This window comes from Leptosomus discolor, chromosome 4, assembly GCF_034619465.1.
Source record: "Leptosomus discolor isolate bLepDis1 chromosome 4, bLepDis1.hap2, whole genome shotgun sequence".
Taxonomy (NCBI): Eukaryota; Metazoa; Chordata; class Aves; order Leptosomiformes; family Leptosomidae; genus Leptosomus; species Leptosomus discolor.
This window is the reverse complement of record NC_141394.1, coordinates 75,142,052-75,286,230: the sequence shown is the minus strand read 5'-3', so window position 1 is coordinate 75,286,230 and position 144,179 is coordinate 75,142,052. Positions and strand designations below refer to the sequence as shown.

Genomic DNA, 144,179 nt, shown 5'->3' with positions numbered 1-144,179 from the left:
TCAAAGCTTAGTCAAGATGGAAAACATAGGAGGATGCTTCTCTCCAATTCTGAGAGAATTCTGGGCAAATACTTGGTAGAGACTTAAGTGTCCTCAGAGATGAGAAAACACACTTGGTTCAGGGTCCACAGCTTTTCACATCACCAGTTAAAAAATGTTCACAGAGATCAATAAAATACCTATCTTCTGAAATAAATGACTAAATAAAAGTCAGCATTGTGATACAGCACTTGAATCCACACATCTTTTCAGCTTTAGGGTTCCTTTGGGAAACTCTGTTATGCGATGACCAGCAAAATCAACTGACATTTTTTCCTTTACCTGTAATATGCCTATTAGCTATAAAGGGTAATATGTGCTGTTCTGTTCATGGCCTTATGGACTGAAATTGGAGGTGAAAGTTGTTTTGGGCTAAAGGAGTATATGGCTGATGTATTGCTTCCATTTATTATTTGATTTCATTCTATTGCGTGTTTCCTTATGGCACAGTCAATAGGTCTGTAATCATGGGGAACAAGATAGAAAGGGTAGGGCAAGTATTGTATTTCCTGCCTTGGCTGGTGCATAAATTTTATTGGAACTTATTTTGAATCACAACTTTAAGATAAGGACACAGCATGAAGGATTAGAGATATGGCGTTCTGGGCTGAAACCTCCAGTTACTTTTAATTTGTATGTAAGCAACACAAAGAGTTAATACACTGTCCGCTTTTTTATAGCTGAAATATTTGAGCTTTTGTTTAAAAAAAAAATGGGAAATGATACAGTGGTGCTTAAAAAAATTGTTTTTCCAGCTCCTTTGGTACAACAATTGTTTGATATAAACTTGCATGACACTGTGAGCTTCCTCTCCGCTAATAGCCCAAATGTTCTTTTTCCAGCAGGAGGAAAATGCCTGCATCCAGGGTGAGATCACACTGGCTGCCCCAGAATGAGGAGCCCCACTATAGTGCCAAGGCAGGGCTCGGCAAGCACACTGAGTGCATGCAGAGTTTGGCACGTACAGAGGATGGAGGGAGGGATACGTGCATGCAGGGGGGTCTTTTTTAAAGGAAAAGCCATGTACAGTGTGGCCCGTAAGGGAAAAGAGGACGTGATGTAGAAAATAGACTGCAGCTGTTTGCTTCTAAAGGAGAACAGGGTGCATTTTTCTGGCCCAAAAAGCCCTGAGTGCCTGAGTGAAGACGGAGGAGTTTGTACCAAAACAGCTGAGATGTGGGTAGAAGTTTCATCCAGCTGAGGGCATGGAGAATCACAGAATCCCAGAATCCCAGAATCTCAGAATGGTAGGGGTTGGAAGGGACCTCTGGAGATCATCTAGTCCAATCCCCCTGCTAAAGCAGGCTCACCTAGAGCAGGTTACACAGGACTGCATCCAGGCAGGTTTTGAATATCTCCAGGGCAGGAGATGCCACAACCTCCCTGGGCAGCCCGTTCCAGTCCTCTGTCATCCTCAGAGTGAAGTTTTTCCTCATGTTCAGGCGGAACATCCTGTGCTCCAGTTTGTGCCTATTGACCCTTGTCCTGTCACTGGGCACCACTGAGAAGAGCCTGGCCCCCTCCTCTTGACACCCGCCCTTTAGATATTTATAAGCGTTGATACGGTCCCCTCTCAGTCTTCTCTTCTCCAGGCTGAAGAGCTCCAGGTCTCTCAGCCTTTCCTCGTTGAAGAGATGCTCCAGTCCCCTCATCATCTTAGTAGCCCTCTGCTGGACTCTCTCCAGTAGTTCCCTGTCCCTCTTGAACTGGAGAGCCCAGAACTGAGCACAGCACTCCAGATGTGGCCTTACCAGGGCAGAGTAGAGGGGGAGGACAACCTCCCTCGACCTGCTGGCCACAGTCGTATTAATGAACCCCAGGATAGAGAGAAGGGGTGACCTCCACCTGAGAGCATGGCAGGTGGCTGGGGACAGAATCAGCAAGAGGCTCTGGGACCAGCATCCCTGTTCCACTCCCAAGAAACACCATTCCCCTTGCAGGGACAGACACCCTGAGATGTGGACATCCTGTCTCTGGCACTGGGGCTGGGCAAGGCAGAGAGCAGTAGGTTCTCAGAGACCAGAGGGCCAGAGCCATGCTTTGATCAAGGTATCTCTGATGACTTTTGGGAATTAAGCCTGAGGAAATGAAAGAAAACTTTCAGTTCAACCACATGGCTCTTGAAATAATAGAAACCACTTGAGAAGATGCAGGTTAGGACAGGTCTGGAGATTTCAGAGGTTTTCAGTAAAATCTTCAACTGCTTCTTGAGGTAGCTTGTTGAAGTGAAGATCTTGCCAGGCTCTTACTCATAACAAGAGTTGAAAGATCCCAGAAAAAGGTCTTGCCTAGAAAAACAGGTTGCATAGAGTCAGGTCATCCAACATCTTCACAGTTTCAACTGCCTGATGAGGGGTGAAGTCCATGACTAAGTCCCAGCTGTACCCTTTACACATGCAACACCACATGTGTGCAATAAAAATGCAAAATGGGCCCAGACCCAAATGGACCCTGAGACTCTTCAAGCCCTTTGATCCAGGAGTGCAAGTGCAGATGGAAATGTATGTCCCTTACGATGGGCCTCCACAGGCAGGGTCCTCCTCTGTCTGCTGTCAAGGGGACACTGGCAAGGACCTTGCCTGCAAGGTCCCTTTCCCCGCCTCAGATACCTCCTAGCAACCCTGCAGCAGCTCCTTTTTCAAGACCAAGGTCCACAGCTCTGAGCTCCTTCTGGTATCAGTCCCTCCATCTGGGGTCTTCAGAGACCCTCTTTGGCAGGGCCAATGCTCCCTGCCTACCCCCACAGAGCAAGAACAGGCACACAAGCAGTTATCATGCTCAGCAAATGCCCTGCAACACCCTGACTTGCCTTCAGCTAACGACTCCCTAGATTTCTCACTGTGGGCATTATCCAAAACCACAGACATTTGATATTCATACCCTTTGTCTTAGACCTTTTGCTTCAGTAGCCCTTGGTGGGCCTGTCCAAGCAGATGGAATGGTGTAGATATTGCAACAGTAAAATGGAGGAAAGTGGTGAAGCTCTTCTACACCAGATGTGCAGCAGTTAATTTGGAATGGCAAGAAGCCCACAGTGGCCAGTTCCTGTGTCCTGTCCAACAGGCGATGACATTCTCTGATTGCAAACATGATCCTACACACCTCAAAGACAATTTTAGTCACTGACTAAATTGTATAAATCAGCTTTCATAAAAGATAAAATCTTCCCTTGTATTTTTTTCCATTGCTCAATTAACTATTGTTTCGCTCAGCATGTTTTAATCATAAGTAAGTTCATTAATAGACGTGCTCTTTAGAGTCGTGTGGGACTCTGTGATATGATGGCATTAATCTTTCTGAATAACAACATTAATATCATTTGCCCCTTAAAGGCATGCACTATGTCCCCCAGGCAATTATAAAACTTTTTTTTTTGTGGTACTGAATGAGCTCATCCAGCTAAAATGACTACAATGCATGTCTGCATAATATTGCCCTTAGTTGCATCCTATTTGTTTATACTACTTGTCAGCCACTATTAGAACTTGTTTGTGAGCATATTTGTCCTTTTGCTGTAAAGCCAGCAGCTTGGCTGGCTGCTCTCCACCTGGGTCTCAGGAGAACTGTCCTACAGAAGGGTCATGAAAGAAGAAGGAGATCTAGAAATCCCTAAACTGGGAGCTTTTTGACAATTCTCTTCAAAGTAATCTAGAAGTTGTTTTACAACTAAAGCCTGATCCTGTTAGAAGGACTCCCACTGAATTCAGTAGGTTTGGGGATGTTGCTGAACCTTCTGGCACCCGACCAGCCTTACTGAAACAAAATTCCCGGTTTCTAGGTGAACAGGCTCTTTTCTCTCCAGAGCTGGGAAAGGTGAAACTGCAGCATCTCCCCACAGTGAGAGGCTGGGCCACATCTATTAAAGATTTCCAGCACTGGACATATTTGAATACACATCTTTATGTTCTCCCTACAGCCAGTTACATCTTCCCAGCCTGGATTCAAGATTCAAACTTCCAAAGAATTTGGGTTTGTTTCTTATTCGTGCTACTTCCTCATCAGTAAAACAGAGGCACTGCTGCTCTTTATAAAGCAAGCTGAGAATATAGATAAAAATTTCTATGCAGAGGTGAGATATCTTAATTTTTTCATGAGTGTACTGGAAAGCTGCTGTGTGCTCTGAGCAGAGCAGCAAAGTTTGCGGGTTTGCTTTGTTTATTCTGTCCATACTTGGATGGGAAGAGGCATAGGCAATAGATGAAAGCAGTTCATATAATAAAACTGGGTTTGGATGAAACTCGGCAGTATATTATTGTTTCATTTTAGCACTCCTGAAATAGTAAGGCCTTGTCAAATTCAGTCCCAGGGGAGAAGATCAGGCAGATTTCAGTTTCAACATGTGCCACATAGTTGCACTTTGCCATATTTCCTCACATTATGACATATATGTGTGGAGGAAGAAGGGAAGAATTTCCCCTTTTCTAAGCTGTAAAATGTCTTTCAACACCTCTGTTCTTTACTGCAGCAACAATATATCATTACTGGTCACAGACCGAGGCAATTACACAACTACAGCCACTCTATCTGCAAATACGGCGATCCAGAATGTGGATCCAGCTCAAATTTAAGCTGGAGGATTGAATGTTTCCTTGTTAAATTCCCACTTGTATCTCAAAAAAAACCCAACAAAACCCAACCGATTCCTTTTTGCTACCTCTTTCACTTCCAGCTATGCACAAATTCCTGAATATACGGCCAGAGCCTTATCCTATAGGACTTTTGGCCAGGGGGTTGACTGGTGCTCCCACAGGCAAGATGCACTTTGAGGTTGCAAGTTACATGAAGAAAAGAAAAAGAGAAGTGTTTCACTAACAAGGAACTTTGCTGACCCTTGAGAACAAGGAGGAGTGGTCAGATGTTATCCACTACCTAAGGACAGTGCTATTTGCAGCTTTGGTTGTCAGACCTATCTGATGGGGAAGGTGTGGGAGAGGAAGGGGAAGCTGCGCTCAAAGATGTTTGACGTTACCTGGAGTCTGAGATCAGGGGAAGAAGCATTGATCATAATTTCACCCATTCCTGGCTCAGTCCGGTAGGAGCAGAGGACACAATCACCCTACCACACATGGATGCTTCTTCTCCTAGAGGCCAGAATCTGGATTTCAGCAGCAAGCGGGCTCCTGGGAGCAGAGCATCCCAACAGCCCCTGCAATGTGAGAACCAGTAATGTCTCCAGGTGTTCCTGCTGCCTAGTATAACTATGTGGGATGAAGAGATGCAGCTGCCTGAGGTCAGCCCAGCATACAAAGTCAGGGTGTCCTACTAACCAAAAATGAGCACACAGGGACCTGGATGGTCCTCCCAGCTGTGCCACAACGTCCCTTCTGACATCAGGAAAACTTCTGTGCCACAAATGCCCCCTCTGTAAAGAGGGAATAACATTTCCTTTCTCCCATGCCTGGACCGCCTGGGCTAGTCAACCGTTTGGACAGGGATTTCTTCTGGCTGCAGCTTTGCAGATAAGAGCTCACAGTGGGAGCCCTGATCCCAGCCAGGGCCTCCAGGCACAACAATAATACGAACGATTAGCAGTGGTGAGCGGTCAGGGCAGGCAGCAACCCTGCCTCTTGTCTAGCTCTCACCATGCGCATCAGAGCTCCTAAATATCTCTCCTAGTGATATTTAGAGAGCAGCCAGAGCCATGGATGCTGCTGACCTAACAAAAGGAGGGTGAGGCAGGTTTTCATCATGCCTCCTTGCTTCCACGTGGGCACACAAGTTTAGGAATATTGGAGAAATAATTCATCAGCTGCATCTCAGGCACAGGCCAGAGGAAACTCTCTCCTGACTGCAGACCTGTTGTAGAGGAAGCTGCCTCTTGGCTCTCAAACAACATATCTGGTTCAAACCTAATTCAGTGCCTTTGTCCAAAACTTCCTGCCAAAGTTCGGATCTCTCTGCATATCCCACTCCTCTGCCTGCTCCTGCCTCCCGCTCCCTCTCCCTCCATCTTCCTTCCCACAGCCGTGGGAACAGACTTCATCACTTGAGAAAAATGCCCTGCTCATACCCCCTGCTGTTGCTTGAAGCAGACAAAAAAAATTAAAGTCTTTTGAGCAGAGAATCCTTGTCAGGACAAGAAATAATCCTGACCTCAGTGAGGATGGCATGTACCGCCAGAGAGGTGGTTTAGGCTGTGTGTGCTGCAACCAGCTGTCTGTGCGACTACAATACAGTGTGGAGTATATGGAATATAATTTCCCTTTCCATTTACATTTAATACAATGGCTTTGGACCACACATTATTAAAAAACATAAAGTCTAGGCACTTGGCTTTCACTAATGGCTTGTTACTCTTCTAACACTGTCTCTTCAGTGCAGAATGACAGAGTGATTTGTGTCTCTCCCAAAGACTCCCCTAGCCTTCTTCCCTACCCTGCCTGAAATTTGCTACATTTTAAAAATAATAACACCTCCAAACAACAGTGGGAGGACTGGACTCACATGGGTGGTCTCTCATAATGAAGATAGAGTATCTGGGAACAATATTTTAAAGCATTTTGCTTCTAATTGAGCTTTTCCAGCGTTTGGGATAATTATTTCTACCAATTAGCCCAGTGGTATTGTTAGCTGGAGGCAACCGGTCCGTCTTCAGGCCTCTGACAGAGGTTTACAGTATGCACAATGGTGCATAGTCCAGTTTATGAGAAAAAAATTGCCCCTCTGCTCCCAAAACTGTAGGAAAGGACTCCATTGTGAGACAAATGTTTCCCATGGAAATTGTCCTGAGAAGCCTCATAAGGGTCCATGTTTCAGATAAAAGCAAGTAGGCGGAGATTTTAAAATAAAACTCAAGAAGGAAGGGGTTGTGCCTGAAGGGGAGAGACAGTGGCACAGGAGAGGGGACACAGCGGTCAGACTTGACAAGGCACAGGATAGCTTTGGTCCTCGTACCCTGCAGTGTCCCAGAGCAGATGCTAAGCCCCATGACTCTGGGACTGAGCCTACCCCTAATGATGAAAAAACAGGTCAAGATTTAACCACAGTAAATTCATTCGGAGTAAATTTTAAGCCTTTGTTTACAACGTAAGAGCTGGACACTTCTTTTTCCTAATAAATGAGTGCCGAAAGATGATGCAGTCGCATTAAGTGCCAGAGCAGTGGCCTTGGGCACAAGCCTGTAGTGGCTTTGCCTTACATCAGCCCTGAGCTGGAAACTTTTTAGCAGTCTGCAGAAGGAAGCTGTTAATGCTGAGGAGAGAGGGCTGGCAAGAATTCAGTGCAAAGACCCTGCAGCAAAAATATATAATTGCTATAAAGGTAAAGACTAGTGAGGAGTAATGTATGAGCTGGTAGAAAATAGGCACAACACTCGGGAATTTTAAGCCAAGTCTTGCGGGACAAAAAATCTCTGCCTGGGCAAAATTCAGTTAATAAAAGCAGACGAATTTTTCGAGTCAAAGATGAATGAGGCCTTTACACAGCCAAAAATGCAAATGACCTGGTGATGATGGCCATATAAATATGAATTCTTACCTATATTTAAAAAAAAAAATAAATTGCCCAAGTTTTTAAAGAAAGTAGGGAGATAAGTGCTTCCCCTATAGAAATTTTGCAATGAAATCCTTTTCATTAGAAAAAGCTCATTCCTGGAAAAAGAAGTAATTTGTGGAAGCAGAAGAGCATCAAGAGAGATGCCTCTGCGTTCAAGATAGAGCTCATGGGCTGCTCCATGGTAGCAGAAGTATGATTTACCCTGGGACACCTATGACCTGCTGAAACCCCTTGTTTTAGGTACACTTATCCATTGCTATTTCATGTCAACATTAAAAGACCACCACAGTACCTGTACAAGGCAGAGCTGCTGCCTCTCTGGAGCAGTCTCAGCATGGGATGGAGCCACAAAAGTGCTCAGAGGCTAGTTGCAGACATTGCCAGAGCTGCCTGATGGGTACTAATGTTTTGCCAATTTAGGATCTGCCCCTAAATATGCAACTACAATCAAATAAAACTTACAGCAACTTCTATTACTAGTGTAGGAAAAGTATAAGAGAAAACTCAGCAAAACTTGTTGTGAAATCAAGCCATGAGAGATTTTTGCAAATGGGAAACTAACTCTTAATGCTCCTACAGCAGGAAAGTAGGTACAGTACAGTGGAACGGGATTTTGAGGATAAACCCTGTAAAGAAAACTCATTTTATGAGCTTTCAGATGTGTGTTTGTCCTTATCTTCTTCCCTTTCCTTCCCTGCCCAATAAATTCTCCCTATACTGGGAAGGTGTCTGAATTACTGTTAGCAGTTTCAGTGCTTTAGGAAAGAAGCAGAGAATCTAAAAGCCCCAAACAACCATTTTAGTGTGTGCTAGATGCCTTGGCAGTAATTCCTTTACACAGCAAATATCTCCATACAGAGCCAGGAAGACTGAAACTTCAGTGGAGTCACTCATATGATGACCGGGGAGGTACAGCACAGAGTTTAAGACTGATGTCCCTGAGGATTACAGAGCCAATTCATGAAAATATCAGAAATACAAGTCATCCTCACCCGCTGCCTTTACCATTACACCTCTTTCTTTATTAAACTTTTTATAATACATATAAATAAATATCTTTAAGGAGTGTACCTCTATTTGACAGTGCTTTTCCGTGGATGCAGTGGATCCAGTTTTTCCAAGGACTCAAAGTCATGTGGGTTGAAATCAGATAATCCATCTGCCTAGACCGTTCCCAACAGCTGTCCTTCTGTCTGAGCTGTTTGCTAAATCTGCAGTTTTGGTGACTCTGCAATACACTTTGTTACCGTTCATTTCATCTGAAATGGGAGAAAATAAAGGTGAGCATCTTTAAGGCAGAACTGGATGCAAAGGAGGTTCCCCAACTTGAAAAAATATTGTTTCATCTTTCACATTGTCATTTATTCTGTGTATTTCAGACCATCAGTATCTAGTGTTTGGATTTCAGTTTAACTATCTCAGATGGGTTTGTACTGGCTTTTACAAAAGATAAGCAATCTCTATTATGGATCCAGGTAGGAAAGGGTTTTTACTGAGATCACACCGTAATAAATTGCCTGGTGTCTGTTCTAGCAGAGTTTTAGTAACCTTAAAAGATGAAAAAAAAAAAAAAAAGATAAAATCCCTACTACAAAATCTTGAAGCAATTCCTTAAAAAGAGAGGTCTATCTCAGATTATAAGAAAGTCCCACCGTGATTTGCCACAAGCTCCTACATGGCGGCTTAAAATAGTGAATCGGGCAGTAGTCAACAGGGACACCCTGGATCAGACCTAATATACATCCATGCAAGACATTTTTTAGTATGTAAGCCAGCATCAGATGCTTTAGAGAAAATTCGTGCAGCTGTGGGATGATCTGCCTGCCAGGACAATTTCATCCTAAATCTTTATACTTAAACACTTAAACCCTGAAGAATGAGGTCTGATAATATTTCCAAGTCTCTAGTTTTGTTAGCTTTAAAGTTATAGTTCTCTCTGCACTTGCTATCAACATAAAAAGTCCAATTCCTACTTGAACCTTGCTAAATCCTTAGCTTCAAAGAGGCTTGGGTTCAACAGTCTATCTAGACTTTGTCAATAAAGGTAAGGAGAAAGAAAAAACTTTGCAAGTGCCTTAGATATCAGAACCAGCTCCAGGAGAACATAACACTAGGAAAGATAAAGAAGTATAACTTCAAAAGGTCAGAGAGCAAAAGTCTGAAACAGCTGAAGAAAAGCCATCTCTCACCCCAGAGATTTAAGATAACTGGCAGAAGAAGAAAATAATTTTGAAAGATATCTGCTTCTGCCACGCAAAAACAGGTTTTCATTGGTAAATATGCTAACCCCAAGCTGTTTAATATCACTTTTGCAACAGATGTTGGCTACATTTGCACTTAGGAACTCCAGGAAATGGTTGAGGTGGATGCAAAAAGTCATGAAGGTAGGTACTTGGAAATACTTTATAAAGCTCTGTAGCTTTCCTGCAGGCAGTGGATCTCTGCCAGTTGCACAAGATGAAGATCTGGTCTATTCATTAAAGGTTTCAGATCTTCAAGAAAAGAGGTAGGCATGTGTTCAGAGTTGGGCTCCCTGACCTAAAAACCCAAGGAGAGAGTAGCAGAATGGAGCAGCACATCCGAAAATCCCCCAGATAACTATAGGTCATAGCTCAGACATGCACTGACAATCACATTTAGTTCTTTCAAAGAAGGTGCTCATATTTCTAGAGGGTATGCTGGGAAAGGGATCTTAATTTTGCACGTCTTTTTAGGAGGCAAAGAAGGGCACAGCTAATGAGATATGGGAGCCCTGCTTCTGCTAAAGATGTGAAATCAATCTTGGATGTCTGGGTAAAGAAGAAACTGGTCTAAGGTAGTTAAAACTTAGTATCAAGTAATTATATTTTTAGATACAGACAATGATTCATTTCCCATTCTACACAGACATTTCTGGGCAAAAACATGGAATAAGACCAAAAGAGACCACCCCAAGTCAGGGCAATGGCCCACCTAGTCCTATCCTCACCAGGATCAGTGCCTTAGGGAAAGGAAATACAGCATATATAGGTCAAGTATTTCCATGATGTACCCTCCCAAAGTGCAGTCATCCAGGGATTTACCAAGCTGGAGGACATTGCATTTAATCGGTGTTCATTGTCTCTTCCTCCTTGAAAATGTCTTTTTGAACTCATTTATAATTTTGGCCTCCACATCATCCCTAGCAATGATTTCCACAATTCCACTGGGTGAAAAATTAGTGCTTTGGTGTAATTTATTTTTAAACTTGATAGTCTGACTGGGCACCCTTGACTTTTTGGGTTGTATTCACCTTCTCCACACTCCTCAGGATTTTATCTGTCTTCACTGCACTGCCACTTCACGTCTAAGCTGAAGGGTCACAGCCTATGAACAAAACTTGCTCCGTTCTTCTCTGTCCTTTTTGCCTTTCTTTCTGCCAGCTCTCCTACATCTTTCTGAACATGAGGATGACTAGGATTATACTTCATATCCAAAATAGAAAAGGACCCAGCATTGTGTATATATTCTCTCTTTTCCCCAAAAAAGTGCATTTTAAAACAAGATACTACAAGCTTTGTCAAGATCTCTGTAAAGCCTCATTGATTTTATTGTTTCTTCTCCTGCACTCTCCACACTAAACCAGTTTGGCAGGACTATATCTTTAGATCCTATAGACTTGGCTCTTTTTCCAATAAGCTTCAAGTCAAAGCCCTTGCTTACTTTAGCAGGACCTTTTGCTTTTGCACTATATAATTGTTAATCCAAAACATCCCGCCTGAACAATGCTGAGCAGTTTAAAATTAAAATACATCAAAATGTGGAAATTTATACAAGTCACCCCAAATATAGTTGGCCTGCCCTTTTCCTCCTGATACAATTTAGTGTTGCAGTGAATATTTGGTGTGTCTCTGGATAATCCCATGCGCTGGTAAGTGTGCACGCTCTTATCTTGGGCTCCGTAGCAGGCATCAGAAGCTAAAGCTCCCAGGAAATCAGCTCTCAGGAGTCACCACTGGAGCAGGATTAGCCAGGAAAGGTATTGCAGAGGCACAGATTTCACAACATTTCTTCACTCACCATAACCGAAGATTGCGCTGGCTCTGAGTTAGTTCATTCATAGCCCACCTCATTTCTCCTTGCTTTATTTCTTTAGGTTTCCAGGTGTAAAGTTTCATGTTGTGCGTGCTACCCACAACCTTGCTGCCTCGTGCCGATCCACCTACCCTTCCTCCCTGCCCACATCCTGCTGGGAGTCACACGGGTTGTTCTGGGCAGGTTACTATTTTGCAGTTGTGTTGGGAGGCACTGAGGAAGGACCTGGCCACCTTTCTAGGAGATGTTCCCAAACAGGGGACAGAACAATGTCCTTTGCCAGAGACCTTATATCTGGTGTAGAGTGGTGAAGATGATTCACAAAACCAAAGGTTTGAAGTGCCGACAGTTTTCACATGGCAGAAAGGATGAACTACATTTGTCCTGGTTCCTTTTATGTGCCCTGTCCCAGGGACTGTGGGGTGAATCCTGGGAGATACTTAGAAAAAACTCACTATTCAGAATAATAATTATGATTTAATGTCTGGATATTTAGCAACAAGTAGAGTTGCCATGTCCAACGCATTTGGCAACTGGCAACCTTCAATTCGTGCAGGATTGGACCTGTTTAATCCATTAATCCTAATAACGTGATGAAGCTGCCAGGTTTTATCGTCCTTATTTTGCAGAAGGGAAGAGCTCAGGCAGCAAAGCTAGTGACTTGTCTTTTGCCACAGAGATGTTTTCTCCTTTAGCTCCTCTTACTGGTGCCAAAGATCCCACCTTTTCTAAAATAAAAAACTTAACTGGAAATCAACTGAAAGAAGGGCTGCCTTTGGATCAGTCTGAGTTCAGGAAAGGGGGATTTAGACTGCAGGCTGCCCTGGGATGCCTTTCGCTGCACCTCTCATGTGACAGTTTTCACACTCACACCCTTGTTTCATGTCTTTCAGGCAGATTTGGCTCTCTCCAAATAATTCCTGGATTAAAAGTGCAGGCTCATGCTCATCCAGTGCTAAACATCTCCTGTTCCTGCTGCAGGAAGAATGAAGCATGCTCAGCTCAATAAACTTCTTAATAACTTAGCATTATCCAAAAACAGGCCAGGTGTGATGAGAACCAGCATTTCCTGAAGCTAAACATGTGCGTGCTACAGAACGTCTGTCTTTATAACATCCAGTGCTGCAGGGGCTTGGTTTTTTTTTAAAGAAAACTTGTATTTTAAGAAAATGATAGATCAAGATCAATAACAAAGCATTAAACATGGTTCATGGTAACAAGAAACCAATGGAAGTTTATAACCAATCAATCCACTTAACTCTGCCAAAGCAATAAACCACCACAGGGGTTATAAATTGTTGAGCTGAGTTTGCAGTTTTAAAATGTCATCCAAAATCAATTGCCTCCACCCCCTCCAATTAGACCATTAGTTGTCAACAACTTAGTTAAATAATAAGCCAGCGGTTCACATTTGCTTGGGAGAAGAGTCAAGCTTGAGCTGTTTCCCTGGCTACTTAAGCTGAATTCATGTCTGTTATCATTAACATGAATGCGGGTAGGAAAGCAAAAAATCATGCTGGAAATTAAATCAAGTCCTCCTCCCACTGCCTGAAGCACATAAATCTTCTAAGTTAATGGATCCACAGAATAGGTCTGATTGACTTCAGTGGGGGTCAGGGATGCGTGAGCAATGTGGGGTCAAGCCCCATGTACCACTGACCTTTCTGAGGAGGTGTGTGTTATTGCAGCCTCCACCAAATCTGCTGCCCAGTGCCCATCTAATATCATTAGTATCTATCTACACACACCACCAATGACCCCTGCAGACCCTCTGCTTTGCTTCATCTCTATGTGAGCTGCAGTGGGAGGAGCTGTGCTGTTAAGAAGGCCCAAAATTGTGTGAAACTCAGCTCCTGCCCTTGGCCTTTTGGGTCAGTGGTCACGGGGCATCAGTGTGGAGATGGCTCCTACCTGAGTTCAGCTCCATCCTTTCTCTCCATGGGACAGAGTTAGAGACACCGCATGGAAATGGGAAGATGAGACTTGTGAAATATGGCCCAGCAGAAGAGGAAAAGAGTATTTGGGGTACACCAACTCTGGGACAGTGGGTCAGTAACAAGCATGGCTCACACCAGAGAGTGCCTAGTGTCATGGGGACCTCCCTGATGGGCTAACGCCAACGCTACACTGTTTTGGTACAGATTAGCACATACTTGGCATCCCAGTGCAGTCGTGGTGGTGTATTGGCCACTGTTAGTGAGGATGGACACTGGCAACAGCCTGTGTTTCTTCCAGTGCAATTAGCAAGAGTCAGGATCTTAGCAGAGGTCAAACTTTAAAAATTAAAAGCAATAAATAAATACAACCAGGAAGCCTGACAGAATTTATTCTCTTCTCACACCAATTTTATGCTGCTGACTCTCCAGGGATGTCAGTGACATATTTCCTGGGTTTGCAACAACATCAGCAACTACATCAAGCATTTTACACTCACTGTCTCTTGCATTTGACAGCACTGTTGCTCAAAACAGAGGCCATGGGCCTGCTTCCTTCATGATTTGTACTCCTTTAGCTGAGTACAAGGTGCTAGATGATCAGGTTGCTGTTTTCAGATACGCAGAGCACCCAGTGATGCAATTCAAACAGCAGTGGTACACCTGGATAGCAAGAAATTAGGCTGGGAACAGAAACATAGGAATCAAGAAAGCTTATTTAAAGCCATTCTTGACTACAGTCTTCCTGAGCTAGTTTACTTCGTCTCCCAGTAACATCTCCACCAGTTTTCAAGAGATAACTCTGCCATGGTGGAGCTGCCCTTTTGGTAAACTCATTCAAGAGTATCATGAAGACAGCCACTCTGTAAAGAAACATAGGAAGAGCTGAATTTGATGACTAGAACGCTGTGTCACATGAATATTTGTATCTATTTTTTAGCACTTTTGTCTATTTTTTCAAGACAGGACAAAATCAATGCCACAGCATAGCTACCTTCAGCCAGAGATTTGAAAGCAGGGACCAGCAGATCCATCAGCAGCCTTTTTCCTTGCTCTTGCCACCACGTTACATCTGCAAAAAACAAGTGGGTATAAAACCATCACATTAACAGTATTCAAAGCCCAGCCCTACCCTTGCACCGCTCTTTCCTCTGAAGCACATCCTGTCCTCCTGTGTGCAGTTATTTATATTTCTTCATGCTGTCCTTTCTGGCAGACTGTTCTACTTAACACCCTCCCGAGAGGAGAATTCCCAGCAGGACCTCTCTGCAGCAGCACTGCTTTTAACCTACCGTTATAATGACCATAATTTAGTGCCATTGTATTTCTACCCACCCCCCTTAATGTTAAATATTAACCTTGGGCCCACTATTGACTGCTGAAGGCATCTGCTGCAATCATATACGAAATATTGGGCATTATTTGGCTCTTCAGGAGATGAAGGCATACAGAGGTCCATGCTGTGTTGTTTCAGGGAAGAGCAAAACATGTCTGTGCAGAGGCAGTTTTAAAATCAGCCTTTAAATTGGGCTTTCGTAACTTCTGCTTCTAAAGGTTGGTTCAGTAAACCACTAAATCTTTTCCACAGCCCTAGGATTCAGAAAGCACAGAGTTTTCCTTGATGATCAACCTTGTTAGCGCCAAGGACCTATTCTTTTGGAGCCCTCATTGTGTGGCAAGAAGAAAGAAAAAATGAGTTCTTGGAAGTAAAGACCCTCCTTCTGTTCAGGTTTGAATAAGAAAGGGTCACTGTCCCTGAAGGCTTGCCTCTCTCTTTTCCTTTTCTTAGACCACATAAATAGAAGAGTAACACCAGCCCATAAGCCGAATACATCAGGTTCTGATCAGTACACCAAAGCTTTTGCACCACATGAAACTCTTATATGCTGTCACACTCACAGGGTGTCACATACACGTTAATCCTACGTGTGGGATTGAATGTGCAGATTCTTGTCTTTCTGTGGTGCGTATCTCCTGTTGCATAATCCCAGAACAGCACTCTGCCTTTGGAATGAAAATGTGAGAATGTTTTGAACTTTTTTTAACCTGTAAATAGGAGGCTTGTGGTAGGATTAGTAGGTACTGATGGAAGAAGTACTGGGAAGCAGGAATACTAAAACTCATCTCCTTTTCCTTTGTCTTCAAAGGCCACAAGTCTCCTTCTCCCTTGAGTCTTCTCACCCAAACTTACCAGCAAAATCCCTCCCACCAAGTCATTCATGACTTTCAGTCTTCTTGTACTTTTTCAGTGTCTTCAAACACCTACCATGCATAAAAGCAAGATATATCTAATGGAACCATCCTACTCTGCTCCCTCATACAGCTCAGAGTACCAGACTAGAAGCACGCCACAAGAAGGTCCTTCACTTGAGTGCAGCCAGCACTTGCACATGGGCACAATTTTCCCTATTAATTGCACTTTGGGACATATACAAACCTAGTCATGGTCCTGTTTGCAGACACATAACAAACACAAACCGTTCACAGTCAAAAGAGACAAAATCTCATTGGTCCCTGATGTAACATGGGATGCCAATTACCCTATTTTCTCTACACAGAGCCTTAAGTTTGTTGCATTTACCCAAAGCCATGTGTGAAGCTGTGACAGAGCCCCTGGATAAGCTCAGGTGCCCTTGGTTCCCACCCAGACCTACTTCAGACAAACACTTCTCAGGGATGGCACTGCACTACTACACCCAGACCTGTACACGTTGAGATGTGAGGCTGCATTGTCTGCCTCTTTGAGCCACCCACCCTCTTACAGAACAATGCGAGATCAGTTGGACAGTATTTGCTCCTCAGCAAATCCAACTGGCTGTTTATTATCACCGCATGGATCTCCAGGTATATTTTGATTGGTTTTTGTTCCAAAGCCTTTCCTGGTAAGCATTGAGGCTGACTGCTGTATATAACCCCAAGTCCACATTTCTCTCTTCTTTGAGGACAGAGGTTATATCTGCACCTCAAAGCTGCCTGCTTTTCTTTGTAACCCTCTGGTGAATATATTCAGTTTGGCCATTTTCTCCCTTGTCTGTTCTTTTCCTCCCTTGTCTGTTCTTTTCTGTCTTGTCTCTTGCCATCACACTGAAGTGCTTCTTTTTGTTGGAGAAAACTGAAGCAAAAAGGCATTAAATATGATGGCCTTCTCTAGGTCGTCTGTACCTCTTCTGTTCCTCATTAGGTAATGGGCTTCTGCCTGCTGCTGTCTTCCTCTTACTTTACTGTATTTATAGCACCTTTCTCCTTGTTTCCTAACACTCCTCAGTGGTTGTAATTCATTTAGCACAGCAACCTTTCTGCCCTACATGCTTATTTTATTTCTTGATCTCATCCTCAGTAATGTGACCTCATTCTACTTTTTAAAACTATTCTTCTGGGACTCTCCTATCCTTAACCTACCCTCTTGCTATCTGCAGTGGGTAGAGGTGGGTCTTCTACCACGACCTATGTAGCCTGGCCCAAGTGCTTACTGCCCACGAAGGGTGCTGCAGCTCCTCACCTCTGGCCATGCTGAGCAAATCTGCCAAGATGAAGGAGGGATCTCACTCAAACAGCAAGTCTTTATCAACTCTATTTACTCCCAACCCTTCCAGCACCCACAGACAGGGGCAATGTCCCATATGAGGGTTATGTTAGATTAAATCCTTTTATCTGCATCCCATGTGGCTGACATTGAAAGGATGCAGGTCTGCCTTGCTCTGCTCCTCCTCCCGGCTGCAAGCAGGAACCAACACTTCCCAAAGCCACCTCTGTAAAGTCTGCAGTGCATTAACATGACACTGTCAAAAGTAAAGCTGTAAAAAATGTTTGTAACTTTAAAATATATACCTCCTTTGGCAAAAACCTCTGATGTAAAAAGCAAAAGCAATCACTATCCCACAGTAAGGATAACTTGAACAGAGGTGCTGGGAGCTTTATATGTGTTTGGTCTGCCCTGCTAGTCCCTGTGCATGCTGCAGAAGAGGGATGTCTAAGCAAGATTGGTTCACCCATATTTGACTTCCCAAAGACATGAGGGGGTTGTGACCTTAATCTGTTCCCTCCATGACGCTCAGCCACACAGCTTGCACGCTGAAGTCCCTGAAGCACCATGCTCTACCCAGTAGCAGGCTGAAATGCCGCCTGAGTGACAGTGGCCTCTGGCCCCACTTCATGTAACCTCACCAGAGGTGGCCCTAGAAACCACTGGTAAGGGAGCAATAAAAAAAAAACCAAAATGCAGACAAAGAGTTGATCACAGCCCCAGTCTGGGTAGGACACCAAAAAGAGCTGATGGCAACCTTCCAGGAAGGACACCAAAGATTTCCTCTGTCCAGTTTGGGCTTGGTGAAAACAAGAGTGATTCTGCTAAGTTTTGACTCAGTCTCACCAGGTAGTTTCACCCTTAGTGCAAGACATCAAATAATTTGCAAGATGCTTGCAATTGCATTGACACACGCTGGCTCCACTGGCCAAGAATGTTTTTTGGGAAATACCTTAATCCCAGTGTGTGCCTCCTCAAAATCTTTCCTCTCCAAGGCTGCAAGGACCTGGCACTCAGAAGCTGAAGAAAGGGAAAGCTGTTGTGATTTCCGAACCTGCACCCCAGGGTGTTTTATTTCAGTGCACCTGGAGGCAAACAGCTCCAGAGAGTGTCACCTCCTTCATTAGAGACCAGAATTAATAAAAGGCTGAGAACAGAAACCAACAACACTTAGGAGCCCCTCTTACAAACTTCCTAGATTAAAACCTGATTTTAAAATATTTTAAAGGTGCATTTTTAACATCTGTAACACTCACTTACATATATGTCTGACTACTGTGGTGTACCAAAGCATCAGTTAAAATATCACAGAAGTGCCCTCCTACTGACGTGTCCCTAAAAGATCTCAAACATCTTTTTATCCAGGAAATGTTGCTTGATTGGGTTTTTTTATGCCTTAATTCTTTAAATTCAGGTAAACTCCAAGGAGAGCTGGTTTATTTTCCAGCCCGCAGATGATCCAGGCCCTCATTGCTGCCTATGTCACCCCATGCGACCTCGGGCAAACCAGCCTGGCCCCACCAGCTCCCATATCAGGTTGTGTGAATGCAATCTAAATTCAGCAAGCAGCCCTAATTAATGCCCCTTCTGTTTATTTGACTCACCGAAGATATGCGTCGACCTAAGTAGTAAATCTCATCGTTGCATAGGAACTACAAGCATCAGTTCAATTCCAAAGGTGTCCTGGATAGAGCCTGTGATACCTAATCCTGTGGGGAAAACACGTATTGAGCGTCAAGTTAAAGCAACAGCAGCTCTGCAACAAATGGCAACTTCCTCCTGGAAGAGTCAAAATGGCTGTAACTGCTGATGCTTTTAAATGTACTTTCGGAGTATTAATAAAGACGATTTAAAATAGTTCCTTTCACTCCAGTTCCTGCTTTAACTCACACCCAACTGCTAAACATACTGTGGCTGTTCCTGCTAATAATCTCTCCAACAAATCACAGCCATGCATAGGTTTCCTTTCAGTTTTTCCAATTTACTCTTTAATGGGAGACAAATGTGTCTTATTTGCTGACTGCTTCATGAGTCTTAAAGAATTTCTAGGCATGCAATGGGATGGTGCTTATTAGAGCTGCTTGCAAATTGTTTCATTTGCTTAATCCTGTGCTCATAGGATATTCACTGGCATCTAGATGCTGCACTGGCTGGTGCAACACTAACCTGTAAATCAGTATATTATATTAAAAAAATAGAAACTTCAGTGGGAGTATTCCCATTTACACTTGACAAGTGTCAGAAACCAACATATCAAACCGACAAGATGTACACATAAACAGTGGCTTTACTTGTGTAGTTGTAGGATAGCTATTGCTGTCTGGCTTCCCATCATTAAGCCTTCTTTAGAAATACACCAAGCACCTGATCCTGGTAGCTTCAGGTCTGTTTAATTTCATGTACCTAGGGTTTCCTATTGATTATACAGAGGGAGTCTTTGTTTTGATAGCCATGCAAAGGAAATATGCCTCTTTGTGGAATTGTGCATGTCTTTTGGAATTGGATTTTTTTTAATTTTTTTTTTTAGGGTGACAACTCCATCAGGAAGCACTTTTAGGCACGGTCTTCCTGACTTAAATATTTATACTATCACCTGCCTTTCCATCTGCTCTCAGCCACTGGGCCAGAGGTGGGAAGTGTGGAATAAAGGCTGGGGACAAGGAGAAATGCAGCGGGGAAAGAAGCTTAGAGGGGAGCCCTGGGGCAAGGGTACTTGGGGCATAAGGACGGCTGGAGGAGATGAAGGAGAGCACGGGATGGAGTCATGGGCGTGGGGATTTGTAAAAATATAGCTTAGAAGATATTATTTTGGCTAGAACGTGAGCAGGTTTTCACTGGCAAATCCATTGGTGTCCATCACTTCCTTCACAGAGGGGTTTGTGGTGTGCTGGGTTTCTTGTGAGCTGCGGGTACGTGGCTACAGACACTGCAAAGCGCCTTCGGCAACAAAGAGCCAGATGCGGTGAGTTTGATCAGTCAGATGGAGTTTGGGGGAATAAAACGCCCCAAAATAGGCGGTCATTGGAATAGAAACAAAAAGAGAAATTGTACATTGACCCTGAACTCATCTGACCGAAAAAAGGAATAAATCCCTCATTTTTCCACATAAAAAACTATGCAGTTTTCTAGAGACTAAGAGGCCTTAGATCTTACTGCTTTGTCTTTCTTACTGCTAGTAAGGCATTCAGCCTTAAGAAAACCATTAAGAATATGTTTTCTCAGGGTATCACAGGCTTTTTACTATTCAATAGCAGGGGAAAAAATGAATTCATATTATTCTGTTGGTTTCACAAACTGAGAGAGAGGACTTAAGGGTTTTCCTCTCAGAAAAGTTTTACTTTGCAAGTCTCAACTGTATCAAAATTAGCCACATTACTGCAGAATAACCCCGTCAGTGTTTAGCGTGTTTTTGAAATATACAGGCACGCCAGAAGAAAACCAGCAGTATGAAATTAGTGCACCAAGAGAAAAAAGGCAAGGATCTGATCTGATCCTCTGCGGCTGGCTGCCGGCAAGCCTGCAGTGTGTGTGCTCTCCGCTTTACTCCCAGTGCCCTTGATTTCTCAGGCTGTTTTGAAAGACAAAAAGAAAGTTGGTAATCATACACCGACAGATGGTTCCTTGGTTAGTTACTCTTTATTTAGAGGGAAGCAACTGCGATTCATGAGCTTTTTCTTCTTTTTTTTTTTTTTTTTATAGCCACATCATGGTGAACTTTCAACTCCAAATCTATTTCTAAGAAGTATTGTGTGGCAAATGTCTATTAATAACAAACCTTAGGCTGACTGGAAGTTTCCTTTTTCAACATTCATATTCCATTCTTCGAGATGTTTTCACCCAATTTTTTTTCACTTTTCAGTGACAGAGCTGTCTAAAAAGTTTTCCAGTGAATGCCATATTAAATATATTGCCTATAGTTGGAACTTAGATGTCTCTTTCTTATTTCTGTATTTGCCTTCTTTACCTTAATTGCAAATTAATAGCTAAAGAGCTGCTTGGTTTTTGTGTTGATCTTAAACATTTTTTATTAATTATTTGGGGGCAAATACTATGCTGGTAGCACCTCCCTCCACATATCAGAGTCCAGCTGTATCTATGAATAGTCCTTTTCAATGAACCCTATACGGACTTAAAGTTAAGAATGTCTCTAAACAACTTTGCTAGATGGAAGCCTTAATCAAAAATTGGGAATGATTGGCTTAAAGTTGAAGAGTGGCTCTCTACGATAAGTAGAGAAATCTTGTGTTACAGTCCCATTTGTGACTAGGGGTTCATTTTCCTTTTTGCCCTTTTGGGTTGATGTAGGAATTCATTGCACATCTTAGATCCAAATGAACAGCAATTTCTCAAGATTCCCTAATGAAGGCAAAATCCCTCAAGAAAAACACAATGAGAGACTCTTTGGGAGCTTCTGTTTCATGTTTCCTACCTGAGCAGACATCATTACAGGCCTGCACCAGAATTAGTGAGTGCAAATAAGCTTGCACATGAAGCAGTGTCCAAGTTTTCTTTTACAGACATGGGAGAGACTTTCATTGATATTTTTTTCCCAGCAGCACACATTCTGCATATCGGAACTATTCACTTTTTCAGATATTAAAGTGGGTTGAAGAAAAGCTGATTACTGTCTTGACCTTCTAAAAACACATTTTTAAAAAAATATTTTAGATCTGAAAAACAGAAGAGGACTATCTCTATACTTAAGTACCATAAAGAACTTAATGTAACCATGCTTATTAATTTTTAAAGAATTCCTGTGAATTTTGCGAGGGAAAATTTCAGGGAACTCAAATGGTCAATTTAATATCTTTAATTCTAAAAGAAACTGATCCGAGTCTGCTCCAAATTATTTTATACTTGGACCTGAGGTTTTGCATTAGTCCATTTTAAATCTGTAAAATTCAGATCTACCTCAAAACCAGTCCATAGCTGAAAGGATCAGAGCCAAATTCAATACCATTTCCAGGTCACTCAGTAAAGTGCAAAGTTCAGGTTGTTGGAAATTCTTCACTTTTTCTCAGGTTATTACCACTACCAAATATCTGCCTCAAGGTTAACTGTATAACAGGGAAAATGAGAGGAAGAGTCTCTTTTTCACAGGGGTCTTATGGATATACCACATTGCTGGCCTTCTAGCCAAAAAGTGTGTATATTGGTTTCCTGTGAGGAATGCTGTTAGCAGAAGGGACTGCTCACATGAACAACTCACTCCCCTGCAAACCATTGTCTTCCTCATTTCCCTTTGGCAAAAAACTCTCTTCTTATTGATAAAACTCAGTAGATACTTGGGCATTTATTCTATTGTTTTATTCTGAGTTCACCTGCCTGGACTTGAGCTTGCTGGACTTGTGCTGCTGAAAGGCATTGGGAGAACACCATGTTTTCACATGGAGAAAGAAGATGCCACAATGAGGTGCAATGGGACGTCCCTTAGACAAACCTGTCCAAAGGCCTGGGCCAAGTATTTCAAGGATGTATTTTGTGCATGTCCTCCTTGCAGGAGAGTTCAAGGTGGCCAGGACTGTTGACCTTCTCCAACTCCTTGTAGTGAGAAATGGGGACATCCCCAGCACTCAGCCCAGCCAACTGGCCCTGCAGGCACCTGCCACCCTCTCCCTGACTCTGCGGATCCCCTGGCTGCCCTCCTCTTCTTCGGCACTGACCTGAAACCCCCATGGGTCATGCCGTGGGCAATAAGATTAAGACGAGGATTTGTAAAGATGATGCCTTTTTAGACAGCTTAATAGGCCAGATGCTCAGCTGAGGATCAGGCCATCTGTCCACTCAAACTCTACCTGTACCAAACAGGTTATTGCTAGCAGAACTGTTAAGAGAGAGGAGGAGACAATCTGAGACTGCAAACCCAAAACCCAGCTACACAGGAATGCAGAAGGACCTCCTGACACTAAGCACGTGGAAGAGAAAATGGGAGATGATGTTCATGGCTGAAATAAGCACTAGTAAGAGGGGGACAAACCCAGCTGCACACACAGCAAAGGACTTCTTTGCTTTTTCAGCAGATATAAAGGAGCCCAAGAGTCAGGAAAAAACATAATTATGCTAACTTTAAAATGCTTTGCACTGCCAGAGTGGCGTGAACTGAGCCCCCCCACAAATGAGAGTCAGGCCCAGTCTCCAAAGCCAGCTGCTCCTTTAGTGCAGTGATCTGTCTCCATACTCACTGATAAGCAGTCTATGCCCCGTGACTTATAATAAAAGGGAACGATGGTCCCTGAACAAACCCAGGGAAGAGGTATTGATTTGCAAATAGTTTAAAAGAATATTCAAGGGTCATGAGCTGACCCTTTTTCAGCGCTGACATTTTATATCAGGGAGGATCCTATTGAGATGGGAATTCATATCCTAGACATTGTTTTGTCTTGTTTCATAAATAAGTTGAATAGCTTAATTGATTGACACCCACTGCATTTTCCCAGCTTCCTCAGGCTCAAAAGTACACTGTTGTTTTCTGCCATAAATAATATGAACATTCAATCAGCCGCCAGGCACAAAAAGGAACAGAAAATTCTTCATACAATAGCTGCAATCTGGCATACGAGGCACTGCAGGTCTAAAAAGGAGAGCAGTATTTGATATCACCAGGTATTCATTTTCTCCCTGTGGCAACAATAGCATTTTCCTACTCAAATGACCTAAATCCTAAAGAAGAAATACTCAGGGGCCCCTGCAGGGAGGAGGACCAGTTTGTCTTGGGGTTTATGTGTGTCCAGGGCTTAGGAAACTGGTTTGCAATCCTGTGAACATGATATAGGGAAGGACATGCTGGACCACCAAAACCAGTCCCTTGGAGGTGCTGGTACAGTACCCCTTCATCCCTCCTGGACTCTGATCCAACTCCATCTCAACCCAAGTGACATTACTGGCCCACAGGCTCCCCATTTGTCCCCAGATCTCTCTCCTCTGATGGTTACAAACCCCCTCCTAATTTCCAGTCCATGTTTATTCGTGACTAATTGAGATTGATCTGTTCTCATGGCAGGTTTATTCTTTTACTTAAAGAGTTCTTTTCCTCCCTGTATATTTAGGCCTCTGATGGATTTAATGTTCATTTCTCCTCCCCAGCCTTGATTTCACTAAGGGAAATAAGCAAGCCACACACTTTGAATCTCTTCTTTTTAAGACAATTTAATGGTCTTGACAGAAATTCTTGTGAATTTTGATGAGCTCTTGGCCAACACTTTCAAAAAAACAGGTGCAAAAATGAGTTTGAAAATGTTGAGGACTTCCTCTTGAGGAAGAAAGGTGTGGGTGGAAGCCTTACCTTCAGTTGCCCAAGCTGGAAAACTTCTAACCTCCCTGTGCTTTTATTTCCTCATCTGTAAAACAGAAAGGACAAAGGGGAGTAATTAAGGTTTCTAAAGTGCTCTGAGATCTTCAAGTGAAAGGTTCAATATTAAATGCAAAGCACGCTTGTCTGTTGTTCTTTTTACTTCTTAAGGACTGCAAACCCTCGAGAGAGGACACAGCCAGACCAAAGCCAAGGAAAGGCTTCCCCATTGATTACAGTGGGAAACTTTCATGCAAAAAGTTTCATAAAGGGTGACAGACATCAGTTGCTAAAACAGAGCAATAAAAACTGGGAGAGAAAGAATACTGACTGAAACTATTGCAAGGCCAGTTGCTAAGATCAGCAGTTCTTCTTTAGAAGCAGCAGCAAACAGTTAAATTTATTTTTCTTGCTTTGCTTCAGAAGAAAGCTCTCCAAGGACGACCACCATACGTATCCTCATCTGTAATTAATAAATGTTTGGAAGGACACTTTCCCACTCAATATATGAAATTATAGATGATCCCTTAATTCCCCAGACATTTGCAAGCCTTGTCTTGTCAGAATTGAATTTACTACAGCTGATTACCCTGAGAATGCACTGACCTTCTTAGCTCCTGCTGTGGTCTTTATTTTTTCCATGGCAGATAATATGGGGACCAGAAACTGGGGACTTGGTAGTAGGGATTATGTGATACTAATGAGACAAAGCTTATTGTTGATGTTAACTGTTATTACCACTAAAAAAAGTGCACAACTCCAGACAGATGGACTTCACTTAGTTATATCAGGAGGGAGCGAATGCATTTTGACAGTAGCAGCATCTATTTAAAATCTGGATCACATCTGGTGCCTCTCTGAAGCAGACCATATCTGATCAATCAGAATTATGGCTCTTCAGTCTCCAGACAAGTTAGAAGAAATTCATTATCTGTTTTGAAGCCTGCTTCTCTTTCATCTATTAAAAAATGAAATAAGATTTATTGTCACTGGATCCATTTAGCTACTGAAAGACAAAAAAAAAAAAGGACAGTAATTAAACTAACTAGCAGGCTTCACATCTGAAGACATGATTAATTCTTTGGAACAGTGCACATGTAGGTACTTGGCTCAAGCTAGGCTTCAGTCAACAGTTTCTTAGCTGATGAAATAGCCTAGGACTTATCTCCATTTCTGGTTATTTCATAAACTCTTGGAAACACCCACATGAATTTGTCCAAACTCTGTCAGAGGTCAGTATTTCTCTTTCAGGCACACGTAGCCCCTGTGCTGGGTATGCTGCTTGGGAGATACCACCTTGAGCACAGCAATGTCTCCACAGGGCCTCCTGCTCCCAAGGATGTCCCCTGTCTCCCATGTATCCCCTTCTGGACCAGCAGTTTTGAATACTGAAAATAGACACTGAAATTCTGGAATTCTTCCATGTGAGGTCTGCTGAACCCAAGAAGGTGGTGAGAGCCTGGGTTTATGAATAACTAAAAGCAGAATGCAAATGGATGTGTCCTGTTCTGGATCACAAGAATTTCTTAATACAATTTTTCTGATTACAGAGAGAGTTTTTTCTTGCCTTTGCTGATGAGCACAGAAGTCACACCAACCGTGACTTTGCCTCTGAAGTTCTTGCCATTGCTTCCCTCTTTACTGTGTATTTTCTTTGAGGTCTGCAACAGCACAATTTAGAAAGTAGCCTTCTAGAAGCAATGAACATTTACTTCCTTCATTCACAACTTTTAAAAGAAAACTTGAATGAAAAGATAAGGCATTTTATAAGTATTATAACTAAAGCTGGTGAGAGAAAAAATGGAATTTGGGGGATGGGGAAACACAGAGTTTAGGTTCAAAACAAGAACCTTTGAAGAACAATTTAAAATGCTCATCAACATTTGTGAAATATTCCTTAAAATTAATTGTCAAATTGCTATTTTTTATTTGTGCTAATGAAACACAGAGAAAACATCTTATTTTGTGAGTAGGGTGGCAGCAGTGACTGTAATCTTCCAGAGAAGCATCAGGTGGACGAAGGAGAGCAAGGCTGGCATTAATTTCTTCTGTAGCAGTGATGGCTCAGGAGCAAATGATTTTGACCTCTTATGGATCATGTCCAGATGGGTAAAGTACAAAATGAGGTTATAATAGCTGCCTGCCCCAAATTGCTAAACCACTCTCAAAATTAGGTAGGGTGCCTCCAAAGCCATTTATCTACCATGGGTGCAGGAGTGTCATGGGAAACTTGACTCTGGATGATATATATCAAGATCTCCTGGTAGCAGTACTAACTTCTCTGGAATTCCTACAAATCATGGATGACAACTTTCTAACCGAGAAGTAAAAGTTAGTGGTAACTAAGGTGGAAGTCATTATGTTTGATTCCTGTCTAAGACAGTTAAAAACACATGGTGTTTCAAGGCAACCAGTTTCACAAAGCTGAATGTACAGCCAGCTGTAAGGAAGGACTGAAGACTAAATGTGATGCCTGTAATGAATAGTTTAAAATTATTTAGCTAGATGTAAAGAGAACCAAATAACAACAAAACCAAACTGAAACTGTAGGTAAGAAAGCATGGTTCAAAAAACAATCTAGGATAGAAAAGGACACAAAATAAGCAATAATAAAGATGAATCGTTGGTTGTTTAGAAGACAAATGTTGCAAACACTGAAAATACATCCTGGAGCTACATAAAATTAATAAGGAAGCAAAGGGATGCAAGGAAATACATACGGCCAAAGAAAAAGACAGTAAGAAGCAGATGTTTGAGTCCATTGGGACCGAGAGTAACTCTACCAGTATTATAAGCCCATGAATATTAAGGCCATCAGAATAGCCAGTAACAATGCAGAAAGTCAGAAGTATTTAACAAATACATCCATTCCCTGCCCAGCAGAAAACCAGATGTTGTGTTCATATCATAAGGAAATGGTGAATATTTTCCACCCTAGCCGTAATCAGAACTGAAGTAAACACTCACTACTAAAGTAACTTTTTAGTATCAGTACAACAAGATCCTTGCACCAGGATTACTAAAAGAGCAGGTTAGGAAGCTCCTCTGGATGTTGATTTTGGTAATTCAGGTGCAGGTGTGGCAGAAATTTGAGAGAAAGCAAATATCATGGCAGTGTTTGGACACAGTAAAGGAAATGATCGAATAAATATAAGTCTTGACGCTTACTGAGGGTAGTAATAACAGAAAATCTGATACAAGATTTAACTGGTGAAGGATTCAAGCAGGTACTCCTAATAAGAACATTTTGCAAGAATTTATGGAAAACACAGCTTCTAAAAGTTGCTAATATAATCACTGCAAAAGACGGAGACAGGTAGGACACATCACCTCCAGAAAAGATATAAAATATTTGCTTTATCCCCCAGGTAAGAAATATTTGGGGGTTAGGAAAATGTGACATAAAATGCACTTACGTTTCTCAAAAAAAAATGTTTGAAATGAAGAAGGATGGAGGAAGTCCTAAATAGGGCTAGTACAATTTGATATAGTTTTTCACTGAAAATTACCAGCTGTAATCTGATTTTTTTTTTACTTAGTTGCGGTGATGCAGCAATAGGGGTTTTTTTTAGGATAATGTTCTAGCAACGGTATAAAGCTTTGAAGCAGTGCAATCCAGAACAGTTGCAGAACTCACAGCTGGTATGAGATACTCTTCTCCCCTCTATTTTTACGTACACTTCAGTAATTAACCTCTGATATAAAGAAATAAAGTATTTGTGAAAGAAGTAGAAGAAAATCAAACAGCCAACTTCATTTAATTTCTATCCAAGTCAGAAACTGGCATGAAGCATGATCTCTCTAGGTAACAGAAACATTTTTTTTTAATCTGTCATTTCTCACTGAAATAAGGCACATCAAATTCCTTGAGGTGAAGAGATAAATTCCCTTTTTGTCCCACACTTTCCAAAATAATCCCCGCACTTGCACACCGCTCCCAGGTGGAGCACGCTACGGCAGGTTATCGGGTTCAGGGAATGACTGGAGTTTATGCTGCTGGTTGCTTTGTGCAGTTATTTCTCCATTTTCCGACAGCCCTTTTACCACATGGAGACAAAACTCACTTTCAATTTCCAAACCATCACACCTGCTTTAAAATTGTCCATAACCTGAGGGGTGGGACTGAAATCCCAGATTAGGACACAGGAGCATAACGAGGTGTCCAAATTCCTGCTCAGGTCAGCGAAAACGTAGTCAACACACTCGGTGAGATCTGGGGAGCCATTCGACTGAAGAAGACACTCTGATCAGAAGATTAAATCTCATACAACTTCCCTTTAACACCTAATTTTTCAGAGAAATGGATCCAATGTTTTGCAGCAGGAAAACAGAGCTCTCTTTTCCAAGGAAATGTTTTGAGATACATTTCTCTCTGTAATAAAATTTCTCCTCAGAACACTGCTCACTGCTTTAATGCAAATATTCTTTCAAAGACCTCATTGTTTGTCAGCTTTATGGAAACTTCTCTGCTTCACAGCTCTATCCTCTCAATGCATGATGTCTGAAGAGAGCAGTGACTCCCAGATTTTTGCAAACGCCATGCCTGTTTTCAAGAATAAGTACAAACTAAAGATTTGCACTGAATTCTCTCTGCTTTTTGTCCTCTTTGAGAATTTATTCTTCCTCACTTCTGGATATGCCTGCTGACTCTTCTGAAGGAAGGAAAATGACAGCATTCTCCCAAACGCTGTGTGTGCCCTTCCAGCTCCAGTTGGGAAATAATACTACATCCAAGCCAGGCTTGCAGTGGGTACAAATCCCTTGTACCAAGACTGTCCTCCCCAGACAGCCAATCTAGAGCCGTCTCTGGCAGCAGAGAGCTAAGAAATTACAAGCAATTTTGCTCAGGTCACCCTAAGCAATAACGCTCTGTGCAAACACCCCACACACACACCCCCCGGCTTGCAGGAACAGGGTGGGAGGTGCACAGTATAAGAATGCCTAAGGTATGAAGACACATTTGCATCACATCTCTGATAATCAAGGTATGCTGTCAAGCAACTGTTTGTAGGTATCCAGTTATCGCATCATGATTTGCAATATTCCAGAACATAATATAAAAAAAGACCCCAAACTGAGACAATACCCTGCAGCACCACCTCTGATGATAGAAACATATTTTCCACACCTGCCAACTTCACACCCAAACCAACATCTGTTTAATAAACACTAGGGTGAGAAAAAAAATACTGACTCTGGAGTTTCATCGACAATTAGAGAAAACCTGTTAGTGTGTCAACAATCAGCTATTTCTGCTGGACGACTGTCACACACAGCCAAATGTGACGTGTTTCTTAGCTGGTCTCATTTGGAACAAGGTCACAATATGGGTGTATGCTAATTTTAAAAAGCATCAGATAGCCTGATTTACGGATTGCATTAAAAGGAATCTCATGGTGGAACTCAGACACAAGTTTATCTTGCTCATACATACGGTATAAGCACATTTTCATCCTAGTTTGAGTTTTGATTTGAAAGATAATTACATTTAGTTAGACAAGATGAGGAGATTTTTAAGTGTATTGGCAGTCTTTTTGCTTTGCAAGCCATGCCAGTTGCCAGTTATTAGCACCTTACAATCTTCTGATCTTCACACCTGACATTTTTCTTCGAAGCCTTTTATATTTCAGATCCTTTAGGCATCCTTGAGAGCACCACCTAATCTTCCCATTTGAACATCTTTCACTCACCTTCCACACAAGCCAAACATTACATTGCTTGTGGACTTACTTAGCAATACAGCCTTGCAAGATCCCAAGACACTTGTATCACAATGTCTGATGACGTAAATACTCCCTGGAAGAAAAAATAAAATACTTTTTTTTTCCCCACTGAAATATTGCATTTAATTTTTTTTCAAAAAAATTATTAAAACCAAAACTTTAACAGTTTTTATGGCATTTATCAAAAGGAAACAAACCCCAACTATATTAAAGAAAGACACCGAGCTGGACTGAGAATGTTACAAAGCATTATAGACCTAATGCCTAAAACCAAGTCAAAATTCAGGATTTTGGCAGGAGGCAAGGCTCCTCCAGGTGAATTTCAGCAACCTGAGAACTTTAAGAAACCTGGCCCAAACCCTTCAACAGCTAAATCAGCCTACAAAAGAGGAGCCCCTTCCCTCAGTCCTTCACTGCAGTCCCGTCTGCCGTTAGCTGAGGTCATGTCCTGCTCAGTCCCAGCACCGCCGGGAGGTGCTCCCCCTTTCAAAGCCAGCCAAATCCATTTGCGTCACATGCACTGCCTCCCTGGGACCGTCCCTTTTCTGCGCCTGTGCCCATTTGGCAAGCCCCTGGGCCCTTCCCCCAGGACGTGCTCCTATCACCGCCGTCTGCACACACACAGATTGCAGCCTGAGCACCATTTTGGCACTTCAAACGCACAACACCTGTTTCGAAGGTTAACAGATAGTGACAAGTATAATCACAGCCTCTGCTCAAGTTTTAGCCTGCAAGCCAGCCAATTATGCTATTATTTTTGATAGTTATTTCTCCCCCTACACACACACACCCCAATCACTTTGCAAGGCAGCTCCACAGGCAGCTGCAACATGCTCCATTTCGGAAAGACGGTCATGTTTTCTTTGTCTCCTTCCTGGTGGCCAACAGCTCTCAATGTCACTCCCCACTGCGCCAAGGCACTGCACTGTGGTGCTGCTCCTTGACAGACGCATGTCACGAGGATGTTCCAGCAGCTTTGTCCACCTTATGTTCATCGGGGCCACCACACAAGGTGAGGTTACCTCTGGAGCTCCATCCTCACATTTCGCCTATGTGGGCTCTGAGGTCCATAGCCAAGAGAAGTCACGAGCTGCCCCGGTCATGGTTGCATGCTGCAGGACTGGGATTGGAGCGGGGTTCACTGGCAGGGCAGGAGGAGGAGGCTCATATATCCTTCTTTAAAGGTTCCCACGACCAGAAAGTTCCTCCTAATCTCAGTGCAGGGGGCTTTCATTTGTCAATGAGTGTGCTTTGACAGAGGTCTTCTCCCCAGGCAGCCTGGGCTAGTCTCTTGTGCAGGGAGGAAGATAGGGAAAAGAGCCTTGAAATGTGAGTGTAGTAACATCCCCAGCTCCTTCCAATGCCTATAATACACACTTTAGTGTTCAGTCCTACAGCCCCAGTGGGGATACAGTTCCTGGCCATTGCAGTATGCAGAAAAACACAGGCCTAAACTTTCATGTTTTCAGCATTATGCTTCCAAACCCTTCTGTCCAGAAGCTCCTTAGGATTTTTCAGTGCACTATTTTGATTTCATCTTAGCACAGAAAGGAGAGACCAAACTTTTTCCTTCCATCCCTGGAAGAGAGTCCGGCAGCACTAAGAGTATTCGAAGTCCATTTCTATTACAAACCCTGCTGACCTGGGCTAAGCAGCATGGACACTGACTGAGAGTTCTTTCTTCAGGGTGCTTGACACACTCTGCAATTGAACCCTGAGGGCAGAAAACAAACATTGAGTCTGGTGGATGTAATCTGCAAAGGCAGGGGGAAAAAGCCAGGTTGTTGCTTCCCAAAACAGGGGCACTCAATTTTTTGAAAAGACTTTTTTTTCCAATTAAGCTGGAAAAAAGGCAGCTGTAAATACTTATTTAAGGGGTCATTAACTCTGCCGCCCAAAATAAAGCATACAATGCAAACATAACAGCATTGAAAAGAACTGTGATGAGCTGACAGAGCCTGCAGCACTCCTCCCAGTGAAACCTGTTGCTCATTTCCATTGGAGCCAGTCTTCTGTAGGGCTACACAAAGTGGATGGCTTTGTCCCTGTCCCGGCAATGGGGACACCAGCCATGTTCAGCAGGTTTGCAGCATCAGAAGGCGGTGACAGGGACAGCACTGGCATCTTTGTGGTGGAAAGTCGAAGGTGCAAGATTCAACTAGAAGACATGGTCTTATGATGTGCCAGCATAAGAAAACACACAGGGCTATTTCCTTTGAGGTGGGAAGGATGGAGAGGGCAGAAGGTTTTTCTCTTTTCTGGCTTCCCAGCTGCCTACCAGGACCTGTAAATGTGCATGACACTCTCCTAGTTTTGGGGAAGGGAATATCATTTCCCCTGTAACTTTCTGGCAAAATACTGTTTTGGGAAATCCACAATTTCCCTACAGACAGGAAGCTGATGGCAGTACAGTTTCCAGTGGGCTCCCTTACTTGCTTTGAGTTAAGAAAGTTCATAGGGGACGTAATCATGGGGGGACCTGGCGTTGTCAGATGCCAAAATCTTGTGCCAGCATCCCCTGACCTAAGTTTGCCCTAGGGCAGCTTGGAGGCATCACATCCCAGAAAACAAATGGTGGGGTTTGGCTTGGGTGGTGCTGAGATGATGAACAGCCGGTGACAACAAGCCCAGATCCCATCCACCCTGTGCAAGGAGAGGGCTGAGAGAGAGCAAGGAGAAGAGGAAACGTGGGACTGGCTCCTGTGCATTGCAGAGCAGCCTCGTGGTACCTGGAGGTATCAGATTAAAGGGATGGCAGATCAGCCCAACAAGATGCATCTCTTACCTAGACCATGGGGTGGAATTGTGGGTCACAGCACATACCCAAAAATGCAGGTGATGGTGGCCTGACAGGGAGGTTCACACCAGTTCATGGTTCACCTGCTCCCAGTGTGGGACTGAGACCCCTCCACATCTGGAGCACATAAAGGTTGTTGTGGACACTAACAAACCAGAATGGCTCAACAAAACCATTCACAGAAGGGAATAGGTCACTTAAATGGTGCTTGCCCAGGCTATGCAGCAGTGATGCTCTGTTTGGAGGCCAACAGCCTTACTGGGGGGAGCAGTAGGAGGTGATGAGTTAGATGCCAAGTTCTCATCAGCCTTTTCCTACCATAACACTGCTGCTAAATTTAAACAAAATCTGTTCCCATCCATTCTGCATGCCATGCTCTTCCCTGTCACACAAGGCGACCTGAACCTGATATACCCTCCAGGCATATATATATTTATTTATTTGCAGCCTGTTCACCTGGTGACCACTCATCCCTCCAGAACATCCTATGACCTCAGGGGCAGCTGGGATGCCAGGGGGACCTAGCCATCACTGCATGGGAAAGGACAGAAAAACGCAATAAAGCTGCTGTTGTGGTGCATCCAGAGTCCCCAGGAAGCATAAGGATCTGCATGGTGTCCAGCTCTCACGTTATATAGGGCAATGTACCCTCTCCACTAAAAATAAGGGTTGAGTTTGTGCCAAAGCTGTTCCCAAAGACAGGCTAACTTCACAAACACATTTTTTTCTGAGACCAGATCACCTTGGCAAATGCTCTCCCTTTCTCTGAGAGAGGAGAGATGGAGGAAATGCCTGTTCAGAGCTCCTGTGTCCTCAGCTGCACAACAGGTCAGTAAAGAGCAATGAAACACCCCATCAACTGAGCCTGTGCTATTAAATTCAAACCGGTGATGCCACACAAGTTTTCCCCGTATCATATAATCAAATAGAACTGAAATTTCCATTCCTTTTCAACTGCACTAATACCGTTGGAATGACGTGTAGGGTAACACCAGGAAAGTTACTGCTGTAAAGTAATAAGCACCTGGGGTTTAGTTTGCATACTGCATGGATTGGGGGTTATTATCCATTTAATATAGCTCTTTCGTCATGTATTAGAAGCAGAGCTTCTGAGCTTTTGAGAAGCTATTGTTCGCACACTGCTTGTAACTAACACTGTTAGTTAAAACATTCTGTAGTATATTGCTAATAGGATACCAGAAAAACCCAAAACAGAAACGCCACCATTAGCAAAAAAACATAGGTCATGTCCTCAGCAGAAGGAAGAGACAAAACACACCTATATTCCACACTGGCATCCAGTTTTGTCATCCGTCGATTTGTCAAAGCCAAAATATCGTCATGATCACAGCATTTCTGAATGAAATCCAAGATGGGTGGGTGGGAAAATGCCAGGCCCTATAAATTTTTTCTTTAAAAAATTCTGAAAAGAAATAATAATTCACAAAACCTTTGTCACTGGGGAAAAAAAAAGAAAACAAAAACAAACAACCACCAATTCTAACTACATATGACCCTTTCAAAGCAGTTTTTGTGATTACCACCCAGAAGAGACCTCGGCTATGACTTGGGTTTCCCAGTGTTTAATTAATTAAAGTAGTAATACATAACCAGAATTTGCTGGTTTTGCCATGGTCAGTTATGGTCTGACTTGGAAGCTGTGGCCAAACTACCAGGACTTTCTTGTATCCAGTCCTGTGATGCTGGGTTTTGTTGTTGTTTTTTTTTAAGTAATCCTATATAGACTGGGTGTACTCTCTAAACAAAGCCAAGGCTGTGAGTACCCAGCACTACTGAGCACAATCCCCCTGATGTGCCCAACAGCTCTCAAACACACATCTGGCCCAATCCTTTCTCCATAGGTGACTCCATCTCAGGATTCATCTGGTTTAGCTGGTTACATTTAAAAAGAGAGAAGAGAGGAAATTTCCTTTTTTAATTCGTTTTCTTTAGAGTCTAGCTAGTCTCATAAACAAGAAGAGGGTGCGGGGGGGGGCTGGGATTTAAAAAATCTCCTCCTGCATGGTATTTGAAATTTGAAAATCAGAAGGTGAGACTTTGGCACTACACAGGCAAATGTGCACAGTCATCGCTTTGATAGCTGGACCCAACTTCTTCTGCATTTCTCTTAGCAGGTTCATGCTGAACCACTCTTCATGAACCTAGAAATGATCTAGAGCAGCTATACAAGGCACATGACTGAAGCCTTCGCTCGAGAATCATCTGGAGGAAGGCTCAGTTTTCTGATTCAATACTTGGTTTTGCCACAGAGGGTAAATGATTTCTGTTACACAGACTGGGAGACAGCTCTGCTTGTGATAAGTTATTTGGGGCGGTAGATAAATAAAGCCACCTACACCACTTATGAATAACAAAAAACAGTGGACAACAGGGAGAACCTCCTTGGGCTTCCAGTAGAGGGTCATAGCTGAGCTTAGAGCAGAGACCAGTTCCCTGACACGTGGCGCAGAGCACTCCCTCACCACTGAGTCATTCCCCATCACCAGGAAAGCTGAATCCACCTCTGGTGACCTCTCAGCAGACAAGCTGACCCCAGCACGGCAAGCAACAGAGAGATAGCATCCACTTTCTTGACTCATTCCTGCACAGCACTTCACATCTTGAGCATCACAGAGCCACAGTGTGGGGGACACCAGACTTGTACTGGGGTAGAGCATCTTCCCCAGTCCTCAACCATGACTCTGCATTCGGCCCTGCCAGGCCTGCCCATAGCCATCCACCGCAAGGACATCGTGTATACGCTCATTTTAAATATAGAGAGGTGATCCACTCCTCCACCACTGTGCAGCTAACTGATGCTTAGCCAAGTAGATTGATCTGAGTGTCATAAATGGGATGTAGTAAGCATTTAAGTAGATCATTGACAAAAATAGAAAATCAGAAGGACCTGGGAGCTATTTTGGTCCAGCCTTTGACTGTAAATGGTGTGGCTGATAGCTGAGACCACTGGCTCCATTACAAGTAAAAGTCCCATCTAGAGTAAACAGATGAAGGACTCAGACCAGCTCCTGTTTTTAAATCTTTATAAGTCTTTTCCGATGTGAAATACTCTTAACAAGGTCCACATTGCTTTATCCCGAGGTCCCTTACAAGGGAACTAATTAACGCCTACTGTCCCCAAATACCTTCTCTCTTTCATGTGTATCTGATTATTGCTGTACACAAATGTTTGCAGATTCAGAACACGAATATCCATATAAGAAAATGCAACCCATATCTCCTCGTAATATCAGAGGACCTGGTTTCTAGTAGATAAGACTGCTGCACTAAACCATATTTTGGAATGCAATATCCAGCCACTGATCTCTGACACTATTTGCCTGCCGCTATAGCACTTGAGAAATGTTAATGGTCTTTTTTTTTTTTTCCAACTAACACCTGTGAGAGGGAGGGAAGTAGTATTATCCCTGTTTTACAGAGGATCACTGTTAGCAGAAACAAGTTAAGGTCAAGGTTATCTGAAATGTCTACAACCCAGACAGAAATAGTTCTTCTGGGTCCTACTGAAGGTATCAAAAAAGGCAAGAAAGTTGGCCAAGATTCTTGCAAGCTAAACTTCCCCTGACAGTAGAAGAATGCTTAATCCAGAAAGAAAAACACCATCACAAATCCCTGTGGGTGAAAGCTGAAATAAAGGACTGAAATAGACTGTATTTTTCCCAGCTGTGAGGATAACCTTACCATGATCTCCCCAAAATGGTATCCTTCAGTCCTTCATTCAAGAATAGATACCTTTTTCAAGCTCATTTGGAAGCTATGAGCTTGACGCAAAATGATATCTTACGGTCTGAATCATGTAGGAGGTCAGACTGAAAGATCATTATAATCCCTTCCAGCATTAAAGTCTATGACAGATTAGTGTGTTTCATATGGACAGTTCTTGCTCTGAGCAGATGCTGAATTATTTCAGCATTTAAGTGTCTTGCTACTGGCTCTGATAGGATTCACTGCTCCTACCATGCTGCCTTCCAGCTCTTCATCTTCAAGAGAATGCCCTGCTGGTAAGGGCTGACACGAGCTTTGTTTTCCAGTCACCATTTTGTTATAACAAGCACTGGATCCAAAAACGGACTGACAATCCAAGATAAGACAGTAGCAGAATATTAATTTACAGCCTCTTTCTCAAGATAGACACATCCCAGAAACACCAACCCAACCCATGGAGGAAATGCTTGAAAAACACTTCCTGTACTGTTTTATTCACATTGCTCCAACATGCCAAGGATTCCCAAGTACACGTGCCTGGAAAATTTCCAAACAATACTTGGGATGCCAGAATTGTGCTTTAGTAGATGACACCTCCTAATATATCACCTTGGACTGAAGTCCCTTGAGAAGAAATGTACTATTAGAGTCCAGCCTAACTGCAAAATCATGGAATAATTTGGGTTGGAAGGGACCTCTGGAGACCCCTGCTCCAACCCCTGCTCAAAATACGGTCATCTTTAGAGCTGTCTGCTCCAATTTTGAGTATCTTCAAGGACAGAGTGTCCCCAAACTCAAACAACTGGAAGAAGAGTGACAAACAAACTTTTCTTGCTGGTGGTACAGGGTAGAGCACAGGACAGTAATAAAGGGTAGCAGAAAAGGTTCCCAAGTTGCATCTCAGGAGGGTTAAACTGGCAACTTTGGGACCTGTAACTGGAGAGAATGTAGAAACTCTGCCCTTGGAGGTTTTCAAGAGTTGGCCAAAGGCTGAGCTGGCCTGATTTACTGTTGGCAACAGCCCTGCTTTAGTAAGTTGGACTAAAGACCTCCTGAGACCCCTTTCAACCAGTGTGTCTATGATTCTGTAAATAGATAGATCAATGGATCCACCAATCAATAGAAATCAACATAGCTTTTGAAAAGGTAAGTCATACCTCAAAAATCTCTTCAATATTTTCGAAGGATTGCCAGACACAAGGGCTAGAGCAGTTTGGTTGATTCACTGCACTCAGGTTTCGAAAAGCATTGACAGCTGGTGAAGGCTCTAAAGAAAGTATTGTCATGGATTATCATATAGACATATCAGGTTAAAATATAGGAAGTTAAAAGTAGGCATAAATAATGATACGTATTTTTGTATGTATACACATTCTGACATATGTACTAGAAGAAGAATTTCTGTAAAGTTTCCCCAACACCTTGTAACTTTAACTTGTGCTGGAATTTCAGCTGTTTAGTGTACTCCTAGTGATCTGGAAAGGGAATGAGCCACAAAATGACCAATGATCAAGTACTAAAAGTTATCAAGGATTTTCAGATCTAAGCCCGAATGTGAGTAATTGTGGGAGGATCTCATGACACTGAGTAACCAGGCAATGAAAGCACAGCTAAAAGTTGGTGTCAATAAGACAGCATGTGGGAGACATCATCTTCACCATACATGGGAAAAGGACTGAAGTAATTGAGAATAATTGTCTGAAGATTCAAGCTCAGTAGCTTTGAAAAAGAGTGATAGGATTTATCAGAAAAAGGCAGAGAACAAAATTAAAATTCCATTGCGCACCCTCAAATTTTGGAAATTTTAGGCAGTCCTGGCCAATATTTCTCAATAGCAAGACTACAGGAGGGCAACGCTGATCAGACACCTTGAGTGGCATTTGTATGCAAAGAGACTGTATCAGCTCTTCAGCTTGAAAAGAACTGATGGAGTGATGGGTCCCCAGATGCAAAGACACCAGTAACAGGCTGCTCCATTTGTAGGTTTAATTTCCCCCAGCCCTGGCTTAGGTTCCTTGCAAAAAGCATAACTATGCGCAGTTCATACCAGTCCAGTCAAATGCTACCCATAATGTGTGCAGAGGACAGACAAATTAGCAGCCTGAAGCCCTTTAGGTATTTCATTCATATAAATTACATATATGTGACAAGGTCTACCAGAAACCCCCCACTTCAGTCTGCAGAGGTAGACTGAGAGAAGGAAAGAAAGCAAGAAATGGACCTCTGTCTCACAGGTGCTCAGGTGCGATAAGAATAAATGAGAAACGGTTCAGAACAATCTGCATCTTTCACACCCGCAGGCCCCGTGATGGGACTGTAACAACCACATAGTCTTTGAGTGGCATCAGGAATGGCAAGGATTCCAGTTCAATGCTGTTACTATTTACTTATAAATAGTATCGGTGGGTGGAAACTCCTATTTCCAGTTTTGTAAGGGGACAAATCACTCTAGAAGTCTCTGCTCTTTCCAGAAATATCAGCATCAGGGGACGTGACAGGTTCAACAGCCTGGAGGACAAGGTCTGAGCACCAAGAGCAGTGGACAGGGCACTATATTGCATGGGCCAAACTGGGGCTGGTACACAAAACCTGACTCTCTTGTTACTGTTCCCAGGTAATAAGCCCGATGAAAGGAAAGCAGCCTGCCCTTCAGATCAAAAAGAGCTTTCCCCAGGTCTAGGCCACATGTTGCCATAAGAGGCAGGGACCTGAACTGACGGATGTTTTTTGTGACAGCTGAACAAATTCGTATTTTGTGGACAGTCCTTTCTAGAAAGACTTTCATACAAAGTGCTAAATACACTGGAAGATTCATGATGTAGGACATTAAGAGCAAGGATGCCAATCCGATCAAGTTAGTAGCTCCCACCCATACTCAAGCCCAGCTTTCCAGACACTATGTACAGACCCTTGAGCTCTTGGTATGATGAGCATCATCCAAATGGATTTGGGCTTCTCCTTCCAGTATAATCAATGTGTAAGTCACAGACTGGAGCTCCTTGGCAGCAGTATTTTGACTTCAGCATCTTACAGAGTACTGAAGGACAGTTATAGAGCCCTGCAAAACCAAGCAATGCCACTTTTGAGTTTCAGTTGTGCCTGACAGGTTTCAGAAACCAAAACCCAACCCCACAAAGCTTTGCAAACAGTGTGTGTGACAGGAAAGTTGGCCGGCACCCAAGCCATCCTGACAGGGGAAACGGGCACAGCTGTTTCTGAAAACACCTACTCAGTTCACCCATGCACTGAGCAGTTTTACAAGTTAGTCATTAACCACCTCACCCCCGCTGAGGTGCACACACTATAATAAGCCTCACGATGTGGCTGTGTACAGCCAAGTGCCTTGCAGACGCGTAACAGATCCAAACCCTGAAGCACACCCTTTGGGGTCTTGGGGACGAGTGCAAGGAAGGAACCTCAGAAGGAAACTGCTGTGATGGTTTCAATAGCACTTTAGCTGACGAAGAGGAGTTGGGATCCTCTGTAGGTGCAGCCCCAAGTGAGGAAGGGAGTTACAGAAAGTCAGCTGAGGCATTACAGTGCCTGAAAACAGCTGCTAGAAGTTGTATTGTGCAGTAGCACTCATTGGCAGGAGCTCAGGTGGGACATGAGAAATGAGAGCTCCTCCTCCACTTGGAAAAGAATCAAACCTTCATGTTGCTTGGAAGGCATCTTAAACACAAGGGTACTGGCAGTACTGGGTCAAGGGATGTCCTGCTGAAGTTGGCCCAACAGACAACCACACAGAAAAGACTCGTGGGGTTAGAAAGATGCCAGGAGGAGAGAAACGAGTCCTGATAATTTGGGCATTCAGCAGAGACCTGGCTTCTACTTGCTATAGTCGGGTATCCTTATCACTACTTGTCTCGAGGACAAACTCTGCATTGCACCAGTCATTTCCTCATCTGTTCATTTTTTCAGTGCCCCGTTAAAACTTGAAGGGCCAGGAATAGATCACACAGAAGAGGACCAGCGTTTGTTGTTTGATTTTGAAGAGATCTCCTTTGAGAGAGCTGCTTTCTGCCATGGACCCCCTGGCACATTGTCCTCTCAGAGCAGGATGAGCCTTGTTAGCACAAAGGAGGGTTTCCCTACCACCTTCTGGCACTCAGGGAGGCTGCCAGCAACCATGGTAGGGAGGCTGCAGTGAAAAGCTGGAGAGAACATTTGATAAACAAAGGTTTCCCTCCCCTTCACAGCAGTGACATTAAGGAAGGAAACATAACAAAAAGTGACACAAGGCTGAGATAACACCCTGCACACTGTCTAATCCTCTGGTAGGGTTGCCTCAGCTCTTCCAGGCTGAAAAGCCTGGGAAAGAGAATGTGCCCCAGCCGCAGAGCACAAGGTTCTTGTCCCTTGCTAGCATCTTTAGGACCCTCCACCTCTAATTAATTTCTACTAAACTTGCTGTGGTAAAGTCTTGAGCATTGTGGTACCACCTCTGTACCCTGAGGCCCTCTTCCAGGCAGCAGCTGTGGTTGTACCTACTTTCCTGTCTTACACACAGTAATTTTGGAAGCGTGTCAGCTGCAATCAGGGAGCAGGTCCGGTAGGTGGCATTTCCTCGGCTGGAAACAGGGTCTGTCCATGGCCATAGAGCTCACTGAGGACTGTCACTCACTCTTGAAGGAAGGAGTTTTACTTCCATCTGGCAGCTCTCACTGCAACAAATCAAGAGACGCATTGTTAGTTTTAAGACAAAAGGGGAGGGGAAGAACAAAAGATCAGAGCAGGACTGACTTCTGTCTTGTCCTCCCCGTGGCACTTTCCTGTTTATGAAAATTTGCTGAGGGCTACAGATGAGCCTCAAGTACAACCTCTGCTCCAGACAGCCTCGAGCACTTGGGAGGAGGAAATGACTCCAAACTTGGCAACCGAGGCCCGTCTTTGCCTGCACATCCTGCCACACGCTGGAGAGCAGAAAGCAAAACGTCTCGGAGGAGGCACGCGGAGCGCTGCTTTTTGTCACAGCCCTCAAAGCGAAGGCAAATGCACACTGAAAAAACCACAGCACTTAAAAGGATGCAGGGAACCCCCAGGTCCAGCAGAGTCACAGATGTCGTGGAGCCAACAGCACACCTAGAAATGAGGCTGTTTTGCCATGGGATCACACAGGGTTTCTCATGAAAGTAACTCAAAGGGAATGAAGATCTCACACCTCGAGGCTGCTGAATTTGTTCATCGTGCTCACATGTGAATGCTTTCAGCCTACAAACCTCAGGCATGCTGCCAAATAGTTACAGGAAGACTTTTCCCTGTCCAGATTGCATTTTCAAGGAGGTAGCATTCGTTGCAGCACTCGCAGAGCCCTTTTTCCTGCAGTAAAGGCATGCATCTAGGGTTCTGGGTTTAGATATTTTTTTTAATAGGAGCCAACCTTGATTTGCAAACACAAGAGCCACTCTGCCCTCAAAACAGGCAAATCTGCACACATGCAGACTTTGGACCACGTGCAGAAATCTGGCAGCTCTACAAGGAGATCCACATGTTAGCCAAATCACTTGTCAGTGGTGTCTCCCTCCCCTCCAGGCCTGGCACAATGAAGACCCTCAGGGAACATGGTCACCCATCATTCAGCACAGATGATGCCAGCCCAACCAGACAACCAGATCCGCATCCTCACCCTGCCAGCAGCACTGCCAAGACCCACATCCTTGCCCCACCAGAGCACTGCTCCATGCAAGACATAGGGCTCAAGTAACATTTCCCTCCTCGGGCTGGAATGTGTCTCTCCATGGAGTAAGGTGTCACGGCACCATCTTCCAGCAAGGAGCCCCTCTTGGGGCAGCTCTGCTGTCTCCTATCACTGTAACCCCAGACAACAGGCAGAGCCAGTGGGGAAACAGCCACAACTATCATCAGCGCCCCATGGAGGATTTGTCTGGGCTGCCCACCTGGCAGGCAAAGGCCAAGAGCCCCTGGAGCGGCGAGGACCTGGCCCACCAAGACTTATGTCTTTCTTCCCTCTCTCTCGGGGTACGGGAGGAAATCTGGGAGAAAGTGCAAAGCTGCACTTCTCTACAGGGGCAGGCTGGGATCTGATACACCAGTGGTGCTGCAAAGGATGATGCAGAGAGAACTTGCACCTGTGCGCCAGTGCTCTTGGCAGCGATCTTGGGTTGATGAACAAAAGGGCAGATATCTTGGGTGGGGAGAAAAAGGTAAAAAAAGCTTTTGCACAAAGGGAACAGGAATGGGCCACGGCACAGATCCCATCTCCCTACTTACCAGCAGAGCTGCTGCTGCTGCAGGAGCCTGGAAAGTCAAGACCCTGAGGGGGTCCATGCTCCCACAGCTTCAGCAACAACTGTCGCCCATGAGAGAAGCAAAGGCTTTTCCCCAGGTGAAGCTGAGGGAGCCTTAGCCTGCCCAAGACCCTTCTGATAAAAACAACCGTGCCTGGGAAAAGCCCTTCTGAGGCCCCTAGTGTAAACTGTGAACACACAAGCCAACCCCGTGGTACAACAACGAGTGCATGGGTGAGCAAGCACAGTTCAAAGGCACTCTGTCAACCAGCAAGGCAATGTTTTCCTCCTGACTGTTGGCCCTGCAAATGCAGGCTGTGGTCTGAACCCCCCTTCCCACGTCCAGCATCAGCACATGGTCTCAGTGCAGTGCCCCTTGGGCTGTAGCTGTGGCTTAGGGAGGCTGCAGTCCTCTAGCACCAGACTACCTCTACTGGCATGGGGACACCCTGGCTGTCGGAAAGAAAGGAGACAACCTAGCTCTCCAATTCCCAGATGAAATCTCCAGGGCAGGCAGTAAACAACCCACAGCAAACAGAGCAAAAGGAACCAGAGAGACAGTAAGGCAATAGAGCTATTTTCAGATGGCTGGAGTACTTTGCAAGCCAGAAATGATTTAAGCAAAAATGGCCCCAGGTTTGTGTATGGGCAAGGCACAAACAGCCTTTTTCTTGGCCAAAACCCAGCATCTTCTACAAAGCTAAGAGAAAAAATTAGAGGAGATCCTGCAGGGTGCAAGTGCTATGTGCCTAAAGTATCCTGCAAAAGTAGGAGACCATCCTTGCTGGCACCACTGGTACATGAAAGTCCTATCAAAGTGGGACAGAGTTATAGTTGCACTGCACGAAAGACATCCTTCACAGAATCACACAGAACCACAGAATGGTAGGAGTTGGAAGGGACCTCTGGAGATCATCTGGCCCAACTCCCCTGCCAGAGCAGGTTTGCCTAGAGCAGGTTGTACAGGGCTGCATCCAGGCAGCTTTTGAATATCTCCAGGGAAGGAGATGCCACAACCTCCCTGGGCAGCCTGTTCCAGTGCTCTGTCACCCTCAGAGTGAAGAAGTTTTTCCTCATGTTCAGGTGGAACTTCCTGTGCTCCAGTTTGTGCCCATTGCCCCTTGTCCTGTCACTGGGCACCACTGAGAAGAGCCTGGCCCCATCCTCTTGACACCCACCCTTTAGATATTTGTAAGTGTTGATAAGGTCCCCTCTCAGTCTTCTTTTCTCCAGGCTAAAGAGCCCCAGGTCCCTCAGCCTCTTCTCATAGGGGAGATGCTCCAATCCCCTAATCATCTTCATAGCCCTCCACTGGACTCTCTCCAGTAGCTCCTTGTCCTTCTTGAACTGGGGGGCCCAGAAGTGGACACAGTATTCCAGGTGTGGCCTCACCAGGGCAGAGTAGAGTGGGAGGACAACCTCCCTCAACCTGCTGGCCACACTCTTCTTAATGCAACCCAGGATGCCGTTGGCCTTCTTGGCCACAAGGGCACAATGCTGGCATCTTTACCCTAAACTGTTTAATTCCTCATTTAATTTAACCTCTTCCACAGCCCCGGGAAGTCCAAGGGCTGTTGCCTTGCAGGGCTCTTCCCCTCCACAGCCTCCCCACAATCAGGTCCCTCTCTGGCTGGAGGAGCAGCCTCCAGAGCAGCTGTGTGCAGGGGACCTCCTGGTCCCTCGCATGGGCAGGGAAGCTCCCCTGGCACAGCTGGACTCTTGCAGTTGTCCTCCAAGGCAAAGCCCCTAAATGTCCCCCTAAGGGCAGATCAGTGCCAAAGGACACTCTTGAGCCGGGGTGACACGTCCCACACAGGCAGTGGCCTCTGCCCCTGCCAATGCACTACAGGTGGCCACAGCAACTGCGAGCTGTCCTGAAACTGGAGCCTTTACAACTAGTTAGATAACAGATATGGTCCATTAGTTTGGCAGGCCGACAGGCCCCCGTGCCAAAAAGCCCATCTCTACTCAAAAGAGACACTGTTAACAGTAACTCAAGAGGATGCAACAGAAGAAAATAAACAACAGTTGAGGCAGTTGGTGTAATTGGCCAGCAGATGAAAATAAATTTATGCCAGTTTGTGAATACGGCTGCTGAGCATGATTCAGTGAGTAAATCGTGTGGCACAGAGCACAGGGCAGCCAGGAATAAAATTAGGTAGGAGACAAAGGCCAGACTGCCTCTTGGAGAATATTAACCCCCCCCAACCACCCAGCTTTTCCCATTTCTGCCTGTTTCACTCACATGTGTCCCCTGACGTCACTAATGTATAGGTTTCCCAGCCAGCCATAATGTTTTTCAGGAGGGACATATGCCTGAGTCACTGCTAGAACAAATACCCGAACCCCCCAAAATCTGAGTAGAATTAAGGAAAGAAAATGTTCAGCAGAAAATCCCAACTATTTCAAGTGCTCTTTGAGCACCACACATGAATAACAAAGAGTGAGCCTGCCATTTATTCCTTTGCGGATCACTTTTAAGATCAGCTTTTGTTCTGTGCTTTTTAGAGCAGCTCAAGTCCAATGGACAAAAATTCCATTCCCAGGAACGGACAAGAAAGAACTGGGAGCCCTGGGCTGCCCATTTCACCTTTACTTTTTTATTCTATACTATAAATGTTCAGCGTGGTCTTAACAGACTGAGCCAGCGTCTTCCTTTATGCAGTGGGGCTTACAGCTTGGAAACTGGGATTCTGCAGGGCAGAAAGGAGGACAGCAGCTACAGATGATGTGCATCACCTAGAGAAAAAGGGACTTCAGCCAGGGTGGATGGGACCCTGCCAAACATGAACATAACCTTTGCTTTGGAGATGCTGCTTCTGGATCTTACAGGCAGCAGCAAAAATACCTCCCCTTTTCACATGCTGACCTGGATACGTATAAGGCAGTTTAGACACCTGGTCATCTCCTGGTTTAGCTGCAAACCACTTGCTCTTATCAGTGTTCTCTGTGAAACACCGGCCTACCTTTTTTGCAGGGAAGCTCCAGTTCTTGCTCATACAAAGGTGGTTTCAAAGGCAGCACAGCCCCAATGCTCATGTTCTCTCCCACCTTCACGGAGACATCCCAGCTTGTTGCCAGCTCAAAGTCCACCCTCTGCAGAGAGCTGGGGGTCTTCTTCCTACAGAGAAGGCACTGAACAAGCTTCTAGCAAGAGCTGGTTTTCTTGCCTTTTTCCTCAAACTGATGGGCTGCTGGTTTCCCCCCTCAAATCCTGATTTATTCACCCTGTCTTTTTCAAAGCAGTCAGCTAAATCACAGTGCAAAGCAATGAGGTCACTATAAACTCTGCAGAAGATGTTATCACTGCTATCCTACGATCCTTCAGTCTTTGCTTTGACTGCCTTGTTTCCTGAGCCACATGTGAAGATACTGCCTCTCAGCAAAATACAGACGTGAGAAGTCTCAAGGGGTATGCCTCAGATAACAAAGACGCTAGCATTTCCTTGATAATTATAACTAAGAACTAGAATTTTTACTTTTTTTTTTTTTAATTATAGAAGAAATATTTGGGCCAGATGTTCAGATTAGTTCAAATCCCATTTAGGCACAGCACATAAATGGCCTGTTTTTTTCCCCTACAACTTAGAGGCTCTTCAAAAAATCAGGTCACAAAAATGACAGCAGGAGCTGCTGAAAACAGAGACATTCTACCAAACCTTGCCCCAAACAGCTTCCCGCACCAAAAGTGTCACTTCTCTTTACAGCCTCCCACGGAGCTTGGGAAGTAACATCACACTGGTAGCATCAGACAGCTGGAGAAGAAGGGGACCACTGAAGTTAGTGTTGCTATAGATATAGGTGGCGTATTTAAGCAGATATGTTTTCATGCTCTAATAGAATGCACAGATTCACCAAAACTGAGGCCAGGAGGATCCGCAGTAGGCATTTAGCCTGGCCTCGTATGTCCAGTACAGAAACCGTTTCCTTCTTTGAATATGACAAATGCATCTGTAGTGTGACCACAAAGTCTCCTGGACGCAAGGCATTTTAGGGCAAGGTTAATTAATTAACAAAGAATTGTGTTTCATGCACATTTGAAACCACAGCGTTCCTTTAGGAAAGCTGTTTGTGGGCACCTGTGGTTGTGCACAGATACACAGAGGCACTCGCTGCTGTGTCGGCTGACGGTGGTAAGGAAACTAACGTGTATCTTTGCACCTGCAAAGCCACTCATCCAAAGGCCTCCAGCTGCCTTGCAAATACTAATTGATGACTCGCATCCTGGGGATGTAGGTAAATATCAACTCCCCTCTTTTACAGACAGGTCAACTGTTGCATAATCTCAGTCAATGTCATTCAGAAACTAAAACCAAAAGGTCATTTTTTGTTTTAAGGACTATGTCCCTTTCCCTGAGTTGTGTTAACATTACTTCATGTTATGTAACCATTTTTCCTGGTATTTTACATCTATCCTAAATTCTGCTGGCTTCTATGGCTGTCTGTTCTGCAACCACAGATAAGTGTTCTGCTTTTTTATTAGAGATCTGCCTTATCTGTAGGCTTTCATCACATGTTGGAGTCCCCAACAGCTCCCATCCCTACAGAGCACCACCCAAGACCTATGCAAAGGTACTGGAGGGAACTGTTTGGATCCAAACCTTGAGAAGATACCACTGGGGCAAGCTGTGAACCAGACACTCAGATGTCTAATGACTGTCCAGACATATCTGAAACCCAGAAATCCTACATCGAGCCCACAGTGGAAGGCACATGTGCCCAAATAACAACTGGCAAGTCTAAGCCATCACTTGAGGTTCATGTTCAGTGTTTGGCACACAATTTGCCCTTTTATTTGGAGAAATGTCATTGACCAGAGGATTTTTAACTCCCCAGGCCTCCCTGGGGTGGTGGGTGTGTTAAACCATACCTCGTAAATAGGGAGAGAAGAGGTGTGATCTCAGGACAGATGGTTACTGGAGAGCCACACAACTGCAGGGGCCCATACCTCAGCTGTGGGGCAATTTCTGCTCTTATGGTTGGGATCTTCTGCTGTTGCTTAGTTATTAGAGTGTGCAATGCCAGCCAGCTTTAGAATAGCCTTGTTTGCAGCAGGTGTAGCTCCAGATTTCGTATCTCTGAGTTCATCTTTTGTTTGCTTTTCTCTTGTTGGCCAAATCTCTGGTAGAGCTCTGCTCAGGGTGACAACACCAAGTTACAAAGGCTGGGTAGATAAGAGCAGGAAATTAATTTCTCTAACGTATAAAAATTCAGCACCAAGATACTGGGGTCAAGCAGAAAATGAGACTTCTTTTCATCCTTCCATATTTTATTTTTTTTTAAACAGAGTGATACAAGAGTGCTATTCTTGTCACAGCTGCAATGTAGCTGGTGACAAGTGATGCTAGAGGCTGTTACTTGACTCTCCCCCCCTCCCCCCACTGCTCCAGTGTCCCATGGAGTATGTCCTGGCAAAAAGAACTACCTTTGACAAGACTGTGACAAACTATGTCGCCCAGGAAGACCACCATGGGAGTAGCCAGAAACCAGTTTTGGCACCAGCCCAGGGAGACCCATGGTCTGCCATAATCCAACCATCCATCTCCTTCATTGTCTTGTTCCTCTTCAACCCGGGACAGGGCAGGCTTCACATTGCCTCTACCCCCACATTGCATGAGGTATCCTTTAAAATAACTAGGCAAGACACCATGCAGTCTTTACAAACACATCTTCTCAGTATTCGTTGTGGAAGTACCATATCCATCCCACCATAGCAGGGGAGCATGCATTCTGACCCATATCTACAAATCCAATAGCTATGCTGGTGTTTGAGACCAAAATATCACCTTCTGGACAAGTTACCTTGAGCTTCAAACTGATTCCTCTCCTATGAGGACAACATGATGAGTCTGTCCCAGATCTTCCTCCTAACCCAGTGATGTTGGAGGACTTGACCTAGGAACGATTGCAGTTCAGCACGGGTTAAAAAGATGAAGAGTTAATAGCATTTACCAAAGGTGCTCTCCTTGCCCAGCAGCAGTTGAAGTCATACAGCAACTCCTAGGTTCCCCAAAGGACCATTTTACTCTCAGACAGGCTCATAAAACTTTTTTTCTTACTCTTTTTGCAGCACAGAAGGGGAAACACTAGCCTTGATGACTGAAAACTTTGTTTCCTGGAGTAAAAGCTGGCAATACTGAGGAGAAACATAAGCTCAAGAAGGAACTGTGCTCAAACGAATGCCCTATTGTGAGATAAGTTTTTCTTTTAGCAATGAATCAACATAATAATCCATCTGTAACACTAGATGCGTCTGCCTGTACTACAGCAAAAGGCCATCTGCCCATCTGCATATATGTTCAAAATGCTGCTGGGACAACCACGATGGTCTCTTAATGAAAGGCACTCAGCAATTAGTACTTAAGTGAAATCATGCCCGGGTGGTTTTGAACCCTCATTTGTCCTTCCCACTCCAATGCAACAAGTGTCTGTAACTTTTTTCTCTTTGTTTTTATTCCAGCAATTTCTTTTGAAAGCTGGTGGGGAGGGGTGAACATGTTCTGATTCCTGCAACAGCAGGAGCTGAGTTAAGTGGTAATCAACATATGTCCGGTGTAAGCTGTGCGGCCGCGAATTAGAGGGGCAAACTGCTCATCGTTTCCAAAATACCCACCTGCTCGGGGGCCAGGCTGCAGCAAAGCCATCCACTACGTGGCTCCATCTGTCTGATAAACAGGCTGCAGATTTGCTGAAAGCTGAATCATTTTGCCTCTATTTACTTCCTTTCTTTCCCTCTCTTCTCCCCCTTCCTCTTCTAATTGGAGCTCGTTTGAAAGGTGCAGACACCCACAAAAACAATGCAGCACAATGAGGCCAGCGCTGACGTTCGTTAAACTGCTTCAACCGAAATCCGTGCCCGGCTGAGGCTGAGCAGGCATAAAGGGGACAGACCTTGCCAGCCTCCCAGCCGGAGCGGGAAAATTAAAATAAATTAACCAGGCTATAAAATGGTGCAGAAAACCCACTTGGTGTGCCTTGTGTACAGTTATAAAAAGTAGCTGCAATCAAGATGCACGGGGTGTTTTAGCACATGGGTCCTGCTGTGAAAACCAGGTAAGAGAAGATGTCTGATGTTAAAAGCCCCGAAGACCAGCTCTGCAGGACCACGCAGCAGAGGGGCAACACAGGAAAGAGACCAGAGCATCCTTGCATCCACCCCAAGCTCCACTGCAAGCTCTCTCACCAGTTTTAAGGCTAGACCCAACGATTAAATCAAACACAGGACTTGAGCACAGACACCAGAGTGTACCAGAAAGTAATGGAAATTGTGTGTACTGGTATGGTAGTGTCTGAGTGGGCGTAATCAGGAAAGTACGGCTTCTTGGATGAAGTTTTCCCTTGCCATCCACAGCCCAGGATCATCCTGGCAGTCCCGCTGTCAGTAAAATAAGGATATTTCTATCATGCTGCAAAAAATGATGGCCAGGAGGCCGAACTGCTTCCAGCCTAGAAAGCACAGACTGCTGCATGGAGTGTCTAGGCCAGGACATGTTATGGCCATGAATTTCCTTCATCTAATCGCTTAACCTTATTAGGGAAATGCTGGATTTCTCCATTAATCGGACCTTCCATTTCACTTACAAAGGAGAGGAAAAAAAGAACTAATTGTGATGCTAAATACATTTTACTAAAAACATTCAACAACTTCTGTCACACAGTAATGACATTCTAGGAGGCACATTATTTTCCCAGTAGCCTGGACCATCTCCGTAGGAATCAGTTACACTTTTAGATGGACTACTTGCAAAAGGCATTAAAATTAGACAGCAAGAGCTATTTGCAAGAATTAACATCAATAGAAGCACTAATTTTCTGGTGAAAGAGTGAGAAATGGGGAATGAGTCAGGTTTCAAGCACCTGACAAGTCAAAAAGGGTCTTTCTGGGGAAAACACCTCCTCCCCTCCAGATGACGATGAGATTTTTCTTCATGTTTTGCGGCCACCTCATTGGGCTGCTCCCCAGCAGGGCATAGAGAGGATCTGAAAGATGCATAGATTTATTGAAGCATTTAGTATGGGAAGACTATGGGAGAGTAACATTCACCACACACCTAAGAGTAGTGCTACTCGCAGCTGATACTCCTGCCAAGTGCAGTAAATTCCTCAGTGGCTTGCACTGCTCAAACCTGGTCCAATGTTCTAAAGGGTCACTCTCTTCCATTCGTTTTATCCACAATCCACTCTTTTGCCTTGGCTCTGGAAACCCATCTACCAACCTGCCCATCCAAGACTACCTTCCTCCTGCACAAACATCCCACCACGACGAGCAGCTTCCCCTCAGCCCCTTGTGAACCCCCACTGCCTGTCGGTCCCTCCCGGCTCCCCTCCCTCCAGACAATGCAGTTAAACATTCGAGAGCCCGACAATTTACATGACTAATTGCAGTTCAAAATTTGCAAGGGTGGATTTCAACACTGCCTGTAATCCCAGCCACTGAAACGGTGTTCAGCCTTCAGCTGAATGAGTTGCCAATCATTTTTCCAGCCCTGCTCTTACCTCTGCCCAAAAGAAGGATGCAGGGAATCCATGAGACCAATGCTCTGGCTGCACCAAGGGCAGAGCATCCCTGCATCCCACCCTTGGGTCACCCATAGCACCGTGCATTGGGGTTTTGATGGCAGCAGAGGCTCATGGTGTGCTTTCCAGGAACAGCTTTTACAGGAGCCATGTGTTTCGCAACCACGCAGGTGCGATGGCAAGGTGAGAGGTGCCGGTGCAGCGCATCCACCCACAGCAAGCAGCTTCAGGGAACTTCTGACATTGGCTTCAAGGGGGAGTGCTCACAGGCACCAGTGTGTGTCTGGCAAAGGGTGGGAAACTCAACCAACATCTCCGCGACAACGGACGGGGAGCCAGCAATCCCACAGCAGCGCCAAAGCCCAGCAGAAGGAGTTAAAGAGAGATCAGCACGACTGCTGGGTTGCAGGCACTGCTCTTGCAGGTGCCTGTGCCAGCACGCAGCAGCACGTTGCTCTCGCACGGTCTCTTGCCGCAGCACGCTGTGCTTCTCCCTGCCCCTTGTTTCATAGGGGTCACTCCTGCTGCCCTCCCATCTCTTAGCTTTGCTCTGGGAAGAGGTAAGGAGGACGGAAGGGGCAGATGCCCTTCATAAAAGGTCCATGGGGCATCCCAACTCTGTTTCAGCCCAGCCCAGAGCCATCAGTCGCTGACCCAGCAATGCTGTAGGATGCCAGACCGCAGCTCTGCCACAGCCCTCCCCACCATGGGCACCATGGAGCCAAGACAGACACGCAGGCTGATGTCCCATCTCATCACTAGAGAGGTGCCCGATGCCTGGCGCTGCCCCACTCTCTGGCTGGGGGCACCCAGACCTTGCTCCCAATGTGTGTCTCCAAACTCGAGATCCCATTTCATAGCCCACGAGTGGGATGCAGCTGCCCCATGCTGGAAACCCCTATAGCCCCCGCGGCAGCTGGGCTGAAAGCCAGTTGGCATTGGCTACATCACAACCTGCCCAGTTCTTTTCCAAACATGGTGCAAACCCGGAGCTTTCCACCCCATTGCAGAACAAATCTGACACCAGGCAATAAGGACAAGCAGGTACAGCACCTCACAAACCCCAGCACATTGTCAGAGGAATAAAAATGGGGGCCACCACACGGGACCAGCCAGCCTGCTGTGGCAGAGCCAGGATGCTTGTCGAAACATCACATTTGTTTTATAGCTCCATGTTCAGTTTCAGACAGAACCTTCCTCATTGCAATAAAGAGACGAGGGCGGGAGGGAGTAGGAGCAGGGCCATGGGCAGGGGGAGTTTCCCAGAGTGCTTTACAAAGACCATTTGTACTGACCTTGGGGATCCAGCGTTCCCCCCACCCCCTTAAACAACTTGGAGCCTTTGTGGATGCCTCACCATGGGGCTGAAGGTAAAGTTTCAGCTGGCAAATAGCAAGCCCCATCCCGAAGCACGGCAGGTACACCCAACAGCCCGGCTAACGAGCAAGCCCGTGTTACAAAGCCCAGCTTACTGCTTCGGCCGGTGGCCCAGCTGCCTTCCCGTGCCCCCCTCTCCATTTGCATAACTATCCATGGGGCGAGCGGGGCAGCCCCGCAGCCGAACAGCTGGCTGTTCGCAAAATGGATTATAGCACCCTTTTGTCCCCACGTCTGGCTCGCTCCGCTTGCATATTCAAGCTTTTCCCCCTACCCAGACATCTCCCGTGCTGGGGAGCCGAAGCAGCACTCGAGGTGCTCCCGGCTGCGCCCCTCTCCAGCAATTCAGTTTGTTCGGGTATACAAGCAGCCGGGTGAAGAAAATGAAAACAGATTAATCGGGGCAGAGCCCTTGCTTATAGGGAAGTTGAAAGGAGGGTATGGAAATGAGGTTGGATGTTACCATTTGTAAGCGGATTTAGGAACAGGTGTAACTCTGAATACTCTACTGTGTGAAAATGCAGCATTAGACAAATTAACTAGCAAAAAAACCCCAACCCTTTAAGAGTCACTCCTTTTCCTGTCTGAGAGCCTCTAGGGTCACCGCTACCATTCTGAACAGCTCTTACTATGCAAGATACACACGGCTTCAGGAGTTCAAGGTCTAGGTAACTTTGTGCACGCACAAACATCATCACAAGTAAGGGCTACAGCGCCGACCTCTTCCTTGCTGTAGCTACCTAGCCATGAGCCACAGCTCTGACACTTCCAGAAACCCCTTCAGACAGTGTCTCAAACCCTCACCTGGCATGAAGTAGCTGTAAGATGAAGCAAGGAAGAGCAAAGAGGAAAAAAAAACCCAACAAAAATAAAAAGAGAAGGCAGCTGGGGAAGCTGAACATCACCCCAGCCCACAGCCAAGTGCTCTGCAAATATGTTCTCACTCCATGTTGCTGCGCAGAGGAGTTCAGCCAAGTCTGTTTTGGAAAGTGGGACACAAGGTTGGAGTACTTGACAGCATAGCCCTCACTTTAAATGCACATCATCACCCACATCAGCTTACCTGAATCAGGACACCACAGCTCTTTGTCCAATCTGAGACATCATAAAACATTTAATCTTACAGTTTGGGTTTTAAAGAGTTTAAGAAGTGAAATGCTGCTTTAAGGAAGTTTTAAACTTCTCTCCATTGAGTTCATGCAATACTTCCCTGGCTCAAGTCACTCGCGGCATAGGTCTCTAAGCTGCTTTACAATAGCAGAAAAACCATAAAAGTGGTACTGCTGGATAGGTTCAAGAAGGTGCAGATAGCAAAACCACCCTCATTTTCAGCTGGTAAATACCAGCTTTTGGCACACCAATGACTATTGTGCTGACCAGATGGTGGTGGGAGCAGTAACTTGGATGATGCTAATTACACACAAACTCCAAAACAACTGATGTCAAAACTCACTTTGAAAATACACCAGAATCGGCTGCTCAGCATATGGCAGCAATGCTCCTCCAAAACTGTATTTTGGGTGTGTTAAACAACTAACAAGCTCCACCAAGGGGTCCAAGGATAAGCAGCCACAGCAGCTTTCCTTTATAACGCTGAGGAAAAGGTACAGAGACATGGTGGAAGTGGCAGCCCACAGCTCCCGGACCAGGCCCTTTGCAGGGTGTGCACTCCCAACATGTGCCACCAACCCAGTCAGCTCCCCTCGTCTAGGGATGGCCTTGAAGGAAACATCCCAGGTGATCTGCTGAGCAGCACTGGATGATATCTAACGAGAGGAGGAGCCCTGCTGTGAAAGCCCGCTGTGCAAGCACACAGATCTATGCTGCGGAACTTTTAAAAATGATCACTGTACTAGTTTGCAAAATAAACACAGCGAACTGATTGACAAAACTTATTCTGACATCTGCCAACCACCACCGAGAACTTTCCAACGAACCCATGTGTTTTCAGAGGTTCTGCAGGGGCTAGCTTTACACTAACAGATAGCCAGCATCTTTACCTGCAACTGGAAAGGGCAGGTAAAGGCACCACCCCACCAGAATGGACTTGGATACAGACAGATACCTAGTTATGTTTTTTAGAAAGAAAATTTAGCCCAAGCTTACAACACAGGGGCCTATAAAAACACCAAACTCTGAATACAATCTACAGACTACAGTTGAACCACGCCCTGGGAGCTCCTACCTCGGCTCCAGAGTGGTTTTCTTGCCACATTATTCTCAACTCCTCTTCCTCCAGCAGTTATTTACCTTGTAACTTCTAGGCTTGCTTGGAGATGCAAGTCGCACAGATCCAAAGGAAAAAAGGGTGGGAAAGGATTGTGGGAAGCCAGCCAGCCTTTTCCCCTGCCCCAAAGCAAGCTGAAATGTAGCTGTTGTGCCTGACAGATGCTTGCTCTTAACAGATCTCCATTTGTGGAAGAGCTACTACCATCTCCCCACACATCTGTTCAGTGATTCCCTAGCCTTATTTTTTTATATATATTTGTCCTCAGAAGCAGCTATCACTCATCCTAGCTGCAACTTAAGCCCAGTCTACCATATGATTTGGAGCTCAGTTCTTTCAGTGCATCCTCACAAGTGCATTTTCCCACATTTTCAAGATATTAATCTACCACTCTGCACTGCACTCTCTAGCCCCAAGTGCAGCCTCTCAAGTTGCATACTTACAGCGCTCCTGTGAAGCACAGGATTATCTTGAGCCTTACCAGATACATCACCATTTGTGAACCTTAGCCTGAAGCTTGCTTTTCTACCACCAGCAGGACAAACTGCCAGATCCCTTATCTGAATTTGTGCCTATCTAAATTTAGTGCCTTGCTGAAAAGGATCTTGTCTTTCCCCACATCTCCTCCCTGTCACAACCATTTCTACAAGTTGCCAAGACTATTTTGAATTCTAATGCTATCTTATCTTTCGCATCTGTCCAGCTTCCTGTTGACTGCAAATTTAACGTGCATACTACTTTGTTATCCAGGTTGCTAATAAAAACGAAAGATAAGTGACCTAGAGCAACTCCCACAAGCCCATGCAATACGGTCTTCCGTTCTGACACTGGGTGCAAGACGGAAGGAAACCGCTCCCTGACCAGAGCTGCTTACAGCCCAGCTCAGCCCACCTCCACGTACAATTCAGTCTCTGAAACGTTGCTTTCCCCTTTTGCAAATCACCTTCTGTATTTGCCCAACAGCCACTACAGATTTTGTCCTACAATCAAGTGCAAAGGTGCCAAATTGATCACCTCTTAATTTCTTTTTGAGTAGGATTTCAGATCTTGTGGGGGATGCGAAGTCAAAGCCTGCCCCATCTGAGTAAGTTTTAACCAATTCCTTTTACTCTTGGTTCTCAGGGGGGATTACATTAGCATCTGCAGGCAAAGTGCACAGATTCCTTTCAGATTTCTTCATTTGCCAGTGTTACTGCACAGCTGTTCAACTACTAATTTTCCTGTCACCCACTAATAAAAGCCTAAACTAGATAATTACTACTTCCAACTTCCATGAAACTTGTTCTTCAGTATCTAAACACCACTCCTTTCTGTCTGTTTCCATGAAATGGCTATTTAGAGTTTTAACAGCTGCCTTACCAGGAGACCAACTTCTGTGTTGCCATAAGTAAATGCATCTGTACCTTCACTTGGGAAACTCCTTCCTACCCTGTGTGTGGGTAGGAATGAGGCTTTGTGTTGACTGAAACCAGCACCCCTACAGAAGGGAACTGGAGAACCTTGTCTTTGAGGCTAGAGACCTCAGTTCACCGAGATCGCCGCCAGACCATATTTCAGAGCTAGAATATTATCTGGTCCTTGACTCTTGCTTTTGCTCCATCACCACCTTCTTATTCATAGCTTCAGCTCTTTTTTTTTTTTTTCTTGACAAAGCACACCTTATCTCCTTTTATTCATGCCTTCTGAGGTTTTTTTTTTTTCATTTACTTCTTCCAGGAGCTTGTCTGCCTTGGGGGAGGAAGAGCCAAATGGATTGCCACATTAGCTTTCTCATTCCATGCCATTACACTTTTAACCAGAGTGCTTTCAAATGGGTAAATTAGCTTTTAAGTGATCCCAGTTGTACTGTTGGCCTTTGCTACAATCCTGCACTAAAGTTGATTCAATTTTACTTACCTCTATTGCTCAATTAAGAAGAATACACAGAAGTGTAGTTCTGCAACTAGTAATTGCAGTCCAGGAGGGAGCTGGGTTGTGGCATTACCCACGATGACTGATCACCACATTATAGCACATTTCCCCATCTCCCCTCGAGGACTACTGGCTGTACCTCACTGGCTACTTCTTGAAGTAGGAAGAATAGTGATCCTCAGTTGCACAAGATTATTTCAAACAGCTTTATGCACGCGTATGCCACCATCTGTACACTCTGTGCTACACCAGAGCAAATATCTGTGGGGAAGAGACACACACTGTTAACAGGAGCTTCAGAAAGAAGACTTTGCTCCAAAGGAACTCCTTCATTTACTCATCTAGAGAAAGAAGAACGATTTGTTGACAGTGAGCAGCTTCACTTTCTCCCACACAATATATATTAACATATCAAGAACCCAACACGTCTTTTCCTGCACCTACTACGCACTTATACCAGTACCAATATCACAGATCATTGCCATTTGTAGTTATATATGCAGTAGGAGTCACAAAAGCAAGAAAAAAGTTTAGAGCTTCTTACTGGCTACCCAAACTTTTAAAATTTTGTATAGATACAGAGTTATGTAAGCTGGTTCAGTAATTAAAGGCCAATTTTCTTTGTGATGAAAGGCTGACCCTAATCACTAGGCTGGAGCCTGTGTCATACCTTGCTGCAGCCTTTGTCATATGCCTCAAGATACTTCTCATCGTAATCACATTCCATTAGCTGACTTAAAATATGTTGCTGTATTTTGGTTTTATGGCACAAGTTACAGTAGGAGTTCGCTCATTTAAGATGACTAACATGATGCACTGAAATATCATAATCTAAGCTTCCCCACTTCTATCCAATTTAAAACCATTTAGAGATTAATTTCCCCCTTGTTCAGGAAAATCCTTATTGTAGCTGGACTAACAAAATAAGTACGTGTTGCAATAGTCTGCAGTGAATACAGTATTACATTTAAGATGATTACAGTGTATGTAATCACTGAGACACAATTTGGGTTCCAGCATGAGTTAGTTATTCCCCAGCTCCCCAGACTAACTTGATGTCACTTTCTTTTCAGACAACCAGGAATCTGCCCTCCCCCTCCACCCAATTTGGCACATAAAGCACCATACTACAGAATCTGCCACAGACTACGCATTTTCCACCAGTGAAATTCATAAGCAGACACAAATGCAAAGCAAAATGTCATTTTATTTAATTCAAGGACTATTTTCCTCCTAGTATTGCTGAAGGGATCACCTCCTGGGGAATTGATCATTACAAAGTCCCTGTCTAAAAGTTCAAGTGCTCTTGTTGTACATTCTTTTGAACCACAGAAAACATAATGACCAAGTAGGTGGGCAGCTACTTGCAGTTTTATCCCACCTAAATTAGCATTGCTTCAGGCTAGAAAACAATTCAAGTAGTAAAATAATGGAAAATGTTAACCTTTAAGGTCACTACCATATTTTGATCAAAAAGTCCTGAATGTATGAAAAGAACATTTGTACATGTTATGAAGTTTTTTTTAACCAGACGCTGTTGAAGATGGCAGTTAAGTATTCTGGACCAGTTGTCAACCAGATATTTGAGTTCTATCTGAAGGTTTATTACCAATTTCATTATGCAATTCACTTTTCACATTAAGCTCTTTAACAAAAACAACATATACCCGCACCAGAATCACTGCAGACAGATTTAGTTTTATAGAATGCCCTTCTGAAAATTCATTTCAAAATAGAGATGCTTTTTCTCCAGAACTGTAAAAGCCATAAAAATGCAAAATATCTGTTAGGAAATTTTTAATCAAAATTATTCCTTAATGTTCAAAATAACATTTAACCTCCTACTTTTTTTTGCTGTCATCCACATATTGATCAATAGACTAAACAGGTAACAATGGTTCACGTTTTTCCCCCACCTGAAACATTTCTTCTAACACAGGCCCAAGATAGGCAATACAGCGATTCAGGGACATGGATTATGCATGGCAAAGGTAATCCTCTATCATTTTAATTTAGAACAATTCTGATTCTAGCACACAACTTTGCATCTCAGTTGTTTTCAATCTGCTCTAGGTCCAAGTCCCCACAGTCCAGAGGGAAGATGCCTTCTTCGGTGCTCTCACAATCACTTGTGTCCTCATCGCTTTCACATACTGCAGCTGCTTTCTTGTAATCCCTTGTTTTGAAGCTACCTTGGCATGACCCGTGATGCCGTACTTCATCCAGCTGTTCTTTCATCGGACTGGAACCAGGGGTGATGATGTTCATAAGATCATTTGAGTCACATGGGGATGACACAATTGTCTTCATTTGTGTGTCATCGTCATCGTCTTCATAGTCAAGGGAGCAAAGACTTTTGGAATTTTTTAAAGTCTGCAATTGAAAAAAAATACATGAATGTATTAACCATGACTGTACAGGAGGAACAGAATAAATTCCTTGAATTCTTGAATCAATTGGAGAGTATGTCACTCAAAATCAGTGCCACCTGTTTAAAGTAATCCTGGAAACAAGGAGGGGCATGAAGGAAAAGGAAGAACAGTACTTAATTACTATGCGATCTGGTTTTGCACAGATATTTTGCCTGTGTAGATTCCCATTAGTGAGAAAAACTACCAGTCCCCTTTTTTTTATGCATAAAGATCCAAAAAAATCTAGCTTTAGTCAACCAAATGAGGAACTACAGACACCCAGTTTGATGTCTGAACTTTCTGGCAAATCCAGAGCATAGCATTTGGTAACATCAGCATTTAGGTCAAACAGCTGCACCACAGCCTAGTCAGCAATTAAATTCTCAAAGTTCCCAAGCGTGCAGACAAAGGGCCCTTCGGCTTCACCTCAGTGAGACACTGCAAGGCAACTGGCACATTTGGGTAATCTCAAACCAGGAGAAAACCAAGCTTCTACTGCAAGCGTCTTGCTCCAGAGTCAGCTTAGTTTGTCTTACATTTGGGTACTCTTTGAACGAGAGCTCGGGATTTTGAGCAACTCTGTTTAAGTGAAAAGTATATTGAAAACAGAGGGGCACTCACCTTTATTTAGACAATGGAAAAAGAAAAGAAAACCTCAGTAAATGTGCTATCACTGTCCCTCAGATAAAGGAATAAAGTGCTCCCCATGTAACCTAAAGGATCCTTGACTGGAATTCAGAAGCAGCATTTAAGAAAAAAAACAGAGCTATACAGACAACAGAACTTAAGATTTTAATAAGTGAGAAACTTCTAGATTCTACCTCATACAAGCACATGGTGAGATGAGGGTGAACTAGCCAGGGCTCCTCTCAGAGGTGATGAGAGCCAGGAGAAGGAAGCTGTGCTAGCTTTCAGTATCTTACTGGTTAAGTACTCCAGTCTCTCATACACACAGCAATTGTGTTACAAGTACATCCCCGGGGAACAAGACCAACTTTCACACCTACTTTCAGCTTCCTCCCCCAATTTGTCATTTCTTAAGTATTTTGTATTAGTTGATATGCTCAGACAAAATAGCAACACTGCAACATTCCCAGTATGCTATATTCCAGCTGCTCTTCCAGAGCACTGGATAGTCTTTCTACTTCACCAATGCACGTCAGCAGCCACGTAAGCAGCTTACCAGTATCTTTGGGTGTTTTTTAAACAAAACTCACAAATTCAGAAGAAATCTGAATTAGTCAGCCTTGCCTGTATACAACTGGACAGTGGAGGAGAGTGAGGAAACCTCAGTGAGGTGAAGCAATTTGCCTGACTCCTTAGGGTCGATGTTACATATGCAACATCTTGCGGACAAGCCCACTGCCTCTCTGCAAGTTCATACAGTTCCTTGGACATCCCCACATCAAATCTACATAGAAAGTTTGCGGGAAAGCTCAGGTAAAGGCAAAAAGCAAAACACTTGAGTTTTGGAGTTCAGTCACAGCACAACTAGGCTGAGGAGTGAACAGCAGTACTGGTGTGGGGTGGTGGTCACCACCACTGGTATCTCTCCATAGGAAAGACCCCGCAGCAGTATTCCCCAAGCCTGTACCACATGAAGACACCAGTGCGACACTTCACTACTGGTCAGAGGTCTGTCATGCCTGTATCACACACACATCTTTTCTTGCTCAAACAGCTTTCATACCTTACAACATACATTAGATGCTTAGTTAACAAGTCATGGTTTCAGGTGAGAAGGATCTAAAAGGGATGTGTTTGTTTGGACAGACAAAAACAAGACCTCATTTAGGAGCTGATGTATGCAGCTCCAAGACCTACCCCCCCAAAGATCAACTGTCAGGAAAAAAAAGAAAAAAGACTGTTGATTGTAACTCTGTCAGGAGGAACTCACCGAAGTCTGTTAGCTATGGTGAAAACCCACATCCAGTTTTGCACGTGACTGGCTAGCATCAACGAAATTGATAACATTGCATAATCAAAAAGCTTTCTATTTCCAAATTTCACGCCCCTATGACAACAGTTCTGCTATAAAATACATTCCTGTTTTCAAAAAACATTTCTATATAGCTCACTGCTTATTCAAGTACAAACATTTGAGCTCCTTTTCATGACTAAGAGGTATGAATTTCTCTCATATTTACTTATAAGCAAAATAGTGTATTTTTGAAGTAGAAAAAGTGTTATGGGATATTTTAATCCTAATTCTACCTCATTACTTCGAAAAAAAGAACACATTTCCTGTTGTGTATCTCCACATAGGGGACAATATTTTCAGTTCTTTAAATCTTATAGTAGGCACTGGGAAGGAAAGGGACCAAATAAAGGAAAGCTTTGAAAGTTCTGCTTTCAATGTTTTAGAAAGGAATTCCCAAGTCCCCCTTCAAAATATCTTTTATTCAATTTACTGCTAGAAATTAATCCAACCACACAGCTGTCCTTCTAGAAGGTTTGTGTACATAAATGGAAAATTGCCTGTTAGCTGTACTGTGCTGAAACCACTTGAATAGGAACTTTTAGGCGGTTTCAACACAACAGCAAGTGCATTCAACTGGTTCTTTGTTCACCCACTTGTCACAACCGCACCGAACTAAAAATAGGTGGATTTATTATCTCACAGCACAATCCCACTTCTTTCACAAAGCAAAAGGTAGAAATTGCAATGCATTCAAGCCCTCTGAACTGCAGCTTTACATGTTACACTGGTACAGTACCACACCTTTCAAGCACAATTGTGCTCAGTGGGGAGCCTGGGAGTACTTGCTCAATGGTCTTCATTTTATAAAGGATGCTGGACTAACAAGACAAAAAGAGTCCACAGTTGGCAATGGATAGAACTCAATCAGCTAAAAGTATTCTTTTGTGTGATGGAAAAAGAAAAAAGAAACTCAGAGTTTTAAAAGAAGTGAGGCGATAAAATGTCTGAATATTAAGAAAAAAAAAAACAACTTTGTGCCGAAAACAATGGCAGGGAAGGAAATAAAAGAAATCTCTCTAGACCCTTGCCACACAAAGCAAACAAGAAAGGCCCAGAGTAGCTTGAAAGGAAGCTAATGTCTGTACTCTTTACTAAACCTCCAGTTCAGAAGCCCATAATACATCACTTTCCAAATATAAAAAGCAATAAAAAGGTTGTTTTTGTTTTACTAACAAAACTAGAGCATTTGCTACAGTAGTCAAGGGGAAAATAAGTCATTTTATGTGCATGAAAACCTAGTGTATAATGGGAGCAGCAGTTCTCATGCTTCTTCCCCATGCCCCCATCACAGACTAAGTCCACCCATTTTCCCCCCTCGGTTTTGAATGGGGGGCGGAAGATACAGCTGCTCTGAAGAGGTGCAGCTGCAGCAGCTGGCACAAAGGAAGGAGCAGAGAAAGCCTGAAACCACCCGAAACCCTAAGCCCATCCTACTGCTTCTCAGCACTACTCATCACAACAGGATGGGCTGCTCCCTGGAGCCATAGGCTTAGGAAGAGAGGGAATTCATCAGACTAATTAGACTAGTTATCTGGCTAGCTTTCTGTCCCATCCTGAGACTTTTGCCTACGGCCGTGCAACACAAGAGATACCAGCACATAGGGGCTTCTTGACTGTTAGGGTCTCTACCGGGTATATGAAAGATGTAGGTGATTCAGTGGTCCTCACGGTGAGGAGATCCTGGAATTTCCTGGAATACCATCAATCAATCCAAGGATAAAACACTGCAGAGGCAGTCCAAGCATGGAGCAACACATGGCACTTTCTGTTGCTTCCCTGTACCTAGCCAGTCAATGGAGATGGGGAAGGAGCAATTTAGATGAGCTGCATTTCTCTCAGAGGGCTTCACAGGTCCTTATTTCACTTCCTAGATTTATGTTTCCTATAGATGAGTCAGAATGGCTCAAAACCAAGTGCCTTCACTCATGGTAACTCATACCACAGTTAAGTTTTAGGCCAGAAGCACCACATGCAGCATGATGCGTTCATGTCTCAGACATGAACTGACCTATCCCCAAAGAGGTTACAGTTTAACCTCAGCAATGACGGAGTCCAACCACAGTGCAAGCTCATTACATCGAAGAGACTTCACTGAAGCTAAGAGGGAGACATAAGGAAGGACATTAAATTAGAAGAACAAACTGTCACAAAAGACTGATCCTAAGCCGTTCACTGCATCATGTTGAAAACTGTCTTCTGACTATACCATTGCCTGACCGACATCACGTCCTACCACAGATATGAACAGTGCCCCGCCCTGCCAACTGACTTTTCACTCATGCTTCTAATTACTTGTACTAATATCATTACCTGTGACAATTCAAGTTTTGGACATGTGCAGTGTTTAAAAGTTAGATCATTAGTAAATCATCAGAAGTGTCAGGTGGTTGTATAGATTAAAAAATATCCCATCACAGTCCTAATCCCTGCATCTTCCACTACGCATAAAGTGAAAAATAGTAGAAAAATGCTGTGTTTATGTAACAAACTATTAACCTTTCTGAGGAGTAAAGCTCTTGATGTTTGACTTTTCCGTCTGAAATAGCACTGAGCATTTGTGAACGCTTCGGTGTTACAGATAACCTTAGCTTTAAGAAGCTTGCAGTTGAGAAGAAATATTGCTTCATCGGTACAAAGTAGTGCTGACAGGAGGAAAACAACATAGTAGTCTTCATAATATTATATGCTTGAGGCCTGCTAACATACTTTAAAAGTTAAAAAACAAAGTTAACTGGGAAAGAATTTCTCCCTGCTCAAATGAGAAAACAAAAGTGTAGAAATACATTAAGTTTTTAAATTCAAGGGTCTAAAGAAATACTTGAGGTCAAAAAACATTGCAGATTTAACTACGCATTTGAAAGAAATAAAAAGGGGTTTTTTTCTTGCATTGAGCTACAAACCAAGTAGTTAACAAAAACATTTCTATCCATATATTTTGTGGAAAAAACCCCAAATCCCTAGAAAAGTCCTGACACCTACATGGGCAAAATCTGATCTCTAAATCAAACTCGCTTTGGGAACCAAACATGCCCTTCACTTTTTGCAGCTCTGCAGTTATCCCTCATTTTCCTAGAAACTGGATATGTATTTTTATATTCAAAAATGCAACGCTTATTTAATCACCTCTAACTAGGAAGCAGAAATAAGTGGAATACTGGATATGAATGAGAAAGAACCGCCAACTTCTACCATTTTGCCATGTCATTAGACACTTAACTAACAATAATTCCTTACATCAGAGATAAAATTACTGCTGCAATTCTTGTAGTCAAATAAGGTAAATCCTATCCGCAAAGCCAAAGACCTAGTTAAAAATCAATACAAGCTGACACTCAGCAATATGGCTATGACTTGAAATGAAAGTTGTTCAGTACTTTGTCTCTGCTATATCTTCAAAGGTTATTTTAATTTTTTAGATGTAGGTGCCCAGGAAGAGAAGTAAACTGACATCAACTCATTTCACATCAGATGCTAAACAGCATCATGAAGTAACAGGCTTTTATCTTCCACTAGCCAGACTGTTCTAGATTTAAGCATGCAGTTTTCTGGTGTAGTCTACCATGAAAGTTGATCTATTTATTGGCCTAGATTTTTATGCTTATATGCTAAATTGTGCCACAGTATCCTTATAACTTTTGTTTATGAGCTATAAGAACTTGTGATCTAATTTGGCTTTTTATTTAGTGCTACTAGTTGAAAAATACCGTGGCTTAACAAAACAGAAATATTTAAGTGAAATGCTGAATTTGTCCGATTATACTCACATATGCAAGAATACAAGGCTGTTCATCATCATGTGATGTAACTGATAGAAAGCACTGGAATTGTTAAAGTCTACAAATGAGAAAAACAAAACGCACAAAGACTGAGAGGGACTGGGGGTGCAGTGCACCACTGCAGTCCACACACATTGGTCACTCGCACCAGTAGGGAGATTTTCAGAACTTAAGCACTGTAGTCTTCAGACCTGTATAGCAGCCTGCTCATAGCTAGGAAACTTTGTAGGACCCAATTAAAATCATTGCTATCACACCAAATTCCAAAGAGCCACGTATGAAGTCACAGGCATGGCAGATCACAAATACAACAGGGATTTCACCCACCACAGATTCAATTCAACCTGAACACTTGCTTCCCCCTTGCCTCAAATTCAGATATAAAAGTTATTCGTGATAGGCACTCCTCATATGAAATTACATTTCACACTCAAACTAAATATCCCCTCCACATCTTCTCCTTGGAGTGGTTTGCAAAGACCATGTACAGAACTGAGGAGAAAACCCACAGGCCCCCTCAGAGCTATTAGCTCCCCCTCCTCATGTGCTTCGTGTGCACACATGCTCAATTAAGTTCCAACATTAAGTAACGTAAGAAACTAAAGAATTTAAACAGATTAAAGAAAAGTTTGTCAGTCTAAAGGTGTTCCTCTAAACTGAATTTAATCAGACAAAACACTACTGCCATCTTTTATTCATTCCTTTTCCAAATTAAATTTTGGTTAAATAGGGGCAGTCTAGTGAAGAAAACTCAGGTGCTGGGATTTAACAGTTTCTACAAGTCCAGAAGTATTCATCACAGGGGTTAACTTCCTATGTTTTTAAAGAAAATTTGGAAGCTAAGCAAGTTAAAGCAGTATTTCATGTAACAGTCAGGAATATGATTCAGCACCAATACTAACATGAAGAGGGTGAACATACAGAGCAGTTCGCCCCTTATATAAAACCCAGGCCAACACTAAACTGCATTTTAAATAGTTTACAGTATGGAATTTTAATTAAGATGTTGGCATCTTCTATTTTCTATTCAGTGGATTTGTGAGCTGCAACCTTTTACCTTTCCTGTAAGTATAAATCATGCAAGCTTTTATGACAACAATGTGGAATTACATTCTACAAACATCAAGCCTACCCATTTCACCTGCATGCAATTAAGTAGAAAAAGTTTCAACTATTCTTAGTACCAGTCCAGCAAGCATAAATACCTACAGATGCTATGAATTATTCCATTAACTGAAACAGAAGAGGCTCACACAGGAGATTTAGCTGTTCTGAACTGATAATCAATAGTGTCAAACAAAGTGGAACATAATGACATTTGCTTTGTTCGGCTGAATAATACAGTACAAGACTTTGGCCAGGGAGAAAGCAGATTAAAGCCAAACAAGGCAACTACTAGATACAGCAGCAGTGTTCATCTGAAATGCACTGATGCATTAGAACAGAGGTTTCCTCAAAGGGAAAGAAGCACCTCAAAAAAAGATCCAAAAGGGCACTCAAATAGCTGCAAGAGTGGCCTGGAAGATGGGTTCTAGCTCTGTTCTTGTCTGGGGTCTCTTACAGGATGAAAAAAATCCCTCTGCCTTAAGGGAAACAATTGTCCTTCATCTAGTTATTTCCCAGTTCCCTGCTTGACCCTCTCTAAGCACATCTCTAATACGGATAGTGAGTTTATCCACCTTCTGGATACACTGAAGAGCTGGACAATGTGGAATTGGGCTTTACTGTGCTTGAACAGTACAAACTTGAGAGGCTTCAGCCTGGCAAATTCACATCAGGGAACTGCATTAATGAGTGATGGTGTGACGAACAAACAGCTGCACCATTTGTGTTCATACTGGGATGATGAACACATCTGGTTTTGTAGTAGGAAGGCACAGAGGGAAACAATGTAAGCACATGCTCTCTCCCAACAGAAATGATTCATGTTTTGCCAGAGTTGTTCCATCTTTTCCAATTCAAGAACTTTTACCTTTCCTTTCAGAAAAGAAACACAGGCTCTGGAAACAAGAAACAACTTCAAGTGCATATGACCATCTTCAACACTTAGTTTAAATAATGTCTAATTCATACAGATTTTAGGAAGATGCATCTAGCTTTCTGCATTTTGAACTGAGAAATAAGGAAGCACACTCACATCATTACCATGAGCCACACACACAACATACAGTTGCTTAAAATGAGCAACACAGGAAAACTGCTTAACAGGAATAGGATTGCTTGCAGTATCATCTCTCAGCATTCAGCATTCAGGACCCAAAACCGAAGACCTCCTGGGGTAGGCAAAGCCTTCAAATGTATCATTCCTCTGACAGGAATTAACAGTCTTGCATACTACAAGTCAGCTCTAAAACAACATAACCAAAGCAAGTCACCTCCAAACCCAGGAGTTTTACCACGTTCCTAGATTTCTAACTAAGTGCATTCAAACAGGAAGAGAAAAAGTTGTACCTCTGCTTCCACAAAAGTCCTAATAATCAGTCACATTTTGAAGTTCACTTTTACCATGCCAAACACTGTTCTCAAGTAACAGGGTTTAAGTTGACCGATTGTGCACCAGAGTAACACAGGACAGGATTTGACCCTTGTGGCTTCAAAACATGACCATATTGCCTTCATTTCCTGCCATTTATGTGTCATCTATTTTTATAGAGAACTTCTATTCCTGAGCAGTTTAGCCAAGGTCTTATTCCTTCATGACTTTGCTATGAGCTGCAAACAATTACTTTCACAACTCAATCACATATGCACTGATTTTTGCAGAGTACACCCATGTACCAGCTTCTCTTAAAATTCTAAGGTTTTTTTTTATCCTCAGGTCAAACTTTAAGTTGATATGATGGGTCAAATTTATAAGAAATTAGAGGAGTAAACTCAAAATCCTGATTCTAAGGCTGCCCTCATTAGTTACTGACAGATGTCAGCCTCACCTATATTATTGGGTTATGCTGGCACTCCATCATAACTAGCATTTTAAGGGATTCTATAATTGGGCCATAAAGTTCACTTCTGCCAGGGAAGGGGGATGGGAGAGAAAGGGAAACACAATCTCAGCTTGGGAACAGTTCCCCCTTCTTCAGACCAGTTTTCCACTCCAGAAATACTTGTCCAAAACAAAGCCTAAGATCTTGTTATACAAGTGCACACAGGCACACGCAGGTATACACACATGTGGACAACGTACAAGTGCCGTTACAAATCTTTTGCTCAACTCAATGCAAACCCCACAATTCAACAATAAATTCTTGCAGGAGCACCAATTCAAACTGTAGGTGGACTCTCGCCACTAATTATTTCCAGAGACAAGCTGAACACAACACATTTGTTTAGAAAGAACAGAATTAGCACTGTTCACCTTCAGTCTGATACACGTACTGTGTTTTTCTACCTTAGTATCTGATTTTGGACCATTGCGAACATTTCTGAAACTACGTGGCTCAGGAAGCACTCTCAACATCAAATGGCAAGCCCGCTGTATGCTTTTAATACTGAATCAACTTGTGCTAAAATTTCTGTTTGACAGACACAATTTGGACAAGTCTGTTTATTGGTTCAAATACCAAAGCTGACAACACTTCAGCAGTTGATGCTCAATATAACTTTTTTTTTTAAAAAAAAAAAACAAGTCAGGAAACCACATATGTGGTCCTTTATCCTTCAGCTGCACTAAGAAACAACAATACATGTTTTCAAATACATCCTACCAAGTCAGAAGAGAAGCAAAGTATATGCAACTTCTGCGTAAGACAGAGTCAACATACAAATTCCTAAAGCACTGCAGTACCACTAAAACTGAGCTCAACTTGTCACTGTATGGCCAACTTCAATTTTCCTCTATTTTGTAATAAACTCAGAGTTTGCATGAAAAAGCTGTAACTTTTGGAAAGCTATACATTCAAGAATTACATACACTTTGTTTTAAAGACTCCACTTTGTTATACTACCACAACTTGCAAGCTTCCTAGCACACCATAAAAGCCTTTTAAGTTTTAGTCACATGGTTACTAACTACTATAACAAAAACTGAAATTGGGAAACTCTTCAGAAATCTTATTTAAAATTCAATTTCTGGTAATACTTAAGTTTTATTGCAGGAGCACGTGTCATTGTCAGCACAAAGAACTGGGTACTCAAGTATATGAACTGATCAGCTATCTGATTATCTACAGTTAACAGCAAACCATCACCTCCCAGATCATTTACGCAGAAAACATCTGCTTATAACTGTACTCCATTAAAAGTTGCATTTAACAACAACTTAACAGAACCCACAGAAACTTCTTTTCAGCTTGTATATACTTGAAAAAGAGCATGTTAGTATGTCAGTATTTCCCATCCTAATGGAAGAACAAGTTGACATCACTAATTGATGCAGATAAATTCAAATCAGTTCATTTTCATGTGTCCGAGACATCTGTTTTGCTTTTATCACACCTAGGTACCAGTATATACATGCAGCAGGAACTGGTCTATGCAATGCAAGACCAACAAGACAAAGTGACAGTTAAACTTAAGACTTCCCAAAGTGATTTAATAGACTTCTCTGTAGAGAAAAGCCTCAGGTGAATCAATTTGGTTTTCAGAAGATGATGCATCAAGGCAGAAAGTGACTGTCAAAAAGCAAGGGAAGTTTCACAACATATAATATTCAGAGTGTGGAAGACCAAAGCCTAGTTTCAGAATGAAAACAGCTCTTCCAATCCAGTACTATAAAGATGCACTCATGTATTCATTTGATTGCCATGTTATTACAAGAACAGTGAATATTAAGAGACCTCCCTCTCCCAAAATTACCCTAAGTTAAACTCAAAGAGGTATAATTCATTTTCTAATAAATTTAAAAGAGTTAAATTGGGATTTCCTTTTTTGCCAAGAGATCTGAAAAAAAAGTTCCCATATCAATCATTAAACACTACTCAACTCCTCTGCTGCCACCATCTCTTGCAATTTAGAGCAAGGAAAAAAAACACCTAATCCACTGCCACCTGCCAAAATCCAGATGGTAAAACCTGAGAAAAGTGCTCTCACCTCTCTTTAAACCCTCTGGTGCAGCTTAGGCACATTAACTAAAGTACCCTATATATAACACTGAACCATAGCTCTTAACTTAATATTGTATTGTATTCCAAACAGCATCACCAATAATTTTAAGCATAATCCAATTTTATGACAGGCTAAGTAATAATTAAAAAAGAAAATATCCACAGCTGGCTGAAACCTGGGTTATGAGTTAATAGATGGCCCCTTTTCTCATAATGTCAACTGCAGCTGGTCTGGTACTCATTAGCTCTTTCAACAACGAATACTTACTTGTACATACAGGAACTTGCCAGAAAGGAAAAGCAAATCTGCAGCAGATACAAAGCTGCCTCCTCCTCTTATTAGCACATTGCTTACAGAAAAATACCATAAACATACAAAGCTAGTTTCAGGTATGACAAAGCAACATGCTGCTGAACAGCTCAGAGATGCTCCAGGTATTTGCAAGACATTTGTTACAGAGTGCCATTTACAAAAGAGGGGGGGGGGGGGGAAGACCCCTCTGTCCTTAATAAGATTTCCTTTTCTTTCCTATCCTTAAGGCTTATGCTCCCTTGCTGTCAGAGCACAGGGAACCTCCAGCACAAGGGCTCACTTCATTACATGCCATTTCAGGCCTAATTTCACATTGTGACCCGCTCTGCTGATGCAAAGAAAGCAAAACACCAGATGCTCTGCGCCTACTACCTCAGTAGCATTTCATTCACTACTCCAAAAAACTTCCAGGCATCCATTCAAAACCAAGTACCCCCAGCCTGGTCCGTCCTGTCACAGGACAAAATGCTGGCTTGTCTTCAGCTCACTTTTGATGCTTGCCCATCATCTCCCAGCCCAGCCTACTCCTATCTCCTTTCCTTCTTCCCAAGCCTGCTGGAATTTGAACTTTAAATGGACGCCCTCCATGGCAACAATAGATAAAAAAGAAGCCTTTGATTGTTCATGCATTGCAGAAAAGAAAGGACGAGATTCATCCTGGCTGCGACCTAGCAGGAACTCATCAAGCACAGCTCCCCTTCCATTGCAATGGGATGCCTTCGCCTGTAGCTACTCATTCAAGCTCCCTGCATCTATGTTTCCATTCAAAGAAGATGAATTCTTCAGGTTTCCCCTGTTAAGGAATTAAATGTTGATCCTATGAATGAAGGGCAACACCAAGCTTGGAAAGCTGCCAAAAGGTTCTGTATAACTCAGCAGTTTGGAGTTAATACTTATTGATATCTAGGAGGATTTATAGCTGCATTATTTATAAGGAAAAAAATCAGAGCCATATTTAGACCCTAGCAATAAACTATTTCTAGCACAATCTGTTTTTCTAGTTTGTTCCCTTGCTTAGGCAAGAGCATACTTTTAACCAGCTCCCTATTCCTTGCCCATTTAAAAAGAATCCACAGAGCCTAAACCAGAGCACAAGCACAGATCACGTATTTATTGCGCAGCAGTCCTCCTAATCATGTTTTGGAAATCAAAATTGCTGACTAAGGACAGTCTTGGGCTGATGCAACAGTATATGTTGTCTTCAGTTACAAAACTTGAGCAGATGTTTTTTAATGCAAGGGGCAATGTGTTTCACACAATGAAGGTTACTATCTGGAAAGAAACAACCGATCATTAACTGCATTAAGCCATCTGAAAAGTGTTCACACTCCTGGCAGTGCTTTTCTGCGCAATCGTTGGCAAGTCTCACCCTCATTAAACCCACAGATACTTGTCACAAGCACATTCTGCCAGGCCAGGCTGCTGTTAGAGGGGCAGACACAAGCACAAGCAGCTGCTGCAGACACCTTGCCTCTGCGAGATGAGGTGTTTCAAGCTGCAGCTGCCGTCCAGTCAAAAGCTCCCCTGAACCTCAAATTACCTCTTCAAGCTTACATCTAGATTTTGCTTTTAGTATGGAACATGACACGGTGGCCTCTGCAGCATGACAAGAGGGACAGAGGGAAGGGGTTGCCAGTTCCTTGAATTCTGAGGGAAGCAAGGCTTCGGGTACTTGCATACTGGTTAAGGTCTTAGAAATACACTTGATAGTAACAATGTATTCATCTTACCCTCCTGACTCCTAGGAGTTTCCTTTTTACCCAAAATAGTAACACAAATACTTGAAAGCTTTACTGTTAATTGTGTCAGATTAAGAAATTTTACTTTAGAGCAAGGCAGAAAACGCATCTAAAACATGAGCTCATGGAGTTCTTACTCTTTGCAAAGGGCAGCAGCGGTAAGGGTTGCAAGCTGGTTTGCAAGCAGGTTTACTAGGGCATGCAGCACAAGTCAAGCATTCCCAGGAAGCAGAAGGCATGCAGCAAAAACCAAGAATAAACCCCAGCATGTAGCACATATACCAAAATTAAAGTTCTACAAATGCACGACAAACTTACAACCACTATAATGGGTTCCAAAGAGTTCTGAGGACTTTGAAACTTTCAAGCACTCAATATTATTGATTAATCTAACATTCATTTCGCACTAGCATTATTTGAGAATAATTTTAGAGTGTGAAGGAAATATATCCCAACAGTGCTGTCCAACTAGCAGCCCTTGGGATGCTTCCTTCCACTTTACCAGCGTTTTCAGTGGAGAAAACAGGCAACAGCAAGTACAACAAACTGCCAGGTAGGTTGAAGGGCCATTTGGCAGTGTGATACAGTCAGGCCATTCCCAGGATCAGAGGCGGGATGCTGAAGTCTGCTCCCGGTGAGAAGCATCTCCATATGCCCCAGCAGCAACCGCTGCACCCCATCTGCCAGACAAAGCTCAGTGGCTGCGACCAACTGATGTGCCAAGTGGTCCGTCCCTCTCAAGGGGAAAACACTCCAGATCTGTGCTACTGTGACAGGACATGTTTCATAGGAGAGTCTGCCTCAACTGAATGGAGTTCAATAAAAACCATTCAAAGGACAGAATCAAAGTCTGCAGTACTTTCAGTGGCCATGTAAAGCACATGGACATAAGCCAACATATACAGTAACTGTCACAGTAAATTTAAGAGCTATTGCCAGGTATGTTTAAGAGTAAAAATTAAACTTGCAACTTGTAGTTCAGTTCCCTAAGGCTGTTGCATAACCTGCAAATACATTACAACATAAGAGCAAATTAATACTGGTGATTAACCAGGAATGTAATCAGGGGATCTGGAAGTCTTCAAAACACAGCTTGTTGCAAGCATTGTACCAAAGCATCTAACTGTTATGGGGTGAAGGATGCTCGCTTGTTTGCACCCAATATCAGCCTTATATATAACCATGCATTTTTACACAGATTTGGAAGGTGTAACCTACCTTACTCCTCTAACAAAGTTTACATCTTATTAGCTAGCACATATGCATATATTTAGTACACATGATTATGTATTAAGACAGGACTACAGGGACACATGAATTAGAGTCTCAGAAAGCAATCAGAGAAGATGATGGCAAAAAGAGCCAGGACAAGGCTTGTTAGGATCTACCCATCTACCCTTCCCTTGCACACCAGATGGCCATGGGAAGACAACAGTTATCTGTCCTTAAAAATCAGTGATCACAAAGAAACGACTTTGTGATTAACTCTCATTTGAGAGATGGCTGGATGCCAGTGAAGGGAACTGTGGCAAGTCAGAAGAGTCTGTACAAGCTCCATTTATTTCCTAATATATACAATGATCTTTCCCCTCCGCCCCAGCGCCTGGAAGGGATCTAAGAAATTGTGATCCACAACTCCAACACTTGAAACCCTTTCTCAGCCAATATTCTTACACAGCAAGCCTATGTGAAAGTGATCTACATCTGGTTCTAGCTGTATCAAATCATATGGTGGCAAAAATCATAAACCATTAGGAGATTTTCAGTTTATCCTAGTTAAGTATCTAATAATTTGTACGTGAAGCCTGAGTTAATTTTCAACCCCTGATTTTAAAAATAATGCTCCAAAAGCATCAAGGCAGTTTAACCAAGAATGTGACTTAAGAAAAAGGTCACACAATAGAAGTGGGTTTTAACCTCAATAAACTTGTTACTGCTACTTAGCATTTTGAACAGTATTACTTCAGTCCTCCGTATGATCACCATTCAGCAACATGCTTCCGTGTCAAGGCCTCCAAAAGCAGAGCACAGGGGAAAAGGTACAGAAAAGCCTTTTTTTATATATAAATATATGTGCTGTTTAACAGCCACAAGCAAATTCCTGTCTCCTGAAGCTAGTTGGAATAAACACATCAATACCAGCCTACAAGGTCACTTGCATTAACTTGTTCAGTTTTAACTCCTCCTAATCTGGAGTGCTATCACCCTTGATAAAATGCTTCTGCTGGGAACATGACACGTACACAAACTTCCCTGATCATTTCCAATAGCTGGCCATTTTCTACAATTGCTATATTTTCACAAGAACATGCTGGCTTATGCCCACTACAGCTGTTTGGAGGCCATTTGAACAAGTTTGTGTTATACTTTACTCAAGCTAAAAGGTGGCATTCAAAGTCTTTAGTGATTTCAGTGGATGCATACTTCTTATATAAATGTATACTTGCAATATCTGGATTCCTCCTACCCCCTTAAACAGCCAACAGTATGACGTTCTTACTAGATCTAAATGTACCCTAAAGTTTAATCAAATTGATTTCAAATCAGTCTGCATCACTACAAGATGCCACAGAAACAATTTACTTGACATCCAGGTACCTGTTGGCTTGAGAGCTTGTCTATCTTAATTGAATTTTCTGCTGTCTGCTCTTCCAGGGAGAAGCAGCCTTCTGCAGAGGTCAAACACCACAGTGAAGAGGTAAGCTAACTTGAATTTGGACCAGGTTTGGGTTTGTTTTTTTTTTTTCAGGAAGAAGGTGACAACCAAATAGTTTGGATCTCAATGAAGAATTTAATAGCTCCTCAAAAGATGAGGGTCAATTGAGTTCTTTCCAGTATACTCAAGCCACTTAAGAACATTAATCACTAGTTAACTACCTAGAGTCTGTGCTTTCTGCAGTTAAGTAGCTTGGGCTCAGTAACAGAAAAGACAGAAAATTCTTACTACTTCACACAGTTACTTGAACTCTCCAGGAGGTGTGTCCTCTCTCTAGGAGAGGGGACAGCAGAAAGAATTCAGTTATTTTAGAATACAAATAGCAGAAGATAGTATTTTTCAGAGTGACTACAGTCTTTAGATATAAATTTGAGGTGAGTCTACAAGTTAAACACATCTACTGCAACATTAAGTATTTCTTTATCATTAAACCCTATTAATCCATGACTACTCACCTGACTTAGTATACAACACAAGTACAGAGTACATAAATTTAACAAGCATAAGAGCCATTTACCAACCCAACTGCACACTTACATGTGTGAAAACACACCTTGTGCGGACTACATGAGCTTCACAAAATTAAAAAAAAGCATGGATTTTTGCCCTGGGACATGAAATTTTAACAAGCCTTGGATGTTCAACTTAAAACTATTTCTGGCTCTTTAGTAACACATACAGGTTACAAGGGCTACCCTATCCAAACTATTTTTAAATGCTTAACACAATGACCACTATGCATTGAGCACTTAACAGCGATATACAATCACTCTGAAATCTTGAAGTCCATATTTGATTCAGCTGAGTATCCTTAAAACCTAAAAATATAACATTTTCAAAAAAAACCTGCTTAGGCAAGCTATTATGCAGAGGTAAACTCTTTAAAAGCCAAAAGGAAGGAAGGGAAGAACCCCCACACTAAGTTTACATTTTAAAGACTCAGAGCACACCAGGAGTCTCAGCCTCTGGATCAATTTTATTATTGTGCACTAATGAAGAATTTCCAGTGAAGCTCCATGTTGACCATGCTTCAAGCACATCCGATTTCTGCCACCCTAAGCACACACTCTAGCAGTCACAAGTAACCTTGAAACTACAAAATAGGACATGACTGTTAAGCCACAAGGCACCTGTCATATGCGTTTTAAGATCTTAAAGATTTCATACTATTTGTACATCATAATACTACTTTATATCACTTGATTATTTTAACCTACTTTAATCTAATTACCCTTATAATACACATTTTCAGAAGAATTTTTAACACACTAGCTGAAATTGAGTTGCCCAGCGTTAGTTGAAGTTCAGAAAAATTTTACTCCTGCTAACCAATTTACACCACAGTATTCTTGTTTGAATACTGCAAACAAAGTTCTCCTGCTTCTTATTGCTAATGTGCAATAGTCTAGAAGACAGCCAAAGTGCATACTGATCAATGTAAAACAGAACTGAAAGCTGAAATAGTTCAAATACAAAAAGCAGCTTCCTACAGTATCACCAACCTAAGCTTAAGAATACCTAAAATCTGCAAATCCCTTTTCCCAGAAGGACAGTATCTTTGCAGGGCTTAATTTGCTCGACCACTGGTCATAAAGGCTTTATTAAATTCTGCATTTATAAAATGGTAAGTGTATTTGGTGGCCCAAGCAGTCACATATCTAATTTCTGAGTTGCAAACAAACCAGTCTACCTCTTGCATGACAAAAAGGGACCACGTAGACTACGTGCCTTCTGGTTTGACTACTCAGGCTAGGCTGAAGCAAGGCAGTTTCTTTAGCAGGCTCGAAACTAGAAACAAGTATTAATAAGTGTGGTATTGGAGCCTCCTGTTACATACATCCTTCCCGGGTAAGGACAAGGTAGAAGGAGGAGAGACTCACACCCACAACAGATACCAGTGACATCAGTGAAGTGCTAGACTATCTAGAAGAGGGGACACACTCAGGCAGGCCCCAGGACTGCTGCAGACCTGAGTAATCAGCATGGAGAAAAGGAGGCTGAGGGGAGATCTTACCACTCTTTACAACTACCCAAAAGGAGGTTGTAGGAAGGTAGGGGTCAGTCCCTTCTCCCAGGTAACAAGCAATAGGACAAGAGGAAACTGCTTCAAAGTTGCACAAGGCGAGGTTTAGACCAGATAATGGGGAAAAAAATTCTTCACTGAAATGGTTGTCAAGTGGAACAGGCCGCTTGGGGACATGGTTGAATCACCATCCCTGGAGGTATTTAAAAGACACATAGATGTGGCACTTAGGGACATTGTTTCATGCTAGATTTGACAGTGCTAGGTTAATGGTTGGACTCGATCTTGAAAGTCTTGAAAGTCTTTTCCAACTTAAATGATTCCACAAATTTATGATTCTATCTACCAAAGTATAAGATCTACCATTCCTCCTTCCCCCTGACATGTACAGCATATTCGTTTCCTAATGCACTGAATCCTCTGCAAGGAGCATCATGTCCTTTTGGAACTGAAATAAAATAAAAGCTAATCCTTTTTATTGATACAGTTACACACAAAAAATTCTGCATGTAAAATTTCAACACTGATATTTCTGATCAAGGCAAACTATGTAACAGTACCTGGAGCATTGGGGTGCTGCAAATACTGAAAGAAGTCAACAATTTTCAGCAGGCCTCCAAAAATATAACTCAACATTTTATCTCATTGCATCATGAACACAGACTCACTTTTGCGATAGAGATAGTTCACATTCAAACATTCTATTGAATGGAAGCAAGAGACTCCTTTCTTTACACACCGCACCGCCCCCAAGATACTAAGACATGCTCCTTCTCCATTTTTAGAGGAAAATAGACATTAACTAAGGGTTTGCACCTACAGAGGAAGAACTGGAAAAAGGTACTGAGAGAAGAGTGTCTGCGTTCAGCTATTCTACAATAGTCATTGTCCTCCAAAACTCACACCCTTCCTCACTTGATAACTGTGCTACATAGGCAAGCCTCAACTCATTCGTAGATATACATAGGGCCTTGCTACAACTTGTCCACTTAAAATAATGACTTGTCAAACTGACGGTATGATTACGGAAAAAACCTTTTTAAAGATTTATTCCTTTGGGAATACTGCAAAATAATTTGTGTGAAAGAATGTTAGTGCTGTTTTCAAATTAAAACCAGAGGGTGTTTGCCTACTACAGGAGAAAGCTGTTTGACAGCCTAAAGATATCCCTTGTCAAATTGTCCTGTATACTTTGCATTAATTAAGTACAATTCAGTTAAACACAAGTTCAGTTCAGATTAGTTTACTGGCTTTCATGCAGCTGGAAACAGTGGTCTGAGGTCAGAGGAAGACAAATTTGCTCAAGAAGCTGCAAAAAAGTGAAATAAAATTGATGTTCTCTTTCCCAGTTACCAAAGTATTCTGTATTTTTGCTTCCCCTATCACTGTTCTTTATAATGCCCAGAAGAAAGGATTTTGGATTAAAAAAACATTAAAATGAACTGGCAAGAAGATTAAGATGTTTTAGTTACATTTAACAAGATATTAATTTAAATTACATTTTACTTTAGATCAGTTTTTATATACAATTTGAGCACTTGAATACTCAAGACATTCGGTTGAAGTTTACAAGCTTGCCACATCAATAGTGATGTTACCAGCACACAACCTCAGTGTTGGCTGCTCAGTATGCAGCTGGGGCCAGCAGAAACTGTTCCACCTTAAGCACTGAGGAGGGCTTTGCTGTTTTCCCAAAGCTATGCGAAGGCAGCTAAAAAACTGGAAGTACTATTAAGCCAGCATCCAGATTGATGGAATAGTCATTTCAAAGAGCACTGAATGAGCAAAGTTAATTTTTTTTATGACTGCAAGTTCAAGGTTCTTACGAAAGGCTGTTAGATGGATGAAGTGCACCACAGCAGTATTGCAACTTAAAAAAGACTAATGGAAAGCTACCTAGGCTTATGTTTCATACACGGTGCTGCAGCTGAGACTCCAAAAAGCTTGGGCTAAGACAAGCTCTTCACATTTTTGCAGTTTTACTGTTAAAAGGCAAAGTACCAGTTTAGTCATTACAGGTTTGTCAAAAATACACTGTCAGCAATATACATCTTCTGGCTTTTTTTTTTAAATTTAAGCATAATTTAAAAATTTAAGTGTAATACAGAAAGATGTATCTACTACTTATCCTGTTGATGACTTTACTAGAAATTACAATTCATCTCAGACTACCTTCTACTGCACTTCAGAGTCAAGAACTCCTGTTCAGGGGCTGCATGTTGTTCTCTACCACTTCATTATTACAACAGACCCAATCCCCAAGGTACCATCTTATTTGCTAGTTAATGCAAATATTTACTTGAACTGTTTAATTGCATATTTAAACTAGACAGGTGATACCTGATCAAAGTATTTTCCTGAAAGTCAAATATGCAGTGTAGCAGATATGTTCACATGGCAAAGCAACCTCAGATTCTATGGCGTGATCTCCAATAGCGAGAACAGTGCAGAGAAACTATAACCATGACAACAGCTAGTCACCTAGAAAAAAGCCACACCACCTCCTGGTACCAAAACAACACAAGTCCTAACTTCATCCTGTGTTGCCCAAATACAAGCAGTATTTTTCACCCGAAACTGATACTTTTAATCTTGATCTTTGCAGAGCAAATTTGAAACTAGCTCCTTCTGCTACGCATACATAGAAAGTAATCAGATTATAGAATTATTCAAGAACTAAGAAAACCAAAGACTGCAGGACCTAATGAAAAGCATATTAAAATAACTCATTTTTTGGTCTCTGCTTGCACAGAAAGGTGGACGACTCCAAATGTCTACATAGGAAGAAACTAGCACGAATTGAAAGAACTTTAGTCTCATTTACTCCTCTTCATTTTCTTTCATACAGACTTGCTTGGAAATGACCATATTGACTTCTGCCATAAAAAACTTCCTTAATTTATGCAAAAATATTTAATCATTTGCTTCAAAACACACAGTAAAAACTTCATTCATCTGACCTCTTGACTACTGGGAAATCCCCAGATGAATTCCAGAGACACTCAAAACCTAACCAATGGACTGCCCACTACCAGTGGGTGTCCTTCCTGCTGCTCTTTCCCCTCCACCACACCAAAAGAGCCCCAAACTTTAGAGGTCTTCTTGATACTGTCTACTCCCAGATACTTCTTCTAAAACACTGAAAAGATTTCCCTTGCTTTTTGCAAACTTAATACATTCTCATTTTCAAATGGAAAGTCCCCTCTGCACATACAGACAAGTCTTCACCTTTAATTTTAGCAACAAAACCTCATTTCATATCAGGGCTACAGCTCCATGTTGTAAACCAATTTTATTCTTTCACCAAAAATCCACAGCAGCCGTTTCTACTAAAGTAGTCTTACAGATACAAGTTTGAAGGAAGTTATTTTCGTTAATACGTTTATATGCCACACTGAATTCAAAAAGTCTTTCTGAACATCAAAAACCCCACAAAAGACGAGTTTTCTGCACTAATCCAGCTAAAATCTAAGACCTCCTTATCTTCTTTCTGTGTGTACTGATCTCACAGGAAGTTTCCAGGGTGGAGACTTGAAAAAGTTTTAAAAAGCCTCTGAGCAGTATCTGAGTTACTGCTACCCGTTCAGTTTTCTTGCACATGCCCACTTCTGCTGTCCGAAGAAACAAACCTGAACCAGAATACAGTTCCAGAGAAAAACCTCAGCCCTGGCCCATCTTCAGCCCCTTAGAGCTGAAGAGATCACACCCCCCACTCAGTACAAGTAAATGCAACTCTTCACATATTCTACTTACCCTTGTTGACATCAAAGCAGACTAAAACACTCTTCCAGAAGCAAGATAGGCAAGGTAACTAAACAGCCAGACTTCAGTCCAACGAGGCCCATAAACATAACGCAACTAGTCTTGGAAGTTACATCTTATTCCAAAAAAGGGTTAGTTCTTCAAAACTATGCTATGACATACTGCTTGACATAAAAAGTCAAGATAGAGTCTGAGTTAAAAACCCTAATAGCAACAAATTTCAGCTGCCTACAAAAATAAATTAAGTATTGAACCTCAATTGCCTACGCTTGTAGAGTATGTAGAAAAAACAAGTCCAGAGGAGAATAATTGTTTCTTCAATGTTCTCCTTAACATCCATCCAGTGGTCATCATGATCAGATAGTTAACAGCACTGGCACGTTTGCCTTAAGTGTGGCACACAAACCAGCTCTCGACTTTCATGCTATTACCTCAATGACCAACTAAAACATCGTATGTTAGTTTTGCCAGACATAGTGCAGCAATACCAAGAACTCATATAGAAGCAAGACCTAATCAACACATAAAATAACTGCACAAAGATGGAAGTGGCTATCTCTAAGCAATACATCTGAAGACCGGTTAAAAAAGGGGTGGGGTGGCAGGAGGAACATACCCAAAAGAGTACATTAGGCTAACACACTTCACTAGTTAAAGTTGAGTGGAATCAGCCACATAAGGGAAGGCTGGAATATTCAAGAACTTGATTGAAATGATATCATGGGCACATTTATAGAAAAGCACAAGGTCACACTATCAAACTGCATCATCACAAGGAATTCATCAGTTGGAAGGGTCAGAGCAGGACAAGAAAAACAAGTGACTGCAGTCACCAACACAATACAGCCGTAAAAGGGAACAGAATAAAGTAAAAGCAGACCCAAAGCAGAAAAAAAATTGTCTTTCAAGAAAGGAGTTGGAGGTAGGAAAGGTTCACAGAAAGGCGACTTCAGAAGAGCCTGGTTTACTTAGCATGGGGAAAAGGACAACCAGCAACAACTGTTCTCTAAATCTGCCTATTGTAGAGGGATCAGCTGGAAAGGAAAAGGCAAAAAAACCAGCTCCTGAGAACACTCATAAGGACAAGTGATACAATCAACCATGAATAAGTTTAAGGGATCACTCTCACAACCTTATTCTTCATGCCAGTTTTCTAATAGAAGCCAACCATATTGGGGATGAACAATAAAATCCAGTTTCAGTTAAAGCCATGGTGGTTGGTGCTAACATGCTAATCAGAGAAAAAGAAAACGCAACAGCTGCTGCTTTTTTCACTTGCCTTTTGCAGTAAGTTGAAGCCTAGGAACCTGTATAATCTCATTCAATACAGACTTAAGCTTGACTATACATCTGAAAGCTATCATTTTTGGGGGCTTTCGATGTTTCCACAATATTTAAGCTTAAGGTTGCAGAAGAGAAACTAACAGGGTGGGGAGTGTTACACAAGGACAAGCTCATCAAATCTCAGAACATATTTAAAATCACAAAAAAAGTAATTTTCAACCCAAAGTTGGTCAGTGAAGGGTGAAAGCAGACTAGTACAAAATAAAATATCCTGACAGCTTTAACCTAAATACAGTAAAATAACAAGGAACCAACATTTAAACAGCCTTTGTTACCAACTAGCACTCCTAGGCAAGATTTCTTTTTAGAAAAAATATGAATGGAACATCTATAAAAGGAACTGGTCCCAAGTTTTCTTCAACAGTATGGAGTGCAGCAAGAGGAGAAAACTAATAACTTAAATGAAATAACTAGAAACTAGTGTGTTTAGCTGATGAACAAGCTTCCTAACAGAAACAAAAGACACATTAAAACCAGAAAATACAAGGGAAAAAAAAGGCATCACTAATAGTCATTCATGTACACTCAACTCTGAGAAACAGCTCAGAGTATATTGCTTATTGGTTTTCAGGCTTCCAATACCCAAAATTTAAATTGGAAAAGTAAAAAACCCCAGATATTACAATTACTATTTTTAAAAACCCACCACTTTTAAACAAATTAGTGATACTTAAGCCCTTTACCTTACTTAATAGGGAAAGGAGTATCATCCTATGCCTTACTCTATGTACACAAAGCCTTTTCAGTTGGAGAAAGAAATCCTAAAGTAGGTATGAATCATATCAAAGAATTTCAGTATGACTGGTCTAGAATTGGTGTGTTTAAGGGGAAGGAGCTTTAATGCAGAGGGACTTAACAGCATTCATAGTTGGCTAACAGTTCCATCGAGGTTTGTTCTAACAGATTAGAGGTTATTACAAGTATGACTGTTCACTAAAAATGCATTTTAACATCCTGCTATTCCTCTTCATTTCCTTCTCTGTAATTCTCAGTTTTACAGTTCCCAAGCATGAACTTCAAGGATCGAATTATTTCTGCTCTAACTTGAAGGTGGAACTACTAATATGCATTACAAACTATATTATCATCACAAAGCTGGACTTGACCCCCACTCTGAACGGATGTAGATCAAATAGTCCCCCACGGCAGGCGCGATATGAAGTCTGTTTTGTAACAAGGGAAGGACTTTACCACAACAGAAGAGAAAAAATACCAAGTATGACAGCAGTTAAGCAGCCAAGCAGTGCTGTTTGCAGTATTTCTCGTAAGATATCAAAGCAAAAAAAGGTCTTTTCTTTTTAAATAAACAGAGGAGAAATTCAAAGTGTCCCAAACCTGTCACTTGTTATGCTCTGCAGACAATATGTTGTAGCACTAGTTTGAGTGTCTCTCCTATTTAGGTCACAGTTCCTGCTGCTCCCACAAAGTTACTGTGGTGCTCCGTGACCGGGACAGAGAAACACCTCACATTGCCACTATTAGTCACAGTATATTGATTTTTCCTTTGTGTGACTGGCAACTGCTTTCATCACTACTCAGGAGAAAAAGAGTCTGAACTGAAGTTTTATTTCACAGATGCACAAGAAACTCCCAGGGTGGAAGACCCAGCATGTATCAATACTCATACCTGAAGAAGAAATACCATTTATGCTTAAAGAGACATTTGAAACCAAAGGCCATCTCAAGAACATCAGTTTTACAAACAGTGCTGCTATTTGTAAAATAGGGAAATAATAATTGGAAGAGACAGGCATTGAGAGCTGAGCTATTCATAGACCTAGAGCATAAACTAAAAAGGCTGCAGAGAGCAGATTCCATCCTTCCCCCCTCTCAAATGCCAGCACCCCTCCTGAAGTACAAAAGTTTGCTTTTATTAACCCATAGCTTTAAGGCACTAACTTCTAGATAGTCAAACTGCTGACAGCAGCAAAGAAAAAGATATCCCTAAATTCTGTTTGGGAACAGAACTTTTGAGAAATTTTTACCCTTTTGCCACCAGCATATGGTTGCCGACTGTGCCATACATCCTACTTGTGAGACTTGCATCATGGTTCCACAGAATTCTTCCTATTTTTCAGAAGACACACTAAGACCACAAAAGCCAGTACTATACTAGATGGATTACAATGTAATACAGTAACATTAAAGATTTGGAATCACAGTCGTTGTGGAAATAGGTTCAGTAAAATATACAAGTACAAGCCGTAACAAATACAGGTACAAGCCACATCGAGCGCTGTTGCAAAAAATGATCTCGTTTGAGACAATTTGGATACCAGAAGGATAACCCTTTTGTTGCAACAGTAGTGTCCGTGAGGGAACTGTGGGAGTTCACATGGCTTTACAGATGCTCAATACTCTCAGGCCTGGCCCTTAAACATGCTAAACCCACACTTGAGCCATCCAGCCAACGTCCGGGTCACTAGATCCCAAGCCTAACTAGTCAGGGACATTTCTGTAATTTGCATGAGGCAGCTTCTACAGGAGCCCAAGATGAGCTCAATGTATTTATACAGAAACTCCAGATAGTACTATCAGTTAGTCATGCCACCACACAGAAAAGGATCAAAGAGAACCCAGTTCTATGGGATCTTTCTGGTAGATGGTATAGAGTACTACTTACTGCCATAATGAAAATGGAGCAGGATTTGGCTATGCTTAACACCAGGAGGCACAGCTGGTTTTCTGGACAGTTATTCTGTACAAAGGAATCTAAACAGGATTTTGACACCAGCCCAAAGAACTTTAAGAATCCCTAAACAGAAAGCAGCAAAGCAAGGCAGAGCAGCAAAGATAACTCAGAGCAAAGCCAAAAGGGACTTACAGAACAGTAATATACAAAAGCAGAACCTGAAGAGTGGCAAGTTGTGTGAACTGCTTAATTCAGCTCATGCCCTGGTCTCACACAGTGATAGAAGAAGAATTAGTCCTGCTTCCAACATTCACTTCTCTTGTCCTCCCTTCAAAGGAAAGAAAACTTACAGCAGCAAATAATAGTCCATAACTTCCTTCTAAAACATAAGCACGTCGGCACACACAGATCCAGTAACAGGGAAAGAAGCTGGCAACACTTTGGAAGGAAAAAGTTTTTAGATCATGTGGAATTAGTCAGGAGACATCACACTGGCTCGCCAATTTCCAATAAACAGACATGTGTTTTTGTAAGGAAGCTTAACTGACATTTGACAAAAACATTGATTCCCAGTCGAACAGTTACATACTTTAGCTTTGTACCATGCAAGATTCATCCTAGAAGAAAAAGCCTTACATGCCTACAGAAAGGTTTGCTTTCTCAAGGCCTATTATTCAAAGTAGGTATTTGAACTGCTCTTATCTTTTTTTTTTTTTAGAACACAGCTAGGCAGAATAGCATCCAAACTCAACAGTAACAGAGGCAAAGACTAGAGGCTCTCCAAACCATGTGTCAAGCCATCAGACTAACCTCTTCAGCCAACAATGTTCAAGGTAAGAAAAACAGTTGTCTTTGAAAAATAACTAGGTCAAGAAAATGCTCTTCTGCGGTTAGAAAAAACCCACAAGGCCACTTCTTAGCAAACTTTATGACCTGTACAACTCTGGTTTGGAACACAGTTATCAGTTACGTTTCAGCACTGAAAACTTCAATCTGTTCCTGACAGCAAGATCATTTAAGGTGCAAGACTAGAAAAATGTTCCCCTCTAATACTGCTCAATCTAAAAAGCTATTTCTAACAAATTAAGGACTTCATCAATTAGCAGTTAGAGCTATAAGCAAAGGAGCTTTTTCCTCATAATGAAGGGGGTATCACACAAGCTCTGGTTTATCTAAACTCTGATGCATGTGAAATGGAGCCCTAGACGGACAGCAATTCCCCCTGCCTTTTTTTAAGTTAGCTAGATAATTCATCATGTTTGTGGCAGGAAGAGGTAAAAGCATCAAATTTAAGACTTGCATTATCTCCAACAGCTTGGCAAACTGCAGATTCATCCTTAAGTATTTGTACTGGCACCATAATAAAACAAGTCTTAGTTAACTGGGCCTGTTTATTAAAATAGGATTAGAAAAATTAAAAGCAAGTTCAAACTCAAGCCTGGTAGAGGCTGAAGGTATTGGCACCTGCTAGTCCTGCTTGAAGAATCTGTCATTGATATCAACACTTGCTCTCATAAGTCTGAGACTACATAAGAAGCCTCAGCTGTGCCCTAGAGCTCCTAGGAAAAGCTTTCCTGCTCCAAGACATTTAGACACCTATTTTGAAAGGCCTTACTTCTCAAAATGGCTGTTCCTTGGTAAAGTTACCAAAACCAACACTTCGGTGTCAAAACATCTTAATCAGTAACAGAAGACTATCAAGGAATTTCACTATATACATGAACAACATCAGATGCACTGAAATAGCATGGATTCAGAAGACCACTCACCTTCAGTAGAGCCATTAAGTCCCATGGACAACACTCTCCCATTAAATAGAAAGTGTGAGCTCTGACAATTAAGCACCCCAGGCTACTCAAAAGAAGCCCAATACTGCCAACTGGAAACTTCTAGATTGCTGGAGCAATTACTTGTAATACTTTCAACTTTATGTAGCTTCAGCTTAGCTTAATTATTTCAAAAATAATTAGGTAATCCCAACACTACTTCAAGTTTAAAATAATCTTTACTATATCAAGGATAGTTTTCCTGCTCATCTAAATCAAATAGGAAGCTAATGTTACATACACGCCAATACAGGCAAAATATATCACTTGTCTCAAACTATAACAATGATTATTTAATAGATTAATCTCTGCTGCCCTAGAATAAACTCACAAGAAATAAATGAACAAAAAAACCCCAACAGGTAACCCTGTGAGAACAGTTCACATTGCTTTTGTATTACAGTATAAAAAGCTGACATTTAAAGGCTTCGTGTATTAGATCAAATTATAACCATCTAGATAAGTTAGATAAAAATCATAAAGCTTCTCTGAACCATCCCACTAAGAGGTAAAATACCTGTCAGATAAAGCTTAGCAGGAGCAGGACACTAATTATCTATTACTCATTCGCCAAGCCACAAATCTGTTATTGCTTCCTCATATGGAAAGTTCTTAAAGACTGTCATATTCCAAAGCTTGGCAGTCAGAAGATGACTCATTTGCTTTGAGACAAAACATAATTACCAAAATATAATGCCTGTTTCATACAGACATTGTAATCACCATTGTATTTGAAAGAGGAAAACAAGGAAAAGGAATTCAGCTTCCCTTCCTCTGAGTCCTCCTCATACAAAACTCAAACCACAGGGGTGGCAAGGGGAGGGGAGTGAGGAAGAGGGAAAAACAAATACTAAAGTGGTTTCTATAACCAAAACCTCCATAACTTCAAAGCAGACTAAATGAGTGCACAACACTAACGTGCTACAGGACGATCACACAAAAGAATAGCTTCAGATACGATAATGCATTATCACCAACGCCTTACACACTGGCATTTGCTCAAGAACATCATTAAAATTCCGACATAAGAATTCAAGTATTTGGAGAACCCAAACTTAAAATTACTAAGAATGGATTTGAAAAGAATGAAGTGTTTTACAGTTAGCACATCTTCATCTACTTAAAATAAACATAAGAAAACTAAAACTAGTGATGAAGGAGGACCTGTAATTCAGAACAAGGAAAAATACAGTTTAACATATTTTTTTCTACAGAATTTTTTGGAAAAAAATAATTCAAGTTCCCATTAAGCACTTTGTTGAATGGGGCAGGGAGGAGTCTCAATCATATCCCCAATTCAAAAAGAATTTGGAAGAAGTTGACAAGAAGTAGTTTCAACATCTCATTTTGTATTTGATTAAAGATGCCCTTTTTCCAGCTGTATTCAACTGTATAGCTATCTAAACTGTAAAGTTCAATAAATTAATATAGCAAACATTAACTGCTATCAGAGATGCTTCCACTTTAGGAAAAATCACTTTTTTTAAAAGGAAAAGAAGAAATACTGAAAGCCTCGAAAACCAAGTCTCCTTCCCAGTTTAATCTGTTGCATTCAACATGTATCATCAAGCAAAGAGGATCCAAACTCACCAACCCAGTCTGCCACTAAACAGACTCCTACATTTTGCTTTTGTAACAACTGCATTAGCATTGCTCTGCCAGGAAACCTTATGGCTTACACAATCAGCTACCTCCATTGCAAGCATAAAGGTTCACATAGACTGCTCAAAAGGAAAGTTAATTCCACAGGGCAGTGTCTCCGAACCAAATCCACAGCATTTTTTCCCCCTGTACTGAGCTGAGTTACACAGGACTTCTATGCACATGGATAAAGCCCACAAGTCTTACACAAAAAGCTCAGACAAGTCAGTTCAGTAGCTACACACCATAGCACCATCCGGTATCCTAAGCCTTGTGAGATTCATTGTGAACTGGTTATAACCAGACCTACCTTATAGCCAAATTTTGAAGAGGTTTACACAATGTTTACCTCCCCCTGAGCAAATGGTATAACCTAGTAACTTACGCCATTTTAGGAACCTAGACTCTTCTCACTTCCACAAGAATTGATCCCAGCACACCAAAGAACTAAAAACCACACTCAAGTCTCTGCACCTCCTCATCAACAGTAAAAGCTCCCAATGTTTGCTCCTCAACCTGCCCTTTAAGTTAGTCATGGCACAAAGGTTATCTTCACGCAACGCTGCTACACGCATTTTAGTGAAAGACCCAGCTCTTTGTACACGAGTGATTCTTATTTCACCTCATATGGTGTCTAAACTTATTAAAAGCAGCTAAAACATAGGTCGCTTGGTTAGTTATCAAGGGTAACACCCAGATTTTAAAAAAATAGTAATAAATAACTCAAGATTTTCAAGCACTTCACATTAAAAACCATCTAGGAAGGGATGTGGGTAACCTTGCTTATAGAAAACAAACATCAGTTTTTGAACACCACAGTGTGGATAAGAACTTTGTAATTATAGATAAGCCTTTGTTAACTGATGTTAACAAAGCCACTCCTGAAATAGAAAAAATTATAGAGACTTCCTACATTACTTTCACACAACAGATGTGCAGTTCATCTATTTAGGTTTGTAAGGATGAAAAAAAGCCATACAACTATGCCCTAAGCGACAAAATCCAAACTCGTAACTGATTGTCAGATAGTAACAAAGCCCAGTGGAAAACACAGATTTCTAACAAGGTTAAAAAGCTGTCTTCAAACTTAAGTGAACTACTTACGCCACAAATGCATACTCTATTAAAAAAGAGTTTTAATACCTCCCTGAAAACACTATTGCTACTTAAGCAAGTCCCTGCTCAAACAACAGACACTTCAAGAGATAAACACTGGATGCTACACACATGACTAACAACTTTACAAGAATGCTAACAACAAGTACAGGTATACTTAAGCTACAGGAATTCAAGTACAGTAACAAATTCCTAGTTCAACAGGCCCAACATATCACACCCCAAGTGGAAGCACAGAGCTAGCAGAGGGAATGGCTTGCTTGCCTCAAGTCAGGAATCAGCATTGGCTTCTCTCTGCTCATTGCCCTTGGGGAATCTTGTTCCAGTGGTGTTTTCCTTCTCAAACTAGACACCTCCCTGCATAACCTCCCCTTGTTGATTTGTAACAGCATAGAATAAAGTTTCCTTGGTTTGGGTTGTGGTTTTGGTTTGTTTTGATTTTGGTTATTGGATGTTCCTTAAAATATGTTTGGAGTTTAAGTCCACTTATTGGTGATGCACATCATCACTGCCAATCACAGAAATACAGGCTTTTTACTCTGATGCAATACAGGATAAGGAGGATTTTTCTTGCTTTTTTCAAGTTTTGAAAACAGCAGTTGATTATTTTTTTAAAAAAACATAACTTCAACATAGGAAGCAGCATCTGAATAACACTTCACAAAGAAGAGTAAGCAAAACTTATGATGACTGAAAAGGTTCATCACTTTCTACAAGACCTTCATTTTGATTAACCTATTTTACTGGAGTACTTTGAAGAGCTTTAAATTATTAAAAGACATAACTATTAGTGAAAGGAATAGTCTAAATATTCACCTGGAAATGGAGATGTAGCTGAACACTTTAGCTGGTACTACTCAAGTCCTCAGAAAGCTCTGCAAGAAGCCATAAGTCCTTGACTATTATTTCTTACAGCAAAAACTACTGCTTATGCCTAATTCTAACTCTCACGAAAAAAATATTCCAGGCAAAAGGCACAATCATTCTTAACATTTTCACAAATCAGAAAGGAATAACAGGATACAGACTCCTAGTCTCTAGACACCATACTTAATATCTTCTATCCCCCCTCCTACTCCTGCAGAAGTTGCTTTCAAATAGAGACTAAGAGAGCTCATATGTTTTCATTAACCAGAGGACCAGGAAGCTTAATTTAACATTTTATTTCTACAAAATATTATTATGACAGTAGGAAAGAGATCCAAAAATACATGCTGCTATCTTAAGTGAGTCTGAATGAGTTTTATAGCTTAAGCAAAACTGCCTTTGCTTCCCACAAAAGGCTCTTTATCTGTTAAGAAAACCACATCTGTAGAGGTATTTAAAAAGCTGCACTGGACTAAACACTAGAAAGATATATACTGTGGGAAGTAATCATGCATCAACAGAGAATTAGATAGGATGATTTAAAACATCTTTCCTCACCCATGATTTCCACAATTGGTTTTTACAGATTGACAGTAAGACAAATGTAAATAGACACTCTCACAAGCTTCAACTCAAACTGCTGTACAGTATTTTTCATTTAATTTGAGGATATGGGAGGCATAATCACACTACCTAGTAGATGCATATTACTGAACTTTGAAGAAGCCAATGTATCCTACTATCCAAGTCAAAATACTTGGAAGTTTACTAGACATCTCTTATCCAGACAGGTGCAAGGAGTTCAAGAATCTGTGCTGTTTCACCCATGACAGTGGTGCTGGGAGCATCACTGGCCATCACTGAAGTTTGCTCAAAACTTCTCTCACTTTCATAAATGCCACAGGACAGTAGGCATGAAGAAAATGTTCTGACCTTCCACATACCTGCTGCTCTCCAAAGATGAGTTCTTCCCAATCTTAGCAACACTCTAGCTTCCAAACTAATTTGCAATTAGTAAATATGACAGCTTGACCAACTTCTAGCAGATCAAAGTTGACCTGCACTTCAAAATCCTGCACGCATAGCAGTAGTTTATTTTCACTCTCCTGAAACTTAGAAAACCTGAAAGTATTTTACTGTATCCACTTCCATTCAGACATTTGTCCTTCAAGTTATAAGGCTGCCCTTGAAGAAAAGACTTGGAAATACTGAAGTCTTTGGCCTCTTGCATGTAGAAGTACATTGTATAGGCAAACAGCAGAAACATCTTCCTTGAGGTCCATTGCTGAGTATTTGTTTTCAGCTATAAATGTGCAATTCTAGGTATAAAATTAAAAGTGGATTTAAATCACTTAGCCCAACAATTCTGATACCAGCTCCCTTCCTCTGAACAAGACCATTGACCACTGAGCCTGAATTACTTTGTGCCTTTTGAAATACAAATCATGTTATCTTTTGCTTTCTTGTTTATGATCACTTAGAAAAATTACCACAGAGAAGAAAAAAAAAGAAAAAAAGGCCCCAGAAGTGTTTTCCAAAGCAAAGGTAGCCCAGGATCAGTTCTGTTTTTCAAATGTGAAGTTAATACTTAATTCTAGGGAGCCTTTAAGTTTTCAAACAAGAACCAAAATTCTGTGCCTGCCTCAATTGCTTCACTGACAGCTGTTCTTTTTGGTCCTTAATCTTACACAAAGGGAAACCACTAGTAAATCAACTGATGTTGCATATTTACATTTGCTACCATTTTATTGATTGCCATCAACCCCAGTCAATCCTTCACTACATATGGCTCAGCTGTATTGTATTTTCCACCAACCATATTCCAAAAGCCAAGGGCACCAAGGGTGCCCTGAAGCAGAAGACACACCCATACAGCGCAAGGACATCTACCATCTATTTTATGTGAGAATCAGCAGTGAACATCAATGCATCACTGAATTGCAAAGCATCATCCACAGGCAGAAAGAAATCAGACCTATACCCTGACCAATAGATGCTGTACTACACCTTCTTGCAAAAGTACCACACGAGCTTAGGTGATTAAGACTTGCAACTGTATTAAACATCTTCTCCCAATCACGCTACACAAGTGTAGTGTGTCAGGCAGAGAACAGCCTTTGCTGACTTAACTGTATCCACAAGCAGAAAATACATCTACCCCAAATAACCTGTTTGTTCCCATTTTAATGGAAGGCTATAAGAGACAAGCTTGACATAAGCCATCTCAAACTATTTAAAGCAACATGCTTACTATTTAGAGAACACAATCTGAATGAACTTTGTGAACCAGTATTTAACCTACTTCAGCCAGTCCAGGCTGGACTCACAGGTTACCCTGCTAGCATTGCAAGGGACTCCTGATACCACTTCTCTGTCTTGCACATGCTAAAACAGCAGCCTGGGAGAAAGCCCAATGCAAGCGAGCAGCTACTTCGCTACACTACTCGTGCGTATGATGGTGTCTCTTCTATGTCCATACTCAAGTTCTACTTATAGCAGTGACACTGCTTGTGCAGCTCAGGAACATTAATCCACTTTGTTGTAACATAATCAAAGTGAACTATCTGTAGTAACTATGCCTAACAGGGCATACCTGGAAATTTTCCAGACAACAAGAATTCAAAGACTCAAGGAGAACGCCTCAGAGCTTCTTTTGCTTAAACTTAGAGGCCACAGTATGGCTAATTCATTTACCTGTCTGCATACTGATCATTACAGCGACCTCAAAGAGCAACAAAACAAAATGAAACCCTAGTAGTTTTCAGACAGCAACCAAAAGTTTTGTTACCGTGGTTTAGATACTCAAAATAACTAGTATCACATCTCACCCCGTCTCTATTCACACTGGCTTCTGCAAACTGGCCCCCACAAAGTAAAATTCAAGTGAGCAGATGCAGAAATTCCACAAGACAGATCAGGGATTACTAAAGACTCTGCAGGAAAAGCAGCAGTCATCTGATCCAAGTTCAGTAGCAGCACTCCTGATGTGTTCTGCCCCTCATAAAACACTGCCTCCTCATCACACCCTTCAGGGAAATATATCCACCCCCACCAGTCATCCCTACTTTGTGCACATTTTTAAACTGCTGTGGAAATCACTGTCAAGTAGTGTCTCTGCTTATCCTCATACCCAAGGAATATTAGGTGTTGCTGTTTTGGCCAGAGTTGACAAGTCTTTACGATTCAGATGCTATCTTCTGTGAGAAATCCTCCTTGCTATATAGATCCACAAAGCCACTATGTCCCTGTGACCTGAAACAAAGTCAGTAATCATAAAGCAGAGACAATTTAAGCTCAATTTACTGTAAGGATCAAAGTTATCTAAGTGTTTCCCTGTTCATGACCTTATACTCCAAGAAAGAAAATATACCAAGCATTCAGGTGTTTGGAGAAGGCGATGATGAACAGCTTACAAAAATTAAACTGTTGTGGAATATTATGGAGATCCAAGATAAAGGGTTAAAAACCAGATTATCAACACAAATTAGATCTATCAGTAGTTGTCAGAGTTGGAGCCACTGATGCACAGTTTGAAGCCCCCAAGATGTGCGCTGGCAGAAGCCAGGCCATCATGCTGGAGGAAGTATCCCGTTGCACATTCATTGTTCCTGCATGCCTCAAAGCAGCTGTTCTGTCAGGCAGGGTGCCAGGCTACACAGAGTCTGGCCAGACCTGGTGTGGCACTTCGGATCTCTCTCAGTACTAAGAAAACCCACTAGTACAAAATACGGACGCGTTCCTAAGAAGGCAGAAGCACCCTGCGCTAGGAAATCACAACTTCAGTCCCCGAGTTCCTTCACTGTTTACAGACCCTTAATAATTTCCATTGCGCTGTTGTATCTAGCCTAGTGCATGTGCATAAGATGTCGTAGCACTGAATAGTGGAAACTACTCCTTACTTGGATGAAGCCAGTTATTCTGTACTAGCTATTTAAACAGACCAAAGACCACTTCAGAGGACATGTTGAAGAAGCCTGGGGATTTATTTTTTTTTTTTAAGCATGATACCAAGATATTTCTTTTCTTTTTTTTTGCAACTCGACACTACAGCATTGGGGGAGGAGTAGCATAAGAATGTTAAACACCGGAAAGACTACAAACTACAGTGTGGTGTTTGATCTGAAACAGAATTTAATCTCACTGTCACTCTAAAACTTGCTTACACACTGAAAAACATGTGCAACCTCTTGGCTGTTCTTTACTTGAAGCACCTCAGGATCGACTGACATAATTCATGAAGCAGAACATTTGAAAAAGCTCAGCAGTTTCCTCTTCAGGAAAGAAGCATTTCTCTCCTCCTACTGCAGTTAGGAGTCTAAATGCCACCTTTACTTATTCTGTGGCAGCCTCTGTGATAGAGCTGATTACTTGCAGAAGAGCACAACCCCAAAGTCATGCACAGTCATCTTGAAATACCAGGGTGATCAGATGCCCGCTGCAGTGAAGAAACACCAGCCTCCTCACTGGAGCCAGCTTCTTACTTGGATGATTCTGAACAAATACTAAGTAGGCATAGATAACATGTTCTGCTGTTCTACAACTCCTACAGCTATTCTTGCATATATAACTGAACAGAGAAAGTAATTTTGAGTCCTTTGGGGCTGAAAACAGCTATCATATTTTGTTATCTTTTCCTACAGTCTTTTCTACTTGTTTTTACAGCTGTCTTCATGTTCTAGAAGGTCTGAAGTTTCACAAGTTTGTATTTTCAGCTTCAAGTCCAGAAAAAGATCCTTCCAGAATTTAGCACTATGTGAGAGCTCAACAGTGGTGTACAGCAGTCTGCCTGATCATTTCAATCTATTTCTACATACACTAATTACTCATTTTACTGAATATTAATGTAGAGTTTTCCATGAGAATTGAAGATATGGCATATTCTTTTCCAAGAGGACATAAAATCTAAAACAGAGGGGGAGTACAGTGAACTAAAGTGTGAAGGACTGTGGAAGAATAAAATCAAAGTATATAGAAAGAAACAGTTTATGGTGTTAAAAGCTGCCCAATTTCTTTCCTTCCTTTAAATAAAGGCACAAATTAGAATATTAAAGAGGCAACAGCAGAAGGAACAAGCCATGGACAAGTACAGAAACGAAGGACAGATTAATAATCTGAATATACTCATATATGAACTCTAAGCTTAAAAAGCAATAACAGAAACTTTGCTTCCAGAATTACACTTTCTATTTTCTAGCACTTACATTTAGCAAATTAGTAGGGACTGAGGCAGCAGCCAAGTAAATCTTCCAGAACTCAGCTAGCAAAAACCAGTTCACTAAGGCAAAAAAATTCCAAAACAAACCAAAACCACCTTCCACCCCATTCTCCCTTTAAAGCTTCACCCAACCATGGCTATTCAAGACCTTCATTCAGATACAACAGCACTTGCTTCAGGTTCAAGTAAATAAATAGTTTAGTTCTGATAAATACTGATTTGAAAGAATTCCCAGCTGAGAAACCTTGAGCAACTTTAGCAGGTGTTTCACTGCCAACCTCTCAGGGCTCCAGAGCATTAGCAGAAACAGCTGCAGACCCAAAACTCCCTTCTTCATGCAGTTGTGGCTCCAATATACCACTGCAATATAGAGGAATAACTCTCCCTTCCCAGGACCTTCAGATCTATCATAACATGGGCCAACTATGACTGACCTTCTCCACAACCAATACTAATTATCTAATTACTAACCTGGTTTTGAGCAACTATTTGGTAAGTTTAGCTTTTCAGGAAGATTTGAGGACATCAAAATATTTTCAGTAAAGCTTAGAACAAAAATCCTTAAAAACACTTGTTTTCAACATAGGTCTTTCATAAACTGACTTGGAAGTGAATTTGAAATCACAGAAAAAGTATTTTTGGAAAGAATAAGGAGCTATCAAGATACATGAAAGAGAGGTCTTACTGAACTTCCCCTTATCGTAGTCCTGATCTTCACTGAGCTATATGCAGATATAGGACACATCCACATCTCCTTGTGTGACACTTCAAAACAAGTCTTCTGTAGTATTAGCTTATAATATTTTGCACAGCAGTAATTTTGTTTAAGTTTAGAGAGAAACGAAGACCACAATAGAAGTTTCAAAGCGTATACATCCACCAGGACTTGGGGCATGGGGAGAAGGTAGGCTATGAAGAAGTACAAGACTTCTAACTATAATGGGTAAGCAAGCTGTCATTCTAAAATACCCCAACACTTCTTGAAAACTTAATTCAATTTTTACTCCAAATGTTTTGAGTACTCCCCTAGTTTTTAAACAGATGTTTTCATTAAAGTTCAGCATGTTTGGAAACTGATGTATTTCCAAACTATACTTTGTGCCTTTGATTAAATACACAGTAGTATCTTTATAGGAACATTCTACTGAAACAGCTGGAAAAACCACCCCATCAGGCCTTGACACTGTAGAATGAACTTTGTTGCATAAACTACTCAGCTTATCACAAAAACATCATTTCAAAATAGGTCTTACAGGAAAAAGTGATCCAGAATGGCTTAATATTAGTCTCTCATACTCTTCAATTCAGCAACAAATAGCCAAAAAACTTTCTCTAGACATGGGCTATATCAGGTTTTTTTCCCCACACACACACTATTTTATGGATTATTTAGAAGGTACAACATCTGAGAGCTGAAACTATTCTGCCAGACTGAAATACTGCATTATCACCTCTAGAGCTTGAGGAATGCAAACAGCAAGTCTAGCCAAAAAAGGAGCAAGTTTTAAGTTTTACATTCACTTTAAATAAAGAAACCTGCATTAGACCACACAGGCAGCTGAAAGGCAAATCCACTAATATTTCTGGAGTAGATTAGCAAACTAATCTCAGCAGTGATTAACACACAGGAACAGGTATGATCTGATTAGCTAACTAATAAACTTGCATCTTAACCAAAACTTGGAACAGCGTCTAGTCATTTCTAGACTAGAACTGATTACCAACCTTGTCAAACAAATCATTCCGTATGGCTTGCCAACCAATTACCTATCCCACAGCTTCATCAAAAAACCCCGTATTTTTCAAGAAGAAAATCCTCTAAGCTATAAATTTTCTCACAAAGGTATACGAGAAGGACAGACGCCATCAAACAAACTTTTAGCTAAGCAAAGTGGCCATAGACTAGTTAACTCCATGGCTATCCCGCAGTAGAGAGTTCAGTTCCAGCATCTCACTAGTATCTTTTCCCACACATTTCAATGTAAAGCCTACCAAGGTAGCACAGATTGGACATTTCAGCCAGCATCTCATTCTGTTCAGCTTTTCTTTTGCACAGTGCAAATGCAGGGACACTGGTGCAGAACTATTTCCTTTCCTTACATTTTTTATTGCTACTTCTGCAAACTGCCTCCTCCTCACTACTATTAACAGATCTACTCACACAAACCTCCCAAGTCCGGCACCTACTGAAGGCAGTACAGTTATATTCTCACAAGCGTAAAGTGTTCTCTGACCATAATATAAGACTCAATTTTACATCTACAGAAACTAAATGAGCATCTTCAGTTTTAAAGTGTAGCAGTTGCCTCTGTGGGCACAGAGGCTTCGAAAAAAAATGAGCTGTGTACATGCAAAGTATAGGCACAAATTGAAGTTTACCAGTTTTTAAATCAGGACCTGTAATCTCACATGAGGGAGGGAAGTAGAATTATGAGTAACTGGAGGAAAACACTGCTCCATTGAGCTGGAGCACCTGCAGTTGCTGTATTAGAAAACTATTTCTACCTCTGACTGCTTAGTAGCAGTTTCTTTAGCCAATTCATTTATATAAGGGGTTTGCTTGCTCTTATTTAGCTTTATGGAATTACCCAAACTGTAAGGGGAGGCTTAACCAAACAGATTTGCACCAAGATGACTTAGAAATCATTGCACACTGTTCTCTGGGAACATGGTGGCATTTGTTTGTTTGTTTTTGCTATCCTGTCTATTCGTGTCCCCCCCCTTTCCCCATGGCTTCCTTGCATTTTAAAGACAAGCCATTTTTTTTGGCCTCTGCTTCAGACATCTCTTCATACTCTTCGTACTCTTTATCAAGTAGACTAGACTTCAAGATTTGGTCTTTGGGAGTAAAAAGTAAGTTGCTATAGGGCATAGCACTGGCAAGTATAAGCAGCTTGCTACACTGCTGAAGGTGATATATATCTCTACAAGATTACAAGCAAATGTTTAAACAACTACAAATTGGTTTGCTTTATCTAGAAATAGCCTTTCTGCAAGAATTCCCTTCACACACTGAGGAAAGTAAAATCTCACCCGTGTCATTTTAAAAAAGTCTAACGATGGTCTGTTCCATCGTACATCCTCCTCCCGTCTGCGCTTTAGCCGGCTTTTCTTTTCGTTCAGAACACAAGGCTGAGAGCGGCATCTCAACAAGCCCTGACGCCGGCTGAGCTCGGGTGTGGAGGTGGGAGTGCTGTTGGCTGAAGGCAAGAGATTTCCCGTCTCGGTGATGTGCTCCTGGGAGAGGGAGAGGCGGCGCCTTGGGTTAAAGTCACAAGGGCCTCCAGAATTCCAGCGGGTACTCGAGCTTGTGCTGCCCTCGCTACTGTCCACAAACCCGCTGCTGGCAGAGGAAGGTCTGGGTACTGGTGATGTGTTGAAGCTGGTGATAGTGAAGACATTATTTAGCGACAGGATGTTTTGTGGCAGACTGATACTTGTGCTTCTCTGTAAGGTTGCACTTCCATGACTGTTGCAGCGTTGCAAGGTAGCGCTACCACCACTATTACACCGTCTCTTTGACACAGGAGTCCAAACCTTTGAATTGCCAGGCTTCCACGGTGACCGACAGCGAGCCAGCTCATCTGGCTCAGAGAGGGACCTACAATGGCGTTTCGTTGGTGGTGCCAAGGGTTGACCCGAGTTTTCGTTAAGGTTTAATTCACTTATCCATCCTGACACCATAGACGTACTAGAAGATTCCTGCTGCCATTGCAGACTACCATTACTGGCAGAGCCCGTGCTGAATGGGCACACTGGGAAAGGGTAAGCTGAATTCCTTGTTGTGTCAGTCTGGATTGGGCAACCCCCATTTAAAGCTTTCCAAGGACTCTCTTCTGAAAACAAAAGAAAGATACAGGTGAAAGATGCAAAGGAAAAAGACAATTTAATGTAAAACCGTGAATCAAACTCAAGTTTAGAAGGATGAGTCGCAAATACCCAGCTTTAATCAAAATTTCAAACTATGGTTACATATTTTTTTTAAAAAGGTAGAAAATCCCAAAATCATGAAGACCAAAGTATTTCAGGAGGCGGTCCAGGCACTCCAGTATATATGTACCTTGTTGATGCTTCTTCCTGTGTAGTGAAAGATTACAGCACTGTATTTGCTAGCAAGCAACAGGGATAGCTTCCCTACCTGCTTCCTAAGTGCATAGCACACAATTAAAATCTGTAACAGTGAACAACCTGAGGTACAACCAAAATGGATTAACAAGTAATGTGAGAAACTACCAGGGAATTTTTTTTTTTTTTTAAAAAAGAGCAGGATAATCTCTTCATAGACTGCTGTCCTTTATTTGGCTGTTATGCTTTTCTATTAAGAACACCTTACTAAAGAAAAGTTTCAAAGAGATGGGCGTTCACATTGTTGTGTGAAAAGCTTTACTTTAAATTAGAAACAGTATAAAGTTAAGTCAGACTGCAGATTGTTTCCTTTTTTGCTCATATTCAAAGTGTAGGGGAAAGAAATCTTAATTCAATGCATAAAATAAGTATCCCTTAAGAACCTCCTGCAAGTTTTACTGTGAATACAGACATAACCCATAGTGCACAACTTCTCATCTGAAGTGGCAATGCTGGGTTAAAAGCAGTCTGCCAGCAAAGCCTCTCACTCCTTTGTAAAGCGTTTCTTTGAGAACATTCTGCACATTTTACAGCTGTTCCTCCACATTATACAATGAAGTGTAAGAAGAACTACAGCAGACTTTGGATTTGCAAATTGAAAAGCAGCAAAACTGTTGGCCAGTTAACAGTGCTTCATGCTTGGTTAGAAAATTTGCTAATTTAAACCAATTAGCCAAGTAAGTTTCACTTATCCCAGCTTTAAAGAAAGAACATTTAAAACACCCATTTTTTCCCTACACCTATTTTAAGAACCTAAATATAGCCTAAACATTAAATACTCGTATATTCTTATAGTTGGCTGTCTAAACTAAGTTTTAGAGTAATCAACAGATAAAAGATTTGCTGAGTAGCTTTAAAAGTTGCAAACCCAAATAGTTGTACATGTTCCATGCCTAAAGTATGTCATGGATTATCCTGTTTATTTGGATCTTATTTAAAGAACACCCTATTGTCTCAAAATCATTTAACTGTGCAGACAGCTGGCCTATTCAAACAACATGTTTTATTAGAATTCCTCTGTCCTTCCTCCTCCATTCTTTCAGATGGGTACAACCACATACTGTGCTTTGCCTTAAGCATGTAAGCTCTTCAAGGCAGGGACCATCCATAATTCAATGCAAGTAAAATAGCCTACACAATGGGATCCAGATAATGTTTGAAACTCCCTAGCATCTACTGTAGGACAATTTCCTAACTTGGACTGGCCTGATTTTTAAAAATCCTTAGGAAGCTTTCTCCCAGGCTGGGAGGTTGGTTTAAAGTTTGCTGTAAAAAAAAGTCAAGTTGCTCATGTGTTTCATCTGTTTTCATGATAACAGTATTCAAGATAAAATACCATTTCCCTTTGAAACCTCACACAAACCAAGATTCACATTTTACGGGAAATCCCACTAAGCAAATAAAAATCTTCCATGCTTAAAGACATGACAGAACATGCAAAATTTCAAGTCCATCCCTTCACAAAGCAGTATAAAGTTTACGTATCAGTAAGCAGTATTTTTATTTTTGCTAGATGCAACTTATTCTTCTAATAAGACCAAGGGGGGAAAACAAATAACACTTGTATGAAGGCACTGGACTCCAACTTACGCTTTGCATCATACTGGATATTCTGTGTGGCAAAGCATGTAAGAAGGTGTGTAAAGATGTGAGAGCTTTCTGCTAGCTGAGGAACCTGAAGAGATATTTAGCATGAAAGCCAGCATTGCTGTGCTTCTGTACACCACAGCAGATATTGAACTAAAAAAAAATGTGTTACAAGGGCTTTTACTATGCAAAGCAGATCACAAGTACAAAACTAACAACCAGCTATTCCCAGTATTGTTCCGAGACCAGCTTAAACCAGCAGGCTCTACAGCAGCATGCTCCATCCCCCTCACCTTATTTACAAAAGAAAGGCCGCTTGCTATACCAATTACCTCAGTAAAGCACAGCTAAGGTTTCTGAAGAACTTACCGTTGATTTCGAAAGGGAACAAGCTGCCACTTTTGTTCAGCTTCTCAGATGAGTACTGAAATTAATCAGAAAAAAAGTTTTAACTGTGTGAATGAGCATCCACCTCAAGAAGTGGCATGTAGTTTTCAGTTTCCCTGTACGTGCATTTCACAACGTCTTTAAAAGGACGGGTTTATATGCTGGGTATCTTGAAGAAATTCCTGAACAGCTGATCTTTCTAAACAAAACCTCTGGCATCTAACTATTTGCAATGTTTTCTGATATATTGCTGAGTATCAAACTGTTTCAAGAGTTGCAACATTACTCCATGTGAATAAACTGCAAAATTAAGAGTGATAATTCACCCTTAATGAAAAAGCTTTGATCCAATTCTCATTTCAGTGGAAAGGAAATTACAGTCTGACAATTGTGTTTCCATTATCAATCTTAAGGGTGACAGCAAAACACTTCATCTTAAACTAAGAGACAGGAATAGCTTTCTCTAAATTAAATATACAAACTCTTAAGGGTGCTCAGAATGAACACTGCCCAAAGCAGGCTTTACTGGTATTCCACATTTTCTTAAGAATCAGTGTAGAAAAAGGCTTTCTTATTTCTAAAGGTACAAAAGCCATTAAAAAAATCTTTCCTATCCAAAAATCACCTTTTGCAGTCTGGCAGTTTTTGAAATCACCGTTTATTGGTGATGGTTCACTACTCAAAAAACAGTGTACCAGCCATGCTTAAAGTTTATATGTAAAGGGCTTCAGAATTTATGATTAAGCTTTGTCAGTAGCCATCTGCACAGCAAGACAAGTTTGTATGCAGAGTGCTTCCATTGTCTTAACTAATTTTACCTAGAAAAGTTTACTACAAAGGCATTTTTAAATAGTCTACATTTTTCAGACAAAGAACAGAGCTTGCTGTCCAGCCTCCTAAAGCAGAGTTATAAATAAATGCCTTAAGGCTCCATCAGAGCCCAAGGGCCATTATTTATTCCCTCACCACCACCTCAGGATGGAGAGGAAGATTGCTTTAAAAGAGAGCAACACACTTTATGTGAACATTGTTTTCTGTGTATACCCAAAGAAGATAGCATTGTACATACACTTCCTTTCCAGATACAAAGTCCATTTTTAAACAAACATCCTTGGGCTACAAAGCTTTTCTTCTTTGTACAGCAACACAGAGCACTACTGACAACTGTATATCCTTGAGCCCCACATATAAGATACAAATGCTATGCTATGGTAGTATTGCCTTAGTCTTTTTATTTTAGAGGTAGGAAACAATGGAACTGATGAAAGGATAGGACAGCATTCAAATTTTTAATCTTACTTTTTATCAACATCTGCATATGAGAAGCCATTTGATTTTTACTTTACATTTGCATCTGTAGATGCATTTATAAACTTCCTTTTCAAGAAGGCCACTTTTAAGTAAACAGCAGAACCCCAAGTTTGAATCTCCATCAGATTTACAGTAAATTAGCCCTATTCAAACCATCTGAAGTCTCAGCAGACAGCAGGAGCAGCAGACACTTTCACTAGTTTGCTTTTCATAACTGTGGTCATCAGTCATATAGCATACACATTTATACAGTACACACATTTAAAAAGCTAGTATCAATTGTTTACTCTAAACAGCTGCTAACGTATCATATAGAACACAAGAGGACATTAAGATAACAGGAATAGTTACATTTTCAGCTGTCCCTGAAGGAGAAACAAATTAAAGAAGCTTAAAGATAAGGTTTTTCAGCAAATTCTTCCCTCTCCAGTTTTTCCCAAATGAAAAGCAACACCAACCTACTCAACCATCAGATAGTAGCTAAGGAAAATAGGGTTTTGGAACAGAATTCCATGTCAAAGTCTTAAAGCTAATGTATCTTGAACCACGTGGAAAAGGGCAAGGACTTAATCATAACATAATAATTAGGAATGTTTAAAAGACCATTCACACAGCTGAGATCTTGGATGCTTAGAAGTAACAGAACCTCGAGGACAATCCCATGTGGTAAGATTATTAGATTGATATTTAGTTTTTACAAATAGTTTTTAGCCAAAATCGTCTAACAAGGCCCTCTTCATGAATGACAGAGTTATTTAATTATCTGCACTTCAGACACCTTAAAGACTCTTGTCCATCAGGTAGAGACTAAACTACTACATCTTTTGACAGCTGCAAAGGACTGAAAACATTTTTCAAGGGGGGCATGGAAAAAGTGGGATCATAAACACATAGAGTATCTGTACTACAGAGAACAACTGCAATGTTCTCTAACACGGGCAACTACCCTGTCCTTACAGCTATTTCCGATCAGCTTATGATGAAGTCAGTGCTCAGTTCTACGACAAAGCAGACATATTAAAACAACACTACAACTTGTTCTCTTAAGTGATTATTTATACAGAATCCCATTAAGTTACAAAAAGTGCTAGTTCTTTGGAGATTCAGATCAAAATCCCTCACTAAGAATGCCACATGTGACATCACACACAGAGAAGGGACAGTAAGCTGCATTATTTCTAGTAAAAGCTCGAGGCACTGAAATAAGGGGTGACTAAGGCGACAAGTAAAGAATCTCCTTTATGATATATACTTGGCTTTCTAGAACTGACGCTAAAAATACTTGGAAACACTATCTGGTAGCATATTTTAATGATGTCTGTAAGCCCAAACTTGAGTAGACTATCAGGCTGTAAATTGTTTATAGGAGGGAGGATCTTTTTATCTATACAGCACATGGCAGAAGTCTCACTGAGTATTACTGTAAGAGGGCACTGAACCAGCTTATCAGCTCTCCTTGGTCGCCTGTGCTCTGCTCCAGCCTCCCCCATTCATTCCCTTTGTGCTATGATCTACCTGAAGTTTCCCAAATGAAGATCTCTTATAATTATGCTTAAGAAGAGATTGCAATTGCTAAGAACCTTGACAGGGAAGTCTGCTACCTTCTGTGGGAGGGAAATCTTTGTTAGAATAGGGTCAAATAATTCAACAAGGTCATTTTTCTGAAGAGAAAACTCAAGAGGTCATGCATGTCCATCTTCCAACTAGTGCTTTTTGAACAGACATTTTAAAAAACCCACCAAGATCTGATGCCTCTTGACAACTTTCTGGGTGCAGGGGGAAGCACATTTTAAGACAGACACACACAAACAACGAAACTACAAGTTTCACCTCAGGCTGGAGTTGTTTGCTTCATGTGAGAAAGTGGATCTATTTTGAAATGCTTGTTCAAAAGCAGAACCTCTTCTGCACATTAGGAGAGACTACGCTCAAAAGGAAAGGAATTGCATGGTACGACATTTAGGACAGTGCTGCAAGTTTCAATTGATTTACTGAGTCTTGGCAGCTGTTCTTTCGTTAAAATATTCACTTAAAAAGACACCTAGTCTCAAACTGAGTAAATGGAAGAGGCACGCAAGTGAGACTGACAATGAATTATATCACTAATTTAAAGAGTGTTCTTTGCTAGCAAAAAAACAACTGTAACAAAAATAATTCCGGCTATTCTACATACACTCCAATCTACTACATTAGAAACTTCACAGCCTGTGCTATCTTCCTCATTCTTAATATGACTTCTTGACCATAATTTTAAAGTTAATTTCTTTAACTTCAAGGCATTTTTTCCAGTTTCCAAGTATATTATTGGAGATCCTCCAATTTATTGGCATCCTTCCCAAAACACAGGAAAGCCAGTGTTTATTATTCAAGTATTAATTGAACCACCACCATATAAATGTGACTTTCATTGTTTGAATAGGCCATGCCAGTCCTCCATCTCTCTACCAAATATCCTCCAAATATGACTAGATAGGAAGTAGTAAGGAGAAGTATTTGACCCTTTCTCAGAATGTGAAGTAATTAAGTTACAACTTAGACTCAGCCCTCAAATCTTTCGGCTAGTGGCTTTCCATCCAAGGAAGTCAGCCCAATTCGAAGTCTTTCAACACAAGTCGGGTCCATAAAAATTAAAAATAATGAAAACCCACATGCACAGAAGGGGTTTATAGTAGAGCTGCTTCCTTCTACAAATGCTTGTCTGGAGATGCTCACATTTCCTTCTTAATACCACACCTTGAGGTCTTGCATGTCACACAGTTACTTCACAAACTGTTACTAGCTTCTACATGAATACCAAAAAAAGTACTAGTTTAGTCAGAACATACAGAAAAACCCTCAAGACTCTTAAGATTCAAGAGAACTATGTTCAAGGAAGTAGAGACCAACTATTTGATTTAATGAATCTGTCAACTCTTGAAAGCCATAATATGCTCACAGAACTCACTATTGTGAAGTAGAGTCAATCAACCAGGGATACTATTCTACCCTGTGAGCTACAGTGCCCACTCAAAAGATAAAAGCTTGGGACAACCTTCCTCCTTCTACAGCAGGAAATCAATCATTTGGGGTTTTTTTCTGAAGGCAGGTGCAGCACAAGACCGTACCATATAACTCAGCATGCACTGGCCAAATGAATTACACCAGCTTGGAAAATTAGCATGTCATTTAACAGACTAGTAAAAGAAGATAAAGCTAGCATTTTACAACATGCTTAGGCAACAGACAAAGTTACTGGTCACCATACAGCTTACACAAATGAAAAAGCATACTATGTCCTATACATGTTGTCTCTATGCCCAGCTTAGCTCACTGGAAGGTAAATAGCTTTGTAAGAACTATTTTCTTTTATAACCCTCATTTATGAGCTGTATTACAGAATAGCTTTTCCCCAGCTATTTCACCTACTTGTGCCAAGACAAGCACTTGTGCAGATGCGCTGTGGAAGGGATCATGAGACCGATAAGGGTTAACATTAACCTGGGCAAGAAAGGTTAGTCCTAATCCTTGATCAGCTCACAAGATGATTCACCACATGGTCCCACAGAACTTTGTGCCAGCACACGTAGTGAAAGGTGCAGGCAAGACCATTTCAGAATTGCTCTAAATTGCTGTTGCTATTACAAGAAACTGCAGCATTAACCCAAACTTCTTGCCAAAAAGTCTAAATGTGCTAGAGCTGATTCAAAGACCCACACTAGCGGTCTTCTTCCCTTATTAAAATTTAGCAGTTGTCTTTCTTAGTGGGAAAAGTGTAGTTTTTATTACCTCAGGTTCACATTTTAGTCAAGAAGCCACCATTCACTTCCACAAATCCTTTTTAATAGGGAGCAACCTAGTTGCACACTTCTATTCACACTTGCTTCTCCAGTTCCACACCTCACTTCTCAATTTTCACGCTTTTTCAGGCTGCCATTGTGTACAAGCAGAACCTGTTCCTGGCCTCAGAATCCATTTTCCACAAGAACTAAAGCATTTACAAAACCAATTACTTGATAAAGGAGGAGAGAGGAGCAGGTGAGAGGGTGAGAACAAAACCACTGATGAGACATCATCTGCCATTTCCCACTCCAGTCACTCTTTTTCATGCTTTATTGTAAGTACAGATAAGGAGAGGAATAAAAAACCCCACCAATCTACAACATGTTACAGCATACCAACACATTCTTTTATAGACTCCACACAGTGTCAAAGCAGTAATACACCCTGCTCTGCTCTTACAAGTCTCTGGTCCAAAACCTACAGTGACTTATCAGTAAAAGAACAACTAGTTTCCAGATTTATGCAAACTTCAGTGCCACAAAAACAAGAAATAACAAGGTGCCACTACAAGTTTAGAGGCAAGCACTGCTACTGGTTACAGGTCATCATTGGTTCACATCCAGGCCCAGTGTTTAGTTACAAGTGATGAGTTCACTAGTTCAAGAATACAAGAGATTCCCCTACAAACTGCGTATCTCAAGTGCTTCATCAAGTTAGCTGAAATAAACACAAGCTGAGTAAGCACTTCTATTCTAAATGAGTTAACATCATTCCAAGACCTTATATATGCTTTCAAGAACAGCACATATTTAAGATGAAGATAGTAAAAAACAAGTAAGTTATCAAAAGAACTCTATTACAGTTTTAAAAGCAAAACCATTTGATTAATGTCTACTATTAGACATGCTTGCTTGACAAAGTAGTGGACAACTGGTCAAGCATTTCACATATGAGAACTGCAGGTGCTTGTGCACAGACTCCACTGTGTTCAGGATAGGTTTCACCTGGTTTGCCCTTGTGGAGTAAATAAAGAAGCAGTTCAGCTACTTAAGAACAAGTTACAACAGAGGCAGAATCTTATTGTTAAAGTAACTGAACATGCTTCAGGTTCAATGCCTGCATAGCTTACTATTAAAAAAACAACAACTACAGTTGAACAATATTTTGACAGTTAAATTAATTTTTTTGTGTGTGTGTCCCATTGGTACCCTAAAGTTTGACCTACAGAAGGGTGCCATTGCAATTAAAGTCAGTGAAACAAGGCTACTGCACTATATGAAGAATATGGTCTCTCAGGGTTCTCAGGCACCCCAAACTGACAGGAGACTATTTCACATTACTCGCTCTGGAGTAGAAATAATACCTCATCTCACAAGCAATGTGTGAAGAGAATAGATTCCTTAGTGTCCGAATAGCATGCTTGAACCACATCACAGACTCACAGACTAAACCAGCAGAAAATAACCCAGTAAATATTACAAAACTTTTCAGCACCCCAGGCATCCGACACACTGATAAAGCAAGGATCTACTACCATCAACAACAGTCTGGCAGTCAGCAACCTGACTTTCAGTTCAACTGTACGTACTTAATGACCTGTTCTCCTTCTGCCCAGTGCTGACAGTTACCTACGTGGTGGTCACCGATTTTTGTAATTAAATACTGTTGTCAGACACCAAGCACTGGGCTATATGACGTGAAGAACACTTCACCATATATGAGTACTTGTATTTTTTATTAGGGGAAAAAGTAATCCTGGGAAGTTTTGATAACTCAGTCATTAGAATACTTTGTTTTATGAAGAGAATGGGCTTTTTGCTAATTATTTAAAATGAAGCTGTAAGGTTAAAAAGATCATTAAAATAAGAAAGCACCACTTCAAGAAGTACCATACACTGAAGTTTCACTTTTTCCCCTTAAAACTCTCACCCACATTGCAAACCAGTCCAAACTTAAATAGCTGAATTCTAGCTGATCTGTGTTCTTCAATTTGTTACATAGTTTCGAGTTACTGTCAATCTACTTTGCACTTCACATTTATTACATGTAATTTTGGTAGATCCTTACCAGATTAATATTGTACGTTTTACATGTCAGATCATCCAAGCTCTGGTTCTGCAGCTTTTCTGTTATTAGTGTTACCATGGTAGTTGTTCCTTTTCCACTGCTCACACAGAAGTGTTCGAGGCTCTTCGGTCTCTTGTTTCAACACTCATGAGCCATTTCTGGTTTGGTTTAAAGTCTTGAGATTTATGCTTCCATCTTATTGCCAAAGTTTATTTCCAAATGCTGTCAGTGTATCATTTCTGATTTTCTGTAAAATTGGGGCAGAAAAAGGAAAAAGTCAGAAAAATTCTTGTGTACATCATAATTACTGTGGTAATAACAGGACTCATGTTTGGACCATTCATTTGTGCAAGTATACCACTGACTAATGCTATTGCCTGGCATTTCAGACTACTCATCTCCATGAAAGAATATTGCAATTTTGAGATTTCATTGATTACAACTTCAGAAGGGATAAGACTCATACACAGTAAATATCAGCATATTATTTGGCCATTTCCTACTATTAAACAGATTCTACCTACGATTTTTATCCAAGACAGAAAGGAAGACTTAAGCTTTCCCTCATTTAACTACTACTGAAGTCTTAGCCAGGTATACTAGAACAGCATATGAAACAGGCAGATACCTACCATACTGTTCTGTATGTTTAACGTTATTTGCCGTTTTAAGACATTCTACCATATCATTTCATTGCTAGACCCTTCTTAAAAAAAGTGGAACAGTGGGTAGCTCAAATGCTATATCCACTTTCCAAACCTTTAGATACTTTTAATATATTCCCTGTGTTTTTTTCTTTTTTTAAAGATTATGTAATTGCTGCCTGTCAGCAAACACTAGATCTTAAACTTGTAAGCAGGACAGATTACCATACACGTAAAAGCATCACCGACAAAGCTTAGACATCTTTATTCTGTGAGCAGTCACCTAAATCAAAAGCATTAGGTTCACTGGATGCCTCTTTACCCTAAACACCCTCTACACTATTTTCTTTCACTCTCTTCCCTCAGCATCAGTAAGCCCTTAACTGCTGCTATATCATTCTACACTATCTTCCAGAAGTCTCTATTAGCTGGTTATTTTTACCACAGCAAAAGGACCTCTGTACTTTCCTCAACTCTACCTCATTCTTCCAGTTCTCAGGAACAACTAGAACAAAATCACAGGACTTGAGCTTCTTCATTTTCCTTCTACCACAGTTCTCAAATTCACTTTCACTTTTAAAATCAGATCTGCATTAGTATTAATTGTCATTTCTTCACAGTACCTTCAGCAAACTCTTCTTCCCATAACTTTGCCTTACTGTGTCAACAAAAACATCCTTCCTCAACTCATGCTGATGACTCATTAGTGACATGCATTAACCATCCTTGCTTATAATTTAAGTTGGTCAAGAGTATTCAGTGACTGCTTATGGAACAAAAAAGGGAAGAGATCCATACACAGGTATTTCCAAATTTAAACACAGCAACATGAGCCTTGGGGAAGGAACAGTGATGCTGCTAGGACCAGAAGTTTGCTTCCATTTGCTAAGTTTTAAAGTCTACAGTAAAAAAAAAAAAGAATAGCATAAAATAATAATTTAAGATTAATGTTTCCATAAAATATTCTCTTTTCCACTGTGCTACTTATTAGCTGTTTAAATAACCAGCAGTAGCAAGAAAAAAGGCCATTTGAGTCCACGACCCCAGTTAAACCCATTTAAAACTAAGATATTAATAGTATTAATGGTAATGTTAGATTATCTTTTAAACCTGTGCCTCTGAGTACATCCTCAAATATGATTTTCATATGCTAACCATACAGTATTTCACCTTCACAGAAGTCCGCTACATAACAGCCTCCCTTAGCCCAACAGCGGTCCCACAGTCATTAATTTCTGCCAATCTTTTGGCCTCTTTCTCATATCTACTTTTATTTCCTATAAGGTAGGATGCTTGCAAGTGCTCCTCAACCACAAATAATAATACCCAGAAATATGAAGAATCCACTGTTTTTACTGAATGCATCCTATCTTTTAGAAAGCACCCAAGAACTTGAAATATTTACCACATCTTGTTCTGAAGTTACACCAAGTCAAATATCAAAACCACTCAACTTCATACACCCACTGGTAAAAGTTGCATGTACCCTTTTCAATGTAAGCATCTGCCAAAGTGCAGTTCACAAAATACCATGCAAATTTAAGGGCAAGTCTGAACAGAGCAGTATTTAGAGCAGCATGTTCAAACACTGTAATGTCCCTTTTAAACCTGGTGAAGTTTAAACTAGATCTGGAAATCGAAAATAGGAGTAAAAAGAAAGGCTGACTAGGGGTCAGAAATTGTTCATATACAGACTGAAAACATAGTGAAGCTGAGGAGCTTAGTAACTGGCACAAAGACTTTCAGATTCATTTTAAGGATTAAGATTTCCACAACTAAGAGGCTACAACTAAGAATCAGCTGAAAAGTTCAGCAGGTGCTTAATTACTTTTCTGTTTGGAAGAGCCAAGTAAGAATTTGTGTTTCATTGCTCAAGGAAAAAAAAAAGTAAATCCAATAAAACTACCAAAGACAGGGGAGGAACAAGGTTTTGATCTGTAATCAGTTAACTATAATGTAGTTACATCTTGCACAGTTCTTCCAATCTTCAATGTGTCACTGAAATTTTAAGTCAGCATAATACAAGCTAGAATAAAGAGAGAATAGACAGAAGGATATTAGTCTTTAGTTAATGAACCAATACATTCAGTTGCATGAAAGGATAAAGGGGAGGCAAGTGAAATCACAGAAGCTGAACTGGACAGTTATCCACATTCTTAAATCCTACCAGCTACTGAAAGTAACACCAGAGAGCTGCAAACCATTCAGGCCCTTTTCTGACAGCATGCAGCCCAATTAGTTCTGAAACACAAGCAAATGGGAAATTCCCCCAAAAAAGTTTCTCATTTTACCAACTGACACTTACCAACTATAATTTAAGTGAGATACATGCTTTAAGAAATATCTTTCACAATGGAGTGTATTTCAGAGCTACATGGGACAGGGGTGAAAAAGGGGCGCTAGCCAGACAAGCCTCCATACATCAGCTCCCAGTTCCTACTGCTCCCTTCCATCAGGAAATTCCACCCTGAGAGTAGAGGTTTTAGTTCAAATCAAAAACACGCTTTGGAAATTAATTCCCTCCTCATCCCCCTTTAACGTGCTTCAGTCTCACCCAGAAGCAATGCACTCAAACAAAACCACCTTTAGGTGTTCAGCACGCTGCACAGACTAGTGCTGGTCCGACGCGAGCCACCAGGCTGGGCGTACGCTGCGCACATCAGCACTCACCAGTTTATGCTGCAAATCTGTTCCTACTGGGTATGCCTTCTTGCCAATGACAACATAATGAATGCTTAAGTGGAAAAAGTGTTACCATCACCACACTCCTACCAACAAAAGCCATTCTCCATTGCGGCTTGATGTACACCTCAGCTGCCGTCACAACTGCTAACACATTTTCTTCTCCAGCTATTTGTTGCCCACAGCATGACGCCAGCACAAGTGTTTTTGCTACTGCACAGAGAACCAGACCAAGGAAGTTTTAAGGTTGGATAAAACCAAAACTTTTGCCATGGTTTGCCATGAACTGAACACCAGCACCCATGTGGGCACACTGTGGGATGCTGATGCTGCTTAGAGGTACCTGCCCAACTACAGCATCAGGGAAGAAAAAAAACCAAACAAACAAAAGCGCCACACAAGACAGACAGTTGACATTAGCATGTCCCACAATAAGCCAGACAGATTCTCCTATAAATAGGAATTAGATCTCCCCTGCCAAAGCATGGAACATGTTTTGCTCCTGCTTCCCAATTCATACTCCTTTGACCAGCCAAACTCACCAGTTCAAAGTGATCTGAAATCACCTCTGCAGCCTTAGCACCTTAAATCAAAGTGACCAAAGTCCAGGTTCACTCTAGCTGAGCCATTTATTCTCTACCAGGAATTGCTTCCCACATGTTGGCTAATTAATATTGGCTGTTAGGAGACAAGAGATTCTTAAGAGTCACTCTAGCTTCACTGTTGTAATTTTAAAACTTCATCAATGTATATTTTCAAGCCTTACAAGCTTTTGGCCCTCACTACCTCCTAGAAGCAAGTTCCTTACACTACAGAAAACTCCCCATGGTATTTTCATATTTTGGGGTGGGTTTTTTTGTTGAAATGTTTCAAGATCCTGTACTACAGTATGTATTTAATGTACCTACAGAGATAGTCAGCTGTTTATTTTATGTACTTTTTTTCCCCACCATGCTGTCTTTGCAGAGCTGGTTAAAGGCAGCTAACTATCACACCCTTTATGCTTATCAAGCTGAAGCTCCCTCAAACTGCTCAGCACTTCAAACTAATTGCATTTTCAGTAATAGGAACCATTTAACCATCCTTGTTAGGGCAACAAGGATCCTGCTGAATTTGCATTTCTTCATCTGCCTCACAGCATAGATCTTAGCACAATCAAGTTCTGCCTACCATTGGGAGCACATGCCCTGCCTTCTATACAGCCTGTAGGAATACCCCTGAAGATACACACCTCTGCCGTCACCAAGTCTCTACAGGTAGTAGCTGAGCCAGGCATGCAAGCTGAAACACTAAGATCCTTCAAGCCTTGAGGGAATAATGATAGCCCTTGGAGCTCCAAGTTGGATGAAGTCCTACAAGATTACGGCCATCTCTCCCTTAGCACACCATCCTTTATGGAGCCTGATTAGGCAAAAGAGTGAGAAAGCTGAGCCATCCAAGATAAACACGCATAACAAAAGATGTCAGTCAGTCTCTGCCCTGGGAGAGGCTTAATCTTACAAGGATCTCCTTAAGCTGGGGGGTAGGGGTGAGAGGTGTGGGGGGGGAAGAGAAGCTATTTTTATTGCTGAAAGGTAGATTAATGAAAAGGAATAAAGGGAACATAAAAATCCAACTCCAAATGCAAGCCAAAGCTAACATTCCTTACAGTTAGAGAATGAGCTGTGATGGAATCAGTATCACCATTCTCTCTGACTTAAAAGTTCTGTTCTATGACACATTCTGAAGCCTGAGAAAAGTAAAAGATTCATGATTCTATCACTATAGTACTACTAAAGAAGAGAGGTTTTACTTCTTTAAAATTTAGTCTAGCCACAAGTAGTACTTGTACAATCTCTGCCAAAAATTAAGGGTGGAGATAGAAGAAAAGAAGTGCTCATGTCACGAATTCTCTATCTTCTCAGTGACGTCACTGGGGTCTGTTTTGGGAAGACTACTAAAAATACGGATAACCCAACCCCCCAGTCAATTGAAGGATGTCAGATGCTTATCCAATTTGACAACCCGCTTTTGAAGAGATGAAGAGTCCTGATGAAGAACATAAAGCCAATTCAAAAATCTCTTCTTGGCTCTAAGAAAGTAAGGCAGACAGACTCATTTCCAACCCACTCCTCCTCTGCATCATGCAGGACAAAATGTTCCAGCAACAGCTCATCTCACTGGGAAAATTTACATTTGTTTGAAACACTTCTAACAATTTCTCCTCTGTCTCTGGAAGTTCCATCTTGGATAAAGAAGAAAAGATCACAAGATTTTAGATTGTTTCCCCATAACACAAATGTAGGTGTTTCTTGACGATCACAATTCCATTTTTTTTCTGCCTATGGGACTAAAATTACCCAGTGAGAACACAGAAGGTCGTTCCCTCTTTTCTGTTCCTTCACATTATTTCCTACTCTTTGCTCAGAGCACTACATGGAACCCTTATTACCAACAATCCCATAAAGACATACTTAGCCAGCTCCCAGAAGAAAAGGATTAGCTAGAGTCAAAATTCCAATTCGGATAAGTAGGTCCTTTAAAATATTATCTTTGCTTCAGCAAGCCAAAGAAGCTAATCACCCCAGCAGTACTAACTCCAGATCTAGATGATTTTGCTACTAGACTCTAGATGAAAGATGTTGCGATTTTTTGCCTCCTGGCACTTTCTGCAGCGTCCAAGAAGCATTTCAAAATTGAAACATCACGCAAAACTGATCAAGTTTTAACAGAGCATTGTCTGGCCCGTCCTAGTTATGCTTGAAGCAAGACTAAGTTGGAAGACCAGCTTTTTAGAAACTGCTAAACTAATATTTTATGCCATCTGAAAAAAGCTACGTCACGTCTAGTTTCTTGCAATACAAAATTCCAGCTTCCAAATGGCACAAGAACATTCTACTCCTAAAACTAAACATTATTTACCACAGTGCTAAGAAGTTCACAGGGAGGCTAAGCATTCCTTGTAACATAAGTCTACTATTAATAACTTTTAGCCCAGAAAGGTTCTCCATAGCAGGAATTTAAAGTTAATTATTTGGACTCTATGCTTTTCAGCACTTTTATGCAGAGGGATCATTCTGCAACCTCACAAAATTCCACATCACATTAAAAAAAATACCTGAGTTTTAATTAGAAAGTTTCCGGCAGCTACAGAATTATCCATCAGTGGTTTGGGGAATAGGTACTGGAGAGGGACACCTCATTTTCCAGCATGTTATACTTCAGGGATGCTCTCTTAACCCACAATCAGCTATCATCCCTTTATTTTCTGAGGTTCTCTACAAAAAGTTTAACAACAGTGCATTAGAACAACAGTGTCTGACCAAAAGGGACAAAGAAAAAGTATAGTTTACAACCCTAGTTTGTATTCTGTAGGAAGCGTTTCACAATCATCTAGCAAATCCTGTTTAAATAGTAGTTCCTCTCCCTGAAGAGTTCAGATGTGACAAAATAAGGGCGAGGCTCAACGACACTCTTTACACATGCTAAAACTCAAAATGAAGCCCAAGAAGTTAGTTCCAACATTTGCAATTCAGAGTTTCTTTTAAAGACTAAAGAGATATTTTTTGAGGTACAGAATCTCTTAGCTTTCTCCATGCAGTGCTTTCATAAGCCAGTTTCTATTAGAAGGAAGCCTCAATATTATCAGGGGTTCAAGCCTGCATCAAGGCTGCCACAACTCCAGCACAAAACTGCAAAATGGGACAAGAAAAACACACTGGAAGGCATCCTGCATTTTAACTGATGGCCACTGGAATCAAGTTTCTCAGGTATTCCACAGGCTTCGGAAGCACAAGCAGTATCAAGAGCTCAAAACTGCCTGATGAATACCTCGCTTAATGCACAAGACAGGACTGTATTTCACCATTCCAAGGCTGAAAAAGTAGGATTTGAGTTGTTAGTGCCTCCAGAGATAGATGAGAATAAATATTAGGTCCACTCGCCTCAAATGCGGAAAAGCGGTATGGAGCCCAGAATTTCACTGTTTTGACCCTAAAGCATCATCATTCTAACACCAACTGGTCACTGAGACAGCTGTGACAAAAATATAAACTGTTACTAAAATAAGGCTGCATCCTACACACTCATTTGTACTCTACCTCCCACACTTCAGATGCGAGAGCTCTTATGAGAAGGAAGCAAAGCTTCAACCATCACATACAGCCTTTGGTCTTCCTTTTACTTAAAATGCAACACATTTCAGCAAATCCCTTGAACTCAAAGGGAACAAGTAGTACTCAATTTTCTGACAAAAAAAAAAAAAAAAGACCTTGTTCAAAGCCTCCTGTGTGAGATGGAGAAAACCTGCAAGCAGAAGCACCAGAAGTAAACTAAAAAGAGTATCCTGGCTTAAGATGGTGGTTTCCAGTTTGCAAAATTCACAGCCAGATGATGTGCTGGAAAGAGGTTCAAGGTAATACTTTGGTGTACAGATTTCTCAATCTTCAGATGCAGAATTCATCCAGCTTGGCTGAGAAACACATACAAAATAAAGACATAAAATTAGAAATGGAAGATTTTACTCTGTTACATGCTGAACTGTTGTCTGTAATAAACATATTACCCTTTATTTCTCAAGTTACTAATCAGGTGGTTTGGGCTTGCTTTTAAACCTAAGAGAAGGGTCTCCTTTCAAAAAGGTGAATGAAGGGTGGATGTTAAGCCTTTGTCACAGTTTATAAACTGTATTTCTCAAAGCAACAGAAGTGGAGAAGCTCCAGATACTTTTTCCAGGTCATACCTAATTAAAGCAGGGAATGTATCACCACAGAAAACTAGGGCTAAGAACTCAACTCAGCCAGAGGTTAAAGCATGTATTATTGCCAGCTCCTATCAGTAAGACGTCTCATCAGACTCCCAGGTTTAAAGCTGTCTTTCATACTTGAGGAGGACCTAACATTCACATCACAGGTAAGTCATCCTGCACCTTCTAAAGTACCTTTGTCAAATAGGACAACAATTAAGCTGTGCCTTGTGTCTGATCCTGTACAAAGATGCTTTTCCAAGATGCTTTTGTGACTTATGTTCTCTTTCCTAAAATAATCTAACACTATTTAAGTGACAGGCAAGGATTTCATTAGTTTTGCTGAAGGATATTTACATCTACTATGTTTGGAGTTCCATTTGAATTAGCCATCAGCTTTGGCCCACCACCAGTCATCTCTGCCATGTGCGATCTGGACTCTTTTCCCTCCTGCTCAGCATTACGGCAGAAAGCACAAGGCCACGATGTACAGTGCTGAGGAACAGGAAATCTGGTCTACTGAGGCTTTTATACATGAACGCCAAGCCCTTTGCTTTTGTCATAATAATGAACTAAATGTGCTATAACAGTCATTATTTCAAGAATACACTAGCTCAAGCTCAGAATTATTGCCCAAGCAGTTCAGAACAAAACCTAGTGGGCAATCACCACTTAAGAGTATTACTGTAACTTTCAGTCTATGATATTACTGAAAGCTTGGAGCTCAGGTTCTACACAAATTACTTTCACCTCCACATAACTGGTTTCATAAATATTCTATTTAAAACCAATCAACATGCTTATTTAGTACACAAAGCCTCCAGTAAGACACAAAATTCAGTCATTATAAATAATAATTTATAGAGAGAATATTAGTGTTTGAAGAAATATATATACAACCAGCCTAAGCCTACCACACCCCCACTAATGCAAATAATCAGGATTATTCAAGACACACAAGATTTTACCCTAAGGCTTGTGAAAAAAACACACATAGGTGAAGATTAACTGGCCCTACTACCAAGACATTTCCTTCAGTCCATCAGTTAGAGAAGAAAAGCTGGGGAAAAAAATAAAGACAAGCAGTAGCATCAGCTACTTGCTCTTAAGTGTTTGCATCTAAAAAAAAAAAAAAGTCAAACAGGCACATATACATGTGCTAAAAATACTCAAGCCCAAGAAACATGTAGCACTGACCCTTAACTTGTATGGCACACACATTCTGCTCCACCACGATAGACTGAAATAATATCAGTACTAAAGTACTGTTCTATTACCAAACACTGTGGGCTTGGAGCCGAGGGATTATACAAACCTCTTCCATATATCCTGCTCCCAAAACACACACAGCTAATAAACCTCCTCCTATTTGCCTTCAGGTTCATTCTGAAGAGTTTCAGACATCTGGTTGGCTTGTTTAAAACAAAAAGGCCAACTAGTAGTTTTGTTTTATGATCCCAAGTGTGAAATGTTCTTGCTGGAGGCCACAGTCCAGGTGAAAAACACTTGTGTTAAGATGCTACTTCACCGCATTTCAGGGATCTAATGAGCTACATAATTTGCACACAGGGAAGTCTCCCTAACATCAACTTGCATACAACTATGGAAATTAAAAACAAGGAACCTATGGTAGTCCAAATATTTTTCAGTAAATAGTACAGCTGGCGAACTGCAGATACTGCTAAATTTAGAACTCAAGTGCTTCGCAGTATTCTGTAAATATCCATACATCTCAATGTAACATGAAATACACTTCTCCCTGAGTCTGTCCTAATTCTCCATACTAACCTCTCATGACAAAGTACTATGACTGACTTAGTGGCATAAGAAAAGTTTCAGTCTGTCTCAAAACTGTAACTCTCCAGAAGATCATTGTGCAACTGTACTGAACGAGCACATGTATGTGCATATCCTTATTTTAGCCATTTATGACAAATACACAGTTTACATAAGTTTATATAAACCCCAAAAGGCTAAAAAAATAAAGCAAATTACAGGAAGAGCTACACAAGAGTAAAGTTCTATGCAGGCAGTAGTTAAAGCTTTCTGCTGTATTATCTAGCTCGAAAGAGCACAGAAATGCATTGAACAGATATGAGATACGGTGCCTAACGGACAACTGGGTTCCCTCTCATGGCCCAAACTTGCTCTCAATCATGGCTGACCATCTGTAATTTGTTACTCAAGACTTCTGAATTCATCTGGCAGGAGACACCACCTCAAGACACAGCACACTGAAAGAACTCAAGTTTTACAACAACATCTAGTTACATGATCCATTAGAATTCAGGAAAAAAGCTTAAATACCACACAGCTTTCAAGTAGCAAGAATGTTCTTTAACATAAAGAGGTCTCAGATGTAACATTACAAATACCAAAACTGAATGGTAGTTTGAAGAATTTGTTGCCATTGCTCCTTTCTTTGCTAAACTACAGTTCATATCAACTTAATTATTCATTGGCTTCCAACTTCTGTTTTGCATGGCCCATGAGTTTTCGAAAGGTGAAGCCTCTGAAGAGATCTGCACTACATATAGACTGCTCTGCTACATGTGAACCCTCAGCAACAGTCCACAAATGCTCCAAGTATAGGCAGACCACAAACTGAAGTCCATTAAAATAAAGGAACGAAATACAACAACAAAAGCAGTACATACATCAATATTGTGTGTGCTTTCAGCATTTGATTCAGATATTACTTCTGGGTCACCAGGGACATTCCTCTTGACAGACTTAAGGTACTTCAATAAAAATTAGTTCAGTTGAGCTATGTAGCTCCTACTAGTTCGCCAGACCATTCCTAAAGCAAGATAACTACTTTGTCTATGCATTCAGCCTTCAACAGCACACTGAACTGCTGGATTTGGGAAACACTGTGCTAGAGATCAAGACACAAACCAAGGGGTACACAATTGCAGTAGGTATTTAAAAAAGCATTTGTAACAGTTACATGAACAAAAAGAAATCTCGTGAGACAAAGTTACACAATATAACGGAAGACAACTATGTTAACAGAGTTCACTGGGTTTTTTCCGACCACTGCATCAGTGTGATTTTTTTTTTCTTTAAATACCAGTAAAGGAGACCTTCTGCTTGATGGAAAAGCTCAGTAGTTTCACTGTGTATTACCTCAACACTATCAGATGTTGTAGAATTAATGACTGATTCATTAAACAAGTTCTGTGAAGAGATTAATTTGCCAAAACGGATTCATAAAAGTCACTACGACTCCAAATCATGACCTTTACTCACACAGCACAGGCTACGATGCCTTAATGCAAAATGCACAGGAAGCAAATAGGCACAAGGTACCAATAACTACACCAGTATTATGGACTCCACTTCAGTTAGTATAGGGCAGAATAATTTTTTACCCGGCATTTTTGTGCTCAAATAAAATTGAGTTAAAGTTGAGGAAGGGGAAGAGCCTTTACTTTCAATCTTCACTGACTGGGACAGAAATCTATCAGTTTTAAATGGCAGCAGGTAAGTCACTTGACTAACAAGTCAAGCAGATAACATCTGCAGACAACAACAGTGCAAGAGAGGACAGGACCATGAGTGCTTGGAAGGGAAATCGGTGCCCTCCCACTTGAGCAATTCTCTTTACAGATAACTGCATTCTGACAAGATCAGCTTCTGGTAACCAAGTTGAAGGACAAAACAGTAAAGACTTATCTGATAAAGTCAACAGCAAGAGAGATGTACTTTCAGCTCTTCACTTGAAAATCCCCCATCTTTCAAATGATCTTTCAATACTGATAAAAACTGTGCTTTATCTAAACAGACTTTAAAATAACCCTCTGAAATTATGTCTGAGTTTCTGGCACCTTCACTCATGCAAAGACTAAGCACACTATAGTCTGCATAAAGCAGTAACATCTTTTCTGCTGAAGATCTGAAACATCAAACCACTGCGTTAGGGGAAGTCACTGGCTGAGCACCTGGACCCAAGAAGTGATAAACAAGCTTTTGACTCTGCAGGTGCAAGAGGCATTTACTTCATTTCAGTTTGGCTCAGTTGAACAGTTAGTTCAGAATTTAGAAACAAGTTTGGTTTTATTTGATCCTCGCAGATCTTGTGCTCAACTGAGAAAAGGTTGAGGGAAAGGAAAGGTCCCCCCAAACCCATTCCAAAGTTTAAGACTGGGTATTTGAATGGACTATAAAGTTTAGTCTCAAGGATACATGCTATTTTGCAATTGATTATATTACTAAAATTTGAGCACCACACTAGATACAGAATGAAAAGCCGCCCACAACCAAGTACTAACCCACCTTGAAGGAGCCTTTCTGAACACAGCTCTCCCCTCAGTTGCAGTCTCCACAGCCACGCTTGCCGAGCAGCAGCACTGACGGCAGGATGCATCTAACTAAACAAGCCTGAAAAAAGCATCCTAACAACAAAATCCCTGTTTCTGTTGACTATTAGGAGCTTGGAACAGTTAATTCAGCTCAAGGTGTTAGAAGCTAAGCAAGTAAATCCTACCCCAAATATCTAACCTGAGGGCAGGAATTGGAATAAGCCTTGCTGTACAAGTGAGTGCACAAACACTGTACACAAGCACAGCATTAATCCCCACTTTACCCACACCCCAATCCATGCCAGCCACCACCTCTTCAAGGATATTACAGGGGAAATACTGCTCAATCATACCATTCTAGAGTAAAAAAAAAAAAAAAAAGAAGTTTTTGGATAACAGCATGAAGCTATTTATATCTTAACAGTTTGAAGAGGAAGCATAGTGATTTTATTTTAAGGTAAGGCATTACACAAAGAGAAGTTAAAAGGCCCTGTTACTTTTTCATAACATTTAAAATAAGCAACTATACTTCATCTTGTGTATCAAAATACACAATTATTTTATTAACATCCTAAAGTACACTCAACACACATTTCACCATCCACATTGCCTTTAACTTCAGCACCAGGAGATGCTGCCTTATTTTGCAACATATTGTGGGTTAAAAGTGATCACTGAAGTAATCTCAGATAACAATCATTCAACATTTTTAGAGAAGGATTATCAGACTTTCTAAACCTCTGCTCAATTTAAGACTGCAGCATGATTTCAAAGGATAGATGTCCATTTCCTTAGAGCACACAGTGGAAAGAATGATTAGAAGATTAACTATTCCAGCTTGTAGCCAACCACATCAAAACTTTAACTGCACTCAATGGACCTGTTGGAGCAGGTCCAGAGGAAGGGCATGAAAATGATGAGGGGGCTGGAGCACCTCCCCTGTGCGGACAGGCTGAGAGAGTTGGGTTTGTTCAGCCTGGAGAAGAGAAGGCTCTGGGGAGACCTTACAGCGGCCTTCCAGTGCCTAAAGGGGGCTACAGGAAAGCTGGGGAGAGACTGTTTACAAGGCCACGTAGCAATAGGACGATGGTTTTAAACTAGAAAGAGGTAGATTTAGATTGGATATTAGGAAGTTCTTTACCATAAGGGTAGTAAAGCACTGGAACGGGTTGCCCAGAGAGGTGGTGGAGGCCCCATCCTTGGAGATATTCAAGATCAGGCTTGATGGGGCTCTGGGCAACCTGATGTAGCTAAAGATGTCCCTGCTCACTGCAGGGGGGTTGGCCTAGATGAACTTTGGGGGTCCCCTCCAGCTCAAAGCATTCTATGATTCTGTATCTGGGTGATGAGAATAAACTGCTACATATGCAAGGACTATAAACAGGGCAATGATTAGAGCAAGACTAAGGAAATTACTGGGAGGTGGAGATGCAAAGTAGTTTGAAAGCTTACAAGATGCAGGAGAAGCAACAAGGAAGTGTATTTACAGACTGTGTCAAACAATCCCAACAGAGAGAGGGCTCAGAGAAACCCATTTCTATAAAACACAAGATTTGTTATGTGAATTAAGTTTGGCAGTGGAGATATCATGAGACCTAAAATTTCAAAGAAAAAGTTGCACCCATAGAGACATCAATCAATTCTTCCAAATACAAATCCAAGAAAAATACTCTAAAGAAAAAGTTAGCTCAAATTAGTTGGGCTTATTCTTCAACACCCAGCTTGTAATACAAGAGAAACTTCATGTCAACGGAGTGCTTAAAATAACCCTAACTATAGATGACAGAGTCACTCTACAACACCTAGAATTATTTGCAAGGTACCAGATCTAGGCTGTTATGTGATATATTTGAGTACAGACAGGAACAGGCCACACTTCTTAAAAAAACAGTTTGGACATCAGTTTCTGAAGCTAGGCCTGCCTTCATTCCACATGTCTTCAGAAAAAGGTCAAAATTCATGTGACTGGTCTCCAAGCTCCCACATTCCAGCAGAATCCCGGGGACAGGGGGAACATTTTGTAAGCACCAAAAGGCAACAAGATGGTGAGTAGCACTCACCAGGTTGATTCTGACATCAGAGTAACAGGGTTTAGGGACAGGAGAGACCCTATTGAGGTCATACACCTATGTTTAAAGACTTCTGCTGTTGGAAGGTAAGCAAAGGCTGTACAGTAAATGCAATACTTGGTGGATAACCATACCCAGAGAGCAGTTACCAGCGGTGCATAGGAGAAAACACCAAAGAGGAACCCCACTCAGTTCACCAATGTCATCTGCTGCTGGCAGAATAGGCCTGTTACAAGTAGGAGAAAGGCAGGAAGAACTGCAAGACAGAAATAAAATTCTGCATAACTCTATCAAATTGGAAAACTGTTCTGCAGAAATAGGATACAATACAGTTCTGAAAGGTACACACAGGCAGGATGAATGGAGCAAACAGGAAGGAAAATTCTTCAGAAGAAAGCTGTGGGCTAGGTTGGATCAACAAGCTGACCTTGAAACAAGTGTTAAGCAAAGTGCAAGAAAGTCAAATATATGGGGATGCATAAACAGGACTATCAGCTCCAGGGCACATGAAACAGTTTTTACTCCCCTCAGTGCAGGAAAGCCTCAGCTATAGTACAAGGTTGGGCTTTAAGCACCACACTCAAAGACCAACGCTAACTAACTTGAGAAGAACAAGAATGATTAGAGCTGAAAAAACATGACCTCTCAGGAAGAGCCAAATACACTAGTTTTATTTAGGCCAAAAGCATCACAAGGCTGCAGGGTGAAGGGCAAGACACAAGGAAACAGGAACATGACAAAGAACAGTTCAAATATTTTTAAAAGATTACTTTCTACAGGGGAAAGGATAGCTATCCCTCATGCCCAGGGAATTAGGCAATAAGCTTGACCCGCAGCAAGGAAGATGCCTAGTTCCATATTCAAAACAAGTTTTAATGCTGAGGACAGCAAACTGCCGGACTGAGGAGAAAGTAGAGCTGCCCCAGCTTCTTTTATGAATCACATTAGATGTGCAATACTGATATGGGGCAGGGGACTCTCACAACCAGCCTACACCTCTTTTAGCCCTATTTTTTAAATGACTACCTCAGTTTCAAGCCACTGTAATGTCTTTGCTTATCCTCCTACAGCGTATGTTTACTTTCAATGAGCTAGAAATTACTTTTCTGATTTTTCAAATTAAAACTTCAGGATTTGCATGTTCAGGTTAATTTTATTACACAACAAAAGTCACACCTGCCTCATACTTTCTTCACCCCAATCATTCCCCACAGTAGTATGCAAATTTCAGCAATATTGCAGCATCCTGTTGTATCTTTCTCCTCTGACCAACAGAAACCAGAAGCCAATTACTTCAGAAAGACATGTGCTTAGCCTTCCTATAACAGTGAGGTAATAGCTTTCATCGATGTGGTGTCACAAAGCACCATCACACGAACATATGCATGAACCTTTTACTAGAACTACAGCCTTAGGCTCGGTTAGGACAATTCCTGAGGATGAACGCAAACTAAATACTTCAAAATAAAAACTAAGATAGGCAGGTTTTTACAGACAGGGAGTCGAAGCAGACAGCAGTGACTACAGTCAGAGGAAGTCTGTGTCCGAGATAAGTTACATGTTCACATTTAAACTGCAAAACCTTAAGTCACTAAACCAGGGAAGAATTGACTCATAAGAGCTCAAGCAAAACAGGACACCTAAGAAGCACACAAAGACAAAATACTATCCTTTTTCATCCTCTGTAACAGTTTCGGTACTACAAGCATTTACCCAGGTACTTGCCTGCTTCATTTAAATGACATCCTTCTGATTTGTGAAACATGAAAGTAAGAGAGCAGCAACAGTCCATCTTACCCTCCAGGAGTTCAGCAATTCCTTATCCAAATATTGAACCAGACAGGTCTGGTCAGGATTGAGTGCTAATGGAAGATGATGAAGCAAGCAAGAACACCCGTAGCCAAGCTCAAGCAGACTACCATCCGCACTAGAGAACTGAACAGGCTAAGCTTCACACGTGTTCCAGTGCCAGCACCATCTTCCTCTAACCAGCAACTCTACGATTGTATCTTAACCTTCAGCAGCCCCTTACAGCAGGAAACAGCACCAAGTTACTCACACTTGTCAAATTTATCAAGTTTCAACTTTGTTGCTCACTTTTGTTACTTTTAAAAAATGAAAGGATCAGGTCCTAAGTACCCACTCCTTTCCTGCTAGAAGAAAGGTATACTCTTTATTATTTAGCCAATTCGAGTAAGTGGTTATTGAATGCTGTTTTCATTACTTCTCTCTCCTCCTCACTTACTAAATACTGCCTCAAATTACACTCTGGAGCACAGCAGTAGTCTTGAGGCATGCTTACACACCACTACACTCCATTCCAAACAGGACACAATGAATAATTACTTGCCACTAGTATCAGACTGGGATAATTGAGCAAAAAGGTTCTTTTTTTAAAAAACTAGGACTGTAATTCAAACTGTCAGGTCATCAAAAAAACTATACAGCCATCTAAATAGACCCTAGGTATCTAAATAGAGACCATCACTTAAAAAAATCACACCCTCAAACAGTCCATTGACCAGAAGCCTCCTATGTTATGAAAACAAAGCAGGTTCATGCCATGACACAAAAACCATCTGCAACCTCAGTGGCCATCTACATGTTGACTAAGAAATGCTGAGCTGCAAGACAGAACCCAGCGGATCCAGACCCATCCAGCCTCAAGCATGTTTCCACAACTCGCTGTTGATTCATAATCTACATCACACCTGAGGCTCCAAACTTTAACCTTTTTCATATTCTGCATGCTTCTTTTGGACTGTGGAAGCCGATAAAGCAACAGGGTTTGACAGATCCAAATGACGTACAGCTTTTGTCATTTGCACCCTTCCTTAAATATGATAAATTTTCATCCCCCCAAACCAAAAGAGGTCAAATCAACAGAAACCTTGAAGGAAGACAGAAAAGTGCATTCTCCATTGGGAAAGCAGGGGGAGTTAAAGGAAGCAGTACCTTTAAAACAAGAATTTTCCCTATGAACAAATTTTGGAGGGTAGCATAAAGAAGACAAACATCACACGATATCCAGTAGTAACTGTACGAAATGGGGAATACTTTACTACAACAAAATCTAAAGCCACAATTAAGAAGGTGAAACGTAACACATGTGTACAGCACTGAAGGAATGATTTAGTGCCACTGACAGCAACCCAAACTGCAGAGAGCAAAAATTAAACATGCTGCAATAATAATTTGAACTGCTCAATTAGATTAAAAAACACATTTACCCTACAAATTAAAAAACCCTCCCAAACCCCTCAAAGGCATTAATGCCGCTCACAATGTTATTTGAGATGCAAATTAGAGACCTAAAGTTAATATAACACCAACAGAAGTCCCTGTTATTTCCGTTCATGGCTCAAGGGGAGGTGACAGTAGAAAAGAAGCTACAGCCTTGTTGTATGAGGTCTTATTAGGACAGTAAAGGTTTTTCTTCATTTTTAAAGCTAACCCACCTTAACTTCAGCATAGAAATTGCCAAATTATAAATGTGTTCTTTCATAAGCCCAGAAAACTTGAATGCTTTAACAAATAAACAACAAGCCAGCTGCAGAGGCTGGTTGGATGAGGTGAGAGTTAAGGAGAAACAAGTATTCTTTAGCAAAAATGAATTCAGATCCTGTCTTCCAGCATCACAGATCTCAGTCTAAAGCACAAAAGTAAAGGTATAGACAGTGGTGCTGCAGTTATTTTTTCAACTATTTCCTGTACCAGCTGGGTTCCAATTTTAAAGCTCAGCAGATGCAGAAACAGCTTTCTCCATCTCAAATGCCTTTCCCACAATGACATGTAGGTCTTAATATACTGAGTCAGTTTTGCAAATGACACTTCTAATGACAGCTCTAGGCAAAATATTGTTTGATTTCACACTCTTAGCTCTATCTGTACAGACTCACACACACTGAAGAGCAATTGCCATTGCTGGCACTGTACGATCAAAGCTCTAGGCCTGCAATTTGATGTATCATTGATAGTATTCTTCCCTGTGCTTTACTAGAGTTTAATTTTCACAGGAACTTACACCAATGTTGTCATACCAAATTCAGAGCAATGATGCCAACATTAGGTAATCAGAACCCTTAATCTTACTGTTAACACCCAACAAGCAAAACACAAGCGATGACCTGTGTTTCACTAAAATACAATCAAGTTCAAGCAGTAAAAAGCCAATTATATTAGTTTTGGTTTTATAACTTGGTAAGTTTCCTAATTGAAACATTTCATGTGTTCTAAAGCATGATATTCAACTGCTTGCCTAAAAAAAACCCCAGTGCTGTCAGTAAACTGAGAGCCACAACCCAGATAATGTATTTAGTAACAACCCTGCCTACTTCCTCCCCTCAACCTAAAAATCAGCAGACACATGGCCTTCAGAAGTTATTTGTGCCCACTACAAAACATTACAAGTTAGCTGAGGAGTTTCTTGCCAGCTTGTTGATGACATTATTTCCCAAATTGACCAAATAAAAAAGGCCAAAACAGCACAAAATCTAGAAATGGCAATATTAAAGAGCTGACAGTTACCTTGATTTCAGGTTCTCCTACACTCAACAGTACTGCAATATCCAGTTGGGTTATCACAGCAAGATTTGTAAAACAGCCTAGAAAGGAGTTTAAAACATTAAGACATGCCTTTTTTTTTTTTTTTACAGGCCTGCTTTTGAGTGGGAAAGAAAATCCTTACAAGAAAGCCATTTTCTAAAAATATGACTATCTCAATCACCCTAGCAGAGTGTTTACAGTTAAGAGAAACCAATGAAGCACAGATTTTTTTTTTTTTTTTAATACAGGCTCTCTTTCATCACTGGATTGCAATACTTCACCGCTAAGATCCTGTTAACCACACAAACTTCATGACATACCAAAAAACATGTTGTCAACATAAATGACAACCTCTCAGGTATACACAGTCAATAGATTAAAACAATTTACCTACCAAGAAAGTATCAGCCACTACACTGAGTTCAATTAGCTGTTTTCCTAGCCATGAATTTCTGCCCTAGAATTAATGATCCGGGCTAACTTCTGCTCATTAACCCTTCCTTCAGGAGTGCTTATAAAGCCCTTCACAGGTTTCTGTGTGTAGTTTCACCCCTCCCTCCAGTTACTTAGAGTATCTAAATAAATGTTATAGCTACTTCTGCAATGGACAGAAATCTCTTACATGTTCTACCATAATACATTTCAAAATTTAAGTTTATATGTAGATTGTGTAAGATTAAAGACAAGGTCCTGTGAACATTTACCTGCAAGATCATCCTTACGTGAATGTCAGATCTCAATAATGTAGTAAACTAAAAATAGTCCAACAAGTTTATTTCATAAAAATGAAAGTTTAAAGCAAGCAAAGTTTTCTCTAAAAAGAAAGCACAAAACTTGTGGACTTGCAGGGGAGAGTGAAATTCACTGTTGCCAAAAGGCAGGGTTTCCGTTTAGATTATGACCATCAAAATCCAAAAAGAAATGTAAAAATATAAATACTAATATTTTCCACTAAAGTTTTAACAAGACTTCTTACTAGTATTTAAGAAAACTCAAAGCAGAACCAGAAAGGCCAAATTCTTAAAACAAAACTGAAAACCAGCATCAAAAAAAGTGTAGGAGCAAGGAAAGAATTGTGTTTGGAAAGTTTTAAGTACACCATGTTTCTAAAGGGAATAATCTATCAAACCACAGGAGGTGACTAGAACTGCCATCATCACTGCTAACACAAAGGAATGTAGATTGGGGGGAGGCAACAGAGGAAGGAGGAGAAAGAACAGGGAAAGGAAAAGGAGAAGAAACTAAAAAAGGGAGCTACAGTAATGGCTACCAGACTCTCAAGGAATTCCTATAGGAAAGAATAAATCCTTCATGGTTTTTTTAAAAATAAAGCAATCCATGCAATAAATTGCAGTCATCTCAGTAACGTTAAACTTTCAGTTTATCTGCCTACTCTATTTTCATATAGTTTTATGCCTATACTAAACTTCCAAAGCTTAACACAACCGTTGAAAATACAAAAACTATTTCTTCTTTTAGCTGCCAGAGTCTTCTGAATCACAGTACCTCGCAGAAAAAGAGCTTTTCAAGACAAAGTAGGGAAGTTTAACTATCCCTTTACAATTATTTCCTCGACTTTAATACTCAAGTTAAAGAGACAATAACTATGGGTTACACACTGGCAGGTAAAGGCCACTAGAGGACAGCCAGATTACCAGAGCATGGAACATCCCAAAAGGAAATCATCAGAGGGATGATCTTGCAGATCAGTATTTTAAATTTATGTCTAGCAGGCAGTGTATACTTCCATACGATGAAGACCAGCATCTTGTTACTGACAAAAAAATAGGGATGATTAAAAATAACTGAGATATTAATATGAAGAGTACTTCCCAGAAATTCAAAATGAGCAAGTAGTAAATCCATTTTCTAATTAGGAGTTCCACCAGCTTACGTAGAACTACTTGAAACATATGTTTTAGCTCCCTACAAATACTGATCTCCTGCTTCCAAGTGGAATTCTTCCAGGAATTTTCAGAAATGCAGCAATTGTAACAATACAAGCTCTTTGGGCTCGATCATGTACACTTCATCTCCAGTAAAACCAGATCAAGTCACATGCTTCATCAGGAAAGTTTCTGCTATTCGGCAAACACTGTACTCCAGATTTCATAAGCCCAACTCGAAGCAAACAGAATATTCACAATTAAAACACATCCAGAATCATTTCAGCTTGCCACAAGATACACAAACTTACTGGTACTTGCCAAAAATGGCTTTGACGAAAATATTTTCTAGCAGTCAGGCACATGAATGGGAGGCAATGTAACAGCAAAGGCTGTAATAACTGTTCTCAGGAGCTAATTTTAATGCAAGCACAGTGAACCAGAAAATAGATTTGACCAGCTGGCTCAACTCATCCCGAGGCCCAGAACTCGGCATGCACGTTAAAAGCCAGTGTCTTATCTGCTCTGACTCACCAAGCCACTCTCAACCCTGCAACCCCAAAGTTAGCGCTACTATAAAGCACTATTTCTGCAACGGCTGTTTTCTGAGCGGGTATGACTGATATACCACTTACCTAAAGAGAAAACGCCTTAACTTTCGGATCTCTACCAGAGGAGTTCAGACAACTGACGCAACGCCAAACCAGGGCAGCCCCTCTGTCTCACGAGACCTAAAGCGACCTCCTTAAACAGCATCCAGCATTTCAAGAACACATTTCTACTCAGCCTTTGCGCAGGCAAGAAGACATTTAATAAGCCAAATAATCAGAACAAAGCCATACTACTACCCTTAGAAAAGCCGGAATAGCACAAAGAGCCTATTCACTCCCCGATCTCGGACTTTTGAACCCAACTGGCCGTTACACTTACGAGCCGTAAATCAGAAATCAACTTTCCTACTCCTGAGGGAGGGGAAGGAAGCAAATAATCACCGTTTTCACGTAGGAATCATGGTGGAAGGCACCTACTGTGGAAAAAACACGCACCTCCTCTGACGTACCTACCCTTGAGCCACGCAGGGGAGAACCGCCTCAAGAGTCCCGGGGTACGTGCCGGGACGCGGGTCCCGCCGGGCAGCGGCACAAAGGAATGCCCGCGCCCCGCCGAGCCCCGCCGGGGCCGGGGACCCCCCGCGCCGCCGAGGCAGGCCGGAGCCCTCGCCCGGCGCAGCGTCGCCGCACAGCCAGCCCCGCTCCCATCCCGAGCGGCAGTTATTAACGCTAAGAAATTGTGGGTTTGGGGGGCGTTGGGTTTTGATTTTTGTGGTTTGGGGTTTGGTTTTTTTTTTTTTTCCCCCTCTTCTGCCGGGGCTGCGGGCAGCCACCTTTTGCCTCCGCGCGAAGTCTTTAGCTCATGGCAGGGCGAAAGGCAGCGATCCTTCACCTCCAGCTGCGATGAACGAGGGCGGCCCCCAGCCTAAACACCAGTGATAATAAAAATATACTATCGACACCTATTTATCTACCTCTGTAATTACAGAGGCGAACAGCCCGCAGCTCTGCGGCAGCAGGAGGCTTCTGCCGCGGGGAAGGGCAGCTTCGGGGTGACAACCCCACCCCACAGGGTCTCCCCCCGGGGCGGCGGCGCTCCCACGCCCTCCCCCCCCGCCCGCCGAGAGCTGTCCGGTGCCCACAGCCGGCCGGGCTCTGTGCAGGGGCGCGGGCCTGGCCGCCTGCCCTCCGCCCGGCACCGCCGTCAGACGCTGAACCGTTGCTACCTGCCGGCTTGCTCTCGCCCTCCGCCCTCGGGCGCTGCCCCCGCGGCCTTCCGCGACCCCCGCCGCCGCCCCCCCTCAGCGCATCACCGGGCACCGGTACCTGCGCCCGCCCGGGCCGCCTCACCTCCGCGTATGGACCGGGCTCCTCAATGGCAATTGAACAAAACACAGCCGGCTCCGCCCCTTCAGGCACCCGCCTGCTCCCATTGGCTGGGCCGCCCGCCCGTCGAACTTTGACCCGCTCTGCTATAGGACGACGGGCATAGCTGGCCTGGCCCACAAGGGGCGGGGGGCGGGCCCGTTCCCGGCAGGGACGCACAGCTGTGGTGTCGGGTGGGGCGGGGAGGACGCGGGGGACTACAGCCCCCAGGAGGCATTGCGGCGGCGCGGCGCCCTTCTCTCATTGGCTAGGCAGGGAGCGTGCCGAGGGGCGCTGGTGGGCGGGGGGCTGCGCTTCTCGCCCGGCGGGGGGATTACGTCATCGCGTCCCCGGATGGAGCCGCAAGAAGGACACGGCAGAGCGTGTAGCGCAGCGAGCGGGGCACGGTGGAGCCCAGCCGGCCACGCTGCGCATGTGCGCGCCTCGCTGCCCGCGTATGCGCACTGGCGAGCGATGGGGCATCGCCTCAGGAGGGCGGGAAGAGGTGGTGGCGGTCGTTCTCCCTCTCCTCGGGGCGGTGGGCTTGGGGCTGGGGCCTGGCTGGGTGGGGAGGGTGTGGGGGCTACCCCTCGCCCAGAGCGGGACCCCAATTTGCCAGTCAAGGCTGTGCTGCTGGTTCGGGCCTTGACAGTCTGTGGGCGACCTCTGCTAAGGCCTGGCCTGGCCCAGCTGGTTGCACCCAGCCTGGCAGCGCTGGTAGAGCCTCTCCACCACAAGGCTGAGGCGTGGGCACCCGGACCTGTGGCAGTCCCAGAAGGAGCAGGAATGGCACCCGGGGCGTCCCCAAGAAGCCGTCAGCATGGCTTGCCTGAAGCAGCTCCCACTGCGTCTGTTGCCTTCCGCACAGCTGGTTCTTCCCAGCTGCCTCGGCAGCGTGGTGCTGTGCGCCGTGTAATGGTGTGGTTACACTGCCCTCTGCTTGCCTGCTCCGTGCTTCCCTCGGCTGGCAGCTTCCAGACGGACCTGCTGGAGACGGCTTCATCTCCCACAGGCGTCCCGCGTGGACCCGTAGTCGTGCCATCTTCTCTTGTCTCTCAAAATGGAGGCCAGAAAAAAGCCCCACATCTGCCTTTTACTCTGCAAGACACGTTCCTATGGGAGTTTTTCAAAAGCAGTTATGAGTCAGGCGTAGTGAGGAAGTGGGATGTGTTTGGACAACAATTACATTGTACACTTGTCAGGGCAGAGACTGCTTTATGTGGATGCATAATGCTAAACATCATGAGAAACCAAACCCTGATTTACTGTTGCCTACAGGCCTAACATTACTGAGGTACAGGTATTTTTTATTAATGATAGCTATTAGCAAGCTCTTCTTGTCCCTTTAGCAAGCATCTGTTATTTCAGCCCTCTGCAACCTGTTCTTCAGTGTTTGCATGTGGAGTTGTATTTCACTCCCTCACCTTTCATTTGACCCAGAAGTTTTTGAGCTGACCTTACCTTCCTATCCTGTAAGATTTTGCTGAATTGCAAGACAATGCTGCAATAGATACCTGAGTTAACATCGCAATGCCAAGTCCAAACCAAAATTGTGTTCCTGGGAAATCCTTACTTCGGCTTGCTTACTTTCTAGGATTTCAAATTTTAACTTAAGAGATTAATAACTTAAACCCAGTTTTACTTCAAACGGCATTACCAGGTTTTGCTGCTTGTTCTTCATTGCCGTCCTCTTGCCTTTTGCACTCTGTACAACCCTACGGTACCCAGTTTCTTGAAAAAGTTTGCATGTTTATTTTATTTCAATGAACCGTAGGCTGAATTTTTTTTCAAATAGTTTTCCAAGATACCTTTCCCAAATTATACAATGAATATTTAAATTAGCATGCTAGTTCTCTGTAAGATCAACACCTACCTCCCTTTAGAAAGATCTTGCAAGCGATTAAAGATACACAGAGAAAAGTACACAGCTTTCTCCCATAGCTCAGTCCTGGCTCTTAAAATACTTTCTGGTTGTGCTCATTTTGCTTCTGGCCTTATTGTGAATTCTAGTGCATGGGAAATTGTAGTTCAGCTGCTTTCGTGATCCTGCCCATATCTTTGGCAGGGGTTTGGCTCCATCCTGTAATCGGTTTTGTACACAGAATTCCCTGTTGAAAACAAGTTATCCCTGAAGCATTTAATTGCTAAACCCTTATCCAAACCTAGATGTAACAATTTAGTTTTTTAAAAAATGAAGTCATAATATAATTTTATCTTTCACAACCATTATATCCACATAGTCCGCTGAAGTTCAGCAGCTCACGCGTGAGATTTTGATGTAAAACTGGTTTTCCCTCACCTACAAGTTCAACCGTTTTCATAGTTCTGAAACATTCATGTTTCTCTCAGTTAAGCCACGATACTTTCCTCCTGCCACCTGCACTATTTCTGCTGCAAGTAAAGGTAAAACCAGAGGGAACTCTGTGTTTCTGAAACAGAACTGTTTCTTGATTGAAACTCTTTGCTTACAGCCATGGCTGCAGCGATGGGGGAGGCATGTGAAAGGAGCTACAGCTGCACTTCCCCAGCAGTCAGTGCTCCTGCTTTCAGCTGCCACAGGCTGGGTATTTCCAACTAGGGTAAAAACTTCGCAGTAATTAAATTATCTTATGGATTAGATAACTTAAATCTTCTTCCTCTTCTTCTGTAATGCTTCTCTGCAATTTCTCCCCTGATTTATAACTTTCCATTCTTTTCTCCAACTTTATCAGCTTTTTTTCCATTGCAACAATGGCTGATACTCTCTTCTTTTGGGGTGGAGTGACTTTTGCCTGTCTGTAGTCCAAAACCAGGTGGGAAGCTGAGCCCTAAACTAGTGATGTTACAGAGGTGCTACCTCCTGTGATCAGGTGATTGCATCCCAAAACTTATCACATGGGCAAATCACACACAACAGTCAACAAAAAATAAGGGACTGGAGTCGAAGACAGGAGTGAGTGATCAGATCTGAGACAGGGCGGGTGGTAGCTTTAATCAATGTCATTCAGTACTCAACCATAGTCGTCTTTTATTTTATACCCAAGAGTAAAGCTCTGGCAGGGATCCAGTTTATAATTCAGGTCTTGGTAAACACAGACCGAAATTTCCCTCACGACAAGGTTCGATAGTAATTGTCTGGCACTTTAAATATCTAATTACAAACATGGTACCACATGTTAAAGTGGTCGGTGTCTGTTCACTCAACTGTGTGTCTCCAGGAAGGGCCATCTGTTTCCAACAAAACAGTGAGACATGAATGTAGACAGGTTTCTAAATTTAAAAAAAAAAAAAGAGAAAAAAAAACCAACTAAAGAGAGACACAAAACTGTCTTTACAGTAAAGCGCAGGCTGAAATGGGTGCAATCAGAATGAGCCTCAGGAGAAAGTTTTCACATAGGGGAACTGATGCATGGGACGATTGCACTAAGATACCCTTCTGGGGACTATTTTATGCACCTAAACTACTGGAATAAGCATATAGAAGTTTTCACGACATATACAGGTGATATCTTCAGCTTGGCCTGTCTTCACCCGTATTTTCCATAAAGGAGAGGCAGTTCCTCTTCCATCCCATCTCGACACCTGGGTCCTAGATCCAGTTATTCAAGAAAGGGAGTGCTTCCCTCTCCTTGGCCAGAACATGGTAGATAGGCGTGAGTGACACGCGGGCTTTGCCTCTCACGCAAACCCGGCAGACAGACCTTAACGCTGCGTGTGCGTTACTGCTAGGCTGCTGCCAATCGAGGCAAATTACCACCTAAGATCAAGAAAGGAAACAGAGGAGACGATGCAGCTCGGTTCTTTTTCTGTTATGATTTTCATACTGTGTGTAGATAAGGAGCCCAGCAGCTATTTGATGTAGTTAAAGAAATAAAGTGCTAAAATATTTCAGACACTGCGACGTGCACAGCTGCTCATAAGGTTCAGACGAGCATTTCCGACACTATTTCAAACTGGTTGAAAGACATTTTGTTGGGTACACTGATTACATTTTACTTGGCACAGCATTAGTGAGCCAAAAGTGAGACTGCACGCTGTGGTCCTCTTACAGTGAGTTCTAGAAGCAAGACGAGTAAGCAAGTTGGGATACTGATAGCAAGTCTCAGGTGAAGTTACCCCAAATCATGGCATTTCTCTTCTTGTAGCCGTTGCTGTTAGTCATTCACCAGTTTCCCCGTAAAATACGTGTAATGGGAAAGGGGCCTCTGTTTTAAAAGACAAATTTATGAAGACCTGTCAGAAAGATTCCAGATCCAACAAAATCCTTCACGAATCCTGTTTCCCTCAGGGTCACTTCGCGCTCACCCTCGGGAGCAAGGGGGCAATGCGGATTCCATCTCCCAGCCCAGGGAGTCCCCACGCAAGGGGGTGAATAAGGAAACTGGACTGACATTGGAGTCTGGCATAGAGCAGGTGCAGGAGAGTCTGCTTAGGTATTGAGGGGCCTTGTGATGTCCTGCGTGTTTTGAGGGGATGTTTGAGCATGGCTGAGCCTCATCAAAGATGCTTTTCACACTTCTCCGTTCTCTCTATTTAGCAGTTTCACAGCTGAGCATGCAGCTTCTGGGCACAAGAGGAAGTTCTGCCACTAATTATATGTATCAGTTGGTGGGTTTAATGTAAACCTTGCTCAGACTGCTCAAACAGATGATTTTCCTGTATAATATACTTTTCCTTACTTATGTTCAAGGGTTTATGAATGAGATAAAGCAATAAGAATGCTAAATAAAGAAGTTGGAATTGAGAAGAAAAGCAGTGTTCAGCATCAAAATCTGAAGCAAGTAGAGGGCTGACATCCTGGGATATTAGTGTCAGGGGTCTCTCGTGTACCTCTACAAGTTGATGAGACATTACGGTCTTTGTGAACTCTTAAAAGGATTTTGAAAATGTTTAGTTAATCATGACCAGATCAGATTTTATTGGATTTCATGGAAGGGTGACTCCATCCCATGCCCCCTGTACACAGCTGAATTTTCCTACACCCAGCCTTTCAACCTCCATTACCTGCTCTAGCGGCTGCACAGTTGCCTGCTTCTTCTTAAATTGAGCCATCTGGCCATTTGTCAAGGTACGAATTAGCCACAGGATTTCAAAAAGGGCAAATCAAGCTCCAAGTGCCGAGCCAATGCAGCATTGTTCTGCTTCTCCCTGCAGTCCCCTAGGAACAGTCTCACTCATGAGAATTCTAAATTGCTGCGAGTTCAGCCAAAGCACCTTCTGCCTGCTCAAGTTTCTAGTCCTTCCTCCATACGTTTCCAAGTGCCTTGTTCTTTTTTGCAATGTACAGCACTTCCTTCCCAGACCTCCCCTGCACTTGCCTGCTTTACCAAATGGCTTATTCACCTCTGAGTGAGCCTTTTCTCAGCCCAGAACTTTTCCCCAACTTGTCTCTCCTTGAAACAAGCCAGGGACAGTGAAGGCACATCAGTGACCTGCATCCTGGTGCAGCCAGGCGGGCTGCTTGACTCTCAGGGTTGCATTTTCTCTGCCAGGGCAGGGCTTATACGGCTCTTGCAAACTCCTCTAGTGATTTCCAATGCAAGGCATGGGGAAGACAGCTCACTAACAAATACATTTGATTAATAAGCACTATTACTTAAAGCATGCTCTGCACAGCATATCGCACTCGTGTTTCACCATCCTTAATACAGCCATTTCATCTGCTTCTCATTTTTTGAGTGGGAGCTTTGTTTTGCTTTGGTTTCATTTGGTTGGGTTTTGTTTTGTTTTATTTTAAGGAGGTAGTAGTTAGCACTGCTCTGGTACTTTTCTGTTATTACTTATCCAGAAATCTGAGGGAGAAAAAAACAAATTAATTGTCCTGTGGAAGCACACTAGATAAGTACTTACTTAGTGTAAGAATTGTTTATGCCTGCATAGATATTATTTTCTTTTATTCTACCTCAAAATCTACTGAGAAGTGGTGGAAATGTGCAGTGGGCAGTGGCATTGTGTCAGGCCTTAATATATTTTACCAGTTCCCAGGAAACAAAGATCTTTCAAACACGAAACTTTACTGGAAAACAAACTGGTTGCAAACAAGTAATGTCTCTGTTTCATTTCACCTCATTCCGAAATTGACTGTGGTTAGATAAAGAAGGAACTATTTTAACCATCAAGTCAAAATAGGGATGTAAGGATGAATTTTCATTGGCATTTCAGCCAAGCAGAGTGGTATATACCCAAGATTTTAAACATGAATTCTTCATGTAGATTTGTGCATACTAATCGTCAAGTGTATTCAAGTCTTGAAGGGCTTTCTTTTACATTTCTAGATATTTCTAGATAATTTCCCCTGCAGAAGGTGATTCAAATGCCATGTATCTACTCGTGCTCCCAGACCTGCCTCCTCTGCTCAAACTAAAATTGCAGCCTGTCTCAGAAATCCTGTCCCAGATACGTAACTGACAGATCGAGCCCATTGTGACTCAAATAGAACTTCTAATTTTCTGTCACTTTTCCCCTCGACTAATACAATCTCGCTTCATTCATACCCACTCAAACTGCTGTTGCAGTGGTTGTCCAGCCGTGTCCTTTAGCCACACTAGCCTTTTCTTTCTAACTCTCCACTGGCTTTATTTTTTGTTTTATCAACCACACATTCCCTGTCTTTCCATTCAAAGCCCTTCGTAGCCTGTTCTGCCTCTACCACCTACGTTTCACTGAAGCAAAGGCAGCTTCTGCCTTTTGAACCCCCCACACTCTACGAACTGCACACACCTAGTGTGACCTCTGCTTACCTCGGGCCTTCACATTTAGCAAAGACACTTATGTATTAAACCCAAAGGTTTCAATTAAACTAAAGCATTTTAATTCCGAGGAGACTAACCTGTGTTTCACAAGCAGAAAACAAGAGTGATCACCGTTGCCTGAGGCTTTTACGATGGCCCGAATGATTCAGGAGGTCAACCAGGCCGTTAGCTGTAGAGGAAGGGAATGAAAAAAGACAAATGAACCTTCATGTCCCTGCTCCCCGGACTGGGAGGGAAATGTCTTCCTGACCCCCAACCAACCCTCTGCAAGGGAGCAAAAGACATCCATCAGTCCTGCAGAAAGAGGGGGTTCCTCATCGCTTCAAAGCACCCACTTAAAAGTTCTGTCTTTCAAGCTATAAGACATCTAGGATGTCTCTGAAGAAGGGAAGAGATAGTATTGGAGCTAATAAAGCTAACAAATCTGTTCTAATGAAACCTGGTGCCTTTTGGATGTGTTTGAGGCTGACTGCGTAAGATGCAAGTCCTGACTGAACCTTTTTCTGCAGTTGGGGTAGGTGAAAGCCTCACAAGTTTGGGTTTTTTTCCTATGTTCTCTGTTGCCTAAGACTGCAGAAGCTGATTAAGTGGCTTTGTCTTCAGAGGGAACATATGTAGGGTGTCTTCTGTTCAGTTGGCTACTTCTGTAAATTGTGTGCAACCTCCAAAAGGCCTCTCAACCTTTGCCAAATTCAGTCAAAGTTGTTCAACTGGTATTACATCATATACAGATATGCATGGACAGGCACAGATGACACGCACTGGTGGCTATGTGCTGGGAAAAGGAAAGTGGGGGAGCAACTGTTTCTTTCCCATCTCTTGATACTACTGGCTAAAGACAGGAGATTTGATTATAGCCATCGTTTTAATATTGAACCAGAATTGCTACAAGTATGCCGAAGGTTGTGCACAAAGCCTTACTCCCAGAAAGAAAGAACTGAGTGGGAAGACTAGGATACAGGTACTGGCTTCTGGAAGAACCAGTGAGACCCTCCAGCCCCAAACCTAGTACAGGCAGAGGCTTCATGGTTTCTTCCTGAAGCTAGTGAAACATCTCATGGTTTAGTTTAAACCAATGGCAAGCACGGGGCATTGCTAAGTAAGCAGCAGCACATATGTACAATCACAATTTAAAAAATGAATGTGATTTCAAACTGCAATACATCTAACACAAGGAGGGCCACCAGAATCCTTAATAAAGATCAGCTATGGAACTTCTGTCCTCTTATTAAACTACCAGTGGACACCTCTTGGCCTTCTTCTGTGCCAGTCTTCAGGCTTTGGAGAAACTCCCTCTAGGTGTCTGCAAGGCTACGTCATTACCTCTTCTCATATCCCCTCGCAAGCTCTGGTGTAGCTCTGAGATCTACAGAAGCTTGACAAACCCTGCCAGTGGTGAGCTGAGGGTGCTGCTAACTGGGCTGATCACCACGCACCTACTGTTTTCCTTTAACTCTGGTGGCTGCCTGCCTCTCTCCTCTTGCCTCATCCTCACTTTGGCAATTCTTCAGGCAAGGACTCCACTTATTCTGTGTTGGTGCAGTGCCCAGCATGAGAGGGACCGTCACTAGAGTTCCTAGATACTCTGCAAGCAAGGAATTGCTTTGAGGATTTTTTTTTTTGGGGGGGGGGGGTTGTGTTTCCTGTGAACCAAAAATTGTAGCTTGCCCCCTGCCTCAATCAGTTAAATTATTCCACATACAGATCTGCAGATCCCAAATGCAGAGAGGCCTCCATAAACAGCTAAAAGAATTTCCCTCTCCCCCTGCCCTGAGAGCTATCATCAAATATGTCTTTTAAGGAAGAAGTGCAATCTTTGAGTGTATGTTTCCTGTTTCAGATCATTTTTAATGTTCTAAAGCCAGCGGGTACTTTATAATGCGCATCTCAAACTTTGTCATCAAGGTAACTGTTCTCATTTTTTTAAAAGTGGTGCATTTTTAAACTCATTATATATATTTATGTCTGTGTACTGCGGCTTTATGTGAAAAAAAAATGAAAAGCAAGCTTCACAACAGCAATTGTAAGGCTCTGCCTGTTTTTTTCCTGGTTACCAACCTTGTACAAATTAAAAGCACATTAGGCACTTTGAAAATAAATCTGACTGCAGTTCAGCCTCCTCTCTTTGGAGTTTTAGTTTGAAGATAGCAGTGGCATTCCACTGGCTAAGCCACTTGAGTGAATTTCCTGATTTTGCTTGGTTGCTTAATTTCCTGTTGGGCTCACATTTTGCCTAATTCAAGACAAAAAGACCCCTATAAATGGGATGAATGATTGAAATTGCAGAGCTGGACATAGCAATTTGATTGCAGTTCAGCATGTGCCTCTCTGAACAGAGGTAGAATTTCTGAGACATGCGTATAAGTAACTCTAAAAATGTCTTTAATTCAGGATTTTCTCCCCTTATTGAATTACCCATCTCTGTATCCAAATATCTGTTATCAAAGGTCTTCGCCTTGTGTTCAGTTTTTAATGTGTGTCCGTGACAAGTTTCCCCCTGTTATGACATCACTCTTCAGTCTCTAAAACAGGACAAAAATAAAACAATAGGAAGTGCTAGGGTCTGTTCTTCATAAAAGCTCCCTAGCAGTACTTAGGAGTGCATTTAAAGCAGATCTCCCTCTCTGCATCATTTTTCCAGCTACAGGCTTCGCATTCAACTTTTAAATACTCAGGATTGTGAATGGGACTAAACAGTGCTTTAGCAAAAGCCTGTAAATAATGGATACATAATACATACAATTTAAGCCTCTAACCTGATTGTTGCACACATCTTACCTTTATATATTGTCTTTATATATATATATATAAAATATATATATATATAAAATATATATACTAAATATATATTGTATATATATATATACAATATATATATATTGTACAAAACTACTGGGCTATAAAAGGTCAAAATAAAAACTCTTGGCTTTTTTCTGATGTTCCTTCCTCGGTGAAGAATACTGCCTATGCGGGTTTGTTTATTGGTTAATCAGTGGAAGACTTTATGAATGAAAAGAAGCACTTTGGAGTTTTATCTGAACACCATCAGCCTGGGCTCAGCCTGATCTTTTCTGGGAAGGATTTCCAGGGCAGCTCGCTCTGAATGCAGTCCTTCCACAGCACGAGCCGTGGTTCAGGAGCTCCCTAGCATGTCGTGTGTGTGGGGCTGGAAGCTTCAAGGATTCAAACTCTGCATAGATGGAGGCTAAACTAAAATCATGGTGACACCCTGTTATAAGGTCAGTTTCTGTAATATCTGTTATTCAAGTATCTTTTCTGTCAAGAATTTGCTGGTGGAATAGGTACCAAATTATTAATGCAGGTGAACTGACCACCTGTATTTGTTAAATTAAAGCGTTAGCTTGGCTTTGGCTGCTTGGGCCTGATGATTCTGAAAAGGCTGTTGTGAAGCACATTTCCAGCAGCCTGATTTGCTTCAGACATGACAGACGGATCCTGCAGGAAATGAAAATGCTGTGTCTTCTTTCCTGAAAAAAATTTTTATTCTTAAGCATTACTTTTGTATGTGTCTTTTTTTTTTTTTTTTTTCAGATGGTCTGTTAGTGGCAGGGATCTTTCTATGTTCTACATCTGGTTAATGGCCTAAAACATCATCACTGTTTACAGTTATTTCTACCAGGAACTGAGATCAAAGATCAAGTTAATGGAAGAAAGAACAATGAAAGATGAGAGCCAGTCCTCTGTTAGAAGGAACTATATTCTGCCCTTGCAGGGCTTTATCTGATAAGTATTTTTCCATCTCTGACAACTATAAGCCAGATCCTGTGATCTTTGTATTGACCAGCTTTGTATTTAGAACGACATCGATAAGACCACATTTAATTTGGGCACATTTTTAACCCACTGCCCTTTCACTTCTTGAAAAATCCATTTTACTTAGCAAGAGCTATATAATACTGCCTCTAAAAATACTGTGCCTAAGCATCCTTACGGCCGTGAAACAAGCGTACCAGCTTTGTCATTGTTATGGACTTGATCTGAAGGTTCCATCATCTTCTGGGTTCTTGCAAATAGAAGAATATAGGTTGAGACAGGGAAAATAGTTTTTAGGAAGAGCCGAGTTACATACACATGGATCGAACTGCCTCTTGAAACTTTACAAACACGGTAGCTCTGACAGCGGGCTTCAGACTTCCGTCGGTATAGCAGCAGATTTGAAAATGTGCATGTAACATAAACATGGCCAAGATACTGTGACTGATTTGGGTGGTTCTATTTTTATGTTACTTTATTTTTGAGCTAGCTAGGAGCAGCCATGGTTTAAATTAAACCCGTCACTTCCACATAATTGAAGAGGGATTTACGGAAGATGCAGACGCTTTTCATGCCAAATGTTGTGCATGTACAGAATGAGAACCAACAACTACAATTAATTTCTGAGCCCGTCTTCCATACCCAGGAAGCAGCAACGTGCATCCCTATCACCACAAATGCATGGGGGAAGGGGTCTTATAGGGCTTTTATGCATTTTTTTTCTATGCTGTCAGAACCTGGAAGTTGTGAAATGCCTCAGATTTCTTTTGCATGCATTTGTCCAGGCTGGCCAGAAGGTGCTCTATCTAGCAAGATCTACAGGTTGGGATAGCAAAGGGTCGGCAGCAATTGAGAGCTTTAAATAAAAGTTAAGGCAGACAAAAAGCAACGACTGGTGCATTCCACCTGTTATCTCTGGGAGTCAGCAGCACTGCCTTCCCCCTCCAGCTTCCCTGCAAGTCCTGGCTGCGCTGAGATAACATTTCATTCAAGAATGCTCATGCCGGGTTATTGATAAAGATAGGAAAATGAATATCTTGAGGGAGCAAGGCTGGATTTTCAGTTTGCTTAATTTATGGGCCAAGTCTAGCCTGGTACAATGGAAATCCAGCTGTCGGTGTTCTTTGTCACCCAGCTTCTAGAGGATGTCATCTTGCAGTGGCAGAACATGAAAGGGGGTTTGAAGAACACTTTGCAGCTGTGGTGGCTGATTACTGCATTTCTGGTTACAATTAACAGCACATTCTCACCAACTCTCTCTGATTCTGCTTGTTCACAGGCCCGGGGCAACCAGAATATCTTTCTTTTGTCCTACACTCCTCCATCACCATGGCAACAAATGGGCAAATATTATAATATTTTTTTTTTTTTTTTGGAAGTAGACTGGTAAGTTTTGAAGACCACACACACGCAGAGTACAGGTAGTTCAGACCTGGGGATTTACACGTTAAAACCATGGGTTTAACCAGTAACTCGGGCTGTGGCCCAGCTCCATGCCAATGCCCCCTAGAAAACATCCTCACAAAGTCATGTAGCATGTTGGTGGCTACCCAAGAATGTGGGCAATGCCCAATGCCAGCCAGTGGCTGCTGTCGTCAGCAATTAAAGGGAGGTTGGGGTCCTCTCCAGGACCGCACTGAGCTTGTCCTAATTGTGCCACTGGTGGAAACAAAGATCAGCTCTTGTGCAGGAGTTTAAAAGTTGAACTTGCACTCCCAAGGGGACACTAACCCAGAGCCCTTAGGGACACCACGGTCACCCATCACTGTGGCCTGGGAAGCAAAGTCACCATCTGCTTTAATGAACGCTGGCTCCAAATGGAGAGGCATGAGGAGCAACATCAGTAGTTCGCGGTTCACTGGGAAGCGAGGGAGGGGATTCACTTCTGCCTTTGTGCAAGTCGAAACTCTTGCATCACCGAGAACCCCACCAGGCAAGACTCTTGCCATGCAGCAGCAATTACAGCATCGGGGCTATAGGCAAACACGGGTTTCCAATTTCTGGTTTGGAGTCTGGGAAGAGATCCTTGCCAGCTGCAGCTGCTGGGAGGTACAGTGCCTTGGCATGGTCATTAGACTGATGGATCGTCTGGCATCAGACCCAAGGAAGCTTGAAGGCTCTCATCTGCAGCCTCTGGATCCAGAAGCTAGCCAGAAAGTCTTGAGTCTTTCCCTAACCTGTAGTTCGTTAAGCACCCTGCAACATCTGTATCGCTAGGGTATTTCATGGGAAAGTTTTCTTTTTGTTGGTTACGTGTTGCTGCTTGCACATGTTTTTTTTTCCCCTGTATCTAGACCATCTATTCTTTTCAAGTGACAGATACTAAAAGTAGTAAGCTGTAAAAACATGTACCACCAGAGTTATAAAGAAAATCTCTTGGGAGACGGTGAAACAAACCCAGTCCCAAA

At 41.9% G+C, this 144,179-nt stretch overlaps 1 protein-coding gene across 1 annotated transcript; it reads right to left on the bottom strand.

The window, feature by feature from the left end:
• Positions 1–58,044: 58,044 nt before the first annotated feature.
• FAM53A (family with sequence similarity 53 member A) lies at positions 58,045–131,268 on the bottom strand. Its single transcript, XM_086464209.1, has 5 exons — positions 131,252–131,268; positions 108,498–108,744; positions 101,343–101,397; positions 98,295–99,097; positions 58,045–59,230 (listed from the first exon to the last, which is right to left on the bottom strand). The coding sequence occupies exons 2-5, from the start codon at positions 108,573–108,575 to the stop codon at positions 58,907–58,909; spliced, it is 1,260 nt and encodes a 419-aa protein (XP_086320335.1). The 5' UTR covers positions 108,576–108,744; positions 131,252–131,268; the 3' UTR covers positions 58,045–58,906.
• Between the last annotated feature and the right edge of the window lie 12,911 nt (positions 131,269–144,179).

Bases quoted from the DNA above. Each gene is read 5' to 3' on its own strand.
- FAM53A (XM_086464209.1), bottom strand. From the start codon at position 108,575: ATGGTAACACTAATAACAGAAAAGCTGCAGAACCAGAGCTTGGATGAT. The intron at 101,398-108,497 runs GTAAGGATCTAC...GATTAATTTCAG, and splicing joins AAACGTACAATATTAATCTG to TACTCATCTGAGAAGCTGAA. The intron at 59,231-98,294 runs GTGAGATTTTAC...TTTCAATTGCAG, and splicing joins ACTTTTTTAAAATGACACGG to ACTTTAAAAAATTCCAAAAG.